The sequence below is a fragment of the Channa argus genome, chromosome 15 (genome assembly GCF_033026475.1).
Source record: "Channa argus isolate prfri chromosome 15, Channa argus male v1.0, whole genome shotgun sequence".
Taxonomy (NCBI): domain Eukaryota; kingdom Metazoa; phylum Chordata; class Actinopteri; order Anabantiformes; family Channidae; genus Channa; species Channa argus.
Genome location: NC_090211.1, coordinates 13,469,520 through 13,610,732, shown reverse-complemented (window position 1 = coordinate 13,610,732; position 141,213 = coordinate 13,469,520). Strand labels below are relative to the sequence as shown.

The following is a 141,213-nucleotide window of genomic DNA, read 5'->3' as shown; positions in this document are numbered from 1 at the left end:
AAAGAAAAAGTTAATCTTTGTATTGTATCCATTTTCCTTTACATCTTTTTACCCACATCCTGAGCCACCCTGTTTGTCTGATAACATTAAATTGTGACATTATTTTGTAACAACTTCTTGACCTTAAACAGCTCTTTACGAATGCGACCCCTGAGGAAATCTTTCACAAACTGGGTGTTCTCGGCCTTTTCATGAACCTCCTTGGTCCCTGCTGCCAGCATCTCAGACAGATCCTCAGGACTGGAGAGAGAAAAGAGAGCACGAGCAGTTAAGTACCTTGACATGATTGTTTTTAAATCTTATAGCACATCATCCACTGAAAAATCATATTGCATCAAAAGCAATTTACCCAAGGGTTTCCTCTTTCTCATCATACACCAGCCCTGCTCCATTGGACACATTTGATGTTGTCTCCATCTTCTCTGTTATCAGTTGTGTGTTGCTGCAGGGCAATTTGTTCACCATAAAAAAAAGAAAATCCATAAAATATATTTGCATTGTATTCACAATAAAATAATATGACATCAGGAATACTCTAGCTTTACCACACTTCACATATCCAAATTTTGAAAACGTTATAATGCATAATTAAGTATATTGATACAATTTTGATCAATGTATATACAATCCTACGATTTTTTTGATGGTATATTGTAATATAACTTTGTTTCCTTTGGCTACAGCTCTCTGAAACTTTCACCAGAACCATTATTGAGTTTTCTGGAACTTACACAAAAAAGCCACATAACATAGTGAAATCGTTGTATGTTGCCCTTTAGGCCGTACTTTTCAAACTCTTATAATTAACAATTTTACTATTTCTTTCTTTTTAATCACAATTATCACAAACCCTACAATCTTAGCAAAATCCCCTACTTAAGGTTAGACAAACAAACACTCTTCACATTTAAGCTACAGACAAGCAGCTACTATTGAGTCACTGTACGAACCCTTACCCAAAGAAGCAGTGGCGGTCTAATGAGGAACAGTGGGAAATGTTATCACCCCACTCCTATTCACTATAGCTGTTGTCTCAGAGGATGGTGGTTTAAGAAATTATGGCTTCTGCCCGTTGATGCAGCAGCTTAAAGCCTCGACCTCATTTAATCTGAAAGGAAGATAAGGCAATGTTGGAGTGAAACCGATAGAGTGGGGACGGGGGTGGCTTGGGTTACATACGCAAGGCTGCTTTATACAGAATCCACGCATGAACACAAGGAACAGAGCCGAACAAAACAAAACGCAACTCGATGCGCAGCGCAGGCCTTCTGGCGTTTGCGAGGGGTTTCAAATAATAACTCGTTCTGTTAAATGACACTAGCTCGCGTTGTATGAGACATTTTTCAGTGATTGAATTCGCTTCAGCTTCACGGTATGACCTAACAAACGCCTCCCTTACAACATCAAAGGCTTAAGTCCTTTAACTTGATATGACACAGCTAACTTTAGCTAGCGTTAGCTAGCTTTTCAACAAGCTAACAACTGGATTTTTTTTTTTAGCAATAATAAGTAAGCCTAACGTTTATTCACATATCAAATCCTCCTTAAAACTTCTGACCATGGCATTGTATCGATATTACACGCAACAAACCTTAAACGCACCACTGTGTACGACTTCGTTGAACTACAAATCAGGCTGGATGACGTGACCAAACTATAGGCTCCGCCCCTACCCGGCTGCTCACAGTCACGTGCTTTCTCTACAGAAAGTGCTGAAGACGTAAAATCACCGCACAAAAGTTTTGTCTGTAAAGTAGCACATGGCATTCACAAGGGGAATTTGACAACGTATTTTGTTATTCTATATGTCCTAGTTCATAAAAGCATGCATGGTTTTAAAATTATAAAATAAACACGAAACATGAACCTGAACAGATCTCAAACTTTACAAGAACCAAGAAGTGCAATGTTGCTATGGCAACAGAAATTGCATACTACAAAATATACCTACAAAAGTCAGACAGGCTGTCGAGACGCAAATGCTCCATCTTGTTGTTAGCCCAGCTTGATCTCCTTTATACATCCATGGATCCATCGACTGAAGGTGTCCTTAAGTATTTCACTTAGATACAACTAGCGATAGCTTACTATAACAAACATACTCCAAATAAAAGACATATATTGAATTTTTTACTTTATAGGTACACTATTCTATTGTATTATATTTGATGCAACATATTTGAAGGATCAACGTATCACTTAAGGAAAACTACTCACTGCGCAAAACTACATTATTAGAAGTGTTATATTTTTAATAGATATTTTATTTGTCTATGTTTTGATTGTAAAGTTTTCAAATTAAAAGTGAGTACCGTCAGATGATATGGAGTAAAAAGCATTATATTTCCCCCTGAAATATAATGTATTAGTACAATGCAGCATACAATTAAAATGCTAATAAAAAGTACTATGCAGAACTACTGTGGTCCACTACGGATCCATCAGAAGAAAGACTTAAGATGTTGGCATAAGGTTTTTATCTGTCCCATTTTTGTCATTCAAAATTCACATGGTAACGCCAATTGTGTTTGTTAACTGGTAAAAGTGCATGAGGGTGAAGTTCCATCTTACTCTTATATATCACACATCACAATCATGTCAAACACAAATAATCACTAAGACAAAGTACCATTCCCAGAAGCTAGAGGAGAATAGCCACAAGATGGCATTCCCACCAAGCAATTACTGTTTGGCAGATTTCATTTTTATATTTTAGTTATAAAAGTAATATAAAACAAAAACGTAAATCTAACCTTTCTTAAGCTATAATTTATAGCATGCATCTTTTCAAGTTGGGTTTTATACTAAACATACACAAATTATGTAAGTGTTAAATGATACTGGTACAGCATCAACTGAGCTGAGAACAATCAAATTGCTAATTGTCAAATCAAAGAAATTTAAAAAATGAAAAGGAAATTAAAGTTATGAGATTTAGGGATGTAAAAGTGGGTCAGGGCTGGGGGAAGGCACAGTGACTTGTAATGGATAGTACATGAGCTTCACAGAGTGTACCATGAACCACACTCACAGACTGTACTGTAATTACAATGAGTGCTTTCAGATTAGCGTATGCTTGTTTAGCCCCATCGCAGAGGTAACCAAAGTCTTAACTTTTTGTGCACAGTTGACTCAACATCTTCATCTGTCCCTATGGACAAACCAAATGAGTTTTGTGCATATTATCTTGTTTACAACATGCTGCTGGTTTATTCTGCCAATTACACATCATAGTTTAATAATGATTTTGAAAGTGTTTTGTGTACACATGATTCATGCATGCTGTTCATGAATTATGTACGAGCTGGTTGTTTGTGTTGCTGAGCAGACTTGTCCACAAGTGTGTGTTTAAATAAATACGTGTATAGTTTTTGTGTTTAAATGATTGTGTGTTGTGTTGAAGAAGATACAGCGGGGCAAATGATTTGATCATGCCACACAGCAACAAGAACCTGATGCTTTTGATCCCATCATAGAGAAGAAGTAATGATGAAGATTTGTCTGATGATTTGTATCATCAACAGCACATAAGCCTGAAAGGAAAACAAACCAGACCAAAGATTTTCTTTTTTTTTGGTTATATGTTCGTTTGTCTGTTAGTGTGTGCATGTGTGTTAATTGGTTAAAATGACTTGTTATTTTAAATTTTGAGATGAAGGTTATGAGCACATGTAATGCCTGTTCAGTAATGGGAGTAAACATACCTTCTACTGAAAAGATCCTTTTTTATGGAATATAGCAATGTAACACCACAACACTGTATATAAATATCACTTTATCACAAATCACAATTTTGCCTCATTGGGCTTTACACTATAATCATTCATTAGACCCTCACATTTGATAAGGAAAAAATGCCCCGAAAGGGACCCTTGCTGTAAAAGCACAGCATAACAGATATTGTTTATGTAAAAGGAATTTAATTCAGATGCAGTACTCTGGTTAATTAAAAATACAATACTTGATCTGCAGAGATATCAACTTACTTTAGTTGAAATTGGGTGTCATTGTCCCTACTGGTGAGTTTACAAATCACATATAACAGTTTTGACTGTACACAGACAAAAATACCACTAAGCTACAGTGAGGAAAATCATATGTCTGTAATATGCCCTCTGTACATAAACAGATTTGTCTCAGAGGCCTGTTGGATAATTTGCTGTAATATAATTCTGCATATCAACAACAAATTAGCCAGTTATTAAGTATTCATATCCTGTGTGTGTTCACTCCCCTCTGCATTTTTTAATAACTTCCTTCAAGCATGAGGCAGCCATTTGTTGTGAATGGGCTACTAGGGAAACTAATCATTACTGTTCTACTCGTGTCAATTTAAACTCTAAAACTAATTGATTTGTAAAAAACATCATTGTAGTTACTCATAAATATTCCATGGCTGACAAGGAGAAGGAACAAGAAAATCATATATTATCTGCCTCTTACTCAAAACATAAAAGCACAATAAAGACAGACGGTCTTTCTGTTTCGCTCTCCTTATAACAACAATTATTTACTTACAAGTCAAAATATGAAAAGCTCTAATTCCATCTATGTAAATTACTAGTCAAAACAGCTTTTAGTTGTCAGCTTCATAGTTTTTATTCTTTTTCTGTATCTTTTTTGATCTGAAATTTTTTTAAAGCCCCTTTAGGTATTTCTAGGGAGTTCCATTGTCTAACACTACACAAAGAAATACACATCTCTTTTATAGTCGTCAGTGGAAATTGGTGCCTAATATTAAATTTATATAGGTGGTTCTCATTACAAAATTTTATGACGGTTATTAAAATAATAATAAGTGCTCTTCAGAGTAATAATTTGGAACTGGCAAACTAATCTATTGTGGCACATTTATGAGACAAGTGTGTGGGCAGGCCTTGATTTATAAAGGATGCAAGCAGATTTAGATTAACTCTTTTATTCCTCATATTTTCCCCTGGTGGCAAGGTTTTCACACTTGCATAAAATCAGTACAAATTAGCCTTTTGTTTTTGAGGGCGTATTGCACGAATTATGGTACCAAAATGATAAGTGCCACATTGGGCCTGGCATCAAGACACTTCTCGCGAGATATGAATGCTATTGGGAAGTCGAGCTGCAAAGTTTTTCTCTGTGTTGAACTAACTTAGTGTAATTTAAAAAAACAAACAAGACGTTTATTTGCACGTTATGTTAGTCACACAGGTTAGATGGGTGTCATGCTAATGTTTACGATCTTGAAATAAGAATGGGGATATGTGACTTTGTTATTTTTGATTTGGCGGCATTAGCACGAACGAGCAACCGGTAGTGCTAAATTGTTTTTAACCGTTGTCAAGATGTCAGCCAAAGAAGTATCTCACGTGTTAATGTTGTGCCATTTTAGTGAACCTATGCTAACCACAATTCAGTGTTTACACCGATAGTTCAACATTGCTTCGTAGCGTTACGCGTTGTCTAGGCTGAACAGTGAGTGTATCGAGACATTCAGCCACCAACATGTCATTACTCTCCATAGTTGAGCGAACCATCAAGCTTTACAAAGCGGAACAAGCCAAGATTAATGACAGCATTCAGCTCTACAGGGATATACTACAGAGCTTGTAAGTAACGTTACGGTACATCTGATTATTAACGCTAGCAAGTCCTGCTGTTGTAACAGAGCTTTTAAATTAGTTATCATGTATCTTAGTTTACGCAAATGTAGTCATTTGAAGTTAAGTACAGAATACATTTAAAATAATTAGTAGCTAGAGTCAACGTTATTTAGCGTTGTATGTTGTTAATTAACGTTAACCTATGACGCTAGTTATATGCATGAATAAAGTTATCGGCAACGCTAATAGCGCTTAGCTTCATAGCGTTTGGTGATGCTATTTCGACCCAGTTAAGTTGTTTTAGCCCCAGTTTATGCAAAGGCAAACGTGTCTTAAAATCATGCAACCAAGTAAGGGAGCGAAAAAGTTATTATACAGCTGCATATGTTGCCCATGTGAAATAATGCGAACATCGTTGATTCTTTGTATAAGTTGAACTCTTGTGACGATGGCCATCACCCGGCGCTGTGGCTTAGTTGGTTAAAGCGCCTGTCTAGTAAACAGGAGATCCTGGGTTCGAATCCCAGCAGTGCCTTTTACAGCGCCAAGTATGTTTCCCTTTGTCTGTGGTGACTGCACTAATGCTGTACTTACTCTAAGGAGTAATCTTTACCCAATACATTTTTTAAATACAGTTTATGCGTTGCATTTACAGAAAATGAAGTGAAGGTCCTTTCAAAAATGTAAAATAATTTCAAAATATCCTATTACTTAATGTTAATTAGATAAATAATCAAATAATCCAATTCATAATCAGAAATAAGTGTCACTGTTACATAGTTACTGTATATCTACCAGAGATAACTTTTGTCAGCTCTATAATTGTTTAGATGTTGTGGTTATATAGAAGATTTGTATCAACTAAACTATAGTTACTTATGACTTTTATAATTGGGCTCAAAGGGGTGTATGTATCTATAGTGTCAAAATCTAACTCTTACCCAATATTAACAAAATGGCAGCTTTTATACATATTTGCGACTTGCTTGTTAATGAAATTCACATGGGTTTGTTTCCCAACAGATCAGCACAATCCAAGACTGGCTCTGAGAGACCAGAATGTGCAGATAATACCGCTAGAGGTAATTTTTAAAAAAGTATTTCTTTTGTCTTGTTGAAGAAAATTAGCCTCAATGGTGTATTTAAATGTTCACATTGTCACTCTGTATGAAGAAAGAAAATCTCTGTAACAATTTTATTACATGTTATAAAATTCAGTTTAGCATTTTTGGATAGTAAAGAATGATAGATAACAGCAGCTGTGTCACTTTAATGCCTCTCAAGTCCTACTTAATTATTACGTTTTTGAATGTTGTAAATGAGCTGTGTGTAATCTTAACTGACTACATGTTAGTGCTCCATGTTTTATTTATTTTGTAAAATGACAATGTTTCTGGTTAAGGTACAAAGCTGAGGTAGAAAAAATAACTCAACCATGTTTGAATGCCATTATCTTTAGACACAGATACCTCACCACTGGAGAAGGAAGAAATAGAATTGCTCGAACAAGCACTGGAAAAAGCCCTTCGTGTCCGCACTGGTTTGAGAGTTTCTGTAAAAGACCCCAACAAAGACAAACAGCATGGATTTCGAAAGGAACCAGGTGCTACAAGTGGCTCATCCAAAGATGTAACACTGTCATCTGCACTGCCTAAAGGGAGACAAACAACCATCCGTTCCAGCTCTAAATCAACCCACCTTGACCAAAAATGGCATAAATCAGGATCCTCAACACTAGGGTCAGGAAAGTCAGCAAACTACAATCTAGGAAAGTCCAAAACCACAGACTATAGAATAATAATCCAGAACTATCCTGTCTCATCAGCTGGTTTTGTGCAGCACCAGGCAGCTAAGAAATTGGCTGACTTGGCTTCTGGTACTTTTGATCACATCCTAACATTGGACTCCCAACGCACAACTATAAGAGACACTGTTTTGAATGGCAGCGACTTGGGCAAAGTTACGTCTGTGTCCATTCCTTCTACAAACAAAACGGTGCCTTTTTCACACAAATATAAGTCTGGCACTCACAGTGTGCTTCAACACAGTGGGTATGTTTTTCTACAACTAGTTTGAATATTTTTAATTTTTTTGCAACTATAATTTTATCTTAAATGCATTTATACATTATCTGCTCCTTTTTATTGTTTATTCTAATTATTTTTACTTTAAACATGGAGTTAATATCAGGACATGGATGTGTGTGTGCTGGCAATTATTTGGAATTTTTATTATTTTTTTCACCTTTGTTTTGAACAGGACATCATCTGAGCAGAAAGTCAAATGGAAATCTCTTAGGACCAAGCAAAACAGGTTGACAGAATCAGTCCTTTGTAAGACTATTACACTGAATTTCATGTTTCTAGCACTAAGTTTCCTCCTCTTTATTACCCTCAGGTTGTGGGAAAAAATTATTGCCCTTCAAAGGAACCCTGTGCCTGGGAGGAGTTACTTTATGGAGAGGATGAGAGCTATGGTATCCTTCCTTTTTCTAGTGAATTACATCAGAAGGGGACTCAGAAGCATGTTTTCCATGCTTTGGAATGCTGAATAATACATTAGAATTTAACAGCTTATGAGAAGACCCAGCTAATAGGAAATTGTCAGAGCAAATCTATAGTTTTAAATATATAGTTTTATTCATTCAAACATTCTTAGTATTCAGTGTGCCGGCCATGACCTGTCTTTCTAACTGTCTAGTTCCCCGAGGATTGGCCGTGTGGTAGTCCAGACCACGTCAGGCTTCTGGTCAACAGGCTGATTCACCAAGGGCATGACCTCACCCAGCACTGCCAGACAAAGGAGCTGCTGGCCAAACACAACCCTGACGTGGCCACAGAACTGGGTAAAAACCTAAATATAATACCCACAGACAAACAAATTAGGAGTAGAAGGATGAGGACAGATAAAGTAGATTGATGACACAAGCATGTGGGTGAGAAGATGGTAATTTGGGAAGAAGCTACACAGGGAGTTGGCAGGAAGGGTCTCTGTGAAGCTACAGAAATGGATAATAGAGTGCTGGGCCTTTACTTCACCTGTGATGCTCAAGACCCTGGACTAAACATGTGAGATTTATGTGGAATTGTAGCAGTGTTTGTAGGCATGAGAATAATTAACATATTGCAGTTCAACTGAATAACTTCTCATGCCTTTGGAGTAATGTTGCAACATTGTAATTTTAATTTATTTGATTATGTACTTCTCTATAGGTGGAAGGTTAAGTGACTATGATTCCCACCTGACACTAGAAAGATTGCAGATGACAGTAGCTGAGATCCACAGTTTTGCAGACAAAGTGAAACAAGGTATGAATCCAGCTTCCCTTTGACACACACAGTACATGTCAGCCTGACTTTATGTTTGTGCTGGTGTGTATGAGCAGAGAAATAAAAAAACTGTGTGTCACATTGTTGCAGGACATTGGTGATGTCATGAACCTGTGTTCTTGACATAATTAAATTATTCCTACATTATCTAACATGGTATAATTTCGATTAGCTTCAACAATAATATTTTCCATTCACAAATGACCATATCACCTACACGGAGGGAGATTTCATTTTACAGTTATAGCTCCAATGCAGAAGAAGTATGTTGCTAAAGTGACTGTGAGAAAGAAAATTGCAGTAATTTCTAATTTCCTGTTTAGCTCACACACCTCCCTCTGGTGTTGTGACCATGTGCATCTAATCTAGGATCTCACTTCCAAGATTCAGAAAGTGTTTTATTTTAGAGTGTTATCATTTCCACAGAGGGATTTATTGTTTGTTGAATTAAAAGAGGTTGGAATGAATGTATCGTGCTAATGAGGCAATGCAGCCTCTCCATTTTGGTGTGTGGAAAATGAAAACAGCCTTAGTAAAACCGCAGTGCCAATTCAGTAGTTTCCTTTCCCTCAATAGACCCCCGACTCTGTTAGGCTGGCGTTTTTAAGTTATCTATCCTGATGTGGCTGGACCCGGGCTTAGCCCTTTAAGGCTGAGGCAGCAGAGCAGAAAAACATTTAGGGTTCGGTTGCTCCCCCTCACACTCTTAAAATAACCACCTTTTCCTTCAGAGTGGGAAGCATGGGATCGATGGAGGCCAGATGGAGGCTGTCTTTGCCCCAGTGGGGCAAGTGGTGCGTGGGGAGATGCAATGATAGCATCTCTGCCCATAACTATAAACTACACAACAGAGGCAGAGCTCCTTAAGTTGGAGAATCTGAGAATGCGAGTGGCACTGCTACAGCAAGAGATTTACCTTGAGCAGGTAACAGTTGTCTTTTTTATCCCCTTAATAAATTATGAATACATAAGCCACTTAATCATTCTGTTTAATTTGACTGTGTTCTCCTGAGTAGTACTAAATACGCACTAAGAAATACAGTAGCTGTTTTTATTTTGTTTTTGTTTTTTTGTTTTCTTCTATTTTATAGGCTCTGTTGGATACTCTATTTCCCCAACTCTTTCTTATACTGCCTGGACCCGGATGTCCCAAACCCAGTCTCCTGAGAGACATGTACTCCCTGCTGGGTGAAGGAGGGGAGTGCTTTCCTGCTATAGTACTGGACTCTGAACCCGACTAAAGACTGTAGAATGTAAAGTATTAGAATTAGTTACCAGTTTATGAGGCTACTGCAATGCCAAGAAGAATCATAACACTCTGATACTGTCAGTAACACTATAATACTAATGCTTACAATTGTAAGGTTAATTGCTGGACTAAATTAAACATGTGTTTCTAATAAAGTGGTAATTTAATACATTTGTTGTCGAATCAATAATTTAGGTGAAAAACCGTTGTTGGCTCTATTTAGTGTTTGATGCCATATATTACTTTGACTGTCAGGTTGAAAAAATAAGATTTTGAGTTAATCATGTTTCTGTAATGTTTCTTGCTGTGAAGTGCTGTACTCACAATTTTGTCATCATGCTGAGAAAATCGTGTATTTCCAAATGGTCAACTTTTTATACGCTTTTCTTTTTTTGTTTTTTAAATTGTTAATCTAGTTTAAGATACAAGAGAATATGTTTAACATATAAAGGAATACGTAACAGTTGAGTTTAAATAAAAACCTAAATCACCAAATTTGGAAAGTTGTGGTTTTATTTGCAAAGCAACATTGCAGCACAGACAGTAGGTGGCACTCAACTCACAGATAAGTGACCACAGAGAACACTAACCAGTGGCTAATGTCACAGTCTGAGTCAATCAAGTTGGCAGCTGGACTAAGGCAATTACCTAGAATTATCAAGAAAAAGAGTATTTTTATAAAATGCTAACAAGTAATCATTGCATTGGTCACATAAGCTAAGCAATGATTTCAGATTCATTCTCCATGCTTTCCAGCTTGTTCCTACTATCTGGCAAATCTGAATTAAAATTAACTCGGGGGGGGGGGTTAATATGTTGCCTTTGTGAGCTGATAGAATTTCCAATTTTGATTTAGCTCTACGCAAAAACACAGAAGTCTGGAGATGCCTAAAACGCTTTTCCCACAGATGACGTGTGGATGGCACGGGCTGTGCCAAAGTGAGCGACAGGTGGCGCTGGGTTCACACAGCAGGACGTGGGTGTTTGAGCCGTGCAGCACCAAAGCTCAAGTACACACAAACACAGAGACATGCACCCCCAAAGCCGGCTGAGTCACATAGACAATGGGCTTGTGGCCCTGGCTCTCTGCATGCTGCAAGCTGGAAATGGCATGTTCCCCTGAGGAGAGGAATAAAAAGTAGCTTATAAAAAGGGGACGACTGTGTCAGCCTCAGATTTTTTTGTTACCTGTGTCCAAAACAGCAGAAGCACAATAACTGGAACAACTACTTTTTGCTTAAATGAGCAAAACATGATGATTACAAAGTCTCCTTTTCAACACCATATGTCCCACCACTCATGGGTTGCTGTGAAGCCATCTGTATGTGTGGGTATGGACTGTAGCAATGTGCTGCTGGCTTCTGCTGTTCATAAACTAAAGGAGGGAAGCATCCTTGAGCTCCCGGTAACACAACACACAGGTCCCTTTGGGAGTTGTTCCTACGCAACTCAGCCTTCCTGTGACCTGCATACATCAGCTCCTGCCTGGCTGTAGCCATCACAAGTAGAGCTTTTCCACTCCCACGAACATGGCCTGGGCCTGCCCAGGTTAACCATGTCTCACGCCTTTGTCCCATATTTCTCACGCCTGCTTTTGTTACATAGTGGAAGCTCCAAGTCCGTTTAGCTTTCCATTGGAGAAGCTTTATTTTTTCCAAGTCTGCACTGCTTCATAGTCAAGCTTATATGAAGAGTTTGAGGTAAACAGCTTTTTTTTTTTTAGCCATATGCTTTGCATCCATTTCACTATTTTAATTTTCTCTGTTTTTCTGCTTTAGTCCACTGCAACACTGGAATACAGATCCACAGAAACCAAACAGTGCTACCAAGAATCCACTTCTCTCCTTCAAATGCCTATTGCTCTTGAAGATCTCTTTTCTTTTGCAGCCCCGCCCCTAACAAACACATTCCTCACTTACCCTCTTTCACTTCTCTTTGGCTTATTCACATCTCTGTTGCTGATTGGGCTACATAGTTTTGGATCAACTGAAATCATTAAGTAAATTAGATATGTTTATGTTTTCCTCTTAGGCCTTTCCCCACATTTATCTAGGCTGAGCCTGCTTCCTCTGTAAAATTGTTTTTCTTACTAGGAATACAGTGTCTTCAAATTGATATAGAGGGTATTACTAAATTCTCATCCTGTGTGTCTTGTGGGCACTATATAGCAAGAAACATTTCAGCTGATTACGAATAGAAATCCTGTTACTAAGCTGAAGTCATGGTGTTGTTTTATGAATCTGCAGAAATGTTTTAAAAGAGTGCTTTTTAGACTTTATATAAAGATAAAATTGTGTGTGGGACATTGAAATTAAAAAAGAACTTAGTATGTCCGGTAATACCTAGAGAGACATTATGCTTTGCTAATGTGGCTTTACAAGTGTGGAAAAGAACTGTGTGGATCCTGTGAGAGCGAATTCGGGAGTAAATGCTATTAGGTTGCCTTCCATTCAGAAACGATTGACATTAGTTGTATGTGTGTGTGTGGGTGTGAAATAAGTGGAGGCTGCCTGTGTTTTTCATCAGTGGGTTTCTGTCACGTGTGGGCAGGCTCATTAGTGTATTTACACTTCCATTATAGAGTAACTGTATACTCGGTGTCCTGCAAACTAGTTTCTTCAGGTGCCTGCTCGTCAATTGGAGGACATCTGTTTGAGTTGGTGTAGGATTATCTGTTGAATATTGATGTCCATGCAAGAGCTGAAAGGGTGCAGTGGCAGTAACATTACACTTTAGAACTGTCATATAAAAGAGACACATCTGTGCTGTTGCAGTGAAGGGTGACATGCCTTTTTGTTTTATCGCAAATATTTTGTCTGGTATGATTTCTAGTTAGCAAGTTTCTGTATTCCCAGAAGGCCTTTACATGGAAAACAAGGTTTTTTACAGGGAAACAAAAAGTAGAAAAAGACGCTGATGGGAAGATGAATAAAAGAAAGAAAGAAGGAGCAGTTAACTCTTCTCCCCTCCCCCTTCCTCTGCTTCATCAACCCCATTCTCCTTTCTTTCAAGTTTGACGTCATAAAAAAGACCAATCAGAGCACTTGGACTTCCCCGTTTTTCTTCCCTAGCTCCTCCTCTTCCCATAGCCCCTTATATATTTTCCTCGTCACTACATTCAGTAGAGTGTACAATGTGCTGGCAGAAAGCAAGCAGGCAGCGTACAAACAAACAGCTAGACAGAGAGGGAGAGAAGGGGAAAGTGTAAGTGGATTTCAGCGCTGACTTAGAAGATTTCATCTGACACACTTTAGCCATTCCTGTTCCAGTCATTTGCCTGGTCTGATATGTACCACCTTCTCCTTTCTCTCTCTACCTGTCTCCATTTCTCCAGCCAGAACTGACCAGGAACAGGATTCAAAAGGCCAACGCTGCCGCCTTATTTCAGGATCTACCACTCCGCACCATCAGGATGGGTTGTACAACGGGCCACCTGGCTTGTCAGCCTCAGCCTCAGACAAACTCTGGGCAGGAGGGTCAGTCCCTGGAGACTGGTGGTGCCAAAGTTCCTGAGGTGCTCTCCTCTTTGGAACGTTTGTCCCAGGCCACTGGAGGCATGGAAAAGTCTTGGTACCGCTGCATCTTTCCATTTGGAATCATCTCTCTGGTGATCGGTGTAGCAGGAACAGGAGTGACCTACACCTATAATGACCTGCCTCAGACTAAAGTGGTGTCAGTGGTGCTGCTTATCATGGGACTGTTGCTGTTGTTAATGGCCACCACTTGTTGGACTGTCCACAAGAAGAAGAGAAGGAAAAAGAAAGAGGGAGGTTCCTTTACCTCTGAACAGTGTCCCCTGTGAAGCACATGGGGAGAACAGTTGTAGAAATTTAAAGGCAGAGATATACCAAGAGCTGGGAACTCAAGGGCTGGCAAAATTATCTGCCACTTCACCTGCACCCAGTGCCGAATCCCCCCTATTCGTTATCACTGAGTTTGGCTAAGGTCATACTGGAGAGAACTTGAATTGAGAAATCATACAGAATGGAAGGACAAATAGACAAAACACTGAGGTTCTGTTTAGTCTGTAGGGTTTGGACCATTTTGGATTAGCAAGGAGGGATCACCAACGCCTCACACACCCTTTTATCAGCAGGTGTCCAGTGTCAAAACAACTTCAGAGGAGACACTCACAAATATGCATCGTACACTGCATGCATACTTACATGCACGGATACATGGCCCTCACACTTCTCACTCACAAATGCACCAGCAGTCACAGTGGAAGCTCGCGCAGACACCTAACACGCCATGTAGAGCTGCTGCTGGAGTCAATGCTGGCGTCACTAGGCACGTCAGTAACAGCATTCCTCCTGCCAGGACAGGTGACTCTCCAAGAGGCCTGAACTGGGCCAAAGACGGCAACCTGATACCCAGCCCAAAGAGCAGCTCACCCACGTCAGCAGTCAGCGTCATTCACTCGTCCTGTGACACCGCAGCAATGCGTTGGGGGCTTTTTTACGCAATGAGAGAATGGAACTTGAGTCCAGCAGGATCTTAGTGGCATCTGAGTGGACGATGAGCTTGCAAGGGTAGGGGAGCTGCTGATGAACTTAAACATTGTTGGAGCTTGGACTTTACTACTAAGGAACAAAAGATTTGCACATCTGTGTCAGGCAAGAGAAATGTTTAGTAAAGGAACATTCTCTAAAAGGCCTTTTATAGCTTTAGTTTACCATTACAAACAGCGGGGCACAGACTTTCTGACTGAATGCCCTCCTGTCAGTGTGCGAGCATTAATGCCCAGCCTGTTGTCAATGTGGGGCACCCCTGCTCAACACACAGCAGGCCAGGATTATTGAAGGACACTGCCTGAAGGGACATGCCACTGCAGGGACACTTTGACTGATCCTGCTCCCCTCTAGCCCCTCCCGCTTGGTGCCTTGAGTAAGCACTCATGGAAAAAGGCTCTGTTGCATGCCCCCATTTCCATCTGAGCTCCTCATCCATCCTATATGCCTTCCTCCATCCCATACCCCCAGTTTCTTACTTCATGCCACATGTGATATAACCTACATAGACGTGTATAGTCTTTCAAAACTTTAGACACACAGATACACTTGTAAATGTAATCTCTGTAGTTCTCAGACGTAAAAGTTGTGATTTTTATTTACCAAAGAAAGTGGTTTAATTTCACTCTAATGTTACAAAAAAGTTTTAACTCTAAGAGTGAGTGGCAAATTCCTTTATCTGTCTGAAAATAGAGCACAAGGCTGTTTTCTAGTACTGATTATAAACTATATTATGTTGTTCTCATACTGATTTATCTCTGTTCTCTGAGTGACTCTGAGGTTTTCCTTGCCTTGCTTTATCTTTTAGAAACCATTGGTGAATGTAACTCCGCTCAGCTCAACATCTGTGAATAGGTGCTTTCTGTTGGCGTGTGGTCTCACAGGATGAGACACACAATGACATTGTATTCTTGTCTTAAACGCTCATTTTATTCATTCAAGAAACATGGGATAGAAGGGCAAATCATGGGAGGAGTAAGTGCATTGTAAAGAATGTACAGAAAAAGAGTCTAGACCGTTTTTCTACAGCTGAAGGACTGGGTACTAACACTTCTTTATCCATGACAATTATCATTTATCACTGTTGCATTAACCCTTTTTTAACCCTTTTCACATTGACATTTGTTGCTGAGTAAAATGTGTCTATGCATCCAGAGGTAGCAGTCAAAACACAATGCCAAAGATTATCCAGATAGTCAGCTTGTCAATTACAAGGCAGCAATTGCCTACCTGCTTTCATAGACGTGTAATGATCAGTCCTTTCTCACACAGTTTAAAGCTCAGAGAAATGTCTGTCCAATGTCTGTTACCTTTAAAATAGAAGGAACAAAAGAAAGGAAAATTACAGAGGTAATGGGGCAACAAAAGAAGAACATGGGAAGTCATTTCTTTCACCTTTCTGTGGAAGTAGAGAGATACTAAATTAGGATTTGCCATCCTGAACCGAGCGGTATTATCCTAGGGAATGTAAAGCATGAGTGGCAGTAGTTCAAATTAAAGTTAACCGGAGTGGAGCTTTCTCTGAACTTTCTCTTTATCTACTGACAAATGTCGAACTAACACACTGTAGATCAGTGAGTATTTGTGAACATCTGCATGCTGTATGCTTACATCAGGCCTTAATTAGATGGTTAGATGTCAAAGGAAATGCCCAAGAGCATGATTTTTTTTTAAAATCATGACGCAGTGGTATCCTTTGAGCAGTGAGGCAAGACGGAAGCCCGAGTACAGTATTACATTACATCAGATTATTACAACAAGGCCATTATATGGCACTGTCTCTGCTATCTACATGAATGTACGTGCTATCGACACATGAATTAGTGTTTGCTCTAATCATATGGGGCTTGAACATATTCCAGAAGCCAAATTGAACCATAGTTATCAATGTTATTAACCGTGCAGTGTTTAATAAAGTAGACATAAGAGCTGTGGACGAGAATAATCTCCTGTCTTTGATTGATGCTGCTTCTGTTAGAGCTGCCTAACCACATATGTGATGTTTTCTCACAGAAAGACATTTTGTGGCAGTAATCACGAAGCTGAAAGAAACAAAGAGAGTGAGAGGGTGAGAAACAGAGCTTGCAAAAAGCAAGACAATTGAAGTACACACACTGTTATTAATACAGTTAATACAGTTTTCACATGTATGGTGCACATTTACTAAATATATTGTGGTTGCGTAGTTGTAAATTTTCAAACCACACTGTGCCAGTGTATGGAAAGTAAAACTTGGTGGCCGGTGACCATTACGTGTTTGTTAGAACTGATGTGAAATGATTTCCCCTCTGCCTTCAGAAAAATTAAAGGGAAAATCTACCTCTCTCAATTGCAGGGAAATACCTCCCTCACCCAGAAGACACCCATGCCTATGCTTATGCTGGTCATCACATCAGTGAATTACACAAAATATAAATGTTTGTGCACCCTTAAAATATGCGGTGCTGTATGTATTATTTTATATTTGTACTGCATATTTCTACTTACATGTACATTTTAATTGTAATAAATAAATGTTAGGTGAACACATTGCTCTGTGATGTTATGATTTGTAGTTTGTAGGTCTGTAATTTATTAAATTTAAATTACATTTACTTGGTTGTGAGCTACTTGGTTTGGGAGATTATAATCTAGAACTAGATGCTGCAACTGTACAGGGCTGGAAATACAAAAGACAGATGGAGAATTGATAGTGAGGTGAGTTAGGATGAGAAGACCACCTTAGCCTCCCTGTGCTTGAAATTTCTATGCTGTATATAGACACATAGCTACACTACCGTGCCAGCTTGGATGACTTGGTCAGATACCCAGAGACATGTGGGATCCTTTGGTTGTTATGAAAACAGATTGGCTGCTATGAAACAGAATAAATAACACCCCCTACTGGCAAAACATATAACACACAAACTATCCCCACTGTGAAAAGAGTCTACAAGTTAACAAACAGGTCTGTGTGAGATAAGTCTATTAAAATTTTACACAATATAAAAACATTTTATAATTCTCTGGTGACTTTGCTGGGAAACGACTGTGGGTGTGGAGGCAACAATGTTAGACCAACAGGGCAAAGTGCGGATAGGGTGGAAGTGGTCAGTTGGATTGCTAGGGTCAGCACAGATTACAGGAAACCAGATGGGAGCATCTCATCCGCCTCTCGATCACCAGGACTTGGCTTCAGGCCTAAGCATTCAGTGTTATTTGGGATTTATCATACACTGAACTATACAAAACTGACATCAATTTAAATTGCAAAACCAGAAACATTCAACAGGCAGCAAAATGTGACATCATAAGGTAGAGATTTGAGTCATACATGGTTTCTATGTTTTATTCAAATTCCTGAACAATTGCATCTGTGCAAAAGACAATTCTGCCTGTTTATTTGATTAGTCAATGCCTGCTGGTGCCAGATAATACCCTTGCAGTACGATAGAGTTACATTTCAGCTCTGCTTTGTGTATTATGACAGCTGTTTTGGAGACAGGTGTAGGTGGGAATCACAGATATCTGGCCAGACAGTGAAATTAAATCACAAGCAAAATGAAATTACAACCCACTCTCAATTTAGGTATTGTGATAGAAACAATTGTGATTAGAAGCTTTTGGATTTAATCAGCCACAGAGTTGAAAGTCTTGGAATAGCCAGTGTTGTCACACACACACACACACACACACACACACACACACACACACACACACACACACACACACACACACACACACACACATACACACAAACCACATTGTTGGCTAAGAGAAACTGCAATTATGAACAGACAAAAAGAAACTGCAGTGTAGTTAATCCCGCTAATCATTCACACTTGTTCTACACCTATTTGCATTTGCCATCTTTCTCTGTTTCTATCTCAAATTTTCACTGTGGACAAATATGAGATAAATCTGTACTGGTTTGTTTGGTTAAAGAATACTTAGCTCAGGTGTCCAGGTATTAGTTTCCTCTCTGCTTCTTTGATCAAACTCAATTACTTCCTTTGGAAGGCAACGTCTTTGTGATGACACATCCTTTTAGTTGGATTATGCTAAGTAATTATAGATGCTTATGAACTGTAATTATAGATTTGGAGTTTGTAGTTTTGTGAGCACTATGATTATGCTTTTATTACTATTATTGTTTTTAAATTAAGTTAAAGGAACTAGACCATTTCTTCCCTTTAGTTCTCTTGGTCAATTTGTGTTTTACTGAGAAATTGGTCGAGAAGGGTGGGAGTTTCTATGGAAACTGTGACTGCATCCAATTGACGATGTCACAGCCTCTGCCCCATCTGAGGTCACTACAAGATAATTTGATCATACAGCACCTCCAGCAGAAAATGCAGAAAGAATTATATGCTTCAGTGGGCAAAAGGGACACAAGCAGAAATGTATTTTCTTTACTCAGATGTACACATGTAATTTCATAATTCTGCAAGTATTACAAAAATAGAGAGAGCACTAAAAGTTCTCAGTTGCATTGCAAATGCCTTTGAAGCTATATAGGTAATCTAACATGTAGTTTTCTTTTCTTCTATTTTGCTTAAAGGCACCTATTGAGTGCTATACCTGTAATTTAGCAAACATTAGCTCAAGTAAGAGGTGATGAGATGCAGGTTATGTGTAGATTACAAAGAGACTGTAATGATTACTACTAAAATTGCGGTCTGTCTTTATAACCCTTTTTAAAAGACCAGCAATCACAAAGACCCTTTTCAGCCAAGAGAGTAGTCTTACTCACAATGGGGTTCCAACACAATGGCCTTAATCATTGTGTAATTTCCTCAAAGGCAGCTACGTCAGACGCCAAACCAATCTGCTGTCTAATTGTTTACATGTGTGCTCAGTCACACAAATAGTGATCAATGCACCTAATAAGTTTTAATGGGTGTGTGTCTGTGCAGTAATTAGATTTTGGTCCAAAGGGTTTCCATGCTTTAACCTTTGCTCACCTTTGGATTTCTTTTGATGAGACTGAAGGCTAGCCCTACCATTGCCACAGCAGTTTTTTTTTTTTCAGAACGATGAACACCTTAATCGCCATTAATATAGACATGGCATTATGAGCAACAATATCAGTGTAAACTGTTTTCCCTTTATCGGATGTTACATTTGCTATTGAAACATATACACTACTAAGACGGTAGAGACCGAATACAAATATAAAGCAGCTGAAACTTGAGTAGACAACCTAAGGATTTCTTCTCTGCTTTTTATTCTTGTAGCCACGTTTCACGCGTTAATATTCATTAAGCAGAATATTAAAATGTTGTTTCCGTCTCCTACGTCTCTCTCAAAAGTGAAGCGATGCGCCTGTCCCTTTAAACGGAGTACCTTTAAACAGTTTATTATGTTCAACTGCATTTCCCACAATTCCTAATAAATAGGCGGGTCTGGGGAAACATTCTTCATATTCAGGTCAACCAATCGTATACACTCACTGGCGAGCGCGTACTTCGAAATGGAGTTACGTTGTCAAATGAGCTTTTGATATTTCGCAGTTTATAAAAAGCAGCGAATCAGTGCACCCTTCTTCATGCTGACCAATCACAGGGTTATTATGTGGCAGATGGGCGGCAACATTCTCGCCAAATCAGATTGAATGTGGCGTTTAAACGGTAAGCGCGGGCGGTCCTAGAGTAGCTGTAGGCGTGTCCACAAACTGGGAAGCGTGCTTGAATTTGAATTAAGACGAGAGCTTAAAACTTGTTAAGATAGTAGTCCACTGTTACACCGCAACAGAGACACTAAATGTATTTTAGCACTGTTTATATTAATATTTGGTGAAATAATCTGTAAGTGTGTAATATTTGCACGTTTAAATCGCTGCTAAGTGAGATAGCTACAGACACCGGCTGTGTGAGGAGAGATCACTGTACTTGCAATGAAAGCAGGCGGTAAGTAACTAGTTGTATGTGTTATACTTGCTCTTTCTACCAAAAATATAGTAATGGCTTAATGTAAAGGACGTGTCTGAGAATTTGCTTTTGATGTAGCAACTTTAGGCACTGGCAACTAGCTAACGTTACTAAAGTTAGCCAACCCAAACCTTAATGTTACCAAGATTTCTCCTGTTGACGTTACTGTATCAATAGCTTTTAACAGGTCAATATTAACGTACATAACATGTCGTATATTTTCTCCTAGCATTGTGAGCGTTTGCTGTGATTAAAAACTAAAATCGTCGTCAGACCTAGTCCTAACTTAGTTTTGTTTGAACCAGAGGAGGGAAATTTGGGCGCTCACTTGTTTTCCCAGTCTCGGTTCACCGTCGTTAGATGGTTGTTAAATCTTATAGCCATTTAATGAACAATAGTGTATGTTTATGTTGATATTCCTGACGGGGCTAACTTTCAAACGATTTAAACACTTTTGCACTTAAATAGAGGATTTGACTAGGTAACCCGGAGATATCTCAATTTACCTTAACTACTTTGAATCGGATTCCATTATCGCTACTTTGATATGAATACCTAAAGTTAACCTTATTATAAGTTAAACTATTTACTAGCCTTTGGACTGCTGTGAATTAAGAGCCAATATGTGTTTGACATTACTGTGAGAATTAGTTTGACAGCTCTGCACTAAGATGTGAAATGATTTGGAGTTATTGTGCGTGCGTGCGTGTGTGTGTGCACGCAAGCAATTCAAATGTGCTTTTTTTGGTCGTACATAATGAGAATCATGCTAAAAAATAGGAAACTGCTTGGTCATATTATCTGACATGTTTAATTCCTTTTTCTTTTAGTGGTCCACTGCCATTGTTCAAAATGCTATTCTGTTCCTACAAGAAAGCGGGTCCGTAAGCGAACTCAAGCCCTAACCTTACTATCTCTACCTGAGGAGGTCCTCCTCTGTGTGCTGCAGTGCCTCTCTGCTGAGGACCTGCTGTCTGTTAGAGCAGTGAGTAAACTTACTGTACACACTTTAACACTAATATGTCACCTCTAGCATGTATGTGCCATGTCATTTCAGATTAGTTCTGGCTGAGCATCTTGTGACCATTTATTTAATTTCTGATGTCTTATATTTAGGGACTAATTGTCTCCTGTTCTGTTACAGGTTCACTCCCAGCTGCGGGACATTGTTGACAACCACTCCAGTGTATGGGCCAGAGTCAGTTTCAGAGACAGCTGGCCCTCTCCCAACTCCTTGTGGCTATTTGAAAGGTACATTTAGTTCTATAAAATAAAATTGATGATCATCTATATAGGTTTTACTTGAAATTTCTCTCTCCATTTAGAGCTGCTGAGAAAGGGAATTTTGAAGCTGCCGTGAAGCTTGGGATTGCTTATTTGTACAATGAAGGACGTAAGTTAAACACTTAAAAACTTCCTAGCTCAGCTGTTCATTGAATTACTTACATTGATTGATTCTGTACTAAAGGACCATTCTGCTTAAGTAAAGGTCAGGTGAAATTAGGTGATATAAATCCCTGTTGATTAATTCTCTTAGCAATCACAGCTCTTCTGTCGTGTCTTCTTTCTCTCCACCAGCATTGCTGAGTGATGAGGGGCGAGCGGATGTATGTGGTCGCAAGGCCTCCCACTTTTTCAGCCTGGCAGAGAGCCTGCGCTCTCCCAAGGCAGATCCCTTTATCTGGGTGTTCATCCGTCCACCATGGTCACCCACTGGCAGCTGCTGCAAGGCCGTAGTGTTTGATCGTCTCAAGGCTGAGTGTGAGAGCAATGTGGTAGGTTTTGTCAGTGGCAGTTTAGAGGACAAACAAATATGCTTTCATTAAAATATAGACCAATTAAGCCTTTCGTTTTTAGCTCATATAAACAATTGTTTGTGTCTAATTATATTGCAAAGTCTTTTTTCTAGATTCTTATTTTCCATTTTTTTCCCTAATTGCTAGTATGGAAACTGTTTGTTTTCATTTTTAATGTTTGGTATCACCATATCAAATAAAGCTCTAAACATGGCTGTTCGTGTTTTCTATCAGTAGACAGTCACAATAACCATCCTGACTTCTATTAACAGAAACATAAATCATTTTATAAACTACTAAAATTTTGTGCAGTGTTCATATGTAAGTAATGCAATTAATATTTCAAGTGTTCATTAATCTATTTAACTTTTCTCTACAGGAGAAGAGGGGGCCCTTATTGCACTGCTTAGCCAGAGTTTTGCAGCTCTTTGACGTGAGTGTGAAAGTGAGACTGTATCCGAGTGTCTGGGTGTGGTTATCCTAGTTTCTATTAGCCTTTAATCAAAATGTCGAGCTTTTTGTTGCTTTTTGTCACGTGGGGCTGTCATTAACAGCACAGATGGCACAATTGTTTTCTCCTCTTCATATAACACAACTATGGTCTTACTTTCCCTGTTGACTCTATTTACTCACAGTGCCAAAGGGCTGTGTTATTTAATTGTATGAAATTATTTCAAGCATCTTAAACGGATTTGAATGCTTTAGTTTGTTTTTTAGGATTTTTACAGAGAAGCATTTACAATGTTTAGACGAGATAATGACAGATTATTCTGTGGGTGTGTGGGGTGTGTTTAAGTAGGATCTATTATTCACATCTGGAATACTGTTACCTTTTTCAAGGAGGATGTAAAGCGCTCAGATGCTATATCTATGCTGGAGGAGTCCTCACAGGCTGGCTGTCTACAGAGCTCCTACTTGTTGTGGGAGCACAACCGTAAAGCAGCTGTGAGTCTGAATCTTCCTTTTCGTTACTCTTTGTAACATTGTAATACCACTGTGGTTTTTCCTTATTCCCAAATACAAGCACATTTGTCTGTAGTATTTGAAACATGTCCAAAAATTGATTGGAATATGAAAAGGCCAACTAAATCTCTTTTGCAATTATACCAACTGTCAAATGGGGCAAGATGTGATATTTAGGTTTTTGTGTGTGTTTATTTTTCAGATGGCAGATCCAGGCAGGTACCTCCAATGTGTCCGAACGCTCAGGGACTATGCTGGGAAAGGATGCTGGGAGGCCCAGGTGTGTGACTGACGTCATGTTGTTCTTAGCTTAGGCAAATTAATAATTGTGGTGTTCTGTATTTTTCATCTTGTGATGAGCTTTGTATTTCTACAGCTTTATTTTCACACTGTAAGAACACAAAAGACAGTGACTTGTTTGTCTTTTGACAACTTTTCTTGTGCCATGTTTGTTTAATTTGTTTTTGTCATTTTCCACTCCTCCATTTGTCCAGAGTTGTTTTTTTATTCAAACCCCATTAAACAGTGTGAAGAGGTCTTGACAGTTGTTGACAAATTTAAAACCAAAGCTGCATCACAGAATTGCAAAAGTGACTCATCCAAATTATAAGCCTTGCAATTTCAGAAGTAAACTGTGAACCAATGCAAGAAGCTGTCAAATAACTTTGTAAGACATCTGTTTAACATATTGTATTTTGTTTTCTCAGCTCTCTCTGGCCAAAGTGTGCAGCATTGGGAATCCACTTGGCTTAGAAGCAAACGCCTGCTCTGACTTAGTGGCCCAGCTCTTCAGTTCCTCTAATATGGCATCACAGTCCCCTGCTCAGAGCATCATCAGACAAGGCATCAAGGACACCATGAGGTAGACATGGAGCCATTGGAGCCATTGTTATTACTCACTGTGTTTGGATCATCAGCTTTTTTTTAAATTTTTTTTTTTTTTTTGTGATAATAAATAGTAGATGAAACTGAGCCCCAACACAGATTCACCAGTCAACCTTAGATATGTTGTCTTTGTACTAATCAAATAGCAACTCTATAGGATATAAATACTTTGCAAACCATTGGATTCTCTTTGTCTTTATTTTACACAGTGTCACAGCCTCTTTTTTGGGGGGGATGAATTACTTTTTGATTGATCAGTTTTTAAATGTGCCAGAATGTCAAATTTCAGTACTGCATCTTCAAGGTCTACAGTTCTCACTTTCTTTCTACTTCTGTAGATACATTCTGGTAGACTGGCTTGTGGAGGTGACCACCATGAAGGACTTCTCCAGCCTGGCGCTGCACGTGACAGTGGGTTGTGTGGACCGGTACTTGGCTCTGCGCTCTGTTCCCAAGGCACGCCTTCAGCTATTGGGCATTGCCTGTATGGTAGTTTGTACACGGTAAGAATCTGTGTTCTGTCTGCACTTTTTTTTTTTTTTTTCATGTAAATAGAGTTGAATTATGGTTTAGAAATTTTGTAGGGTCACTAGCATCGCTGGCAGAGTAATTTGAGGATTTTTGTTAGGGGTTTGTCATGGAATGGAAGGCAAAAATATTAATTCAGATATTGTGGTGTTTTTATTTTTGGAATGAACACAAAATTGATTGTTTTCTTTTTCTTTACAGCTATATCAGTAAAGAAATCCTGACCATACGGGAAGCTGTTTGGCTCACAGACAACACCTACAAATATGAGGATCTGGTCCGAATGATGGGAGAGGTTGTCTCTGTGCTGGAGGGAAAGATAAGGGTGAGTACAACAAATGGTATATAATGTTTGAATGTAATACATTTTCCTGTCAAAACATTTTTAATAAAAGCTATATATTAAAATATTTTATGTACTTACATTTAGAGTCCCACACTGCTAGACTATGGGGAGCTGCTTTTGTCTCTGCTTCCTCTGGAAAGGCGGACCACTCACCTTTTCAGCTACATCTGTGAGCTGTCATTGCTCTACTCTGCTCTTGCCACACCACCACCCGCCAAACTGGCCTGTGCTGCACTACTTCTTTCACGAGCACTACATCATTATGGTAATAACACTCACTGACACACGTTTATACAAATCCCTGTTTAAAAAGATTCCTTGTGTCCCCCTCTTTAACACCCAAATGTAATTTCAATAATATTTTCTAAAATAGAATTTAGAGCTTCACTTGAATCCAAAGTTTATTTTACATCTTGACTTATGTCTGTGGTCTTCTCTCTCCAGCTCCTCTCTGGCCCAGCCAGTTAACTGACTACACAGGCTTCTCCAAACAAGACCTTGTCTCCCTTTCTGTGCTGCTTTATGTCAAATGGTAAGTCCCTCACAGTGTGCTGATAATCAAGCCGTTCCATACATTCAGGCACAAGCTACTGGTCTGGATGGGTGGTTTTGTTTTTCTGTACCCTTACCCCCTTTTTGTATTAGGTTCCAGTGATGTGATCAGCCATGATCTTAACCATTTACATGTACATTACTTTAGTGTTATCTTGACTATTTGAAGTGGCACATTTTATTTTATGCCTAATCTTTTCTTACCTCAGCAAGGGAATACATTCAAAGTAAGCAATTAAATCCTTGTTAAAGTGTTAAAGTGATCATAGGTACAAACACATTCTCAGAAGATTTTTTCCTTTACTATGTGCACTTTTTTACTTGCTGTAGCTTAACCAGGTGTGTTTAGCCAGGGTCAGGATATAAAATTATTTCTGACTGGTTCATTTTTTTTTTTTTAAATTGGTTGGTTAAATATATGCATCACCGTTCCCACTGTGGCAATTTGATACATTGAATTAATTCAAATTTTTGTTTTCCAACAATTGTTCACTGGCTTTACATTAAAAGAAAGAAAAATCACTTTCAAACACATTGGGGGGGGGAGGTTGGTATGAGACAATGCACTGTTTTAGGGAGTGGACAGAGTGTAAAATGATAGCAGCTTTGCTAGTTATGATTTTCTTCTTCCTCAGTTACTGGAGAATGGTGTATAGTTTGAATCTCTTTTTAACTATAAACAGGAAAAAAGTGTAATTGTAAATCACCCCCTAAAGAAAAAGAACTCATTGTAACTTTGAAGCCATGTAGCCCAGGCCCACTTCCCTCTAAAAGAAATGGCATTTGCATTTTTACATTTGTTCTGAGGAAGTTTTTTGTATTGCGGTTGTCCCTACACCCAATTAAAAAAGGTAGTTGCCATCTTGACCCAGTAATTACATCAACTCTATTAAATAGCATTTAATGTGTATATACACATACACTGCTCTATGAAAGTATTGATGGTTATTTTAATTTAATAAACTATTTTCAACAAAATCTTTATTCTAGATGAGTGAACAAAAATTTTTTTGTCTAATATATAGAGAATGCCAATGAAAACACTGCTGCATTTTCTGATTTATTGTGGTCCCTTGACTCATAATCGTTACTTCACTGTGCTTTCCTCCATGTAAAGAGATAACAAGAATTGATTTGTGATGTGTCTGGCTGATTTAAGCATGCTCATATAGCCACATTGATTAGATATAAGATTGTTTATAACGTTGGGTCAAGAAAATGGATGGCCATTAAGCTTTTTGATACAATGTGAATCCCAGAGAGCTGCCCAGTAAGTGGGAAGCGTGTGTGTGTGTGTGTGTCAGTGAATCACCAGCTGAGTCACGGAAACGTGCCTCAGGGTGAGTCACTTTGATAGGTAAGCATTTTATCGATAAACTTTAATTCTCAAATGGAAAAATAACAAGATTTATCCGTAAGAGTTGGTTATAGAGCTGTAGCAACAAAAGTGGATCAAACTCAGTTTTCCCGTCTGTTAACCCCCTTTTATTTCTCTCCTCAGTTTTAGTCAGGATGTTCCAAAAGACTACAGGCACGTGTCTCTTACTGGAGTTAAGCAACGGTTTGAAGATGAGGCTTACCAGCATATCAGCAAAGACGAGGTACTGTATTTATTGCAGGCACAAGAAAAGTCCTCTATTACATTTAATAAAAACTAAATATTACTGAATTTTAGTACAGAATGTCTCTAATTGCTTCTCTGAATCTAACTGGTTAATGGTTTTTGTTTTGAACTCCACAAGGTCATGGATTTTAAAGAACTTTGTCAGATATTGGAGATTCCTGAAGTGGAGCCTCAGATGGAGCCTCCCAGTCCCACTGGCCAACCAGCAGATATCCACACCTTCCTTGCCTCTCCATCCAGCACAAGCAAGCGGTAATTTCCAACACACAGGTTCCCTATTACGAAACATTTCAACCTAGTCATATTAAATCGATTAAATAAGAGTAGCTTTACAAAACGTGGATAAAATAAAATGCACTGAGGTACAGCCATGCAAAACATCTGCAGGCCTCTTGACAATTTAAAGGAATCCATTAATTTTTTATCATTTAATCAAACTATAATCATTCCCAGCTAACTCATAATTTGAGGTACAAAGAAATATCCAATCAGCTGTTTGATTAGCTTAGTAGTGAGTGCTTGTTACACCAGAAAATATTATTGGAGAAAGCCCTACAATATAGTGGTGTCAGAAATTCCATAATTGAACAAAAAAATAGTGTACATGGAATATACAGGTCTACATTGCGTTTGTCCTGATTTTACAGATGAGCAAATTACTATTGTGCCACTCACACAGCTGTTAGCAATGTGGCAAAATGAGTGTTTGTCTAAAATCCACAATTTACTGCTTAGTTGTGTGAACATTTACAGTGTATTATATAGGGATTAGTAAATGATGGTGTAGAGACAGGCTTGCTTGTGTCCAGGGGTCCAAAAAGTATTCACTTCAGAGATAAGACGAACACTGAATGTTTATTAAGTCCCACATTCCAGTTGAGTGGATAACAAGTAATTCCACATAAAACCGCTCCTCCACTACCTTGTAGTACCTATAGCTGTCCAATACCTTGAAGCCCTGGCCAGTCAACAAAACATGTTTTCCTTAACTGGTTAAGCAAACTCAAAGGCAAACACTTCAAAGGCAGCCATGTGATCATCAGTACACATACATACACTTCTTAATCTAACTAAACTTACAATACACAACGTGAACAAAAAATAGAGTAAACCCTGGTTGGCTCATACAGATGGATTCTATTTTGGAAACATCTTTTGTAAATTGCACAATGGTAGAAAATGCCACATTCTGTAACACCATGGACATTTTGAACATTCAAAGTAATAACATACAGTGCACAATCTTAAGAAAAGACCAAAAGAAATAAAATAAGTAGATTAGGTCATTAGTATTCAATCATTGTGCACTCCATTTATACAGTAAAGCAATTTCTGTGAGCCAGGAAAAACAGTGTCTCATGTTCCATGTATTATACATAAGCCTTTGGACTTAACAGTTTCTGTGTGACAGCAACAGAAAATCACAGAAGAAATCCAAGAAACAACTCGATAACTAACACCAAAATGATCAGTCTCTCTCTCCTTGTTCATTTAGCAGTTTTTGTTTTTGCTGAGTCTCCTGTGCACTGTCGCTTGTGAACGTCTTGTCCAGAACGAGTTTGATGTGCCATCTGTGAGATGCTCTAGTGACTCACTGTAACTCACCGCTTGTCCACTTTCTCCCCAGGCGAAGGGATGACAACATGGAGGCTCACAGAGCCAGCTTTGTGGCAACGCCCACAGCAGAGCTGTCCAATCAAGAGGAGACACTGCTGGGTGACATCCTGGACTGGAGCTTGGACACTTCGTCTTCCGGTTATGAGGGTGACCAGGAGGAGGACAGCGAGGGAGAGAAAGATGGCGATTGTGAGTATTGAGGAGGGAAGGGTAAATGTTTATTCCTGTCTCGTTACTAACAGCCTCCAAGGTATATTCCTGTAAAGCATGTAAATGAACCAGTACGTATATGGACAAAAATAATGCATGAGTCTTTTTTTAATTGGGACATTATGTGACTACAGATGACTTGGTAGGTGGAAGGTCCAGCATAATCAACCAGTTTGTACAGTACAGTACAGTACAATGGTCAGCCACAACATTAATACCAACTGGTTGTCTTAATGCTGTGGAGGACAGGGGTCAGCATAAGAAAGATTTAATGGTGGCCATGATTAACATGTGCTGGGGGCCTGGTGGATCAGTGGTAGAGCATTGGGTTTGGATGCAGAAGGCCACAGGTTGGAATCCTACCCCAGTAGGTGTGACCCTGCCCAGTTAACACCACCAGGTGTTGTGGCAGAGCAGTGTAAATGTAGGCTTTAATATAATCCAGGCTTTTTTTTTTTTTTTTTCCATGAACTAATGTGCATGGATGGCAGTAGCTATTATAACCGCTGAAGTCAGTAGTTTGTGTAAACCTTGATCTGATTGATTCACTGTCTTAAACTTACACCTTATCCTTCAATAGCTTCAATGATGTCAATCAAACTCACGCTGACGGATGAACACAGAAGGCTTGAGCATTGCAGAGCCTTATCCAGCGATGAGGACAGTTTCTGTGAAGCAGAAGGGGAGGAGAACAGCATTCGCCAAGTCCAGGAATACTTTTCCTTGCCTGCAGACCGTCAGAGTTCAGGATATTCCTCTGTCCATAGTGCTAGTCCCTCATCGACATGCTCCACCTCACTCATGCCTTGCACATTCAAAACCTTAACCCATTCTTTGGGTGTAGCTTCTGCTAAAGCCCAACCAGGCTTCCACCTTTTGGTGCCATTGCAAAGGCCTCGGGGCACCTCCAGTAAACAAGTGAAGAGGAAGAACTCGGCAGCTCATAGTGGCGGTGAAGTGGAAAGGGAGCAAGAAGTGGATGGGGAAGGAAAGACATTTTCTGCCAACGTAGGGTTTCTGAGCCTATAGACAGTGGTTCACTCTATGGCCCCAGGCTGTTCAGTTACCCTCCAGCACTTTTCTCATACTTCTTGACACTCTTCCTCACTCCCGCCAGTCTGTTCTCGTCTCTCAATTGCCAAAAGATCAATTAAAAAAAAAAAACACCTTTGAGCTTTAAGACAAGTAAGGTAAAATAAATATAATAATATGAATTACATGTAACTTGTCCTTCTATTACGTTGCATGTCATGTACATGTTTTCAGACATGCTGTAATAAAATACCTCCCATGAACCTAGACCCACAGTCAGCTCTGAAACCACTGGAACATAACTTGACTTTCCTCAGGATCCTGATACAATGATTGCTGTTTGTTGTTTTACAGCCTTCTACAACAACCTATCTCAGATCACATTAGATGTAACAATCTCACAGAAGAAGTCTTTGTTAAGGTCATTGTTAAAGCCATAACTTGTAATTGTTTTGGTTGTGATTGTCTGATATGCACTGACTGTACAGTAATCACTTTTTTATTTTTTGTATTTGGTGCATGGCATTTATAGGTGACTGTCATCTAGCTGAGGAAAGTGTCTGCATCTGAGGTCTAAAAAGATATTGTACAAATTTGCTGTGTTTGGGTTTGTCCTAAGGTTGTTGGCCAAAGGTACTGTGGTAGTGTCATTTGTGTTTTCAGAGGCATCTACTTTAAACAAAAAAAAAAAAGAGAGAAAAGTAAAAAGAGCTGTGAAATGAGTCTTTTAGTAGTCTGCATCTTTTATTGTCTTGAACATCTACACCAGTTGTGTTGATAAATCTTTTTAGTTTATTAAAGGCCTAAAGCGCACTAATCCTAATAGTAACACCAGATAGATGTTAAGATGGTAACTTGAGATATTGACACACTATATATTCAGTTAGGTGTGCTGATTACAACTAAGAATCACCAGTTGGATGAGTGTCTCAGTTTATCATCCGAATGATTCGTGCTGTACAGTCAATCAACTCACATGTATGGTGGCATCCAGTGCAACGTGTACTTTTTTTTTTTCTTTTTTTTTTTTTTAACCCATCTAAATTAGGTCCAGCACTTTTATCATCAAAGAAGGGGCACAAGTCTTTGAAATGTAACCATTATTATGCTTAAACAATCAATACTAAAGTATTTTTGAATGGATTTGTTTTGCCTCTTTAGAGAGAAATAGAAGTTCAGACAACTAAAGGAAAATTACTTGATGGGTTTGTAAATGGCCGTATGCCTCATTCAGGACAAGGTGGACAATGTCTAGATGTATGTGACTGACTATATACATTTTAAACTGTTATTCCAGACTAGTTATTTCCTGTGTTTTATATATGTACATAGAACCATATGTACAAGTGAAAAGATGAACAACAGGCCATTATTACTTGAAATGCCATTGTTGCTTTGCTTCATTCCAAACAGCAGTTTTATTTTTGAAATGTTTTTTTTCTACATTATGTTTTTTATTAGACCTGTAATGTCAATATATCATTAGGTTGAGTTCAAATAAAACAAGACATCATGGACGTTTTCTTAAGCTGTGTTTCAATCCATCTTGCAGAATCAGTTTAATTTGCGATAACTTTACTCAAAATAGTTCTTCCCTGATAACTCAAGACTAAATTAGATAATATTTGACCTTATATCAGTTTCTCAATAAAACCAGCACCAGAACTTTACCTATACTCAGTTTGCAGTTTGTCTTTTGGTTCATTTTTGAGTTATGTTAAAAAGGAACAGGTATGTCAAGAAATTATCTCCACGTGTAACCTCAAATAATCGATTTTGCCTACACATACTACAGATTACATTGTTCTATTTGGAAGGTCTCTGCTGATTTAAAGCATTTTTCCTGGCAGTGAGAAGGAGGAATTTACAACTTGAAAACCAGGGTTCCATGTGGTCAAATACTTACTCGAATCAGTCCAAACTTTAACAACATTTGAGTTAAAACTAAGGTATTTGTATCCTATAGTAGCTGTAGCTATGTTGTTAAACTCTCACGAGTGTGTTTTTTTTTTATCAATAGAGTTAAGTTTCTTTGTTATACTGTACCATACTTCTTAGTCTGCAAGAGCCAATGGAAAATTTGTAAAATATTTTTGAATTAAGTTTTCTAATATCAGAAAACTGTGTTACAAACTTGAGCTGTGCAGCTTGAAAGATGTTAGTGTTAGGGCAAGAAAGGTCTTTACATGAGCCTTTCCATTCATGGTATGATAGACTTATCAAAAGAGGTCACATATTTTTTACTTTACATTTACTTCGCAGCTTTGGTTGGATCATGGCAACAGAACAAGACAACAAAAAGCTGTGTAGTGGTAAAAACAAAAAAGAATGTGGATCAAAAGTCCACACTCACAGAATCTGATGAAATCTATATATTCAAGGGACCAACTACTCAGGTGACACTGCACTGAAAATAAGACTGTAGTTGAAGTCGATGCATGGGATCACGAACATGTCTGAAATCCATGGTCACAGAACACAGTTTGTCACTCCATCGACAAATGCAAGTTCAAACTCTTCCATGTCAAGAAATACAATATAAAACGAAGATCCTGAAATGCTGTCCTGTGGTTCAACAAGTCAAAATGAAAAATTAGTAAGAAAATCATGGATGCTGCATCCTCCATGCTTAAGAGGACAGAGAGCATGTGACATGTTATGAGCACACATTTTAAATGCCAGCAATTTGTTGGGTACGTGTGGGGTACATTATTGCATGCAGCATGCGTAACTTGTTAATTTGTGAAAGCTAAAATAATGCTGAATATTAGATACAAGTTTTAACATATGCTGATATCCATATTACACCTTTTCAGGAAAAGCATTGGTTTTATTTTAGCAACACAGTGCCAAACCACATATTACAAACGCATTGATCCACAATGAAGTGCAGATTTGTGCACATTATGAGGCAAAAAATATGACAGAAGGCACCGAGCTTTAAATTAGCTGAAATTTATTTAGGTATTTACCTTAAAAATTAAAGCAATCAACATTTGCAGGTACCAAATTGTGTCAAATAAAGTGGTGATGCAACACAGTGGCAATTCATATGTTTAAACATTTGACCCATTTTAGCAGTTTAAGTTTGACCCATACGAACTAAAAGTAGAAAAAACTAGTAGGATCTGCTGCATCAATTTTGACCCTTCAAAATATCTCTCGTGAATCCCCAGCTTTAAAAATGTCCAACATAACATAACATACCTATTAAGTCTATCCTACCAGCTCGTTTTTTTCTGCCTTTTACTTTTTGAGTACAAAAACAGTAATGGCTTACGCAGTGTAAATAGCTAAAAATCTAGAAAATAAAGAAAGAAATATGCTAGATCATACAAATAGCCACACCACATACATAATGCTACATTTATTAAATTTTTCAGGCAAATGTGATTTTAAAGCCCAGCTATCGATACCACGTGACTCCCAAGTGAGATCACGTGAACTACATTGTTGACGGTCGTAGCTGACATGAATTCACGTCTTTATCCAGCAGCTGGTGCAATGTCACCTCTTCGCTAGTAGGCAGCAAACCAGAAGGAGAAAACCCGGGACCAGGCTGCGGACGCCCTTAGCTTCACTAATGCCTAGTCGAGCCTCGATATTATCGGTGAAGGAAGAAGCCCCGCAGTGCTGGTTATGGACTCGGTGTAGGACAATAAGGAGCAATTGTTTTCACCTCGACAGCAAAACGGGCTTGTGAAGTTTATGTTCCGAAACCCGATCGCTTTGAGGTATCATGGCATATTTGTGCTATAAAACACAACTAGGTCACTCAGTTGAAGTCATTTGATGGTTAATGGTGTAAAATGAATCATACAGGTGAGTCAGCACGGCATATTTCAGATCCTTACCTCAAAACCTAGCTCTGTGCCTCAGCTCCACAATTAGCATTCAGCGCAACCCTTAGGGATTGACGAGCAGGTCGATTGATCAATAAGGAGGGTCATAAGGCTGCCAGTGACCAATCAGAGACGAGAATGGCCTCTTTCTGTAAAAAAGAGAAACAGTCAAGTCTCAGACGGCCGTTGTTTATTTATTGTTTGCTGGAAAACGCTAACACAGAAACGGTCGCTCAAAGTATGTAGCTTTCTAAAATAATTTACGTGCATTTTAACCTAGAATTGCTTCATTATTATGTGTCATCATAAGGATGTAACAGCTCAGAAGTGAATGGCGAGCAGTTTTATTACATTTAATGAACGCGTGGTTGGCTGTACAAAAAGGACGCGATAGAGACCAAAACTATTCCTATGAGCCTGTTATGGGGAAAACCGAATTGTTAGAATCAGTATTAACAAAAGTTCATATTCTGGTCGCATTTGTTTTTATGAGGTATCTAGTGACATAGCCTTGATTTGAATAAAAAAAAAAATTCATAGGCTTGCTCAACTGGTTTTACATGTAGGTTTCAGTGGCCTGTTTTTATCCTTTCCTCATAACCCTATGGATTTCTGTCTTTCTTTTTTTGTCAAACTTATTTGCAGGCTGATAACACCCCTTTAAAGTCTAACAGCCATTACTTGTTAGACTTTATTATCTGTCAGTGTCCTTCAAAATATTTCAGTTACAGTTGTTGTTGGAAATAACTAAACCAGCATGCGGTTTGAGTTGATTTTGCTTATTGTTACATTTTACTTCTCGTTTTTTTGCTTAACAGAAACAGAAAATAAACAGAGACAAGCAACCTTTAAAGCTGCTGATGGCCAAAGCTGTTAAAACACAACTGATGTTCATAAACTTTTCAAATATTGCTTTTAGGTCTTGCATTTAGACTTAATATGAAACTAAATATGTCCTTCTTTTTATATTTCCAGCCACTGTAGAAGGCTGACTGGGCTGTGGCCTGTGTACTAAGCAAAATGGCTATTATTCGACAATTCAGGCTTTTGGTGTGGAAAAACTATCTTCAGCAGGTGAGTTGGAAGAAGGTGAACCTACCCCCACTGTGTACAGTATTTGTCCTTATTTGGAGCTGGATTTGTATTATACTCTGGATTGCCAGAAGTAGTTGTGTTTACAGATACAGCTGCGTCTGCATGACAGTATTTGTAAAGTTATAGGCTCACATGACATCGTAAATACTGCAACCTGACTAACATTCTGTTTTCTGCAACTTCTGATGTTACACAGCTACCAGAAAACTGGTTGACCAGTTTTCTAAAACTGGTTGACCAGTTTTCTACTATGTTGTATCACAGGATCAAGCTAGGTAAAAAGCTAGGTAAAAAGGTTGTTAGCTGTCACATGCTTCAATTAGTTTTAAATTAAATAAATTAGTATTAAATAGCTATCTTTCGGAAAATCCCTTTTGTACTTTAGTTATTTTGTGGCATTCATGTTTTTTAAGTGTTTCATTATACAACTCATGAGACTTGACCATGAGACAGCTATAAATATAAGTGGCTGCTCAACAATGTAGCTATAGATGAATGTGTCCACTGTATATCCACTTTTTCAACTGATGGTTAACTTGTTATTATACAGGTTGCATGCAATAGATCAAAACTCAAAAGCTCCCGGAAAAACGGGGTTTCCAGCAGTAGTAGTCCCTTTCGTACTCTGGCACAGCTTATGGAACACCATATCATCAGACTCAGTGGCCGTCTTCAGTTTACTGAAGATAGGAAAGTATTTTCTCTCTATACACTGCCTTATTTCCTTAGCGTGTAGTTCCCTGAATGTCTGATTACATAGTTATAAACATTAATATCAGGTGATTGTTGCACAATGCTACAGCTATTAAGCAATAGAGTTAGCTATTGACTACATAGCACACTAATATGTGCTCTCTGCTCCATTACTCATTATGCTCCGGTTGTGGATGTCCAAAGACTCCATTAAGAAAAGGCAGGGAAAACGAAGTCCATCTTGGCTGCAGAACACAGACACAGTCATGAAAGTAGTATCACAAAATGTAATTATCTTATTATCATACTGATGGGGTTCTGCAGAATTTTAAAATGTCACTTCACATTATTCCAGATGACCACAGCAGATTTTGATAGCTAATATTAGTTAATATGAACAGCTAAAATTCATATTTCAGGTCTTTGCAGTTTGGAAACCTGGCCTATGACTGTTGTAATTGCTCTTGTTCAAGAACAAAATAAAATCTTTGTATACGTCAGTTAGGTAAAGCATATCACCCAATGCCAGAAAGATAACTCTTTATTATCAACAAGGTGGAAATTAACAGCAGTGAGAGTAAAGAAGAACAGTATGGCAAAATGTAATAAATAACCAAGATATATATACAGATATTAAAGAAAAAACTGAGTTGACATTAAGGTCATATGCAGTGTTTGATGTGTGGGGATTTCAATGACCACCGCACTGCACTTTGCAGATTTAAATTAAAACAATAATGAATGACTTGGGACTTGTAGTAAAGGAACAATTATTATCAAATTATCTTATGTATTATTATATGTATCAAAACTATTGATATAAGATTTGCAAAAAGGATTCCTATTTGTCATTTTAATAATTTTTATTGTGCTAAGAAATGACTTTAAATTGGTGCAGAAGGGAGAAGGGCTGATACTGGTGCCCCTTTGAGACTGACTGTGTGTCCTGAAACTGTCCAAGTCACTTAGTAATCCAATCATTCACCACCAAGAGGCTGCCACATAAATTATTCTTTGTTTAGGCTGTCTGTAAAATCACCTAGTTTCAAATATGAATAGTGTGAAAAATATAAATCGATGTTCAGACCCCAACTTGACTACAATATATTTGACATAAGCACTTTCAAAGCATATTAGCCATTCAGAAATGACATTGCATTTGCATATGCATTGCATATGAATAAGGCAGTGCTCCCGGTTTTTGGTTTTTGGAGGAGTTAAAGCAAATTATATTCAACATTACTCACCTGTGGCTGATATATGAAGGAGTTTATTCATTTTCATTCAGGTTTTGAAAACACGGACAACATAGAAAAGATTTAGAGCCTTACTCTTAGCCTTTCACACCCAAACTGGAAAACTCAAAAACCGCTATTATTTGTTATCGTGTACCGTCCTCCAGTCCCTTATTCAGAGTTTTTGATTGAATTTTCTGATTTTCTAGCTGATTTAGTGCTTAGTACAGATAAAGTCATTATAGTGGGTGACTTTAACATTCATGTAGATGCTGACAGTAACTGCCTGAGCACTGCGTTTAATTCATTATTAGATTCAATTGGTTTTTCCCAAAATGTAAATAAACCCACTCACTGTTTTAGTCACACGTTAGACCTTGTCCTTACGTATGGAATTGAAACAGATAATTTAACAATATGTCCTCACAACTCTCTTCTGTCTGACCATTTTTTAATAACATTTGAATTTACAATAACGGACTATATAGCAGTTAGGGAAAAATTCCACTATAGCAGATGCTTAAGTGAAAAAGCTGTCAACAAATTTAAAGAAATTATTTCTTCATCATTTGCTTCACCATATGTTAATACAATGGGAAGTAGTCTCCTTAATGTTACTCCTGCACAAGTAGATTATCTTGTTGACAATTCTGCAGCCTCACTACGTACAATACTCGATAGTGTTGCCCCTCTAAAAAAGAAGGCAGTAAATCAGCAGAGGCGATCTCCATGGTATAGTTCACAAACACGCACCTTAAAACAGGAAACACGAAAGTTAGAAAGGAAGTGGCGTTCCAGAAAGTTAGAAGAATCTCATTTAGCCTGGAAAAATAGTTTAAAAACGTACAAAAAAGCTCTCAGTGATGCCAGAACAGCATATTATTCATCATTAATAGAAGAAAACAAGAACAACCCCCGGTTTCTGTTCAGCACTGTAGCCAGGCTGACTAAGAGCCATAGTTCTGTTGAGCCTACTATTCCCTTAATTTTGAGCAGCAATGACTTCATGACCTTCTTTATGAATAAAATTGTAGCTATTAGAGAAAGTATTCACCAGATCCTCCCCCCAAAAATTACAGATAGATCTTCATGTACAGCAGTGCTAGAATCATGGATAAGGCCCCACTCCCTGTTAGACTGCTTTTTACCCATAGATCTCTCTGAGCTAACTTCAATTATTACCTCGTCTAAACCAACAACCTGTCTGCTAGACCCTATTCCAACTAAGCTGCTCAAGGAAGCTTTACCCTTAATAGATACGTTCATATTAGATATCATCAATCTATCTTTAGAAACAGGCTATGTACCACAGGCCTATAAGGTAGCTGTAATTAAACCATTACTTAAAAAACCCTGTCTTGACCCAGGTGTTTTAGCCAATTACAGACCAATATCTAATCTCCCCTTTATTTCTAAAATAATTGAAAAAGTAGTCGCAAAACAATTATGTGATCACCTCCATAGGAATAATTTGTATGAAGAGTTTCAGTCAGGATTTAGAGTTCATCATAGTACAGAAACAGCACTGGTAAAAGTCACCAACGATCTTCTCATGGCCTCAGATAATGGACTCATCTCTATACTTGTTCTGTTAGATCTTAGTGCTGCATTTGATACCATTGATCATAACATTTTATTACAGAGACTGGAACATGAAATTGGAATTACAGGAACTGCACTAGGTTGGTTTAAATCCTATCTGTCTGATAGATTTCAATTTGTTCATGTTAATGATGAATCCTCCATGCACACAAAGGTTAGCTATGGAGTTCCACAAGGCTCTGTGTTAGGACCAATACTTTTTACTTTATATATGTCTCCTTTAGGCAACATTATTAGAAAACACTCCATAAATTTCCACTGTTATGCTGATGATACCCAGCTATATTTATCTATGGAACCAGATGAAAATAATCAGTTAATAAAGCTTCAAGCATGCCTACAAGACATAAAGGCCTGGATGTCCCACAATTTTTTACTTTTAAACTCAGACAAAACTGAAGTCATAGTATTTGGGCCCAAAAATATCAGAGATATGATGTCCAACCATATTGTTACCCTAGATGGCATAAGTCTGGCCTCCAGTACTACTGCAAGGAACCTTGGAGTTATTTTTGATCAGGATCTGTCCTTTAAGTCACATATAAAACAAATCTCTAGAACAGCCTTCTTCCACCTACGGAACATTGCCAAAATTAGGAGCATACTGTCTCAAAGTGATGCCGAAAAACTGGTCCATGCATTTGTTACTTCTAGGTTGGACTACTGTAATTCCCTACTTTCAGGATGCCCCAGTAACTCCCTAAAGAGCCTGCAATTAATCCAAAATGCTGCAGCAAGAGTGCTGACTGGAACTAGCAAGAGAGATCATATTTCACCTTCACTAGCTTCTCTCCATTGGCTTCCCATTAAATTTAGAATAGAATTTAAAACCCTGCTTCTTACATATAAAGCTCTGAATGGTCAGGCTCCATCATATATAGAAGACCTCATAGCACCATATCATCCCAGTAGACCACTTCGCTCTCAGAATGCAGGCCTACTTGTGGTTCCCAGAATTTCCAAAAGTAGAATGGGAGGTAGAGCCTTTAGCTATCAAGCTCCTCTCTTGTGGAACCAGCTCCCAGTTCAGATTCGGGAAGCAGACACCCTCTCTACTTTTAAGTCTAAGCTTAAAACCTTCCTCTTTAATAAAGCATATAGTTAGTTATAGTTATGCTGCCATAGGCTTAGACTGCTGGGGGACCCACCCCCCAATGCACTGAGCTCCTTTCCTCCTCTTGACCATCTCTCCTCTCCTCTCACCCCGCAATTCTCACCACTGTATGTCATTAACTCTGTGTGTTCTCTCCCGTAGTTGTCTTTGTCCTCCTCTGTCCCCCTCTCTCTGTCCCTTTCTGCAGGTGTCCCCCGGCTTTGAAGCTGTGTGTCTTCCAGCGTGCAGCTACTGGTCCTACCAATCTGCCCGATGTTTTGTTATTGCTTTTTGTTGCTCTGTTCTTTTCTCTCTCCCCTTTCCACTCACCCCAACCGGTCGAGGCAGATGGCCGTCCACCCTGAGCCTGGTTCTGCTGGAGGTTTCTTCCGTTAAAGGGAGTTTTTCCTCTCCACTGTTGCCTATGGCTTGCTCCAGGGGGAATTGTTGGGTTCTCTTTATATATCTTTATAATCTTGACTTTATTCTGTAAAGTGCCCTGAGATGACTTTGTTGTGAATTGGCGCTATATAAATAAAGTTGAATTGAATTGAATTGAATTTTGAGATTATCAGATTGTTCTTAATTTTAATTGATAATAGTCATGTTTAAAAAAATGTTTGTTTTTATTCCGTTAAGACGCAAATTCCTTTTTCTCCTTGTTTTTATTTGTAATTCAGATTATATTACATTTATACATCGCTGTCAAAGAGATGACTGATAATCTATGTATTTCTGCTATCCAGAAACGTCAAATCCTGGTAACTCTTGTGGAGATAATCCTGCCCCTGCTCTTCTCCGGCATCCTCATTGTGTTGCGTCAGAAAGTGCCTTTTAAGGACTACCCAAATGCCACAATTTATGAAAGCTATGCTGTTGAACTATTACCCAGGAGGTTCTTGCAACACTTACAGTTGGCCTATGTACCTGGTAACTCCAGTGTGGTGCGTCAGGTGGCAGAGGATGTGCGAGGGAGCCTGTTTCTCTCCTCAGGTGAGTGATAGCAAATGGGCAGATTCGGCATAGAAATGCTGGCTTCTTTAAAAAGCAAGTTCAAAAGCAGGGCAATGGTTGCTTGATTTGCTGGTCACCTTTTTCTGCCATTGTCTAATCAACCAAGGCGAATAAAACCCTCTTTATTAAGATATTGTTAATCTACGTACAGTATATCTTTCTTCTTCAAAGCTAAGCCAGCTAGATCTTCCCTTAATTTAGTCAGAAGTGAAAAATCATAGTAGTACAATGTGAAGAAAAAGCATATTTACCAACATGTCAAACAACTCATTTATGATGAAAAATTCAGGTTTAACAACATGTAAGTAGTAAAGCTTCCTATCGGAATTAGCCATAAGGTCCATGTTTCTAATTGGAACCATTACTGCCTGATTATAAACAAAGAAACACAAGCTGTACTACAGCCTCAATACCAATTGGAATTTGGGACAGACATGGGAATAGTGGTTTCTCTAGAAACAATTTTCAGGGGAGCAAATATACTGTACTCATATCTCATTTAAGACTATGTATCACTTGGGAGTTTAAATAACGAAGGAAAACTAGCTCATGTTGTCTCTTTCTGGTTCGGACGCACACCTCCTCAGCAAGACCTGCAATTCATATAAACATGCAGACAGTCTGATTTACAAACATCCCATTTATATATTTTGTTTATTGTGAAATAATCTGAAACATGGCTAAAGAGTGTGAAGCAGAATGCATAAGGCAGCCAGTAACAGGGTATGTGTGACTGCAGGTTGTCCTATTCACAGCCGTCTGAGATCCCAGCTGAGTGTTAATGAATAATTCAGTTGGTTTCATTGTACAGAGGAAAATGTAGAACGAAATCTAGGCAGAATTCGAACATGTCATGCACAAATGGGGATCCCAACAACCTCTCTGCAATGTTAGGACCAAAATAATTGTTTTTAGAACAGATGACTATATGCAAAGTTAGTTACAAGTTAGTTTTGCCATAATTACCAGTCAGTATTGTTTAAAATACATTGGTTTCTTAGTGGAGTACTTTTAGTTTTGTACTTTGAAGTGGTACTAGTAGTGGAGGTGTTTATTTTGTCCAAAACCTCAATTTTTTTCACTCAAGTATTGAGTTTGTGTACTTCTATCACCTCTGCAAACAATGCACTCACAGTTTGCTGCCTATGGGGCTGAGCGGTTTTGCAGTAGTGCTTGTTAATTTAGGTCTTGGTTATAACAGGTCATAAAAACTTAGAAGAAAGTGTGAAAATTACTGCATTTATTTGACCTGGAAAAAGTTATTTATTTTTTCAGATGTCTTCATAATTACAAAATAATTTAAAATGTTCACTCAAAATTATAGGTAATTATTAAAGGCGTTTCAACATTACTTGTAGCTAATTGTTTAAACTGGTAAATCATTACTATCTAAGGATAGAAATGGAAAATTTGTTAATTATTTAAACAGAAGTCATAAACATAGTTACAGTAGCTAATAAGTTTAGCAGCATCGAGGAGAAGCAACTGGAATTAAAAGCAGTATTTGTGGTGGGTTTGACGGCTGTTTATCCGCACTGGTTTCTATCTGCGGACCCCCTCCATCTTGCCTCAATGCAAGTGTTTGCTTTATGAGGCTGACCCAGATTTAACCCTGAAAGGAGCAAGTCATACAGATATAGTTTGACACACAGAATACCTTCATGTACAGCATTGAGTAAATTTTGTTCTGCAAAATGAGGAAACAAAAAAAAAAAAAAAAAAAAAAACTGTCAAGAATATAAAATCTATTATTTTCCTCCTGTTGTTTTGTTTTACCTTATATCACTGCTCTTTTTGTGTGATCTAGCATCAGTGTCAAAGATGGCATACTGTGTTTGTGCATTGTCTATTTAGGATTTGACGGTTGTGTTGATAGTATTGGCTGTGAAATTCTTTGTGATATCAGCATGCAGACCAATGTCTAGACTGTCAGTGAGAATAAAAAGTACAAAGGTTGATCAATGACTGAGCCATGAATACCACACTACAACTAATATACTTTTTCAAAATATGTTTGTATGCTTCTTTCTCAGTGCGTGGCTTTGAGACAGAGGAGCAGTTTGAGGAATATGTGAGAAATGACCCCCTGTCAGGAAAAATTCTTGCTGCTGTTGTCTTCGAGCATCACTTCAGCCATGATGATGAACCTCTGCCCCTCAAGGTAAAGGACAATATGTACAATATTTCTGTAGATGCATGGTTTATTCATCTAGTCTAAAAACTATATATTTGTAACATAACAAACTTGAAATTATTTGCTGATGTCAGTGTAAGAAGAAGTGAATACTGCTGAAGTGCCTGGACCAGTATTACTGGCTCAGGTACTTTGTTCTCCCTCCTTGAAAACCTGTTTGTTGAATTAGTTTTGGCCAGCTTGTAGTTTAAACAGGGAAGTGAACCATCTTAAACTAAAAAAATAGAGCATGTTTTGGTCAGTGGATGATGACTTGACTTGATTTTTCTTACCAGTCTGTCTAGGGCTTGGTGTATCAGTGGTAGAGCATTGGGTTGGGATGCAGAACTCTGCAGGTTTGAATCCTGCGGGTGGGGTCCCGCCCAAACACCAAGGGCCAACTTGGTGCCGGTCCTGAGCCCGGACAAAATGGGAGGGTTGCACCAGGAAAGGCATTCGGCATAAAAAACTCATGCCAAATCAACGTGGGGAACACGTTCCCCTGTGGCGGCCCCTAAAGGGACAAGCTGAAAGATGTTGATAATTCTGTCTCTGCAGAATGGATTTGAATTAGAATAATAGTGTAGCTGAAACATATCGTCCTGTGTATTAGAACCTGACAGGTGAATTTACAGGATTGTGCATATGATGGAAAGGTTTGACAGACTAAATAGGCTTGAAGGCTATATAATCATTGGTTTGTTTCTATTGGTTTCAAGCATTTGGCTTAACATTTTTAAAGTTTTTAAGTGTAACTTTTCATAAACATTGTGGGTGCATTTTTAAGTTAACAAGGAATAAGAGGACAAAAGGTTGTGGTACAAGCTCAACCTTTTGAATATGAGTATTCAGTTACTCCTGTGTTAGTTGATATATATACTCACTCTACAACAAAACTGGCTTAGGTTGGAGGCACTAGCACTACATGGAATCAAATAGATGAAAAGACCGGATGTGTGTTCAGTTCACACCTCTACACACTGTTTGGCTCTACTAATTCTGTTCTCATATGCAGGTGAGCTACCACCTGCGTTTCTCTTATACCCCACGCAACGCCCCACCCAAAGAGAAGACGGAGCTGAACCCAAACAGTGATCTGGACTGGCACACGCTCAGCCTCTTTCCCCTTTTTCAGATGCCAGGGCCAAGAGAACAGTATGATAAGGAAGGGGGCACACCTGGTGAGACAGCCCGTGCACTTTTCTGTCCTACAAAGCAACTATCATTTGAATAAACTAAAGCTCTTTAAGAGTGTCTCTTGTCCAATAGCTGATAAATAATTTTTAAAACCTCACAGTACTACTAAGCATGAGCCTTTTTAAAAGTCATCAAAAGTTTTTGTGTTTCTACTTGGACAGAAATCATGGTGCATAAGACGCTTTTAGTTTTCCTCTGTTACCAAAGTGAGAGCCTTTCCTTCAGCCTCTGTTTCCTTGGCAACCACAACCCTGCACATCTTTGGCATGATCAGTGTTATCTTGTTTTGGCGCTTTCAGAATACAGTGTACCCTTACATATTTTGTGGGGGCATTTGTGATGTCTTGTACATCAGCAGGCATCAAGTACTCTTAAATTTCTTCTTCAGATTTGTCCCTCTGAACAGTTCAATTGGAGATAAGAGGAGACACTGTTCTACGGACTGTTTTTTTTAATAATGAAGTTTTTAAGTTGAGTGTATCTATAAAGAGACAAGGAGACATACTCCAAAAGATGAAGTTATATAATATAAGTACATAATATACATGGACAAGCTTTTAAAGTCACATGAATATGGAGATTCAGCCTGCATGATCAGTTACTCACAGCTGCAGCTCCACTTTTGGTCCTCAAGGCCTCTTACCTATTTTCCCTTTAATGCTTGGAGGAAAAGGTCACTTTTAAAATGGGGATTTTATCCCTTCTTTTAAAATTGTGGTTTTATTTTCTTTAATTTTAATACGTCTTTTCATTTTTAGGGTATTTTAGAGAGGGCTTTTTGGCGGTGCAGCACGCAGTGGACCGAGCCATTATGCGCTCTTACAACAGAACCGCTGCTACCTCTCTGCTGCGACAGATCAGAGTGGTTCTGTCACGGTTTCCTTACCCTGCCTTTATATATGACGTCTTTATCCTCGCCATTCAGAACCAGCTTCCCCTTGTACTGGTGCTCAGCTTCACTTACACCGCCCTCAATATAGTACGAGCTGTGGTGCAGGAAAAGGAAAGGAAGCTCAAGGTGAGTTTGTGTATATTTTGTTTTGCTGTTATCTGTTATAAAACCGTCACAGTGATTCCTTAGCTCTTGGGTCTTTTTCTTGTGCAGGAATACATGAGGATGATGGGTCTCAGCAACTGGCTCCACTGGAGTGCCTGGTTTCTTATGTTCTTCCTCTTCCTTTCCATTTCTGTATTTTTTTTTACTCTGCTGTTGTGTATCCAGGTGAGTTTCTTTTAGAAATTACTGTTACTTAATCCACATTCCAACACAAAATGCCTTACCACACACAGGGGTGTTGTTGTGTTTTCACTGGTGTAGTTACTAAGCAATAGTTTAACTTCATGGTTGAAACATCTAGCGAAGAAATGTATTTAAACTCTGTTAATGTGTCTCATCAAGTCATAAAAATGTATGTGCTGTTTCAGGTGAGCCCCAACGGAGCGGTGCTGACCTACAGTGACCCCACTCTGGTGTTTGTCTTTCTTCTTGTCTTCACTGTGGCCACTATCAATTTCAGCTTCATGATCAGTGCCTTCTTCTCACGAGGTGTGTGTATGTTTCAATGTCTGTCCATTCTCTTCTGATTTTTGACTTTTGATCACTTGCATTTTTACCATTAGTGTTATCAAGTGCTTTTCAGATTACACTCTCCTGCTTAGTTTTGATTAACTTTACAGTATGCACAACAATGTCTGAGCTCTCTGATGTAGGTCCAAGTGCCTGTTGTTCATCTTTCTCCCTTAGGTGGTACAAAGCATTGAAGCAGCAATAAAATGCTCTTAAGATATGAAAAAGTGTTTGCATGCACAGAAATGTGGCAAGGTGGCTCTGAGCTTAAAATTAAAACACCTAAACAACACAGACAAAAATGAAAGTTACAGTAACATCTCATGACTTTCCTTTCTTGTGTTTCTCTTCCTTCTTCCTCTTTGCACTTTCATTTATTCGAAGCTTTTCCTCCATCCACCCCATTTCAACTTTTTCAGCAAAGCAGCTCAGTTTGCCGATGTTTTGTTCAAGCATTTGCTGCACAATTTATTTTATGTTGGCTTCTACAATTATCTCTGGAATTATGAACTTTGATTGGTTATGATTAAACTTTCTTTTGTTCAAAGAAGCAGTGTAGAAGAACTGACAATGAATAGTTTATCTTTTTGTCAGTTTACAATGAGCTGGTAAAATTCTCTCCCCTTAATTGATTTGCATTTCTGCCCTCTGAGTAATGTGATTTTCTTGTGTAATGTGTGTTACTTGCCCTTGACACTTCTCCTTAATTGCTTGGTCATAACAAGGCTCCAGTGCCTTAGATATAATTTTTAAAAACTACTCCTGCTCTACCTTTCTTCCTACTGATTCTTCTGCCCTGCTGGTTCATTATGGTTCTTATGGTTCAATAATAATATTCTGACTGAAATTAGTAAATTGCAGCTAAATGTATTGAAATAAATAAACTGCATAGATTATCTGTTTTGTCTGTGACACTGTGCACTAACATAAAATTGCCAAAAGAAAGACAATAATATCTAATAAACACTAACTAGCTTCCCTTCTGGGGTTTACTCAAATATAATAATTCATACAGATTGACAACAAAAGAAACCCAATGAGGTGAGGGGCTTTTACAGAACATAGGTCAAACCAACAGCAAGGTCCCCTCCTTGGCCAATTTTGAACAAAGACGGGGCATTTTTCTCCTGTGGCTGCTTTTGTGCTTGCAGCTGTCTTAAGTAATTCTGCCCATCCACTAATATTACCGCTAGCACCACGTTTTAGGAACAGACACGTGTAGAAAATGAATACATGTTCCAAACGGGCCACAAACGGGTCTTGTCAAATTTGTCCACTAAACTCAACTTTCTCTCATTTGTCCTTTTGTAATGCTTTGTCTGAACAGTGCCCAGAGATGTGCTCTGTCAAAAATTGGGTTTGGCAGCAAAAGTAGTTTACTTCACAAAGTAATTACCTTTCTGCTCTTACATAGTCTCCACATGTAAGTGTGTGCCTTTGATCTCAGATGGCAGTGTTCTTTATCTGTATGTGTGAGAAGAGCCGTAACTGCACTGTTCAATTTGCTATCCTTTTCTGTGTCAGATATTGTATTATATAACGCTGCATCCCTCATGCTATTTCTCAGCATCCCATTAACCCTTATTTTTTCTATCGTCCTCTTTAGCCAATGTGGCGGCAGCAGCAGGTGGCTTCATCTATTTCCTGAGCTACCTGCCATATTTGTTCCTGTGGCCCCGCTATGACTTGCTGAGCCATGTCCAGAAGGTGTCAGCCTGTCTTATCTCCAACGTGGCCATGGCCATGGGTGCTCAGCTTATAGGAATGTTTGAAGGCAAAGGTGAGACTTGATGTTTTGCTTTAAGTTTAAATATTGTCAAATTGCTTTAAATGAATTTGTAACTCTTGTTAATTTCAGTTTGATAAGTTAATTCTCCTCAACTTCCTCTATAGGTACGGGAATCCAGTGGCATAACTTGTTTGACTCGGTGACAGTGGATGATGACTTCTCCCTGGCCCAGGTTCTGGGGTTGCTGCTGTTTGACTCTGTGCTTTATGGGCTGGTGGCCTGGTACATGGAGGCAGTTTTTCCTGGGGAGTACGGAGTGCCTCTGCCATCTTACTTCTTTTTACTGGTACGCTTTGAAACTCAGTGGCTTGTACATGCTTGCACAGTTTAGCTGTAACGTGCATTTGAACATGTATTTGTAACAAAAAGATATACAAATACAGAAAAAATATTGTTGTAATATTATAAACTGTTGGAGAAACTACTGATAAATGTTTACATAAGAAACTGTTGGAGAAACTACTGATAAATGTTTACATAAGACATGCATCAAAATCAAACGATATAAGGATGCAAGTACAGATAGTAACTATGTTTATTAAGAGGCAGACACTGATACTGCTTTCATCTAACGTAACATACTTAATGCTACTAGTGCATTTGAAAAGCAAAACTTTCTACCTGTTATCACTAACAGTCATGTTAGTGTATTACAAACATCAAGAAATGAGCCAGGGTCTGTCTATGCTTTCAGCATGTGTTTTACAATTTATTGCAGCAATACACTGCCTACTACGTTGTGTTCGGCAATATCAGGTAGCTGTAAGGTTAAGTTTGAGGTCTCCAGTAAGACAAATTGCCTCAGTGAAAGTGCTTCTGATACAGCTTTAGCATAGGGGATTGAAAATGAGAGGTCACAACATAGTGGCCAGAGAACATGTTTATGTCCAGCTAGCTAGAATAACAGGAAGGGTGTAAGTCAGTCCAGCCATTACAAATAAATGTATCTTTATACCAGCTATGCACGATAGCAAATGTCATGCCTTTGCAGAAGCATAAAAATATACTCACACTGACCCATTTCCCACTAGTCAGGAATTTAATAGATTGCCAGCAGGGTGTGGAAATAGATGTTGACGCACTTTACTCTAGGTCCATTGTGTGTGTGGGCGTGAGATTGATGTTTCTACTGCATAGAAAGTGGGGGCTTGACTCTGGTTCTAAGGAAGTGCACCAGAGAGAGTGTGGTCAGGAAACAATTACTCCTATGTAGAGTGTGCATGGGCAATGTTAATGTCGAGCCACTTTCTTGTATTATTTTGAATGATTGTGTAAGTGATTTTCTGCCTTCTTTGTTTCCTGCTGTTCATTGATAAAGCATGTGAGAAACATTCAGTACGTGCAATACGTGATTTCTTTTTTATTGTGCAAGATTAAGTGTACAATTTCATAATATTGTACTAGTACTATTATTTCTTGGACCGTTTTCACCTCAGTCCTAGTACATAGCTTTAACCATCGTTTTTTCTCCATCTCCACATCTGCAGCCTTCATACTGGTGTGGCAGCCCTCGAATGGCTTTGGTTAATGAGAAAGAAGAAGAGGAGGATGCAGAAAAGGCACTGAAAGGAGAGTTTATAGAGGAGGAGCCAGCTGGTCTTGTCTCTGGAATCAAAATTAAACACCTCGCTAAGGTGAACAGTTAAACCAGCACTGTCACCCAAGGTCAAGGTGCCCCCTTCAGTGGAGAGTGGTGCATAAATACCCCAAAAAATGTTTTAATGATCCCACTGTAGCAGTCAAATGGTAAAATAGACGAGTTTACTTTTTCTTTTATACCTATTGCTAAAATAACGTATGTACATTTTTTTGGGATTTTTGCCCTCGACAGAAATTCAAATTTGGTAACAAGACACGGCAGGCAGTGCAGGATCTTACCTTGAACATGTTTGAAGGACAAATCACAGTGCTGTTAGGGCACAATGGTGCTGGGAAGACCACAACACTGTCCATGCTGACAGGTGAGAAGCTGAAACACACTGGGGAGCAAGCAATGAACATAAAAACACACACACACACACACACACACACACACACACACACACTCACACACACTCAAATATGCCACCTAAATAATGGTAACTCTCCTGCTCTTGTGCTTCAGGTCTGTTTCCCCCCACTAGTGGCAGGGCCTATATTAATGGCTATGACATCTGTCAAGACATGGCTCTAATCCGCCGCAGTCTGGGACTTTGTCCCCAGCATGATGTACTGTTTGATAACCTTACAGTCAGAGAACACCTGCTCTTCTATGCACAGGTACCCACATAATTATACAAATATTTCTTACCCAGGCATGATGGGTTTAGCCACTTTCTTCCAGGCTTTCCTTTGACATTTATGTAAAAAAGAGGCTGGTAGTTTGGATGAGACTATGGTCTATTTATACTTATTGTTATTTATGGATCTTGTCCAGTTAAAAGGCTACTCCAAAGACAATATTTCCAATGAGGTGGACCGGATCATTCGTATCCTAAACCTGGAGGATAAGCGGGATTCTCACTCCAAGACCCTTTCTGGTGGCATGAAGAGAAAACTCTCTATTGGCATTGCTCTCATTGGAGACTCCAAGGCAAAGCATTTAATAAGCACCATTCGCTCCCTTTTTCTTTAATACCATACTTCTTTTACTTCATTTATTTTCCAAACTCTTTTTACCTCTAGGTGGTGATGTTAGATGAGCCCACATCGGGTATGGATCCATCAGCTCGACGTGCCACCTGGGACCTTCTGCAAGGGGAGAAGCATGGTCGCACCATCCTGCTCACCACACACTTTATGGATGAGGCTGATCTGCTTGGTGACCGTATTGCCATCATGGCAGGAGGAGAGCTGCAGTGCTGTGGATCACCACTCTTCCTTAAGAACAAATATGGTAAGAAAGAGTACAGTAGAGTGGTATTGACAAAATGTCATCCTTAGAGCTGCTAAACATGTTATAGTGCTACATTATTATAAATTGTGGGAGCATCACTTAGAGGTATTTTGCATGCCTGTTCCTTTATTCTGCTCACCAGGTGCTGGCTACCACATGGTGATAGTAAAAGATGCTCTTTGTAACGTGTCTGAGATCACTCGCCTTGTCCACATGTATGTTCCAAATGCCACTCTGGAAAGCAGCGCTGGAGCTGAGCTTTCTTACATCTTACCCAAAGAAAGCACCAGCAGGTGCGTTATGCAGGTCTTTGTGTATACTCTAAGTAGTATGAATACGAACAATAGCAGTGTAAGGTGTGAAGTGGCATCAAATTCTTCTTGCTGAACTGAGTGACTTTGAACTGTTTGAATGGGGCTAATATTATGTGTCTGAAGTGGATCAGAAAAATAATATAACAGTATAATAGTATAAATAATATACTATGTTTTATGTTCCCTTTTTATATACAATTCTGTTCAAATATTAAGTCGATTCCACTTTTCTTTCCCACATGCTATTTTATTCCATAGTAGCACTGCTATATAATAATATAATATAATATAATTAGATTTGGGCAATAAATAATTTCATTTCAAAACGCAGTGACACAGAATGAAATTTGGCAGCTTTACACTCGGCCCACTGTGGGTTTAGTGGATTATGTGTTTCCCTGATTTGCATTGTTTTTGCTTTTGGTCAGGTTTGAGCTGCTGTTTGCTGAGCTGGAGATGAACAGAGAGGAACTGGGCATTGCTAGTTATGGAGCTTCTGTAACCACAATGGAAGAGGTTTTCCTCCGGTAGGAAAATTATCTCTTAAGAAATGTGTTGCTCTTTAGTTTTTGATCTCAGAAGGATATGAATCTGGGAGTAGCCCTCCTACTTCAAGGCACATTTCCAATCAAACTTTTTCTTCCAGCACAAACCCAACAATTAATAAGTATAAAGATTCCAATAACCCGACCTTGGACAAAAATGCCATGGCTGATATGTTTGTCTTCTTTCCTTTGCTCAGACTTTTCAGTGTCATCTGCATTTTGCTAACTGAGCTGTCATTTTTGCTTCCCTATCTACTTGATATGTGTATCTGTGGTAACAAGCAGGAGTGCTTTCACTGCAGACAGCTAACACTGGGTGCTACTTCAACAAGCACAAATGTATGACATTTTATTCTGTGATGCCAAGAATGTTTGTCTCACAGGGCTCATTATTTACAACTCAAACTAATAACCCAACAGTTTGTTCTGGCAATGCACCAAACATCAAACATGACACCAAGAAAACCTGCTGTTTGAATATTTGTTCATTTAGTTCATATTTGTTTCTGGCCTTAATTCTGTATTCTATTGTAAATATAAAAATATAAATAAAACAAATAATGTATAATGGTTGACAACTCTAAAGCAGCTCATACTACATACTAAACGGTACTTAAACTAAACAGTTTTATGTGACTAAATTATCTTGCAGCTTTGTAATTGTGACTTGTCATGACATAGGATCTATACTATCAAAAGGCACAGCCTATTCTTCCTTAAAAATTGTTTAGATGTTTGTTATTGAATTTTACTCGCAATGTAGAAAGGACTGACTGATCTACTTGTATATATCTAGTACTCCGCTCACAGATGCACACCTTCTGGTGGAAATTAGGTTATTTTGCCGGATTTGCCCTCCTGCATAGGTGCCTTGATTGCATGGTCTTACTGATAATTGAATTGTAAGGCCCAGAAATAGGTTTATTTGAAAGCCACCCTGGCATTCTTGACCTGCCTGTGTAGCCTAAAGGAGAGAAAAAAATTGACTGAGAGAATGGATTTCTACCCCAGGCAACTTTCCACACATAGAAGAGCTACTGTAGATACATTTTTCATACATAGCAAATTCATTTTGGACACATTCTGCACATATTTATGTTAGAAAAAAACATCATAACTGGTAAACATAATTTGAATTTGGTGTTCCATTTTATTTTCAGTAAAGATTTTGGATATAGGAGGATTTTTGTGTTTGTTGACATCAAAAGTGAAGATTCATATTTAAGTCCTCTTTGGAGTTGGTTTTCAGTAAGTCAGTGGTGAATGAGAGCTTTATTTTTTGGCTTAGAGTGGGAAAGTTGGTGGATTCTAGTTTGGACATCCAAGCTATCCAGCTTCCAGCCCTGCAGTACCAACATGAAAGACGATCCCATGACTGGACCACAGATGATGCCAGCAGCATTAGTGGCATGACCGATATCACTGACTTAACAGACAGCGGCACGCTCATTTCAGAGGACTGCTCCACTATTAAGCTCAACACAGGGGTAAGATACAGTAAGAGAAAGCAAACTGATTCTTGTTATATTTGCTGCTCATCATTTACGTTACTTATATTTTAGTCCCTTTGTCTTCCCCACCAGATCAGACTGCACTTGCAACAGTTCTATGCCATGTTCCTCAAGAGAGCCTTATACAGTTGGAGAAACTGGAAAGTGATGGTGGCTCAGTTCCTGGTTCCATTGGTCTTCACTATCGTGGCCTTGGTTGTGGCACGCACATTTCCCAATCACCAGGAAGCACCTCAACTGAGGTTGGCACTCAGTCGCTACGGCCCCACCAGGGTCCCTGTGGCTCTTCAGCCTAGGGCTGGTCCCCTGGCCTCTGCTCTGGCAAATGCATACATTTCCCAGCTCTCTGCCCAGTTTGGTGAACTCATCAACATCACTGGTAAGCATATTGAGAAAAACTGCACTTGTCTTGACTGCTTAAACGAGCATTTACTGGAACTTATGTCTTTTCTTTCTTTTGCTCCACTCAGACTTCACTGATTACATCTTGACCCAGGTAGAGGAAGAGGGTGGCAGCTTTAATGAGCACTGTGTGGTAGGTGCCGCTTTCCGTGGCAGCAGCAGCCAATATGCAGAAGCAACAGCATACTTCAACAATCAGGGCTATCATACACCTGCCACAGCACTCATGATGGTGGACAATGCGCTGTACAAACTTCTGGCAGGGCCCAATGCATTCATCCAGACAGGCAATTACCCCATGCCTCGGAACCTGTCTGAGATAGCCCGGAGCCAACTCACTGAGTGAGTGGAGGGGGATGGGGAACAGTTTGCTTAATATCAAGAACTTAAAATGTGGTAAACTGAGTGATTTTAAAATGGGTTTAAACAGAAAGGAACTAGGGGAAAATGTAAAGGAAGAAGAATCACAGTGTTTGAGGAAAGTGAAATGATTCTGCCTTATGATCTGTTCCTTTGCTTACTTTGTCTTTCATTTCTTCCTTTTCTCTTCATCTATGCCTTTCCATGTCCTCATGACTTTCTTGTCCTAATTATTTCTTATTTTGTCCTTCCTCTGTAGGAGTAAGTCAGGTTTTGCCATCGCCATCAACCTGATGTATGGAATGGCATCGCTGTCCAGCACTTTCGCCCTGCTGCTCGTTACGGAGTCCTCTATTAAGTCCAAGCACGTGCAGAAGGTCAGCGGCGTGTACCTGTCAAACTTCTGGTTTTCAGCATTGGTGTGGGACCTGGTCAACTTTCTGCTGCCTTGTCTCCTTATGCTGGTGAGTACGACAGATATCGTTAACATACTCAGACTGACAAGACTGGTTGAGTTTGTCAAGACTAAAAATAACTATGCATTGTACCCTTGCATGTCTCAACTTGTTTTTTTGTTCTCAGGTGGTATTCCAGGCATTTGGAGTCAAGGCTTTCATAGAAGATAATCATCTGGTAGATGTGTTGTTGTTACTGCTGCTCTATGGCTGGGCTGTTGTGCCTCTTATGTACCTACTCAGCTTTTTCTTCTCCACTGCTGCTACTGCCTATACTCGCCTCACTATCTTCAACATGATCTCTGGCACGGCCACCTTTCTCGCTGTCACCATCATGACTATTCCAGGTGAGAAGAGACACAGATTTCAAGCACTGGTAGTGTCTCAGTTTACTGTGCTAGTCAGAATATACCATGTTTTTGATTAAAAGACAACCACACCTCTTCAAACAGTTTTCTCTAAAAATAAACACTTTCAGACCAGTCCTGTTGGGTAGGTTTTCCAGAGATACTATTAGGCATAATCTTTCAGTTATACACATGCCAACTCTTCTTACCTTTTCAACAGTCCTTTTGTACAGTATACATATAAGAAGACGTAATTAAGTTGTTGTTACTTGCTGGAAATATTCTGTGTCTGGCAACAAAACAAATTAAAGAAAATTAAATGGTTGCATAGGTTAAATAAGGTGAGCACTTTTAAAGATCTCTAACTACACTGAAACTATAACTTCCTACTGTAGCTCAGAAACAGGAACGCTATAGACAAGCCATTATTCAGCAGATTTGGGTTTTGTGCCCAACATAGTGGTGATACACGAAGGAAAGTTTGTAAAAAATCATATTCTTGGAACTCCAAAGATTTTGGAGTCTGTGTGGAGAGGTTTTTTAAATGATGTGATGAAACCTATGGGATTCAAAAGGCTCAACTTTTTGTCCTTTCTGCTTATCCTGTGAGTTCAGGGTTTCCACAGTGCATCTTTTGTCCGCATGTTCATTTGGCCTGTTTGGGTTTTTTTTTTTTTTAAATTATTATTATTTTTATTTTTATTTTTTATTTTTAACATCGGATGTCCTTCCTGACACAACTCTCCCCAATTTCTACCTTGGGACTGGGACCGTGCGGCTGGGGATGGGCAAGGGCTGTTGGGGGTTTAGTATCTTGCCCAGGGACACTTCGGCATGTGGTCATGAAGAGTGGGATGCAAACCTTTCAACCCAATGGTCGCTACGCAGCCACTCTACCAACTGAGCCATTGCTGCCCTATTCAAAAGGCTCAACATCAGGTTCAAAATAGGATGATGTGTATTAAAAAGGAGAAAACCCCCAAAGTATTTTATTTTATTTTTTTAATCATTCCTGTTGACTGCATGTTTTTTCATTCTTTTGTAGAGTTAAAACTGGTGGACCTTTCGCACTTACTGGATAAGGTGTTCCTGATCTTCCCAAATTACTGCCTGGGGATGTCCTTTAGTCAATTCTACCAGAATTATGAGTTCATCTCATTTTGCACCTCCAGTCCTATTAGCCAAACCTTCTGCAAGTTTTTAAGTGAGTACTGCCTGAATGTGTCTGAGAATTATAAAGATTTTGGTTTTGCTGCAGAGGTGGTACAATCCTTGCTAATAGTTATAAAACAATGAAGATGTGATGCACTGCTAATTTGTATTGACTTTTTGATACATATATAATTATAATGCAAGTATCCGTATTACACATGCCTTAAAATATTCATTTTTAGATTTTTTTGCAATTTTTTATAGCAATGAGCATATGCATTATAGTAATTTCTTTTAAAATTTGGGTCTTTTAGTTTAACTTAGCTTTAGTATTTTGTGGTTTTTGTAATAAAACCTCAAACTATGCAGGACTAAAGAAAAGTTGGTTTTCAGTACACAAGTTGGTTTACAGTACACAAATTGGTTTACAGTACACAAGGTGTACAAATTAATTCAGTAATAAAAAGTGAGAAGCAAAATAATGGAAAAAAACTGATTTGCATTATGCACCAGATTTTTTAAATAATGTCTTTTTTAAAATCCCACTTTTGCCTGTTTTTAATTACCTAAATATACCCTAATTAAATTTGTGTTTCTCTGGTTTTAGACATAACATACCAGCCAAACTACTTCTCCATGTCGGAGCCTGGCGTGGGGCGCTTCCTTGTGGCCTTTTCAGTTCAGGGAGTAGTCTTCCTTATTCTGCTGTTTGTCATCGAGCTACAGTGTGTCCACACACTGTGGCGACTCCTTTCCTCACTGTGCAGGAGACGCAAACAGGTAGATGAATTGTGGTAGCAGAGAACAGGACGTATTTGTATTAATATATTAACACCTAGGCTGGCTTATAGGAACCATTATCTCTAAATAGTTGTATAGAGTGAAAAATAGATCTCTGATATAACTTGACTAAATGTAGAGGGAATAAATGGACGTCTACTGGATTGATCATGCTGGATCATACTAGGTTGAATGCCAGCTAGCATAAATGAAGTCCTGCAATTGCTATAGGACATTGTACCACCTTTGCATTAATCAACACTATGACTTTACTTTAATGTTTAAGAATTGCATCTTTCTGGGCAAAGACTGAAAATCTCCAAATTATTTAAACAAACTTTTTTGAAACTGTTGAAAATGTACAATAGAACAATACAACTACATAAGACATTTCCATCTTACTTGGTGGTGTGTGTGTGTGTGTGTGCTAGTTACCTCTAATAGAGGATGCAGGGATACTTCCAGAGGACAGAGATGTGGCCGAAGAGCGGAAGAAGGTCCTGGACTGCCAACCTGTGCTAGAGTCTATGGTTGGTAGTCCACTCATACTGCAGGAGCTCAGCAAGGTATGAAGTACAGGAATCTTGTTCTGGCATACAGAGGTCTGAATGTTTTTTAAACACTGTACCTTACTGCTGAAAAATGGTAGAAATGTGTGTCTAAATGAGATAGGAAAAGGGTACAAAGTGACCTTTTTCTCCTAGGTATACAGCATCGGGGAAGATCTGCTCGCTGTGGACAGGCTTTCTCTTGCTGTAGGGAAAGGGGAGTGCTTCGGCCTCCTAGGCTTCAATGGAGCAGGGAAGACGACGACCTTTAAAATGCTGACAGGTGATGAGAGTGTTACCTCTGGGGATGCTTACATCGATGGATACAGCATCTTGAGGGACATTAAGAAGGTAAGAACACATGGGAAAGGTAATTGTCCTCAACAGCACACCTTTTGGATTTAACAGTTTAAAGGCAAACTTTACGCTTACGAGTTGAAAATATTTCAAGGGAAACATTTATTTTTGTATTCCAGGTACAGCAACGCATTGGTTACTGTCCTCAGTTTGATGCCACATTAGACCACATGACAGGGAGAGAAACTCTGAGTATGTATGCCAGACTCAGGGGAATACCTGAGAAGTATGTGTCTGGATGTGTGGAGAATGTCCTGAGGTCGCTGCTGCTGGAGCCTCATGCTGATAAGTTGGTCCGCAGTTACAGGTAGGTCAACTGTTGGAGATGTATTTAGTGCCATGTTTTACCATGAGTATTGCTATATTTTGTTGAGTATGTGTGTGTAAGTAAAATGTCACTGTCAACATATGCAGTGGCGGTAACAAGCGGAAGCTGAGTGCAGGCACGGCCCTCATTGGTGGACCGCCGGTCATCTTCCTGGATGAACCTTCAACAGGGATGGACCCTGTGGCCAGGAGGCTTCTGTGGGATGCTGTTACTCGCACAAGGGAATCTGGCAAGGCCATAATCATCACTTCTCACAGGTGAGATTTATAGTGCATATTGGGTAGAAGCATTATTTTTACTTTGATTTTCTGCTAGTCAAATAGAATTTTTACATACAGGCTTAATTAATTTATAAAAATTATAGATAGAAAATACATATAGATGCAATTTTCCAGCAGTATTTGAAGTAGTTCATATTATCACTACTTCCATCACATGCCATAATGAAATGTTTCCTTATGTTTCATTCATTACAAGAAGTACTTCAACTACTGCAGGAATTATTAACTTGAAGTGCCAGTATGTAACCCTTTTCAAATATTTTTTTAGTTGAGAACGGATACATAATTTAATTTGGGGAGGTGCTGTCAAAGTCTCAGTTGACAAAGACAGAAACACTATGGGCTTTGACACAGTGTCAGTTTTGATGCCTAGGAAGAATTGATTTTGTGTCCACTACAACATATTACTAGTACTAGTAATATGTACCAACTAGTTTGGTTCCCAAAAGTTGCATGTTGTAGCTTTACCTAGTTTTCTGGATGTAGGAGTGTTGTAATGCAGCAATGGAAACGTTAGGTAAGATCCTTATTCTACCACTGGGTAAAAATGTTTAAAAAGTTATATTGCTGCATCAAAGTGAGGATGCTTACATCTCTTCCTGTCTCATCACCAGTATGGAGGAGTGTGAAGCCCTGTGTACCAGGCTGGCAGTGATGGTCAATGGTCAGTTCAAGTGTCTCGGGAGTCCCCAACACCTCAAGAGCAAATTTGGTAGTGGCTACACCCTGCTGGCTAAAGTGCATGTAGAGACTGATTTGGAGGAGAGTGACCTGCAGCTATTTAAAGACTTTATTGAAAGCACCTTTCCGGGTCAGTTAACCTTCGAGAACAATTACAAATGTATCTGTAAAGATAAAGTGTAAAGAATTTAGTTCAGTCAAAGTAAATAGGTCAGTGTCTTGCTTAAAAAAAAGTGCTTGTTTAAAACCGAGCTCTGTATGTTTTAGGATTTTCCGGTGGATAATAAAACAGATCTAACTATGTGCATTTTCCTCCCACCACAGGAAGCCAACTAAAGGATGCACACCAGGGAATGGTGCATTACCATTTAACTGACAAAACGCTAACCTGGGCTCAGGTAAGTAACTCGTTTACAGATTGAAAGCGCTCAATTTGTTCAAGAAACAAATAAAGAGAACCTCATCTGTACACTTGCGCTGTTAGAACGCCATCTAGTGGACACAGTAGTACATTTAAAGTGACCAGGTGTGCTTTGTGTGTTTTTTTTTTTTAAGCATTCTGTAGTGTAGTTCATTGACTCTTTATATATACGTTAAACAAAGATGGATAGATAGAAATCTCAGTGGAAGAAGTAAAAGTACAGAAGCAATGTGTATACAGGTTTAGAAAAAAGGTGCAAGTTTTGGTGTTTTTGAAAATGCTGATTTTAGCTTTATATTGTGATCTTGATACAAAGTCATGTTCACATCACACTTTTACATTCTCTCCCTCCACATTGCCCACTCCCACTTAGGTGTTTGGCACTTTAGAGGCAGCCAAAGAGAAGTATCGCATTGAAGACTACTGTGTGAGCCAGATATCACTGGAGCAGGTGTTCCTCAGCTTTGCCCAGTTCCAGCACTGCTCAGAGACTGGGAGGAAGTAGGTGGAGTGAGGACTCCGTCCATCCATTGTCCATTTTCTACAGTGTGTGTGTAAAACCTGTGTTCATTGACTTATTACACAGCAGGTTTGTACACAGGCAGGAGCATGGTGTATCTCCAACTCTGTTTTTATCTTGACCAATAATCATACACACTGGGTCATAAACATCAGCATTTCTGCTACTGAATCATGGTGTGAAAGATTGTTCATGCTGTTGTTATTGTTGTTGAGTCATGAGAAAGTACATTATGAGAACTGAGATTATACCAAGTAATGAACTCTAAGTACTGCACCTTTTTATAGTAAGGTCAAAAACAATGGGTCTCAGGCAAGAACGTTTTATTTAATGTTTAATTCTTGTCCTTAATTTCCCTTTTTTTCCCCTGTAAGTTTTTACAATAGTTTCATGTCACATTTACCAAACACTCTTAACTGCAAATACTTTGCACATTTCAGACTGATGAACCCCAACCATTTGTGTGGAGGTACATGTTTGGGAAATCATTTGCATGATTAGTGCCACTAAAATTGCCATACAAAGTAAGCTGTTCCAAATTGTAGAGAAAGTTGAATTTGCTAAAAGTATTATTCCAAAAAAATAATGTTACATTGTGGAGCTTTGTTTCTGCTGTCAAAAGCAGCAAACTCAAACATAAAAATTAGCAGAGACAGTAGTTGTTTGGGAAAATCTTAATGATTGGATGAGTCTATAATATTATAGTATAATGTCACAGTCCAAAAGAGGTGACACTGTTTAGTTCAATCTACTGTGTATGTTTTTATTCAATAAATTTCAATACTATATCTAAATGAAGCTGCTGTAATGAAGAAGACGAATAGGTCAATAGGTCTGGATTACTGAACTTTGTTTCCAGAAAAAAAAAAAAACTAATTATACTGGTTGCTCGTACCTGCTACTTCCGAACAGTCTGTGCAATTGTTTTTGCATGAGGCCCATTAAATACTACACCTATACTGAAATCTGTGTATACACGCTTAAGTGTGTTTTGAATTATTTATGATTAGATAACTTGATTATATTTCCTTGAGAGAATGATCCACTCCATCTGAAAGGTTTATGAATTTGTTACACACCTTTGCGCCTTATCTAAGTAATGAGGGTTTTTGTTTCTTTTATGGCCATTTATAAAACACTTGTTTTTGTGGTTTTTTTTTTGAGAACCACATAATGTTGTTAATAGAGGTGTTCATGATACTAAAACCAGTTTCAGACCAGAGGAGAATATTTTCTCATTTAAAGTGGCTTTAATGGGGCTTGTTTCTAAATGCATGCAGAAAGTATGACTGGAAGAGTGCACGATTCTGGGAAAGCACTGCCAGCCAACACTAGACCGTCCTTAATGAAGATTAATCCTCAGATTACATTAGTCCAGTCTGAGTACATTTAGTACACCTCCATTGTTCAGCTCATTTTTTTTTTTCTGCCAGACAACTTGCACCTGCAGTGTATTGCCATGTGTATATCAGATGATACAATTTGTGTAAACTAATACAGTTTACAAGGAAGCTAGTTAAAAATCATGAAACGTCCAAAAAAGTGTGATGCAAGAGATTATTTTTACTGCTTTTGCTGGATTGGTTTACTTCAAATCAAGTTGCAACAAACCTGCATATAATCTGGTCCTACAACAGCAAGACCACAATGAACTTTGATTTGTTTTTAACAGTTTTACTTAATTTTTTGCAGCTATGCATTTTACACAGTACTCTGTGTGTGTGTGTGTGTGTGTGTGTGTGTGTGTGAGACTGAAATGTGTGTCAGAGAGAGGAAGACATGGAAATGGCTGCACACCTTTCCTGAATTTACCCAGATGAAACTGAAACACTGCTATGGTGTCCTTAAATTAAAACAGTGAACTAAGTGATTGTTAATGTGCAGTGAACAAACTTTACTTCTGAGTCATCTTTCATATTTAACTGCTTCTTTAGGGATTTTTAAAAAGGCCTAACAATGGTGTGGATAGTAATACATTGGTTCTTGTCTGTATACAAAAAGATGCCTTGTTCTTATGAAGAATGATCACTGCTCATTCATTAAGCTCAGAACGTGCCCATTTATCACATTCCCAGCCTTCTTTGTACTTAAAAGAACATATAAATATATCCAGTAGGCATAGTTTAAATTGCTTTTGAAATGACTCGAAAACATATTGATGACAAATCCTGTGTGCACATTTACTCCTCTCGAACAATTACTTACTTCACAAAAGTGAGATGAATGTGTTCACTAACATGAAAGCAAAAGCACTCAAATTAATCAACTTTTTTCAATGGTTTCATATCATTTACAGCACTTTCTTCATGTGTGTGGGGGAAAATTTAGAGACTGACATTCCAGAAAGACACATCTATGTGGCTTATTGATTTTTTTTTTTTTTGGGGGGGGGGTTAGGGTCCTTTTTTAAAGGATTTAACTAATTAATTTTGACCTTTGTTTCTGTATTTGCACATTGTCTCCTTACATGTTCGACTTGAATCAATTGCAATGTTGGATAAGTAGTCTGAGAAAAATCGAAAGGTTAGTGCTACTGATATTATAGGACTGAGTATGCTGAAATAGAGTGCATCAAATTATAAAAGGGAATTTACTTCATTGTAATTGTGTAATGTACTGTACCATGGAACTGACCTTGTCAACTGTATATGTATCACTGTCCTTTTTAAATGAAATAATGCTCTATGCAAATGGAAGCAAAGACTACTCTGGTCTTGTTTTGTGAGGAAAGTAACACTTCACACTTTGGTTTTGGTTCAGTTTGCAGAAAGATATGCTACCAGGGGATATCTACACTATGCGTACAACCTGAAGTCTGAAATATTTCTCCAGTATTGTAACTTGATTATAACACATAATCAGTGATTATAGCTTTTTTTCCCTTACCTTTCATGCTGCAGTTTAGCCATGATGAACTGTTGACATAATACATAAAAAAAACTCTACTCTATACTACTGTAACTCTATATTCAGCAATTTTATGGCGTTTATGTCGAATCATAAAATTAAGTATTTGGAAAACATGTTTCACATTGTTTCATAGATTCATCTAAAAGATGGCTTAAAGGTTCACCAATACAATGGGAAATGAAGGTGAGGTGGATCCTACAGCAACACATAGACAACACCAAAGGAAACACCACAGTGCAGAAGAATAGTAGCGTACATATTAAACTATGTTAAGTTATGTCCTGGTTGGACCACTCAGCGGCCAACATTCCTGAGTAATTTAAACTAGTTCTTCTTAACCTGAATGTCAAATATCCCTATGCACAGTGGGGAAAAAAACAAAAACCTTTTTTTTATTGAGGCCATTACCTTGAATCAGAGAGGCTGTTACGTAAAAATTGTTTTTTAAAATGTACCTGTCTATTATAGAGCTCAGGTGCCTGCCAAATTGTAGGATTAAGTCCCGGGCAGATACGTCTTTGTGTTTGCGCTATCAACTCTGCCACAGATTTAAACCATGTCTTACATGTGTAAATACAGACAATAAATGCAGGGAGATTATTTTTGTAAATGTAGACCTGCAAGGGCATTCCAGGTGGTGTTCATGTGAGAGTAAACAGCACCATCCTATTGCTGTTAGCACATCACCTCACAGAAGTTGCTGTATATTCTCAGGATCCATCATTCATTTGTCAAACTTTACCTATGCTGTCATACACTTAGCTCCAGCTACTCAAGCTACTCTGGTGAATTCAATTGGGTTCTTGTTCACTTAAAAAGTAATTATGAACTCTAAGAAGAGCCCTTGTGGTTTCATATGTATTATATTTCACACTTACTGGGGTCACTGTGTTCCAGTGAACATGCCTGACTAAAGGAAAAGAAAACGTTTCTAGATAAGACAAGGCTGTTATTACAGAGGAATAATCTCTAGACTACATTTAGTACACTCCAGTTGTTCAGCTCATGTGAACCAGTGATTCGGTTTTTGCTGTCAAACATGTTAAAGCAACAGTGTGTTATCACATGGATGTCTAGTCATGTAGAAAGAAATCCTGGAATTTCTGAAAGATTGTTTTGCAGGAATTATTTTTAAATGCTGCCGCTGTTGCAGTAAAAAAAAGAAGCTGTCAACTTCGAATCAAGTTGCATACCAGTGTGTGTGTGTGTGTGTGTGTGTGTGTGTGTGTGTGTGTGTGTGTGTGTGTGTGTGTGTGTGTGTGTGTGTGTGTGTGTGTGTGTGTGCTTTCGTAAGAGAGAGTGAACGTCCTGGTTTGCCTGCCCAGAGGTGTAGATTGATGGGCCAGTAACTGCAAGGCACATTCTTGACTAGTTTAGACCAGAGTTACGAGCCACAGGTTAAACATAATTAACAACATAATTAAAGAGGAAAGGGGAAAAACAAACGTTTCCAAGAAAGTACTAGCTTATTTATTTTAGGCTTGCATTTCTTTTCCTATGAAATATTTTAGGTTTAATCTCATTAGAATGAGATTAAAATTAAAGCCACTGTGCCTGGTTTTAAAATTATTGAAAACCAAAGCAAAGTATTCTTTGGTTGAATACCTCAAAAGCAGCTGTAATGAAATGTGCATGCAAATAACTATTGCATTAACAGAGCTAAAAAAAAACAAAACCATAAACTATATGAGCATCCTGGGCCTTGAAGAGAGTTGTTGCACTTTGTAGCAGTCTGCACAAAAACAGTTTCTGACCTGCAATAAAGGTCACATTCAGTAGGTCTTTACCCAGTTTCAGTAGCTGCCAAACTATATGCTTAGACCCTGGTCAAACAAGTCCTTGTCTGATCTGTAAACTAGGCCACACCTACATGATACTCTGAAGGGCGGGTAAAAGATCTGCGACCCTATAGCTGTATGGTAATCATGTGAGGATAAACAGTGCTGCCTGTTAGTAGCTTGGTCAGTCAGAGAAAAACAGCAAGAACAGCACTAATGGCTCTTTTGCATGATTTTGTTTTATTCCTCGTCTGCACTCCCACCTCTCTACTGGGGGCTGTTGCTTTCTTGCTTGTCCTTTATTACATATCCGGTGGTTTCTCCTCTGGAAAAATGAGGCAGGAGCCTCCTGGGCCCAGGCCTTTACCCCTGCTTGGCAACATATTACAGCTTGATCTCCAGAGACCCTATAGAACTCTTTGTGAGGTGAGTTTTACACTTCAAAATCAATTTTGTTGTGCAACATGTGTCCTTTTCACTTACACATTTATTGCAATAACTTTTTCATTCGTTCAGCTTTCAAAGAAATATGGATCTGTATTTACGGTTTACTTTGGATCCAAGAAAGTGGTGGTCCTGGCGGGATACAAGACTGTTAAAGAGGCTCTGGTCGAGTATGCAGAAGAGTTTGGAGAACGAGATATCCTCCCTATATTTTATGACGTTAATCATGGTCATGGTATGATCTTCCTTTACCACACCTAAATCTAGTTTATGTATAATATTATTTGTCTTTAGTTTGATGTCATATTGTTTGTATTATTTGTTCCAGTGTTTAACATGTAATATAAAATAATGTCTAATGAGTATTAGATGTCAGATATGGTATATACTGTATAGTATGTTGTAGTATATACTGTACAGTGGCTGCAGAAAATATTTTTTCACATAAAATTTTCATACAATTTTGCATTCAATATCCCATAAAAATTAAATACATATCTTTTGCAGGGTAATAAAAGTCTAAAGCTGTATTTTCTCATTTACAAAAGTATTTGAAATGTTAATTTAGTACATTGTAAGCCCCTTTGTCTGAGCCAGTTTGTCCAGGTTTTCCTGCAAATCCTTTCCAGTGCTTCCCAACTGGTTGGGAAAGAGTCTGAATACTTTCTGAAGTTTAAATACACGTACTAATCCAAATGTATTTTTAACTTTAATGCAATATTTTACAGGAATTCTGTTCGCCAATGGAGAATCGTGGAAAGAGTTGAGACGTTTTTCTCTCACCACCCTAAGAGACTTTGGGATGGGTAAAAGAGTAGCTGAGGAGAAGATCTTAGAGGAATGTCAACACCTGATCCAACTGTTTGATAAACACAAAGGCATGGAGTAAATTTAAAACATTAAAGAGGTTTTTCGAAACACAAAACTAACATCGCACATTTTAGAGTTTTGTTTTGTAAGCTAGTGTAAGTCATAGTTAGTTTGGTTTTAATAGTGTAGGACTGTACTTTTTGTACAGTGCATAGTGACAAAGTGCAGCAGTGGTTACATTTGTTCCTGTTCAGTTCTGTCTTAATTTAGTTTTGAATTTGTTTTTACAGGGAAACCATTTAATCCAAAACATTCAGTGAATTATGCAACATCCAATATCATCTCCTCCATTGTATATGGAAGCAGATTCGAATACGACGACCCTCAATTCCAAAGTTTGGTCAGACAAAGCAATGAGAACCTGCATGTTATAGGTTCTGCATCAGTCCAGGTAAGCCTACAGGTTTTTTATTTTTTTATTTTTGGATGTTTTCAAGAGAATTTACACAAGCTAGTTTAACTGAGCAACTATAACACAGGGTCAGCAAAAACGATATGTGCATGCATTAAGCAGTGAGATTTTGTTATAGCTATGGGAATTAAGTGTTTAAAACTATGTCTAAATGCTGAATGGACACAAGTAACCCTTAATGGAATGAGCTCTATCCATTTTATTTTTTGTGTATTATGAGCTTTTATACTCCTGTAACACATAAAGCTAATCTCGCTGGTTAATGAGTTAAAGCTTTCTTCTTTGTTTACATTTGCACGCAGTCTTTATTCCTTAAATGTAGGTAAAGCGCACATTGTCTATAATTCTTGTTGTTTTTACTGTTGTTTCACAGCTTTACAACATGTTTCCCAGGCTGTTTGGCTGGATAAAAAACCGGCAGGTGGTACTAAAAAATACTGAGTCGAATAGGATGAACAGCAGAAGTTTAATTGAGAATCTGAAAGAGACACTGAATCCTCACATCTGCAGAGGACTGGTTGACTGTTTTCTGAATCGGAAACAGAAAGCTGAGGTAAGAAAAGATCTGTTGCATTTTCAGCAAAACAAATCATTAAGTAATGTTTAATTTTGTGTTTTGATATATGCTGATGTTTTTTTTTTTAGGACTCACATACCAACTCTCACTACACTGAGACAAATCTGGTTTTGACAGTCTCCAACCTGTTTGTTGCTGGTACTGATACCACATCAGCTACACTGAGATGGGCTTTGCTGCTAATGGCCAAATACCCACACATACAGGGTAAGAGCAGGGATAATGCATTCCTCATCGTTGTGCAATTGTGTGTTTACCTCTGCTTGCACTGAAATGCCTGACAAACACAAGGACCAAAGGAATGTTTGCACTAAGGTACTCACATACTGCAAACAGGGCTCAGTACCACTAACTGAAAACCACCTGATAACACATATACTGTATACTATACATTTAAACTATCTCATAGCTACAGTTTGCTGTGGGCCTCTCAGTATGTTTACAGACCCATGTAAATGGTGCATTAGTGGTGAGCCTGGTGTGTAATCCTGAGCCTACAGATGAATGCCAATTGCATACTTCTTCTTAGTAGCTGTGTATGTGCAGAGACAGATGTGCATAAGCGTAGCTTAGGAGTTTAAAGGTCAGCCATCATTTCTGTAGCATCCCTGGAGGTAGATTATTAACTTTTAACTATGCGCTAATGCATGTCGCAACTCATTGCTTAGCATTTTTGCTGCCATTGGTCACCTATGGGTGAATTGCATTTGCTTTGGTGAACCAAAGTCAAAGACTGTGACTAAAGTCACTATAGTCAAAGATCAACGGCTTTCGGGTTGGCCCTTCAGGGGTCGACACCGCCGAACATGTTTTGAGTTTTTATGCCGTATACCCTTCCTGCTTCAACCCTCCCATTGTTTCAGGGCTTAGCCTGGCACCAAGTTGGCCCTTGGTGGCTGGACGGGGCCACATCTGGTGCGGTGGGATTCAAATCCGTGGCTTTCTGCATCCCAAACCAATGCTTTAGTACCGAGCTAGCATGCCCCCTTGACTATGACTAAAGTAGCAAAGACAAATAATAATGTCTTATTTTCTGCAGATCAAGTCCAGGAGGAGCTGGGCAGGGTGATAGGAAGTCGTCAGGTCCGGGTTGATGACCGGAAACACCTGCATTTCACTGATGCTGTGATTCATGAAACACAGAGACTGGCTAGTATCATCCCTATGTCTATCCCTCACCAAACCAGCCAAGATGTTACCTTCCAGGGCTATTTTATCAAGAAGGTCAGTTACTTGTATATGTCAAAATTTATCTGGGTAATTTTTGTTGGTTCATCGACTTCTAAAGACCCGAAGCTACTTCTACTCTTGTTGTGCCTACAGGGGACTTCAGTGTTTCCCCTTCTTATGTCTGTGCTGTATGATGAGAGTGAATGGGAGAGCCCACACACTTTTAACCCTTCACATTTCCTGGATAAGGAGGGTAAATTCTTTCGGAGAGATGCCTTCATGCCCTTTTCTGCAGGTAAAACTCTTTTTTGTTCTGTATATATTTAAGGTAATCCACACTTTAACAGCCATATTCTAATTTCATACTCAATTTTCATACTTCAATTTCCATACTCTTCGCTGTGCAGGTCGCCGGGTTTGTCTTGGAGAGAGTCTGGCAAAAATGGAGCTCTTCCTTTTCTTCACCTCCCTCCTCCAGCACTTCCGCTTCACTCCTCCACCTGGAGTCACAGAGGATGAACTGGACCTGACACCAGCTGTGGGCTTCACCCTCTGCCCTTTGCCGCAGAAGCTGTGTGCTGTCAGTCGCCAGGGATGAAGAGAGCAGGAGCATGGCCTTTTAAATGCCTTTCGCACAAATACATTCTACTCAAGTCATACAGGGCAGATGCTTTTTTTTAACTGAGATCCTGGAGAAGTCTACAAATGCACATTGTCAAATAATTGACATATATTTACACACTTGTTCCAAACATTTAAAAATTAGTTATTGAGCTATTTAAATATATATCAATAATTTAATGTTTCATATATCAGTTATGTCACTAAGTCGTGTTAAACGTATTGCTAAATAAATGTAAAAGATTATCAAATTAAAATCAATTATGCCACAAACACTTTTGCATGTGCTTGTACCTATTTTTCAGTAGGAGAATGTCACAATTTACTGTATATTTCTGCTTCTTGTGCAATATGAATATTTTAAATAACTGTTGTGTTTTGGTTTTGTGGACTGTATTAGTCAGGAATAACATTTATTTACAAAAACATTTGAAGCTGCCTCTTCAGTATCTCTTCTTATATTTGTAATACTATTCTTTTCCTGTTGTTGTATTTTTTCATTCTAGTAAAACATTTACTAAATTTAAGAAAATTACCTTTTCTTTTGTGGTTTCTGCTGAAAAAAACAAAAGGCTATTCACGATAAAAAGAATTGCATGAAGGTAAATTTTTTACTTTTTACTTTAGCTTTTGTCACTTTGCATTATGCATGATGATATGCATGATGGACGCTGTGGTTAGATTTGCCATTGCTCAAAATTCATAATTTCAACCATGTATAAGCTGTGAACTGTGCAGTCTATCTCAGGGCTTGGCCAAATTATTAGGGAAGAATAAAACTGCAAATAAATAACTGAGATCCTGGAGAAGTCTACAAATGCACATTGTCAAATAATTGATATATATTTACACACTTGTTCCAAACATTTAAAAATTAGTTCTTGAGCCATCAATAAATTAATGTTAATTAATTAATGTTAAGTTGTGTTACACGTATTGCTAAATAAATGTAAAAGATCATCAAATTAAAATCAATTATGCCACAAACACTTTTGCATTTAGAACACGGGTATATATTGGGCAATACACGTTTGTATACATTAGAAAAACACACATGTTTGAATAACTATTATATATTGTAAAAAACTATTATATGAACTTTATTAGGTGCTAGTAACAGGGTGGACCCCCTGTTGCCTTTAGGGCTGCTTTAATTCTTTGTTGCATTCAAGAAGGTGCTGAAAACTTTGGGATTGAGATTTTAGTCAATATTGACACGAGAGCATCACGCAGTTACTGCAGATTGTCCAAATTCAATATGCATATTCAATTTGTATTACTTTTATACATATATTTGTGAGTTCATGTGCAAATATTTGCTTGCGGGACTCTGAGAACTGTTGATTTTAGAGATTGGATTTAAAAGACAAGTTGGGGTGTGGTGTCGACGCACGTGGTTTCATGCCACGTTCTGTTGAGTTTTTAATGTCCTAATAAACCGCGGAAGCGGAACTTTGGAAAGGTTGTGTGTTTTTACAGTTGGATTATTTTAGACCGACAGGCAGAAGCAAACCTGCCTTCATCGTAGGTGGAGCATTTCTAAAAGGAGGGCTTATGGTTCCATCCAGGGGGAGGCTACTACAAGCCTGATCCGATTGTTAACAGAACAAAACCCGAATAAACTGGTCGTGATAACTTAGCAGGTTTCCCTTCAGTTCACTGAGAAGCTGTTTGTGAGCAGCTTTAAGATCATGTTGGACGTTCTTTTCCAGTCTACTTTCACCTGCATGTTGTGTGCTGTCGGGATCCTGCTGGTCCTCCAGCTTCTTTACTCCAGCTTCACCTCTCAAGGCAAATGGAAGGAGCCTCCAGGACCCCGACCTCTTCAGCTGCTGGGCAATCTGCTTCAGCTAGACCTCAGGAGACTCGACAGAAGTCTTTTTGATGTGAGAAATGTTTTTGAAATCTTTGAAATGCAATTCATAATTAGACATATTACTTGCATTCTGTCTCTATTTTTCTCTAGAGGAGACATTCACAACTGTACAATGTAATATTATCCAATACAGCATGAATGTCATGACATGTCATAAATTTTACTTTTACAAGGTTATTTTTCTAAGTATTTAAGTTGAAACTGTCAGAAAACTGATAATTTTACTATGTTTCTTCTACACTGGAGCCGATGGAAGCAAAATTTTTCTTGACGTCTGTTCAGTAATTTGAAACTGTTGTTAGTTGTTCTCTCTTAGTTCTCTGCCCTTGTGAATGCAATTTTGTAAATTTCTGCTATTACATTTTCACTTATACTTATATAACACTTATATTTAATTAGTATTTTAAATCTTTTTTGAATTAACAAAAACGTTTCCTGTTTCTAACGATGGTTACTTATTGTAACCCAAGCATCTGACTAGCAGAATGAAACAATACCCACCTGAAGCAGCATTGTCCACGCCCGCAGGTGAGTGGGCCAAATGCCCCCACAAGAAATGCAGGTTAATTATATTTATTCAACTCATTCGTTTTAACTAAATAAGCTGGCCAAAACATTAGAACCACCTCTTAATGCACTAAGACTAAGAGTAAGACTAAGTAAGACTCCACTACCACTACTTTGACCTCAATAATAAACAGAGTAGAATTATCACCTTTCTGACAGTTCTAACCTAAAAACTGCATTCAGGTCAGAGCCACTGAATTGGATTGCATTAAATTGCACATGTGGTCTTAATGTTATGCCTAATAAGTGTATATTAGCTGAATGATGTAGATAAGGCTTATAATGCATTCATAAATATAGTGGGCAATATACAAAATTTGCCCGATAGTTAAATAAAATAAACAACAAATTGTGAATAAACTTTGGATTTCAGTTGATTTACAGTTATAAATGAAAAATGTTATACAAGGAATTTCTAGAAGAACTGAGGATTCTGAAAATAAAAAAAATAAAAAAATTAAAAATAATAAATGACATTATACAGAAACAAAGGTCCAAAGGTTATCCAAATTACTTCACAACTGAAGAAGCAAAAAACTACTAATGTTATAAATGATATAGCAGAAGAATTCAATGACCTTTTTTGTAAACACAGGCCCTTGGCAAACAAAACGAAGCAGGACAATGATGAACAGAAATGAACATTCAGTGTTTCCAACTGAAAACATCCAAGGATTGTAATGGAGTCGATATGAACTTGATTAAATGATGTGGGAGGAGTGTGTACATTTAAAAAAACAAAAATTGAGTAACAACGTTAAGATGCGTTTCATATATATGAGTTAATTTGTGGAATAAGCTCAGTGATGACTCGATTGCTTTAGATTGTATAGTTGTACCTAATCAAGTGACCAGTGAGTGTATGTTTCCAGTCAGTGAATTCATTCATTTTTCTGCAAGTCCCACTTTTACCTGCTTCTCTTTTAGCTGTCCAAAAAATATGGGCCAGTGTTCACAGTCTACTTTGGATTTAAGAAGGTGGTGGTGCTGGCTGGATACAGGACAGTCAAACAGGCTCTGTTGTATCATGCAGAAGAATTTGGAGACAGAGAGGTTACTCCATTATTTAATGACTTCAACAAAGGACATGGTAAGATAATGTTTCAGATGCATTCAAAGAGCCAAGTTTTGTTCCTGCTAAAGTAAGTCAACCACTTTTTGCTAGGCATACTGTTTACCAACGGTGACACATGGCAAGAAATGAGGCGATTTGCTCTGACTACACTGAGAGATTTTGGGATGGGCAAAAGGTTAAGTGAGGAGAAAATCATTGAGGAATGTCACTACCTGATTGAAGAATTTGAACAACATAAAGGTAATGTTATCTCTTCTAAAACAGTGCATGATTTTGCACACTGGGCTACAATTGAAACAAACACACAAACAGAAACATATGGTCGAATAACTATAGATAATGCTTAACTAGTTAAACTTAGGGCAGCATGGTGACATGCAAAGTGTGAATGTGAGTGGTTGTCTGGGTATGTATGTCCCTCTGTGTTAGCCACAGGACAGACTGGTGACCTGTCCAGGGTGTATCTGTGACCCATATGACAGCTGGGATAGACTCCAGCCCCCCTGCGACCACAACTTGTAGTGAAACAAATTACAACCCATTTTCTCTTGCTAAAGGAGGCTCTAGACAGGTGGGACAAACAAATAGTAAGTGCAGGATCTGAAACAGAGGGCAACTTGATAAAAGCAAGTGCACAACATAACAAAATAAAAGCATGGCTAGAAAATCATTAGTATTATATATTATACTTTTATATAGTATTATGCTATAGAATATGCAAACTGCAATAATACAGCTTTATTTACTACCTTCATTGGGGTATTCGTAATAAATGTCATTAGGTACTTGTCATAGTTAGCAGCAGGGATTAGGCAATCAACACAAATTGTGGTCATACAGGTTAAGCCACTGTGGAGAGGGCAGAAGCGAAGGTGTGATCACAATGAAAAAGCCCTCTCTTTGTATTTTGTTTTCTCCCAACCTCTGCCTCTCACTCCCTGTGTGTGTATATGCTGATTCTGGCTAGTGGTTGCCTAATGAGAGAGCCACAAGGCAAGATATGCAACTTTATGTGTTTTGATGAGATTTTACCACCACCTTTAACCATTCTGTTTAATGAACATTTTTTCTGAACACAGAAAGACACAAATTAATGGATAGAAGATACATTTAATTGTTTCTTAGGTGAAATTTGATGAGCCAACAATACAAACTCTTCTAAAAATAACAATAAAAAAAATTAAAATAATTTGTTCAGCGAGGGCTCTACTTACCTGTTGGAGTCAAATTATTTTCAGTGTGAAGCATCTCTTCAACAGTTTACACTTTCTGTTTTTAATTCTTGTAATAATTCTGTTTGTCTTCAGGTAAAGCCTTCAACAGCTCCCAGACAATTAAGTATGCATCTTCAAATATTTTACATGCTATCATGTTTGGAAAGCGGTTTGGATACAAAGACCCTGTCCTAAGAGCCATTGTGGACCGAGACGATCACACCATCCATTTGAGTGGATCACCCTCCATTATGGTAATACAAACCACATTCATATAGTTATTAGGGAATTTGTTAACTTATGGCTTTAAGAAATTGATACTTGTGAAGAAATCAAGTATATTTTGCTGTATTAGTCCACAAAAAGTTTGCCAGACTGTGAGTAGGTCAATTCAATTCAATTCAATTCAACTTTATTTATATAGCCCCAATTCACAACAAAGTCATCTCAAGGCACTTTACATAGTAAAGTCCAGACTACACAAGTATGTAGAGGCAACCCAACAAATCCCCCTTGAGCAAGCCCTAGGCAACAGTGGAGAGGAAAAACTCCCTTTAACGGATCAAACCTCCAGCAGAACCAGGCTCAGGGTGGGCGGCCATCTGCCTTGACCAGTTGGGGTGAGTGGAAATTTAAGGGAGAAAAGAAAAGAGCAACAAAAAGCAACAACAAAACAATATACAGGTTGGTAGGACGAGTAGCTGCACATTGGAAAGACACAAGTCTAAAGCCAAGGGCACCTGCAGGAAGGGACAGAGAGAGGGAGACAGAGGGGGAGAAGCACAACTACAGGAGAGAGAAGACACAAAATTAATAGCATGCAGTGGAAATATGATTTCTGTTGCCAATTCCAGTCAGCACTCTTCGCGCAGCATTTTAGATTAATTGAAGGCTTTTTATAAAGTAATTGTAATTGTCCAGGATGCTTCTAATTTTAGCAATGTTCCGTAGGTGGAAGAAGGCTGTTCTATTGATTTGTCTTATATGTGAGGTAAATGCCAAATCCTGGTTAAAAATAACTCCAAGGTTCCTCACCGCAGAACTGGAGGCCAAAGTTATGCCATCTAAAGTAATTATATTGTTAGACAGCATATTTCTCATCTTTTTAGGCCCAAATAGAATAATTTCACTTTTGTCTGAATTTAGAAGTAGGAAATTGTAGGACATCCAGGCCTTTATGTCTTTTAGGCATGCTTCAAGTTTGACTATCAGCAATTAGACTGATTCAATTGCTACTGTACCAACAGTTATGTAGATTAACAGACTATTAGTACATCAACTTAATATTATTATCGATGCTTTGATCTGTAAGTAGCACCATGTTGTAGCTGGTTACTTATTTTTACAGTTGTCTTTATTGTGTGCTGTTACAGTTATATAATCTGTTTCCTTGGCTGGGCCCTTTTATTTCAAACTGGAGGAAGTTGATGGAAAATGTGGAGGCCAACAAGTTGGAGATAATAAGCAAAGTAGAGGATCTGAAAAACACTCTGAACACTGATTCATGCAGATGCTTTGTTGATGCTTTCCTGCACCGTAAGCAAAGCCTGGAGGTGAGCTATCAGACTCCAGAGTACACTACCCAACCCAAGGCTGCTGGGTTAACAATCAAGTCAAATCCTTCTTTTTCTAGGACTCAAAAACCAAGAACTCACATTACACTGATGACAACCTGGTCTACAGTGTGATGAATTTGCTTGCAGCTGGAACTGACACCACGGGAACTACAGTTCAGTGGTGTCTACTTTTCATGGCTAAGTACCCTCATATTCAAGGTGCACAGTCACACTTACATCATGCTCATGTAAGCGTCCGGCCCTCTGACGAAATCTGGGTTAAAGTTGCTGCAATTATTTATCAGGTTGAATTCCTGTGTCATGTGCATCCAGATCAGGTCCAAGAGGAGCTTGACAGGGTGGTTGGAAGTCGTCAGGTCCAAGTAGAGGACAGGAAGAACCTGCCTTACACTGATGCTGTCATCCATGAGTCACAGAGACTCGCCAACATTGCGCCTATGGCCATTCCTCACAAAACCAGTCAAGATGTCACCTTCCAGGGCTACTTTATCAAAAAGGTCAGAGCACTGCTGGGTATGTTCTTTGCTGTAAACTATTTGTTCTAAAATTGAATATGTTATATTCCAGTTTCTTCTTTTTTTACGTACAGGGGACTACAGTTTTTCCTCTTCTTACTTCTGTGCTGTATGACGAGAGCGAATGGGAGAACCCACAGACTTTTAACCCTTCTCACTTCCTGGATAAAAACGGTAAATTCATCCGGAGGGAGGCCTTCATGCCCTTTTCTGCAGGTAAAACAACTTTGTTAAGCCTTTTGTTGTTTTACCTTAGAGGTATTACTCTTGCACATACACAATCCAGCTTATTATCTCCTTAAGGTCGCCGTGTGTGTCTCGGAGAGAGTCTGGCCAGAATGGAGCTTTTCCTCTTCTTCACCTCGCTCCTCCAGCGCTTTTGCTTCACTCCTGCGCCTGGAGTCACAGAGGACGAACTGGACCTGACGCCCATCGTGGGCTTCACCCTCACACCTTCACCTCATCCACTGTGTGCTGTCAGTCGCCAATGAGGAAGAGAATTGAGAATTATTGATTATTGTGTTTTATTAGAACTGAAGACACACCCAAAGTAGGGGGATGTTGTGTAAGAATGCTGTGTAGGTTAATGCTTCACCAATTGCCAGCAACTGGCTATAAAGCAAATGCACATTATGCTAAGTGCTGAAGCAATGTCAATTATGGATATTTGGTATGTCATAACCAGGCTAACTCAATTTGTTTGTGAAATAGAAATGTTGACTGAAATGGATATTGCAGACATTCATTTGATGTGAGAAATCAGATGATTTTACAGTAACAATAAATTTCATGTCAAGAAAAAAAAGGTAGAAAAAAAGTTTTTGACAGACTGGCTCTGACTGAATGGTTGAAATGAACAGGCTGCCTTGTTCTGCTCTGAGTAAAATTGCTTTTTGATGCACTTTATTATTAATGTATCAGTTACAGGTCAAGATTTTCGAACATGGTCAGTGTCATCTTTGTTTACTGACATGTTGTTAAAGTGGGGGCCACTCTCTTATTTAGAATTTTCATTAGGTGTAAATAACATTTGGTATCCTAGACATTTGGCCCAAACGTGAGGACTTTTCTAACACTTTATTTCATAATCATGGTATCAAGTCTGTTTCAGTCAAGCTTATATTCATATTAACATCTCATCTGCTTATAATAAAAATAAATACTGTAGGAAAATGTTGCATGTTTATTTCATTTCACTATCTACACAAAGAGTTAGAGAGCTGCTCTTCTGCCACCCTCTGGAAATACTTTTTATTGTGTTATAGGCGCAGACTTGTGTAGGGAAGAGTCTGTCTAGAGATGGAGGTGTTTTGTTCGATGTGACACCCTCTCTCTGTGCCATTAGCAGTGACTGACATTAACAGTGGTGAACAGACACTCCAACTGAGAGGTTTTACAATGTCTAGTCATTAAATATAAAGTATGGAAGATATAATTTGGTTCAGCTGACAGTTCTTGCATTTCATTCAAGTGGAGAATAGATAAACTGTAAGATTCAGTTATTAAGATTGAGCTGTACACTTTGCTGACTACACAGTTTTAGTTTATAAACACACACACACAAACACCAGTGGTAATTCTAGTTATTAAACTCTTTATGAGAAGCAACATATTTTTGCAGAAAATGTAATACAATGACACTGGAACTTCTGGTCCGAATCACAACCAGCTCTTTATTTTTTTATCAGTTATTATAGAGATATGAAAACTAACAGCTCATAAGGCCAGTTCTAGTGATAAAAAATACATTTATACAAACAAGAATGGTTTTGACAAAAATGACAAAATGTCTTCCTCTCAGTTCATTGCCTATGGTAAACACAAACAATGATCACAATTCTTTTACTTTTCCCTTTAGTCTATTGCTGTTTGTAATCTCTTAAAATGTACTTTGGAAATAAATAAATGTTTAAAATGCTACAGAACGGCAATTGTAAAAATGAATGTTTTACACATCTATCTTATACTAAAGTAACTTTACAAAGCACATCAAAGCCCTTATGGTCCCAAAACACCATATGGAATATGAAGTCCTCTATGGTCCTTCCACTTTGATAATATTGACCTGCTGACCCTGTGAAGAATGGTTAGTGTTCAACACAGGCTGGCTGGACACACTGCAGTCTTGGAGAGTCCTGGCTGAACAGCTGCTTGGGAAATCAGATGTTTTGTTCTCAGATCCTCTGAGAGTTTGAGAATGTAACTGGCTGTATGTTGACACATAGGATTGTGTGTAAGGTGGCATGAGTGGTTGATTGGATTGCTGTGAATATGCAGCTGCGTATGATTGTGTTTGAGGGGGGGTGTGAGTAAGTGGAAGGCTCTCTGCATTGCTACATGGTGGGAACCCATTCATGCTTGAAGGGCTCAGTACTGGCAGTTTAAAGGGCTCTACATTTTCTAAACTTTCTAAAGAGTTGTAGCTTGGCTGGGTTTGGCTGCAATCAGTGTACGTGCCTTGGCTAAAGTTGAAGGTGTCTTGGCTGAAGGAGGTAGATGCAGGAGCTGTTGGCAAAGCAGACGGTGACGGAGTTTTGTTGTGCTGTTGCTGAGCACTGCTACAACGTCCAAGATTGGAGGCAAGGCTCTGTAGAGTGCTGAGAATCTGCTTCTGAATGTGTGTCTGCTGTGTCTGCTCCCTCTCCAGGCGGCACTGCTGCTCTACAAGCATCTTCACTGCCAGGCCCAAGCTGCGCACCTCGGAGCCCAGGGTCTGAATCTGATCCTGCAGACCACCTCTCCCTCCCCCATCCTGCACCGCTTGCTGGGGGCTTGGGTTTCCCTCGCTATGAGTAGTTCCCTGGCCTCCAGGTGTTTGTAGTCGGATGACGGCACTCCCTGTGGCCGAGGAGGTTGAAGGTGCAGGTGGCCGGTTAGGAAGGCGTATGCCAACCCGAGGCAGAGGGTGCAGTGAGCGGACAGACAAACCCGGTCTCTGTGTTAGAAAACGCCTGGGGGCACTGCCTCCTCCAGGCTGAGTCTCCATAACAGTCTGTGCAACATTAAAAATAAAACTTAGATTAAATCTTAAATCAGTCAAGTCAAGATTTACGCTGTAGCAGAATGATGTTTAAAGTTTGATGTTTGATCCTTTCTCACCTTTTCAGCTGTAAGATCATAAGTTTCAGAAGGCTGAGGCATTGGATTTCTCAATGCGCCATCTTGGACACTTGAGTGATCCCTCCTCAACAATGATGCCACCTGGTGGAATGACTTTTGAAAGACAATTTATTCAAGGTGGAACTGAAATACTGAAATGTCATATGTTTTATTTGGCAAATTACACATGTTTTGATCTATGGTAAACAATAATTATATATCAAACAATTAAGATTGTGACAAATGAGAAGACGTATAGTTACTTTCATTCTGTGTGAAAGTGCTTTATCCAAAAGCCTCTTTCGAGCTGCCAACATTGAATTGGTTGCTGGAGAAGGTGTGACTCTCCTTCTTATGAATGTTCCAGAAGCTGATGAAGACACAGCGCCCGTCTCTGCCCTTGTTACTGTGGACTGTGGACCTCGTTGTTGGCTGTTCTGCGCAAGAGATGTGACACTTACAATCTGTATATCATTTTCTTCTTTATCTCCTTCATGTTGCTGTTCTGGCCTGCTTCCTGCATCTCCTGACCCAGATGGCTTTGCACTAGCCTCATGATTTATGGAAGCTTGTCTGGCAGCTGCTGTAAAGCCAGCATGATGAGATGCCTCCCGTAGTAGGTTCTGGAGATGGATGTTATTCCAACTTTCTCGCATTCCTCCAGTTCGAGCTTGCACATGTGCTGGTGTTAAGCTGCTTCCGACCTCCACAGGTCTGACCCTCCCCGGTGGCCTCCCTTGAAACTCCCGTAGGAACAAGTAGATAGCTTGGGCAGACACCTTGATGTTCTCCAGCTCTAGCACTGCTTTGATCTTACGGAAACTCAGACCAGCTTTCCGCAGCTCCACCACTTTGTGCTTGGCGGCATCATCCAGTCGACCCATTGTCTCTCACAGCAGAGCAACTCTGTAGGCTTGCTGCTTCAAAAGGGGGAAAAAATGACTGAGGGTATGCTAAAGGTTTTATTGGTACACACCATTAATTTGATTGGGTTCTTATAGTTCTGATTTGAGAGGTGAATATATAAGAATGATACCAAAAATCTCTTTGCATTTGTTATATTTGAATATCATTCTGCTTCTAGCTTAAAAACTCCTCCAGATGATGATGCCTGGTTGCTCATTCTAAGGGGGTTGAAGTCCAGATCAAGCTACTGCTCCAGAAGCAGATAATTTCATTTGGAGAGCTCACTATGTTTTTCAGCTAGAAGCATGGCAGAAGCCATACATGTAATCCCTATCTGCCAAACGGAACATGCTGTCAAACTGTAATAACGTTTTTTAGTTAAAAAAAAACAGGATGTGTCATAAATGTTCATATAAAGTAAAGAGGACACAGTCAATATCTTAGCCGATACTATTCAATAAAATGGACAATACCATGTTTAAATAATATGATTTTTTTTGTGGTCAAATATAAGGTGTGTACTGATACCCAAAACTTTGACCTCCACAACTTTTCATTTTTGTTTTACAGCATATTTTATTTAACAATTCGATAACAATGTGATGTGGTTACTGGTTATAACATCATGAGCTTATTTAAAAACTAGTTTGACAGTAAGTAATTTAAAACATTTAGAGTTATCGAACAAAATCCCCCTGTACTCAGTATCAACGTGTTTTAAATCCATTAGGTAAATGTACATTTTTAAATTGCAAAACAAACTGGTGTTTAAGAGTTTGTGGCTGGACTCCGTTGGTGCCTAATAGTTCATATGTAACTCACGCTAACGTTGTCGTTGGCTAGCAGCTAGCACAGTACGGTCTTAAACTAAAGCGCTCACCTTTTCGAAAAAATTCAGATCAATTGGTGTTTCTTGTTCGGTTAAATCATCACATGGGCCATGGTGAAGACCTTTGTGGTTTCATAGCGGTGATGTCTTACTACAGACACAATTTCACATTTTTGAGATTAACGTAAATAAACAAATTAGTTGCATGTGGCGCGTACGTGTATACGTAACTTCCGCTCTGTCGTCATCGTTGAGCGACGTTTTCTTATCCAGCAAATCGACGAAATCACCTCGTTTGGAAGAAATGTAAGTGTAGCTTTTATTGACTCGCACTCCAACTATTTACAATCCCAGCGTATATTTTCACAATTATGAAAACATGCGTCCATTTTAAAGATTGTATGTGCGCCTTCTGAGGAGAGTAGCAATAGATAGATAGCGGTATTCGAGGCTAACGCATCAGCTCCTTGTTTTGAGGAGTCCGCTTAATGAAAATCAATGGCGAAGGGGGTTTGCTGCAGAGGACGTTTTGTTGCGAGTAAATGTATTTAATTTAAAATGCGTATTACACGAGTAACTATACATGCGCTACCAATAACTTTCAATAACAAAAAATCTCCATGTTACAAATACCAATAGATAACGTTTTAACGTTGAATATTGTCAGCGGATTTGTGTTTCGGTTCGTTTTTACTTTGAGCAGGAAGTTCACACTTTATTTCTTAGTATATAGAATAAGATATAAGAATATTTGGGATACTTAAGTTTAAGAAAGCAGTGGAAATAACTAAGATGTTTGACTTTTCATCTGATAAAATAACCATTTGAACACATTTATAGAGTGATGCTCACATTTTATACACTGAGTAATTAATCAAAAAATGCTTTTTTTTAAATGCAAGTCAAGTTTATAATCTCAAAGTAACAGTACTTCACTCCTAACTGAAGGGCACCGTCCCCAACTAAGCGGAAGGAGGAGGAAAAATCAAAAGACAGAGCTAAAGAAAAAACTAGTATGAAGGAAGGTGACAAAGCAAGAGGACGGGAGAAAGTAAGGAAACGTCGCAGTGCTTCGACTGGCACCAGCAGCAGCAGGTTTGTTGTCTACATCATTTCATCACAATTTTAGTAGTAATTTGGTTATCTTCACGACTAATATTGTAAATATATATATTGTAATGTTACATGCATTTTATGCTGATGACAATGGACAGGTCCCGATCAAGCTCTACTTCCAGTAGCAGTTCTGGTTCCAGCTCAGGGTCCTCAAGTGGTTCCAGCTCATCTGGTTCAAGCCGATCTGGTTCTTCTAGCTCTCGTTCCTCCTCCTCATCTAGCTCCTCTGGGTCCCCAAGCCCAAGCCGCAGACGCCATGACAACCGCAGGCGCTCACGTTCAGCGTAAGTCTGTTCAGCTATTGCAGCTGTATCAGTTGTATTTTTTGCTGGATGAAATCCTGATTAAATTAATCATTTTTTCCGTTTGGCATTCTGCAGGTCCAAAACACAGAAGAGGGCAGAGGAAAAGGAACGAAGGAAAAGAAGCCCAAGTCCAAAACCAACTAAACTTCACCTAGGGCGGCTAACAAGGAATGTCACCAAGGTCAGCTGAAATTTTTTTTTTACTATACTTCTCCATCGATACACACAAATGCCAGGTGGACCTATGCTGAGAAGGGAATCATGGTAAACATAGCCCTCAGAGGCTTCCCAATATTAACGCATTGCGTCGAGATGTGCGTTGAACACACTGATTGGATAAAGTTGTTGAAATCCACATTTACCTTTACAGACGCTGAGTGCTGTGAATTTTAGAACATGCACATTTAATTTCTATTTCCAGATTGTTTTTTAATTTTTCAGCAATTTTATTTTGAGGCTTGTGTCTGTGGACACATACATCTGTTGTGCAAAAGTGGAAAAGAAACGCGTTCACGTATTCAAGTGTAGGTCTGTTGCGATGTTCATATGTATCGATGGAGAAGCACAATTCAGTCTTTACATCCTTTTTTGAACATTTGGCTTTTTTGCAAAATAGAGTATTTTTGCCAATGTTGTCAATGATGTGTATAATTTAGTGTGACACATAAATAGTAAATGTGAGTTAGTGTGCAGATGTAGATGTAATATTAAGTCTTATGATTTATCATTATGACATTACCTCACCATGTTACTATAGAAAGCAAAACAAAGAAAGGAATTTGAGATGGTGCTATTTTATTCCTTATGATAATGGCCCATTAAAAAGGTCTGTTGCGGTCATGTCAGCAGTCTTGTGAATTCAGATTATTTTTTTTGAATTTGCCGTAACATTTATTTACACATAATCAAAGCTCTCTCTTAACAACCATGTTTGCTCTGCTCAGGAGCATATCCAGGAGATCTTTTCCACTTATGGAAAAATTAAAATGGTCGACATGCCAATGGATAGGCTTCACCCACACTTGTCCAGGGGCTGTGCTTATGTGGAGTTTGAAACTTCTGAGGAGGCCCAGAAAGCCCTCAAACACATGGACGGAGGTAGGCCAGAGCATCGATTTTTATCGCCTCAGTTTTGCAGAATTTAATTGTTTTTCTTCTGCATATTTCTCAAATAACTTTCTGTGTCAACGTTGTTGTTATTAATAGGACAGATTGACGGACAGGAAATCTCTGCAACTGCTGTGCTGACTCAGCGAGTCCGCCCACCACCTCGTAGGCCCTCCCCCCCTCGCAGAATGCCCCCACCACCGCCGATGTGGCGTCGCAGCCCACCACGCATGAGGAGAAGGTCAGTTTAGTCCTCACATCTTATATTAAGATTTTCCCAAAATGTGTTTGAATGAATTTCAGCAAGTACCAGTCTCTATCTGAATTTTCTTTTACACTCATGGAGTGTGAATGTTGTGAAACAACTGTTTTCCTGTGTGTCCCTGAAGGTCCCGATCTCCGAGGAGACGATCCCCTGCTCGCAGACGTTCCCGGTCCAGATCTCCTGGTCGCAGGCGTCACCGCTCTCGTTCCAGCTCTAACTCCTCCAGATAGATGAGTTTCTCTTGCCTCAGATACTGAGTGATCTGTTTGATTTCACTGATATGAGATCAACTGGAGTACCTGCGTTGTCAGGCCTCACCAGAAATAAAATCCTCTGATTATAGCCAACATCAACCTCTGCTAACGTAGAAAAGTGTGAATGTTTTTTTATTTTTTATTTTTTTGTGCAGTTGTTGAGTGTCTTTTTGTATTCTGTGTTTTGAACTCAGTTTGGACTCCTCTGGGATCTGCAAGTGTTTCTTTTAAAAGTGTGATTTATTTTTCCCATGTGCAGAATTTTTGGGCATTTTGAAAAATAAAAGCACTAAAACATGTCCTGTGAGCCCAGTTTGTAACAGTCAGTCCAAGATGTTAAAAGGCCTTTGTTGTAAACCTTCTGGGCTTAGTGCCTGTTAAATGTGCTTACTGAACTACTTTGAAAAATATAACTTTGACATGAATATGGAGAGCCAAAAAAGAAGTTAAAATAATAGTTCTTTCACAAACAGCAGTGTGATCTCAGTATGCTGAAATCAGTATTATCCACAGATACATTTATGCTCTTACATGTTTTATCTGTCTTAGGCCGTAATGACATCATTACACACTCTTTTTATTATTTTAGACTAATGCCACTGCTTCTAAAAGACTAGGGTGGGACTAACGACTTTTTACACTTGTTTCCATTATTTTTCCACATACCTTCACCCTGAGCACAAGGATAACTGGCAACAATTGAAAACACGTCTGTGCGGTATTTCAGGTTAAACAGTTTCAGGGCCTTAGAAACACTCACTACAGTTCGTATTTGGACACAGTTCTGAACACCAGACCAGAGTCCTCTGGCACCATGGCATGTTTATTTTGCTTTTGACGTAACAGAGTAACAGTTCTTCTACGGTGTTTCCGCAACCCCGTGTGTTCAGATTGTTAACGCATCTGCGGGGAAAACGCCTGTTCACTGCGCGGAGGCTGACCTGGTGTGCGTTAAGAAACTTGGGTGTGTTCGCTGTCAGGGAGTGTCGTTTCCTATCATCTCAATGACCGCTGGGTGTCTCACTCCAGAGAAAGACACAGAGAGGAGACAGTTATTTAATGCAGTTATTTATTGGGGATCGCAGCGTCTAGATTGGATCAACGATGCATCCCCATCTAGGCAGGCTCCACCGAAAACCGCAGCCTTAATGTCAATGCGCGTTATATACCCGAGCGTCCGGCTGCAGTTTTTACTTTCAGTGCATGAGTTTGAGGTCATCAGGCACTGAGCACTCACAGGAGCTGAATCGTTTGCACTATGGCTTCGGGTCAAGAGAAGAACAGACAACGTATGAAGCAGCTTCTGGGAAAACCTGGGAATGGAAACTGTGCCGACTGCGGAGCTGCAGGTAGTCAGAGAAGTCACTGACGGATGCTGGACAGCTTGAGACACGTTGTAACGTCAATTTCCTACTTAAATCTGTCTGATTATCAACACTGTGACCGGTTTCATTTCACTGAGATTGAGTTAAGTTACACACGATGTATTGTGTAGTACAACTTCATTGATTTCTTGTCAGTTTTTCTTTTCGCAAGAGGTTGTTACTTTTTCTTGTCAGTCACGATGTGTTTAGGGTTGATTGTGAAATTTAAAACCGTTCACACAATGAAGATGCTCACCCGCAGATGAGTAATATATTTGGTCAGGACTCAAACGCAGAGCACTTCGGCCGATCTATTTATTTTGAATTGGTGCTCAGCTGTACTCAAATCTGATTTATGGTCTTATTCCTCCTAGGTAGGGAATTTCCTTGAAAACCCTCTTTAACTAGAATGAAAGACAAATAATGTTTTCCTCTTGGCTCATTTCCTTATTCGGACTGATATGACACAAATGTTCAGTTCAGTGCTTGCAAACAGGTGTGGTTTGTGCAGGAAGGCTCTTTACTCCAAGTGCAACCCAATGTGCTGAATCTATGTTGTAATTTGGAGCTTCAGTGTCAGCTGTGCATATAATATCAAATGTTAAAAGAATGTCATCTCTGCTCAGGTCTCTTAAAGAGGTCCCATGTTAATATCTCGGGGATAAACAATGAGCTTGCAGAATTTCTTTTCCAAGACAAATGTGCACTCTCCATCGTTCAGGCTGTTTCTTTTCTTTTTCTCCTTCCCCCCCTTTTTTTTAAAAAAAGCAAAAAAAGCAGCATAATTCAGAGCACATGGGAGTGGCCAACAAATCAGCCTCTTGTCTCTCCTGTCCAAATGCAGTGTTACATGTGTGCAGCATTGTGATAACTCACTAGGAAATGCAAAATGTTTTTTCTTTCTTTTGCTATTTTTACAATCTGGGACTTTTATTTATTTATTTATTTTTTGTTGCTTTGCCTTCATTTTCAGCAGTAGTGCTGCTGCTTGATGATAAAATCTACGTGACACTGCCCCTGGGCTCTGGCTCACCACAACTGGTGTAATCTCACCTTACATTGGAGCAATGATTCTGAAAACAAGATTTTCAAGTGAAGGAGGAACTGCATGTGCCACTCACGTCTTTTGTTTGTTGCTTTTCTGCGCTTCTTCTTAATTCGCTATAACGGCCTTTTGAAATAAAAATAACTCTTTATTTACTTCCTGGTTTTCACAAATTGGGGGGGCTTGCCAACTTGAGCAATTTATTCATTGCGAAAGTTTGTGAAATAGATGCTTTCTGCATTATATGGTAGTGTTCTGATTTTTATACTGAACTTCTCAGGAACAAGTGCTGACCGGGCAATATGAACAAATCATTTAAATTTATATCTACCACATGCTAAAGATTTTAGCGTGTGTTATATTGGGCCACAGAGTTGTTGGAGGCAATAGTTACTCATATTGTATGAGAGTGTGAATATATCACCTATGTGTGAATGTTGCACCTTGTGCAACTGCATGGACTCGTGATATTTATTTTAAATGTACAGTTTTATTGATTCAAACAATGTAGCTCCAGTTTTGCCAACTTGAGCATTCATGTGATTTGTGTACCAGATTGCTTAGTGTTGATTTTGGTAGTGTCAGTCACAGTTTTGGTTGTCTGTTGTTCATTTTGATCAAATGCTGGTGGAATGAAGCACAGATGTGTACATGAATCTGTACTTATCTTTTCAGACCCAGAGTGGGCATCCTATACCCTGGGTGTATTTGTGTGTCAGAGCTGCTCCGGCCTCCATAGAAACATTGCTCAGATCAGCAAGGTGAAGTCAGTCCTGTTGGATCCCTGGAGCTCCTCTGAGGTGGAGGTGAGTTCCACTGTTTGAACATAACGTGTGACTAAAACCTTCAAAGTAAAGATTGGTTAATATCTAAAACCTGGTCACTCATCCCTCCCGTTTCCGCTGTGAGAATCACCCTCTGCCTATACCACCCTGCCCCTCCATCCCTGCTTGGAAGAATAAGGCCAGTCATCAGTCTTATTTCAGCATCATCAGAATGGATGAGCAAGCAGCTGGCAGACACAACCAGTATCTTTGTATTTGTGTGGATGGGGGTCTGTGTTTGTGCTTTGGACATAATGTAAAGCACAGCATTTTCTGCATCCATATCAGTCAGGACTTAACCACACTGCCACATTGCTTGTGGTGTCTTTTTGCCATTAGGAGGCTGTTCTCCTACTTTTTTTCCCCCCTCATTGTCTTGATGCAAGTGAAATCTATAGTTTGCCATCTGTGAGCTAATGCATGCCGAACAGTGTCCCCTCTGTTAAATACAGAGACCCAAAAGAAGAAGCTTCCATGGCAGCAGCACTGTCTCCCTCTGGGCAAGGAGTCAACCACACAAACTGCAAGCATCTCATTATTGTGTGTGTTTGTGTTTGTGTTTGTGCGTGCTTGCTTCTTTAACTAACACATTCATGATTTTACAACCAATTTTTTGACTGAGCACACGTTATAGATGGTTCTTTATCCCCTCTGCAGTTTATGGACTCTGTGGGTAACAACTCTGCCAATGCCAAATATGAACAGACAGTTCCTTCCTTCTTTTATCGGCCCACGCACAAGGACTGCACGTAAGTGATGCCATGTCTGTCACCCTCCTTTGCTGATTGTACCCGTGGTTTCCCTCTAAATGGAAGATGCACGTGTACATAGCTACACCACAGATGAATACTTCATAACTTGTTAATCTCGGTTTTTATTTTGCGTTCAGATTTGTCACTCTGTGGTCAAGGTTATCATACATATCTAATGAACTTTACTGAAATGTAGCTTAGATCAAATTAAGTTGGAAAAACACTTTTAATAAAACAATTTGATAATTCTTTAAAGTCAGATTCTTTATTGGGACTTGACTTTGACCCATTAGTCAATTTACTGTGTGCAGTTATAATTTACTTTAAACAATGAAAAGTCTGATGCCTTTTGCATCATTACTAATGTTTTCAAAGTGTATGACTGGGCATCAGCACTGCAAGCCTCAGCTGTTATACTGTGGTTATTTTTTTCCATGAGAAACTGTTTAAAAAAGAGAGGGAATGCAGTTTCTACAGATGGATACAGTTTGTAATGTAGGGATAAGTTGTGGTTTGGTAGCAGACTGGCATGCAGAAACTCCACACTGATAAGAATACGGAGTTCCTGTAGTTTGAACAGGAAGCAAATGTTCAGTAGCAGGGTTTCTTCTCAACCGTCTGGTGACATAAATATCTATATGCAGTGACAAATGAAGTGACCAGGGCAGGCAGTAAAAAGGAAATGAGAATAAAGAAGAATACAAATCGGGGGGGGGGGGGGATTTTTTAGAGCATTCAGATTAGCTGTAAACTTTTATTACATTTAATATGCTGATTTGGTGAAAGTCATGAAGTGGTGCTTGAACATTTGAACTTTCTGTTTCTGCATCAATAACCTAAAACAAACACATTATTGTTGTTCAATGTGCACCTAATGGTGGAATCAGGGAGACCCTTTAGCTTCCTGAATGTGACACTGGAGTCCAAGGGTAACCATTGTCTCCATTTGTTCAGTCTGTCTGACGGTCGACTGGAGTCCAAATTCTTAAGAAACTCTCTTGTAATGCTTTCCAGCCTGATGTGTGTCATCATCAAAGGTTTTTAGAAACCCTTTTGTTTGAGCAATAACACACTTCTACAAACATGTGGTGTCCGTTCGTTAAATAGGGCAGGGACTCACAGACATAGAATTGACTGAAACACCCGATTGTATTGTCCTCTTCAAATAAATTGATAGGGTTCATACACTTTACTACAAACACATGAGGGTGTTTTTATTTATTTTTGGTCTCCTTTGTATATTTTGGTTCCCTTTTTATCTGATCTTTATGCAGAAATGAAGAAAATTATAACCTTTCATGTTTCCACCATAGCTTGTTAAGCATGTGGAAGTGAGTGGCAAGGATCAAGCTGAAGAAAATGATAACTGAAGTTCAGTGATTGATTAACAAAGGTGTGTGTGTGTGTGATACTATAGAGAAAATAACACGAGCTGTACAATTAATATCATAATAGATTGAGCACAAGGGTGATGCAAGTCATAGTTATGAAAAGATTAAGGAAAACGTGATTGCTTCTGTTTACAGTTTGCATTAAATGTAGCCTGGAGGCTGTGCATCCTCGTAAGTTAATGACAGGTCTACAACAAATTAGCTGAAGCATGATGTAAACATCAAACCCAAGCAATGGTGTGTGTCTAATACAAACTGTTCTGCAGGCTCCTGCGGGAACAATGGATCCGAGCCAAATACGAGCGGAAGGAGTTTATATGTGCGGAGAAGCAGGAGCCCTACTCGACAGGTGAGAATTAAATGTGCCTGTACTGTTTATGCAAAAACACATTATGATAGTTCTTGCCTAGTCAAGAAAGCAAGTGATTGTGTCTCACACAGAATCACCTATTCAGCATTGACTGAATACTCAGCTGGAAAACAGAATTATCCACTTATCATTTTCAACATTCTTAGGTGAAACAGTTGATTACATTTAATGTGAAGCGTGAAAGAATGGTAAGGGACGCTTATCTCCCATCATTTGTTGCTGCCTCCTTAAAGGAATAGTCCAGAACATTCGCAAATAAGAAAAATGGAGCATTTAACTATTCCTTAATGTAGAAATTATAATTTCTACATTTGTTTCTTGTTGAGCATGAGTTTTTTTTAATTTTTTTAAAGCCTTTATGCCAAGCTAGGCTAACCCCAGCTCTGTACCTAAACCACACTGTTTATTTACTAAGCTTACTTGCAAAATGTTAAACTATTAATTTAATGGGACTTGCTTATTTACTCAACATCTTTTTAAATCTTTGCATTGAATCACGTGATGCATTTGCGGCTTTCATGTGGCTCTATGAAACATTATTTTTTTGAAAGATATGACAATATTGTGGATACAGATGTTCCAAAGATGATTTTATGTGGGGACATTTTCTTTCTTCTTTACCTCTATACTTCACTTACCCATATTTCTGCCATGTTTGACTGTTTAAAATCCTTTTTTTCTTTTTCATTGGTCTAGCTTTCCCAAGTTTACCCATTTTCACACATTTCTCCAGGAAATGTGTATTGCATGTGTATTGCATAACCCTCAACTCTCTTTTGTGTTCTATAAAATGAGTGTCACAATTTACAGATATATCTCATTAAAATGCCATCAGCCTACTAATCAGTAAAGTGTTACTGAACAGTTACTCCAGCACTAAATGAAATAATGACATGCAGCATTTCATTTTGTATAATCAAACCATAACGGCTACAAGTTCACTGCTTTGCACAGCCTTGGTGGAAAATGTGACTCTGTCAGTATACTGTGATGTGTCTTCGGGCCATCAAAATGGTCTGTAACCACACTCAGGCTTTAATTGTTCTTTCCCTTTGTACTATTTTGTCAGAAACAGGAAGTTGTGCAAATTAGTCACTTTAACCTAGTGGTGGTTAATGGTTAGACATGTTTTTTTTTTTTGTTGTTTAGAGTATTTAAAGATGTTGCCATATTTCTCCACACTCCTCTTGTGTAAAGAGAGGGTGGGACGGCCTTGTCAAATTAGTAATAGTCATGTCATTGCTAGTTACAGATGTAATGCAGTATTCCATATGAGTAAATAGGTTGAGGTCTAAAATTAACACCACGTTTGCACAGTTTTAACAGGCCAATAACTGAACAACCTCTTGTAGTTACAGCTATTACCAAACTATATTTAAGATGGTTACAAGACCAGCATTTGCAGTATCGTAGAAAATCATTTTAAGGATGAGAGTTCTTTTTTTCAATTGAAAATAAAACTCTCTGTAAAATGTAGGTTGGCTCTATAATACATGCATTTAACTAAGTGCAATTAAAAAAAAAAGATATTATTTTAGGGTAGGGAAGATAAGGCACCGTTATCAGTCTCATGACTGTCAAACGCTTCCCCCGTTTCTCCCTCAATGTCAATGGCCTTTTGTTATGGTGTTTGCAGAGTCTTAGAAACATATTTCTGCCACAGAGGAAGAATGGCCTCTTTTGTGTACACATTTCTATGTAAGATTGCTCAAAGATTTTAAGCCAGGACAAACTAACAGTGATGTGTGGATGATCTGAAGAATGATGGACGTTTTGGTCCAAAACTGGCTGTGCTGTCTTGAGTTTTTGCAAGTCTTCGGCAATCTGTTCTTACAGTAAATGACTTCTCTTCTTCTCTTGTGCTGTGTTATGTTGCTGTGGGCAGTCTGCCCCTCTCTTCCCAGTGGTGAAACAAAACATCTGACTCATGAATAATTGATGAAGGCTCAACTAGATGTTTTCTGCTGTCTGCAGCCCACAGTAGAAGGATGTCTTTATTAATATAAAAAGAAGCTAGAAACTGAAGAAAAGAAAGTGTAGGTGCATATGCAGAAAAGCACTTTAAGATCAATTTTCCAGAGGAAAAGGGCAGCTGATGGGTAGTTTTGTGACACGTTTAGACACAGAATATTAGGTACTCTGTTCTGTGCCTTGTATTACATTGCACTTTAGCTCACACCATACCATTACTAAAGTGAGGGGAAATGCCTTTCTTACACAGCTTCTAGCAGGGGAAGTGGTTCGTGAAGTTGTCTGTTTTGTAGACTAGTATATTCAGTGTCTGACGTAATTGTCAGAAATAACAGTGTGAATGTGACATACTATGTATTCGTGAGCTTTGGGTGGAGTTTGTTGCTCACTACCAAGGTGATGATAAATCATAGTTGGGGCACAATGCCTAAAAACAAGCTCTAGGGTTTTCAAAATCTTAAAATTCAAATGTGAAATGGGCCTTATAATTCTGGAAGTATTAACATGTAGATCTCCTATTCAGAAAAATAAGGTCTCTGCTTACAGAGACTGTACTCTTGTTTTATTGTGGTCTATAAAAATGTGTAAGTGTGTGTTGTAATGCTTGACTGTGTAATATTTCTTTTCTTTCTGCCATTGCGGTTTCTTTTGGCTCATGCTACGAGGTCACTTTCAGGAACAGGTCTAGCAACCCAACAAATGGAGGATGTTAAGAAATTAAAATACAGTTACTTTTTTGGGTTGTTGGGGTAAAAAGTCTCTGTTGACGAAGGAGTTGTGATGTTTAGGCTTGTAGAGGAAGTCGAAAGTGAATTCATGTGTAGTAAAAGCAGACATGCTTCATCTCTCCCTCTGCTGAGCTGCATAGAACGGTGACCACATAAGCTAAAAGTGTGCATGCTCTCACAGAAACGAGGCTCTGATCTGCCATATCTCGTGTGTTCTCAGTCTCAACAAAGCATTTCAAGGTTTTTATTTCTGGCCAGCATTCTCCACTCTCTTCAACCTATTTTTACTCAGAAAATTTAGATAAACCCAGTGTATGCTACCTACCTACCTACCTACAAACATAGTACATTAATAAGGTCATGTTCGTATCATGAATATCATACTTGCATTTGTTTGTTCTGTTGCCTCTAAAGGGCCAAAAATAAAGCCATGCGGCCTTAGATGGCTATTTCTCTGTTATCATTTGAAATTTTCTTCTGTGTGAGTGTTTGTTTGTGGGGATATTTAATATTTATTAAAGTTGGTGTCTTGTCCCTGTATTTTTGCTCCATGTCAATGGAATGGGACCCTTGTGGCTCCCCTCCTGGCAGGCTACAGGGAAGGGTTTCTATGGAAACGAGGCAGAGACAGTGGACAGTACCTTAGCCGAAAATTCATTCTGTCTGAACGAGAGGGTGTTCTGAAATACTTCAACAAACATGATGTAAGTGCATTCAACATATAAGGTTATGTACAAATGTTCAGATTTTTATTAACGTTCTCAGAATTACTTTATTTATTTTTTGCTTAGAATTAGCTAATAGTGCCACACTGCTCCATTATCTGCATGTTTATCAAAACATGGTCGTTTATCAAAACATGGTCATTTAAAATGCAATAAGGTTGGAGAAAAATTAGCTAAATGGTCCCTGCATAGACTGTAGCCTTTTCTGTTATGTACACACTATTTTCTTTCTTTTTTTTTTTTTTTAATGGCATCAGGAGACTATACCATCAAATATCTTGTTTCTAAATATGTCTTTGTGTTCTGCAGGCCAGAGAGCCCAAAGCAATAATGAAGATTAATTCTGTGAATGCCACGTTCCAGCCAACTAAAATTGGCACTGCCCATGGCCTTCAAATAACCTATCTGAAGGACAACAGCACTCGGAATATATTTGTTTACCATGAAGATGGCAAGGTGAGGCATACATCTACATTCATGTTATGTGTGTGAGCAAGAGAGACTGCAAGAAAGGGCATACAGCTTCTAGTGGATGTGACTTGTAATTACATGTCACCACCATTGTATTATAAAAGTTAACTTTTATAATACATATATAACACTTTTATAATATAAAAGTTATAAAAACATTATATAATATGTTCTGTCCTGAAGGAAATGGTGGACTGGTTCAATGCCATCAGAGCAGCCAGGTTTCACTACCTTCAGGTGGCTTTTCCTGTGGCTCCCATCTCTGAAGTGAGTACAAGCACTTGTACAAACACACATACAGGTCTATAGCTACCACTGAACAGCAATTTGGTTAAAACTCTATTTTAAAACAATTACATTTGTTTTAGTTTGATCTTAGACGGCTAGGGAGAATACAAATGTATTCTTAGGAAACAAGACCTTAATGTAAGAAATCAGTAGCAGGCTCAGGGTTGGTAACCATCTGCCTCGACTGAAAGTGGAGAGAGAAAAGGGCAACAAACAAAACGGTGGGCATGTTGGTAGGGCCAGGGAACGCACCACTACAGGGGGAAGACACACAAGTTTAAGGACCTGTAATGGTTAGATATTTGTAAAAGCATAAAAAATGAGGCGAGGAAAGGTGAGGTGGTCAGTGACTCAACGGGAGCAGAATAACAGAGGTCAAAGTGATCCGAGCCAGCTCTAACTATAAACTTGATATAAAGGAAAGTGTTAAGTCTAGTCATGAAAGTGAGGGTGTCTGCCTCCTGAATTTAAACTACAAGCTGGCTATTAAGATCCTCTCCTGTGGGACCAGAGACCCTGCCTCTTATTCTACTTTTAGAAACTCTAGGAAGTACAGTATATCTATACTGATTTGGTCTGTTGGCAAAATATGGGATTGTAAGGTCTTTAAGAAACGCTGGACCTTGACCATTAAAGGCTTTGTATTTGAGGAGGAAGGCTTCAAACTCTATTCTAGATTTTGAGGAGATGATGGAGTGAAGCTAATGAAGGAGCAATAAGTTCTCTCTTGCTTTTTGATGGTTTCGAGGCTTTTTAGGGAGCTATTGTGACGTTCTAATAGTAGGGAGTCACAGTAGTCCAGTCTAGAAGTAAAAATGCATTTGACTAATTTTTCAGCATCACTGAATCAGGAGGCTTCTAATATTTCACAGGTTGAAAAGAAGGCTGTTCTAGAGCTCACACATGTGTGAGCTATAAGTGGTACTGGAGGCCAAAGTTATAGCATATGTGTCATATTTTTTTTCTGCAAGAGGTCTGTGCAACCTGCTTCCAGCTTTGCACACATTTTATCACTTTCTATATTTTTGCTCTTTGTTGGGTTAGTTGTTGCCAAAGCTAACCAGGAACTACATAAAGGAGGGTTACATGGAGAAAACTGGTCCCAAGGTAATCCAATTTTCCGTTTGTCTGCAACACTTTAACTTTCATGTTAAACAATGATCATTTCTCATCTTTTTTATACCATGATGTAGAAACGTATGTTAACTCAGCAGCTGTCACATGCTCCTCCCGGTATCTGTCCCACAGCACACAGAGGGCTTCAAGAAGAGATGGTTTACGATGGATGACAGGAGGCTCATGTACTTCAAAGAGCCGCTGGTATTAAAGCATCTCCTCACTAATGTGCAGTTTTCTTTACAGTTCATCAATCTTTGTTTTATTTGAGAACGATTCACTTAACTCACTTTTAGACAAATCCTAGTGGTTTATGTGCAAACCACATTAGTTTAGCGTGTAGCGTAAAGATGCTGTACTGCAGTTGTGTGCGCTGATGGAGCTTGTGTTGCTCATTGTCCCAAAGCAGCAAACTTCTTAAAAAAAGACCTACTATGATAATAACAATGTAACACATTGTTGTGAAGTGTTTGTCTGTGTTCCAAAATTTCACCCAACACTAATTTGAAGTTCAATCGGGAAGATCAATCGTTTCACCCTTTGCTTGTAGGATGCCTACGCACGAGGCGAAGTGTTCATTGGTAGTAAGGAGAACAGCTACACAGTGCTTTCTGGCCTCCCTCCCAACATTCAGGGAAACCATTGGCTGTTTGGAATTACCATAGTGACCCCAGACAGGAAGTTCCTTTTTACATGCGAGACTGAAGAGGATCAGAAAAATTGGATTGCTGCATTTCAGACTGTTATCAACAGACCAATGTTGCCTCAGGAATACGCAGGTAAATTTAACACTTGTCAATAATTTTTTATTTTTAATTTTTATTTTTTTTACCCTTATTTGCTAAGTTGGATATGTACAATTTTGTTCTTCTTGCAGTGGAGGCCTATTTTAAGCACAAACCTTGACTGTCTTAGTGGTGCATGATGAGGAACAGGAAGTGGAGCCCATTCTAAGTTACTCCTTTTATTCTGTCATCCTGCCTAACACTCATCTATCATGTGATGTGGTTTACATTCTTGAAAGAGGTCAGCCATCCTAACCTGAATGTGTAGATGTTTGTATGCAGGCTCGGCCTATCGTGTTTGAATCCAAACTGTTGCTGCTGACATTTAAATGTGTGTGTTCCCAGCATAAATGCAATTTTATGGAGATGTTTAACTGTATTACCTTGTATTTAAACAAAACATGCCCTTCTGGACTGTTAGTTTTAACTAATTTACTATCTGCAGCTTTTATGTTATGCTGCCAAGCACTGCAGGTAGAACAAGCTATTAGTTTGTTTGTATATACTCAAACAGCTGAATGTAAACTGCTTTGTGTTAACTACAGACCTACTTATTTGTAAAACTTAATAAGTTAACTTGCATGTCATAAAGCTATTATTCCATTAGAGGGAGACAAAGTAAAGGTTTCAAACTCATGACAACAAGTGAATCTGAAAAAGCCACTTTACCTTCAGTTTTTATTGTAGTTTACTCTTGGTAACGAGAAAGTTGCACACAGAAAAGTAGTCAGACAGAAAACTAACATCAAGATTGTAAAAACAATGTACAGTAAGCACTGTACTATTTTTATGGTTTCTATGACTTAGATGAACTCTACCAAAAGCAATAGTCTTATTAAAAAGATGCATTTGCTTCTTTTATGAACAATGCTGTTAACAGATCATAAGAGACATACTGGTCAAAATGTTTTTTAAAATGCCTGTGTTTTAATATAACCCATAGTTACAATAGCTTTATCCCTTCAGATTCTGCACACTTTATTATTTTAACGATTAAATTATAAATGGATACTGGTGTAGATCGGTGGGCCAAATTACAAGTGAAAACAAATGTGTACCTTAATTCAGCACTTTTGTTGAAGTACAGTCAACAATTACAGCTTCTTGATCAAGTCTCTTTATTATTTGCAATTTATTCTATTCCTGATTGGATTAGATGGAAAGAATCTGAACTGCCATTTTTTTTTAGGTCTGTCTGGATGTTCAGGCCTGGGCTTTGGTTATAGTTTAACATGATGACCCCAATTGCCTCATCTCAAGTCAGAACTCATCCACTTTAGTGTAGGTTTACACCTGTCCTTTCCTCAATTCTGACCAATGTCCTTGTCTTTGAGAAACAGGTTTCAAAAAATGTGTGCAAAAAAAGTATAGAGGTCTGAATACTTCTGAAGCCACTATATATTTCTGAATGGTAAACATAAGCCAGAATTTAAGCAGTCAATGATGATTGCACTGGCTACAAACATGTTTCATATACAATACTTTAAGTAACATTGTCAACACACTGTAATTATTCCCCAAATCCCATCACACTCATCACCTAAAGTGCTTTCTCCCTTCAAATACTTTTAACATGCAGAAAACAGGAATTTACACGATGTCTGTCAAAAGCCCAGAGTAAATGCATTACATACAGTATCAAGAAATGTTACATTACTCAAGCTTGATCCTTCATTATTGAAAAAAATCCCAATGTGTCTGACAACTGCCTTTAGATTCTGTGATCCATGCACTGTCATGTCTCTGTAGATTTCTTTAAACTACTGTATACTTCATCTACCATGATTTAACGAAGGTAATGTTGTGTACTTCTTGTCCCTGTATACAAAAAAGAACATTCATTTACTTTTACTATATGTCAAAGAAGTAATACTTATTCACAAATATCCACAGTTGAATCATGAAAATGCTTAAATTGAGTTTATGCTGGTGAGCTAAATTGGCTGCATGAAGCCTGAACAGAAGACACATCACTATACGTCCAGTATGTCAACATGTTTACCAAGAAAAAAGACGTCCAAACAACTGATACTTTCAGTGGATGGAAAAAATGAATTACTTAAAAATGATGCATGTCCTGCCTGTGCATTAAAAACATCCCCACAATAAAATCACCACACAATGTAAAAGAATTTCATTAGTGTGAGAGTCTATGGTGGGGTCAAAGATGTTTATAGAGACATAGTTAAAAAGTAACTTGTCCATTATTAGGGTGTAGCATCTGAGTTTGTCTTTTGAAAACCATAACTTGGAGCTACATTCACAGCTGCAGAAGGAGGGAACACCAGATTAAAGGAGGTCAGTGACATGAGTGCAGGACAACAGGTATAGGTTGTGTGTACTGGGACAAAGAGGTTTGGGAATCAGACGGGCAAAAATGTTTATACCTCGCTGGAGCTGACTCCTTATTTCTGATCAGGCCAGACATGAACAGATGCTGTATGAACGACAACACGAACACACACACACAGGCAATCGCGCGCGCACACACACACTCACACACTCTTTAGGACCTGCAGCAGCCTGTGCCCTTCATTTCCTTGTTTACATACTCCTGCAGCTGGAACTTCTCACTGGGTTCCTTTATGGACCTGTGCTTCAGCTCCCTGAGACAAAGGAAGAGGATATGAAATAATCATCATCCACCATAAACAAGACCAATGATCAGTTTTACACCTGAAGTTCTGAAAACTAATGTTTTCACACTGAATGGGGTAAAGTTTTTCTGATTGCCTTAACTATCAATTTATTCCTGTATTATCAGGATGTTTTGAGGACAAGCCGCAAGAGTGTGACTAGGGTTCAGGTGTGACTCGGGGGTTAGTAGGGGTTGTCCACGAGTTCAATCCCAAAGGTCGACCAGACCAGTGTCCCTGGGCAACACACTGAACCCTGAATTACTCCTGGTGTGTGTGTTCCTCACATGTAAATCACTTTAGATAAAAGTATTTGTCAAATGACTTAATGCAAACTGACTTCACAGTTAAGCAGGGGACATTTTGTTTGTAGCAATGTAACTTTTGAAATTAAAATATTCACTTATTCAAGAGTGAAAATGATTAGACATTAATTTTAGAAATTTTAGAGTATTTTATACTTAATTATGTCTAGAAGGAATCTTGAATGTCCAGTGCACAACTTTCCTCAATTGATGAGGTGAAATGTGATTGGAATTCTTTTTAGGTGGGTTTAAAGGTTCTTTTAAAGAGAAAATCCAAGGTCATAAATGAGTAGATTTAATGACAGTAAAGTAGTAGTCAAGTATTTAGTGGAATAAAATTACTATTTCCTAAGTAGAACAAGCCATTATGCTTGCAGATTGAATACTCACTTAGCCACCGCAGTGAAAGCCAGCTCTACATTGAGACCTGTCCTGGCGCTGGTCTCCATAAATGGAACTCCAAATTCCTGAGTAGCAAAGCAATAAACACATGAAAGTGTAACTATTTGTTGCAGGTGTGAGCCTCAGAATCAAAAAGCAAATCGACAATGGTAAGAATAGTCGCTCTGAAATGATAACTACATCTCCAAGTTTTCCCTTTGCAAGAGAATCAATGTCAAACAGTGAATAATGTATTTTCCCCTCCCAGACTGAACCTGAAGTTACTTAGTGACACTTTATTGCTCTGACGTTTGGAGAGATTCACTCTGCTGTTAGCCATTTGTTTTGTGTGCCACCTTGTGAAGCAAAACAAGATTGATAAAAAAAATTAAATAAAGTTTGTTCCTGGTTTCTCTGCTTACTGGTCGTATTTGAAGCTGCAGGGATATTTATTAGAGAATCAATGGCTTTAAGACTGATTATATCTAACATTGTGTTCTGCAGAAGCAAGTAAAACTTTTATAGAGCAAACGATGGGAAACATTAAATATTTATCGTGAAATGTTCACTATCTGCAGGCAGCAACACATCTAAGGTGTCTAGCCTTTCTTTGCCATCTGCTATGGAAATCCAATCAGTCATACAAATCCCAGTAGTGAAAATCTCTGCCCTCTCGTGTCACATACGGAGGCCTTAATTTTTCTCCAATGATAAGATGTGCTGAAAAGTTGTAACAGCTGTGGTATACACACAGTCAAACTTGTATCCATATGCTCCTGACTTCTCAATTTTTCACCTTAGCGAGCCTCTCTCCATCTTCTCTCTTCACCACTCTGTCATGCGTGGCATCAGCCTGGGGAGTCAGGGACAACAAAGTCACACATGTTCTAACACCAGTGTTAAAACCCTGCAAAACATACATCAACTATTTGTCTAGCAGCAAGCTACCGGCAATATACTTTAAAGCAACTAAGTAGACGTAAGTTAATTTAGTCAAATTAATAAATCTAACCTATATTAAAGTTGTCCAATATAGGCAAAAATCATAATTTAGTTATAGAAAGTAAGTGGCCGGAAATAACTAGGAAAATAAAATGGTAAATTTTTGCTTATGAGCGTCTTTAATATTCTGCATTTGAGAACAAATTTCTGTTGGTGTGCATGCCCAGAGTTTTTGTTGCTTCCAAAATATTTCGCATAATCTTGCCTTGTTTCCAAGCAGCATGAGCACCACATCCTGTTGTGCATACTCATGGATCTCGGTCAGCCACGCCTGGTCACAAAACAGGACAAAGAAAGAGGAGAAAACACAAGTAGAAGGCAAGAGTGTGAAAACCTACAAAATGATCAACCTGAGACAGAAGACAGAAAAGAATAAATGTGTAGCTGCAATTAAAAAAAAGTCTTCAGTAAGAGAAAATCTTGCCTAGGACCTGACAAGGACATACTGAGCATTAAACCTAATAACATGGATAAAGAGGAAGAGGAAGGAGAGAGTGAAGGTAGCATTTACAAGATGAATTTGAGTAAATGGATAGAATAAAAGACAATAAATTGAGGGAAGGTCAAAGAGATAAAAGGAAGAAAAGCAAGACAGGGTGTGTGAGAGGTACTGAGAGAAAGAATTAGTGAAACAAACTGACATCCTCAGCATGTTAATCAACACTGCCTGTTTTAACTACACTGCTTACACAAGGGACAGATAAAGCCTCTCAGCAGAACAAACAGCAATTCTGTCTGTACGAGTTCCTGAGCCATACATTTACTCCTAATGAGCATTTAATCAGCTCAGACACCTGTGAACTCTTCTGCTAAAATGATGTCCCTCATCTCAAGACCGAGGTTAATCGTACCTGCTGTGATTTACTCCACAATGGCTTTTTGACCGGCTGGTGATCAATCCACCATTTTGTCCATACTCCTTAATCTACATCTGTTTCTCTGCTTACACTTACTGTAATTAAGTCTTATGATGATGAGTCTTGCAAAGAGATTCCACCAGGGTCACCTACAGCCAAAGGTCATGTTAGGTATTAGATGCTGCCTGTGCGTGTTACAGTGCGTGGTTATTTGATACGTGAGTGGAATGGATAGGTGGGGTTTTAAATAATACTGTGACAACCTTTATTGGACTGGTGACATTTGCATACAAGCAAGACTACTGTAAAACAACTATAAGGTTATTTAAAATGTAAGCTGGCATTGTATGTTAAGCTAAACACAACTCTACTTATAGGCTTTGCAGTCCAGTGCAAGACATCTCAGAGCAGTGCACATTAAAGGTTTTTACTGGAAATGTTATTGAAAGTTTGCTAGGTGCCATTGACAGTTGACTTAAAAATACACTGCCACGCCACAAACAAAAAAACAACAAAAAAGTCAAACAATCCAATATTTCATTCGACCGCCTTTAGCTTTGATTATGGTGCACAATCATCGTGGCATGACTTCGGTGAACTTAGGCAACGTCACAAACTTTATCCAGAGTTGCATTCATTTTTCACCAAGATCTTGTATTTATATTGGGAGATTGGGCCAATGACATGCAAAATCCTGGTCATTCAGTTTTTTTCCAGGTAGTCAACAACCCATTGCATCAGTTAGTGTTGACTAAGTTGTTCCCAGCTGAAACATATTAATCACTTTAGTATTTATCAAACTGTAGGCTCTTATTTTCTTAGTTAAATCCAGGTGGTGCCTTTTTTTGTAGGCACTGCATTTAGAAATGATGAATGTTCACTGCCCTCCACTGGTTGCAGTGAGGAACTGATACTCGGGATTTAATTTGTAACTGTCAAATAAGTCTGTCCCTTCAAGAATTCCCAATGATGCTAATTCACCAAACCCAGAAATTCTACAAAATCCTGCAATTTTCTCCAAGCAATTTTGACAGACACGGTGCTGTCCCTGAACACATCACAAAAATGACTAAACAGAGCTGCTGGAACTTGTGGTGTAACTTTCCTTAAGTAAAACCCCCACACACACATGTGGATGACAGGTTCACTTACAAGTAGAAATATTGGATTTCCAGGATAGTGTATGTCATTTGCAGACAATATATGCAACAGATTCCCTAATGCTCGGCAGTAAAACAAACACTTTTGCACCACTCACAATGTTGTGGCGTAACATAAGTCACTGAATGACAAACAGTCTAGATCCACTGCTAGTGTTGGAAAAATCAGTGTCAGAATAAATTAGCTAGTGGTAATGTTAGAGTAGAATAAATCACAGGAGTTGACACCAACTGCATGAGAAACTAAGTGTGTGAGTAACTTAGAAACTGGAAAGTTTGGAACAGGTTACATTTAATTTTTAATAAATCATGGGAAAAAAAAATCTAGATTTTTGCAAATTTCCAATTGCTCTTCTGCAAACTCATTGTTAAAAAAAAAGAAAGACATGCAGCAGCACAGGCACCAGCAGCTCAACATTTCAGAAAAAATTGGTGTGATGTCTGGCTGCAACAACACCCCCCAAAACTTCAATCCAGGAAGGTCTGCTGAGTTTAATTGTTCTAAATGATTTACTGTTATTATATATAATTACAAAAAACAACAGTAGTTCTTATCAGACATGATAGTGTAATATATAGATAAGTCTATAAACTTCTGTGACTATGTTGAACAACAGGCCTTCAAAGAGATTAATACCAGGTAAATCAAATTTTTGTCAGGAGCACTGGATGGAGGAACTGGGTTGGGTTCATCTTTTATTCAAGACTAATACCAGCATCTCTTGCCAAATTCTTGAGGAGCCAAATGTCAATGACGATGTGACATGATGACAGAGTAAGGAATAAATTTTTCTGCTTATCGCTACATAAAGTCCACAAATAGTGTTGCAAATCAGATGCTATTGGAAGTTAGTTTTGTCTGCAAGGGCAAACAAAACCTCAGTTGCATTCAACCACTCAATTTTGTCAGTCACCTCGGATTTCCATTCTATAGAGCTGTGGTTTATTAAAATATATAGGTTTAAAAATCGTTACTAAAATTTACCAGTGAAACTCTCAATATCAATATTATCCAAATGAGAAATGAGTTGTTTTGCAGTGATCAAATTCCAAATGCACTGCTGAAATTCACACTTTGCTCAGCTGTAGAAGAAGATGATAACGATGGCAGAGAGACAGATGTGACTGAGGGAGAGATGTGACAGAGAGACACCGAAGGTGCCAAAAAGCAGCAAGATTGGGAGACAGACTTTGACAGTGAAAGACAAGACAGAGGAAGAAAGATAAAAGCCAGGCAGGCAGCTGCTGGCAGCTGCATCGCAACATTGTCGAGACAAGTTGTCACCGTAAGAGATATGTGAGGGTACTTCTGATGTGGTCTTGTATGTGTTTTTGCTTTAGTTGTCACTGACAAGACAAAGCAGGGCTGTGTACAGCTCAAGGTGGACAAGCCAGGTCAGCTGTCATTTTGTTTCTCAGAAAATAAACAGTGTTTAGTACAACGGTGGCCTGCATGACTGTTGTTTGAGGCTTGTAGACACTGCTATTGTTCAACTGATTTTTTATTATTCACTTTTGCAACTGTTTGGCTGTTTTTGCAACTGTTTGGCTGGAAAGTATAGATCTGGGTATTACATTTTATTAAATTTACTAAAATATCTCTGTAGCCATGTCAAGTATCAAAGCGCAGCATTAATAGTACATTTCCCAATTAAGGTGTCGGGTAAATTGCCAGAATTTCCCTCAAAGAAAATACATAAACAGACGTGTGCTATATCTAAAAAGTAGAAAGTTGCTTAAGTGCCAAAATGATAAAAAGCAATGAAAAATGTAAATCAATAAAAAATAATCAATTAACCTCTGGTCACAGGTATATATGATTCAAGAAAAATAATCCAGAGGCTCTGTTTCTAAAGCAATAATTTGTCTATGTTTCAGCTTTAAACACATCAACTTCAAAATAAAAAACACAAAATCTGAATGATTTGCCTTTGAGTTATTCAATGTATTCTGCTCATAGGCAACAAATAAAACATCCCTAAATGTATACAGACTATAATTATGAACATAACTGCATTTCCTCAAGGAGCCTGGCAGTGTTTCCACTCTTTTGCCCTTTTTTTCTAAGCAGATTTGCTATGGGTGACAGTGCTATTCTTGACAAGCTTTGATCAGAGTATTACACCAACACACAACGTGTAAAAAGTCTGCTTCCAACAACAGGCAGAGCCGGCGTGAGCCGACCCAACGAAGCGCTGGGAGAAAGTAGGACTTCTCCCCCGAGAAGAGGTTTTAGCTCTGCAAGAGAGCGGAGCTAAACGGAGTGACACTGTGTCACTTTCTGACACTGAGTGTTCACACATGCATGCAGGTACACAATCAGGCCCGCAGAAACACATGTAGAAGCTATATTTGACTTATTCAAACTGGGGTTCAAATCTTCATATTGGCATTTTAAAATGTGCTGTTTCACATTGTTGCTACTTATTTTTGCATGTTTCCATCTGCAGATTTTACACAAACACACACACTCACACATACACACACACACACAGAGGACAAATCAGTAAACAGTGATGCAAAACTTTATACAATCAAAAAAAACAAAACACTGAAAACAGCAGCTACGTAAGCTAATTTCTGTGGCTTGACAGAGAAGCTGAAGGTTTTGATGCTTCACAAAGAGTGGCTGACACAGCTATCAGCAAGCCTGAGACATACGTGGATGAATGATGTGCTTTGAAAAGCTGCTTCAAAGTGAATATGAGCGTGATCTCTTCTTTTTCTCTAGATTCTTTCCTTGTTTGTTTTTGTGCTATAAAAGTTGAGCATAAGCATTGACCCTTGACCTCTGGATCTATTTCAATTGGTGAGAATTTGACATAATTCTGAGCAGTGTTGAATGATTTTAAAGGTTTTATAAGTGCTTTCTTTGCCGAGGGAAAAGCGGCAGTGTCTGAAGTAATTTATGTGTTGGCTCTGTATTACTACTTTAACACCTAAGTTCAAATGAAAAAGATTTCAAATGAATAAATTAAATGATTACTTCAGCCCAAGGAAAACTTATTTTTCCTGTATTTAATTCCTTCTTTACAGATAGTAATGTGATTCATTCTGGCCTTCTGTGCACACAAAGAAACAAGTACAAAATGCCAAAGAAAGAAAAATTGCTGACGAGCCAAAGATGAAAAGGTCAATTCACAGCATTTGTAGAATAAGGTTTGTTTTTTTTGAAGAAGAAAAACCAAGACAAAATCTTGCAGGATATGGAGTTTAAAGCCACAATGCACTATATACTCTGAATAAAGCAGTAATTGTTTACATATAGTAATACTTTTTAAAGTTCTGCCAAAAATGTGAATATAATCAAATGTATATTGCAGTTTTTTTTAATGCAAGGAAAGAGTAATAATCATTGCAAACCTTTTCTTTAAGAAACAATTTGTTGATGTAAGCATGATTCCACACTCCTGAAGTACATTTATTTCTGTGTAAACTGGTACAGAGTACACTTTGTATAAATCTAAAAATCTAATTGCTTTCAGTGGCTGAATTTGTATAAAGTCAAGAGATGTTTCTGAGTTTGCATGTTCTCTCTGTGCTTGTGTGGGATTTGTTTCCTCCCACAGTATAAAGACATGCCTGTTAAGTTAATTGGTGACTCAAAATGGCCCAGTGTTGACACCAAGTTAGACTGGAGACCTGTCGAGGGTGTAGCCTGCCTCTCACCCAGAGACAGTGGGTGAGAGGCCGTTACAGATAATGGATGGATGTAAACCGTATCCTTTCACCTGGGCTTTGTATTAGAAAATGAAGCTTAGAAGCCGAAAACAAATCATATGTTGCATTAGTGGAAATTGCAAACCGTAAATGAAAGTGCTTCACTCAGTTGAAGCCAGGATGTCAGCTTTGTAAAAGGATTTCTATTGCTGCAAATTATGAATGCATGAATATAAAAAGAGGAAATCAATTATTTAAGGGTTTTAATATGTAATGAAAAAAAAGATACAGCACAAACTGTATGAAATGTCAGCTCCTAAAAAAACAAAAAAGGCTGATTCGATGTGAAGGGCCTCGAAGACCTCAGAGAAAAAGAACGGAAGCAAATAACTTGCAAAGGTGCCACTTTTCTGTGCTTTCATTTTAATGAACTAATGGGTAAACCATCAAACCTCATGACAGGGCTGCACATGTAGAGCTTCCCGTGTGAGGTGTGTGGCAGTTTTAGAAATTGTGTGCACGTCCACAGTCCTCATTATGATCCGTTTGCTGACATGTGCTCCGATCCCTGTCAGGGACATGTGTGGGTGGGGGATGGGCCTCAGTGGCTTCCTGTCAATCACACTGATGTCTTGTCATTCCTTCTAAACACAATGCCTGTTTTTAAAATGTGCTATTTTGGTCTTCTATTACTGGGAGACAGAAAATCTCCAAAATATCAAGCACTTTCATGGTCTTTTTTATAACTGTAAAATAACAAAGTGTGGAAAAGCTCAGATGAGACCTAAAGGCACAGAGGTGAGTGACTATGACATATTGATACAGATACAGCATGTGTGGGAGAGGTGTGACCTCTACTGAGATACCTAGGCCTCTTCTTCTGCTGGTATGGACTAAACAACATCTTAGATCTAGAGCCTGTGTCACGACATGCTTCAGGCTTATTAAAAACACACCACATTGTTTTTTGTGCAAACACAAAGATGCCAAATGTTTAGAACCTTAAGCTGTAAGAACACTTACAGCTTAAGGTCAGACTGCATTTACTCACCTTTTAGTGTGCAGCCATCAGTTTCTATAATGCGTCGTATATTTTAATTTTAATGGAAATTTGTATTTTGCTGTCTGAGGAGTTTTCCTTTCCCAGTTATATAGAATTAGAATTTTGTAGTTGTAAGCGACCAGAAATGTTCATGCAAAAGCTACCTACAGTACACTATTTTAGAGGACACTTACTATTCTGTTAGTTAATGTAATTGAAATCCATTTGCACACTATCGACCTCTCTGTCCTGGGTGATAAAAGGTGAACAGGAATGTGATAAAATGCAAGCATAACAAAAATACTGATGCCTCTGCATTTGTTCATGACAGAGATAAAACACTCCAAAAAGAGAAAAGAGAAAACAGTCTTCTTTTATCGATTGCTTAACTTGGGAGAAAGCAAAACATTATCTCAGTGAACAGGAAAAAGAGAAACAATACCTGCATACAGAGGAAAAACAAGGTTTACAGAGCACATACAGCACAGCTCACAAAACTCGAGTGTCATTAGTTGACTGTGGCCAACAGCAGAAATGATAAACATACAGACCAACAATGACTGGATGACTCATCTTGTCCAAAGCTGTCTGACACAAATTGCAAAGTGCAAAACCCTGGCTCCCGGATTATGTGATGAACCATTGCCACATAAAAAAGAACAAAAAAAAATGTTTTTAGGGAAGATATAAATGTAAAACTGACTTAATGTACAAAATGAAAGGAAAAATTCTGGTTATGGGAAACTTTCTCAAAAACATATTTACAACCTAGCATGTCGGACTGTAAACGTTTTTCCTGAAGCAGATGTAGCATATTCCTTTTTATGGGCTATAGATCTAAAACTCTGTACCCAAGGCTATTCCAAAGCCACATTTTCTTCATCTATGAATTTCAAGTAGTCTAGCCTTTCACATTTCTTCTTTTCATACACCATGGACACTTTAAATTCATTAAAATGCTTTAGTTTAATAGCACAGCAAACAATAGAACTATGTGCAGCTTCTTTTTGGATAATCTTTGATACAGTCTGAATACCTAAAGTGGTAGATACCTTAATTTAACCTCAATTTATGTCTAATTTTTTCAAATTACTTCCTTGTACTGTACTTTTTAATGCAGACAAGGAAAGAAAGAGACAGAAGGCAAATAATATTTCCTTTCTAAGAGCATGTGAATGGCTTTGACTTTTGTCAGCCGCCTCATACAGAAGGCAAAGAGCTTTGTGCAAAGTTGCAACAGACTCAGGGAAAAATAGAAACCTGCACTTTTATTTTGAGCAGGCAGAAATAATGTGATATGTATAAGAGCAGTGACATGATGGAGAGGCAATAGCCCTGTACAAGCTATAAATGTAAAAGCGGAAAAAAAAAGACATAAGGACAAAGAAAAAAGGAAATTTAACTTTTTTTTTTTTTTTTTTTTTAACTATTTTGTAGTCCTTTCCATAGAGACAGCCAACCACCTCTGACATAAGGTAAATCCATTCACTGAGACATTTCATTTATTTTATTCCCAACAACAAAAAGCATGTAACTTATAGGAGATATTCATTCATCTTGTGTGTACTCAATTGTGCATTTGTGTGCACATAAGCTTCGCATCCGTTTTGTCACTTTGCAGCCGGCATCAAAGTAAATGGAAATGTCCACAGAAAGCATCGGCCTGAACACCGGTGGAACATTTATCCTCCGTCACTTTTCCTCTGCAGATCTACGCTCCACTGGCTGCAGCATATATGACTACAAAGGACAGATGGTAATCTACTGAGGCAATGGTGCTGACATACTAATAATGCTCTGTGCAGGAAACCAAATTACAGGTGATGTGTGAGTGACAAGTTAATGGATGTGGATTACTGCATGTCATGCCCTCACTAACTTTTACAGAACCTGATGGTTTAGAATAATCCATGATATGTTCATATAGCACTTGTAAACCAGAAACAAGTCACTTTTAAAATGCCAGAGTGTTTGCTGATTACAAATGAATTGTATCTGAATTTATATTACTAAATTATTTACTGACAGTTTCTCTCATCACCATCTGGTGTGCCTGTGTCATGACATTTAACTAACAGCTATGTGGTAGGCAGGCGGCCATTTCATTTGAAGCCAGTCCATGCCCCAGGGACAGCCTGAGAGAGAGAGAAAGAGAGAGATGCATGAATATACACAGACGAAGGATTCATCTCTCTCACTGCTTTTATTAGGTTTCTACAACACAGGCACAAAAGTGTGATCAAGAGCTCGGGCATCATCCCGTGCACACACAAAGTGCATCAACAAAGTACTGCATAACCTAGCAACGATTCTACATTAATGCCAGTCTGTTCAACTAGAAATATTTTGTTTGATACCATTTGTAGCTAATTGATTCGTTTTAACCCAGGTTTGACATGTTGATCTGCATCGTCAATATGAAACAGAGACTGGGTCTTAGGAGCTTGCATGACTTGGATCACTGCTGGGGTGCTGATCTATTCTAATGTTATGACAAGGCTGTAGTGAAAGTTTCTTTTTGTATGCATAAAAAAGTGAACTCAGGAACAAGTCAGCTGATCAAAAAGGCCTACACGTATTGGAGTTAAAAAAAGTTTGTAAATGATTATTGATGTTACAGTCTTCAGCCACAGTTGGCCAGTAGAGCCGCAGTTTGCCGGCTTGTGAATAAGCACATTTTAGGCACCAAGCCACCGGAAAACTGTTTATGCATCATCGTTATTAGTTGCTTGCTATTGTGTTTTAATTTCCCCAGGTAGATACCCTTCGTCTGCATCTCTTCCCACTTCATTAAATTTAAATGATTTACTTACTTTGAACTTTTTTTCTCCAAACAAAAGACATAGCTGGCAGCTCATTCCACCTACTGTAGCAAGCAAAGGTAAACAGACTGCCTCCCGCACATGATAGCACCTGCTTCCCCCAACAGTTTACATGGTGTGATGTAACTTTGCATTCCGTGTAGCCTGATTTTTTTCCCCACTCAGGAATTAGATGAGCGGATTAAATATTAACCTTATACTCATCAGGTGGCCAGACGTTGATGACAATGTTACTCTTCCCAATATTGCAGCTTAGCCCCAGAACCTGACAGGAAAATCTCTCGTGCACTTCCTAAATGCCAGATTTGAGGGCCTACAGGTTAACTGACAGTCACAGAGCACTGAATCATCTTAATTTGACAATATTTCTAACTTCCGCCCACAGCAAATGATCCTAGCTCTGAGTGATAGTGCTACAGGAGCTAGGCAACATTTTAACAAAGTAATCCAGATAAATGATTTGCAGCAAAAGGCCTAAATGGACTCTTATAGACTCCCTGAAGCACTCCTTCGGACAAGAACACATTCATCACATTACTAAATGGCCTGTATACAGCTGCTAAAATGGCTTATACTAACAAATACTTGCAACTGTGTATTACATGAACAAAAGCTTTATTCATGGTGCTGACCATAACAAACTACATGAAACAGCTGCCTAACTCTAGCCCGGGCCGAGCTAAAAATAGACTGCCAAAAATAAAAAAGAATACTCATATACAGATTTATTTTTTATTTTTTTAATTTATTATTTAGATTGCAAGCCAGAATGTTTTGCCAGAGTTTCTCTTGCTTTAACTGTTAGGTCTCTGCCTTGGATGATAGACAGCTCCTATGAGGTTATTGCTTTGCTTTTCTAAACAAATCCTAGGTGAGAAGACAATAAAACAACACAGAGAGGAGTGGGTCTGAGGGTAGAAGAGAGAGAAATTTCTCCCGCTCCTTCAGAGTGGCATTCATCACCATTAGTGTTCATTAACATGAGTTAGTGCTCATTAGGCAGTGGTGTGCCAGCAGGCATCTGAAGCTTGCAGCCAGCAAATCTCCCCATCTCTGAAGAGTGGTGGATGAAGGTGGAGATGAAAAAAAAAAAAAGAGAGACAAGGGCAAGCAGGGTAGGAAAGAGTTGCCAATGTACGCCCCCTAAGGTCAGGTGTTATTAAATCATATACATTTTCAACACTGAATTACTGCTGTAATGACTGTTATGACTATTTTCTGCAAATTGCAGAAAATAGAAAAGAAATAAGAAATTCAAATAATGGATCCTCTCATTCTCTCCTTTGTCAGAACGGTACTGATATATGCTAAATTTGTTAGGCAGGTAATGATTAATGAGGCTGATGAATACCATGGACTGTTACTGAAAAACAGCGTATTTATATCTAAACATTATATTAATGCTTCTCCTTGGTCTTCTGCTTTTCTGTTCTCTCATGCAGGCACAGAATATAAAGCTGTAGACTTTGAGGTGAGTTCAAGTGTCATTAGTTGGGCCAGACGAAATGGATATAAGGCGAAGAAGCAGCAGTGGGTGGTCTTTGTCATTGGCTTGGTGTGTTACAATCCTTAATCAGGGACTCTGAATTCCTCATAGGTGTGAATCTGTCTTTTTAGGTCTCTTAGTGTCAGGCCTGATATACTAGTGGAGTGGTGGCCTGTCCAGCTGTACCTGCTGCTCACCCAGTGACACCTGGGATACACTCCAGCGCCCACAACCTTTAACAGGATGAGTGGTTAAGATAATGAATGGAGACTGAAATGTATAACCGTAAATACTGATTCAGACACTGCATGCTCCTCTCCATGTATTGAGCCTGGTGGCACTAGCTTCCCTGGTGCTGCCTGTGGATGCTACTCCACCACTTGAGCGACATGCACTGTATGTGTGCTCAGTGATGACAATATCAATCAATGGCTTTCGGCTTGTCGCCGGATGCCCTTCCTGCCAAAGTTATTATAAGTATTTGTTATGCTTGTCTAATTTGATAAAAATCAACATTTTGTCAAATGATGAAATAATGTCAATAATTAAATTTCCAATTTCATTTAAATTTAAATTTGAAAAATGTGACACCTCCAACTGATCTCTGTTCTACATTGTTGTTAAAATACTGCAATATTTTGGTTTGGGAAAAAAAAACAAGTAATTTATATATGATGTATTGGCTAAACAATTTATCAAACGTTACAGACTAATCATAATCACTGTTAAATGATAAGATTACATTGAATCCCCATTTCCTGTATTTTTTCTGCAGTTAAACTCTGACCTACCTACCATCTTTGCCTTAGGTGATGACCATCATCTGAAAAAATAAATTGCTCCCAAAAAAATAAATAAATAAAAAATTGCATTTTAAAATGTTAAATGGTAGCACTGTTAGTAGAACTAAAGAGTTTTACAATGCTGCTTTACAGTCTCTTTCACTCACACACGGTTCGCATGATCCACAGGGAGCAACTTGTGGTTTTGTGTCTTGCCCAGAGACACTGACATTTAGCCAGGAAGAGCTGAGAGTTGAACCACTGACCCTGTGGTTCGTGGACAAGTGCTCTTAAAACATCAAATGAAGAACTATGTATTTTATGACTTTTACACAAATTGCTCTGATGTGCAGTTTACAGTGAAAGCTCAGCCACTGAATATTGCAGAGCAAACCAGCGTGAAGGACAGTTTATTCAGTGCAGGTACTGTGGACCAGTCTCCTTCGAACAAGATTTCTGTACAGAACAGAGCCTGAAGCACTGTGTGCTCAACCAAGAAGAGATAAAACAAAGGATGAAGGTCGTCTGTTACTACACCAGCTCACTGACGAGGGGGCAGGAGACTCTTTCAGATGGCTGAGAGGTTGTTACTCACCCTCTTTTCCCCTCGGCTTCTGCACTCACCCACATTCTCCATTCCTCCCTCCTGCTATTTACATCTGGAGGTACAAGAGCACTTTTGCTCCTAAAAGGATTTCTCAGGGCAGGTGCACACATGATCATCATCATTTCTTTGGCAGGCACAAGGGACAACCTTGCCTTCACCTTAACAAAAACTTCGCTCTAAAATAACCATTTTCTGAGATGTCCACTGTCAATTAAAGCAATTGAAAATCTCTGCCTCCTTGGTTGCAGGGTACACTCACTCCGCAGAGGGAAACAGCAGGTATGGTGACATTGTGGCACAGCAGTGGCAAAATGAAGAATGGTAATTGGGGAGAGGTTTCTGGAAGGGTGTCATTTTATGGTCCCAACAATTTGACTTTTACTGTTGGCTCAATGTAAGATGTTTTATAGGCATACAATTGGAGAATTTGTCCCGTTTTCCTTCACTCAAGAGTCATGATTTTTGTTTAGTTCAGTGCATTGAGGCAGCAAACATTTTAATTTTCTAAGATAGGAAAATGTTTGACTCACTAGAAGAATGTTCTCAGTTGGACTTTTCTGTATTGTCTCAAATCACCATTTCCGGTGTTGCCAATGTCTTTTTTCTTCTTTTGCTTCATGGAATGGCCCATAATACTCCCACAGCTCATCTTATAATTTTATCAATATAAGTAAAATTGAATTAAATGCAGAACAGAGAGCTACTCCCAAAAGGTAGTGAAGTGGGAAATGTCAGTTACAAACTTGCCACAAGGCGACTCACTAATGTGAATAAGACCAACAAAAATCAATTATAATAATCAATGCATGCTTCAAAACAGAAAAATAATATATGCCAGAAAATACGATTGTAAAATAAATTCCATGTGTCAGATTTGTATTGAATTTTCATTCATTTCATTCTGAATCTATAAAAGCAATATATGTGGCCAGCCAGGTGCAAGCTACAAAATAAAGATGCAGATTCCTTTCCATGCACCTTATATTTAAACTTTCACTTGATGAAGTCATATATCTTGAGTTGTCCATGATGTAAGTTCTTTGCTCAAATAAATGGCTTCTCTTCTTTTCACTTTCACCCCTCATCATCTAACCTCTCTCCTGTGTTCCTGATGTCAAAGTGCAAAAAGCCCCCACATTTCACAGTCTGTGGCAACAAAGTGAAGAAGGGTCATAGTGGCTTAGTGATCAGCACTTTTCAAACCCCAACAGGACTTAACGGATCCTTTCTGTCCTGAGCTAACATGAGGCAACAAGAGGGTTTCCCTATACACTTCCAAAACATGCATTCCATACAAGAAGCCTTTTACCGTATGAATACTTAAAGATATTGGCATCAGAACGGGAGTTTGTCCCTTGGTGCTGATGTTTGACTGCTCACTGCTTAGATATAGTGGAGATGGGTTAAATGCAGAAGACAAATTTCCCCACAGGACGTTTAAAATACAGTGTAACAAAATGAATACTGAATACTGACAAACCATTAATGGATGGACAAGTACTGTGCATGGTGCTGGCTCTGACTGCCAATATGTTTAGAATAGAGTTAGAAGAAGGAAGAACTAGGAAGGCCAACAGCAGGGGCACATAATGGACAGTTATGTAAATATGTGCAAGAACAAACTAAGAGCAACAAAAAAACAAAAAAAAAACAACCTACCTGTATGTTGTCAAAGGATGTTTTGTTGGTTACATCATACAGCAGAAGAAGAGCTGAGAGAAAGAAAGAAAAGCATCATTTGAAATTTTTGGCTATAAATTTACATTACATCTATAATGTGTGACAGTGTGGTGAAAGGAAATCCCAGGAAATGTTTAATGTATTCTTTAACCATATGGTTTCAATGACTTTTCAAATTAAATTTTGAAACGGTTCATATGCTCCCTGAGCACAAAGCTGTTTAATTTGAGTCCTGCATCACATTTGAGCAGAACTCAGGTCAGAATGTAGATTTTTGCTGCCTATGTTACAAGGACTTTCAGTGAGCAGTCAGATTACTCATCACTGCCACATATCCTAATAACATAAAACCCAACTTTTAATATATAGTTTTTACTAAATGGGTACAATTAGATTTTGGTTGCTCTCATGGCAACAAAGGGTGCACTAACAATTTGACAATAACAATCATTGTGTATTTCCTCACCAGCATCAGCCACACCTCTCTTTTTTTCAGGTGCACCAGACACACAATTTCACACTGATGTGTGGTAAATGATCGATTTAAAATCCAGATAATGACCAGACGACAGGGGATATCATCACAGAATTAGAAATATTTTGTCCTGGCTTGTGCTGCCCAAAAACATATACAGCAAGTGCATACAAAAGTATTTAGGTACATTTTTGCCTCCAAAAGTTGCATGAATGATGCAGAAACTGACAAAATAGAAGCAAATGTGGCGTTTGAACTGCACAGAAGCCTGACTTCATGACCCTGTCTATCTATGCAAAGAGTAGTTCATCCAGAAAGTGCAGGCATTCGAGAGGCAGCAAAGGTCTGTGCAGCTGAGTGAGGAGTTGGCACAGGAGCGCATGATGCAGGCAGACAGCTGTGTAATAAAGCAGAGTCGTGGAGGTGTTTCCTCACTCTTCTGCTGTCTTTTATCACCCGATGGTTGAAGTCAGGACACAGAAAATCCTAAACTGTGATGACCGTTGTGCAGATTCATGTGTGCCGTTAAAGCTTCTTTTCACAAAAGCTGCTTTCCATTAATATTCTTCTGGTATCAGTAAAAGTCATTTGCAATTTGTGTAATTTATACAGACATCCATTTTTCTTTTTGAGCACCAAAAAAGCTGAACCTCAATGCCGAGCAAATAGAATAGTGAAACTGAGGTTTAGGTTAAGAGATGAAGAGAGATTGTGAGTGCAGAGTACAGAAAGAGTTGATTAAAAGAGGGAGGATGCTAGCAGGTATATTAAAAAAAAGAAAAATAATAAAAAAAGACAGCTAAATTAGTGAGATATGCCAAAGGTGAAAACATAAACAATACTGAACCTGAAAAGATAAAACAATAACAAGAAAAAAGTACAATAATGACCATTAGACTAAAAAACAAAACAAAACAAAACAATCCTGCATTTAGATTCCTCTGTCCTGCATGCGGTTCACACATTTTTGGTTTGCCTTCCTACTGTATTTAATCATGCATCTTGGATTTCTATTTTTAACTTTTAGCATTCATAAAGCCACACACGCACCTATTTTCTGAATACTTCAACGCTTTGTTAATGGGGTTAGTGGTATCCACAATCAAACCCTTGCAGATGATCCAAGATGCGAGATGCAGATGATCTAAGATGATCCTCAACAGCTCCTGCTTACCTCAACTTCCTCATTCAGGTCTACAATCCTTCCCGTCCACTGCAGTCTGCCAATATTAACGTCTGGTGGTACCAGCACCGCAGAGAAGACACCAACAGAAACACTTCAAGCTCAGTGATCCCACGATGGTGGAACGAGCTACCAAACTCTGCACACTCAGCAAACTCACTCCCAATATTCAAAAAAATGCTGAAAACAAAACTCTTCCACACCTTCCTGTGCACAAAAAAACCTTCCTTACTGCTCTTTCTTGCACTTGCATCTTATGAAATGTAAGAACTTCTCTGATATGACTTTGCTTTCATGTCTTCCATGAGTACGGCTGTACAGCTTTAAAAAAGTGCATCATCTGCGACAATCAGTATAAAATCCAAGTGCATGTGCAAAATCTAAATAATTTCTAACTAAGCACAGAACCTTGAGGCGCTTCATTAACAACAATTTAACTTAAGCACATTTGACCAATCGAGTCACACCTGAAATATGGACTTTTAAACTAATCTATTGAATGACATGCAACCCTACATGAAGCTTCCTTTGCTTTATCTGGGCACTATGCAAGGCGTTAACTTCAATGACGTATGGGGCCGGCTGTGGTTCCGTCTGTAAGGCAGTCGCCCACGGACCACAGGGTCAGTGGTTCGATCCCTTGTCCTGACTATACGTCAAAGTGTCTCTGGGCAAGACACTGAACTCCTAACAGCCCTTTCCCCTCCCCAGCTACGCAGTGCCGGTCCAAGCCCGAAAGAAATTGGAGGGTTGCATCAAGATGGGCATCCAGCGTAAAAACTGTGCCAAACATGTGGACAATGATCCTCTGTGGCGACCCTGAACTCAAGGGATAAGCCAAAAGGACATACATACAGGGACATCCTTCATAAGCACTACAATTCGGACAAAATTGCCTTACAACATAATCACTTTGCAATTGGTTATTTACAATTAAGCATGCATGTCAGGTAATTGCTCAGTCTAAACTGCACGCAGGTCTGAATGTGAGTGTGAATGGTTGTCTGTCTGTGTATGTCTCTCTGTGTTGGCCCTGAGATAGACTGGAGACCTGTCCCTGCTGTACCCTGCATCTCATTGTAGTGATAGATGGAATAGGCTCCAGCTCTCTGTGACCCTGAACAGGATAAACTCAGTACTATTTGTTAAGGACAGATCTTGATGCATTAAAAACATTTTAAAGCTGATGATTACCTACTCTCCATTTAAGAAAATACAATCTATTGCAAATATTACAGTTTGCATGACTGATCATCATGAGCATTTGCCTTTCAAAGAGATTTTAAGATGTTAAATTGATTGGTTTGTGCATTCTAGTCCTAGAGGCTGTAAATGGGATTAACTTGTAAATTGTAATTACATTTATAGATTAGTTCCTTTTCTCTAGATTTCATCAATCAGGTCACTGGCTGAATCATGTGTGAAATAAACATTTTTTTTTTTAATTTGAAATGTGAAACAAAAGAGTATGACTGCAGAAGAGAGAAAGTCAATGAGAGAAGTAAGTGCAGTGGAGGAAACAGTGTAGCAAAACTTTTTGGAAACTAACCTCAATTAAGTATTATAAGTACTACATTTCCCATTTAACCAGTTCAAGGCCCATTTAGCTCAAATAAGTTGTAACATGTAATTAGATTTATAGACGAGCTCTACATTCTAGAGACTCCTTATTCCATTTCATTAGGCATCCCAGTAAAGTACCTTTCATTTTAAAATAAAGTGAAAACATGGAAAAGAGTACAGTGTGCAATTATCTTAGGTTGATTTGAACAGAATCACTGCGGCAAAGGTGCTATGCTCACATCACAAATGCAGCACAGATTCCTTTGTAGATGAGAACAGACCCTTCCATCACTTTGGAGGTGGGACAGATGAATGGATGTGCAAAATGGCTGGGTGAAATAGACACATTGTGGGGACGACAAACCATCTCCCTGTCTGTAATTTAGATCATTTTTGGCAACTGTGCTTTTCCCTTTTTTTTTTTGCAAATATCTAAATATACTAAACCAAGATAAGCAATTAACCTTCAAAAACATCCTGGAAACTGACACAATGACTGAATGTTTCTGCAAAAACGAGCAGAAAAATATCTGATTGGTGTCTACACTTTTTCACCCACACAGTAGATATGCTGCCTATCCACAAACATCTAAAATAACCCTCTGTGCATGAATCTCTCTGTGTCCTCTTCCAGAGCCTCTCCTAGCTCTCAGTCTCTACACCCTCCCACACTCGTCCTCTCTCAGAACGCACCGGCACTTCAGCTCTGGACTGTATGCCTGCAGCTCTGCTTTAGCTCACAAAAGTTATGGCAGCGACAATTAGCTGCATTTATCATTCTCCACCTAGGCTTTATGGAGTACACCTCTCTAAACTTAGTGATCTTCAATTCATTTCATCATCATTTAGTGGCCCATCATGCGACTGCTATTGGCTGTAACATTAATTGTATTTCATATAAAATGAACAGTAGCAAAGCATAAAACAATTTTAGTAACCCATAGCTTGCCCTTGTCATTTTGAGACCATAAGCAGAATTTGATTTGTGGCTGTTGGTGTTAAACTTAGCACACCTTGTTGGCCTCAAGGTATCATCATTTATTATTAAATGCCTGAGGTGGTGTCAGCTGTGGCAATTATTTTCTTGTCAAATTGAATTGAACTGAATTGTGTGTTAGTGCTGCTAATTTTAGCAAAGTGTTTCTGGACTCTTGTATAGCTCTACAATATTACTTTAGGTAAACCAGGAATTGTGTATGTCTAATCACCAATAGCCTAGTTTCCATAATCTTCCTCTACAGCTAGAGTGTATCCTCTGTATTCTACAGAAATATGAGCACCATTATCACTGGTGTGATGATGGTGATAATAATGTGACGGTTATGTCTTCATTTTTTTACCCTCTGTACAAAGTTAAAAGAGTCCTATACATATTTATCAACAATATTCGCACTAAAACCTGCAGACTGCAAAATACTGCTCGTGTTTCATGACCAGTTTATAGTCAGGGTACAGGGAAGCAAAAAAGTACACTTTGCCCACAGAAACTTGAGTTTGCTCTCAGAGGCTTCAGCACACACACACAAACAAACACAGAGTCAAGAGTGCACTCAGTATGAAAGTGAGCAGGCAGATCAAAATGTATGTGCTTTTGTTTGAACAAAATACAGAAAGATGGGAAAACCACTACAGCTTTTGTACATCACTTCAGAGACTTCAAAAGCTCATTGACAGCGTGTTGCTGAAACAGGAGTTTGTTCAGGTTAGATGAAGCCACAGTGAAGCACAATCAGCTACATTTATAGGCCTGGTATATACCATACATGAGTGTTTAAGTGATGCTTTCATAATCATTTAAATTGGATTTCAGATTCAGTTTTTTGCTAGCAGTGCCAGATCCTTTTCTAATTCTTTTCTCAGTCTAGCTCTTGTAACAGACATGCAAGAATCGGCACACAAGAAGCGGCACATGATAAGCGGCACATGTGGCCATCTTCGATGTATTACTGTGCTCTGTGGTATAGATGGTGCTTGAACATATCCTGTGATATGCTTCATGTAGTTATGGAAAAGTAATTGAAAGTCCTGACACTCGGATATCTAGGGCTGCACTACAGAGATGTGGCTTTCAGATGAAGATATGTTCCCAGATGTGTCTGAACCTGATCCTGCCTAAAGCATTCCAAGGTGATCCTCTTTCAGCACACGGACGCAATTAAATATGCAGACATAATGTAGGCTGACCACGAGGTTACTACATGCATAATCAGGACAGCACACAGACCCAGATCATTTACAACCAATAAATCATAAATCCATGTGGTTGGTCTCTCTCTGTCTCTCTCTCTCAGACACGAACACATGCGCGCACACACACGTTGCATGTATTATACAGACACACAGTTTCATACGAAAAAACTTCTTTTTGATCACATGAGGATCCCTGATGGCTCAGAGACTGAAAGGCCAAACCAGCTGATGTACTGTCCATACATATGAGGGTACAAAATGAAACAACATGCAGTACGCTGCTCCATTGTGTGAATATCAAGTAACCAAAAGAGCTGTACTGCTCTTCCAGGCTCTCAATTTTTTTTTTTTAATTGTTATTTAATAAATCACATTATCAGTGTTTTTATTAGAAAAAATGTCCCACACAGTTGTTTGCAAATGTGCATTTATAGGCTTAATTTCACAGTTGGGTCAAAAATGTCCTCATGTCTTCTTATTTTGGAAAGGGCAAAAAAGTGAAACACTGTTTTTCCCTTTACCTTTTAATGCATATTCAGCTAGTTCCTTCACCAGGATGTGAATTTCAGTCTGTGTAAGGTCTGTTACAACATGAGCACTGGGGTTTACAGTTACATGTGATTAATTACTGTAAATATGGCCGCAGTTGTACATTTGTGATAAAAGCTGCACGGCTGCTGTTTTTGCTGCTATTGAGTGACAGGTCTTTGAAAACAGAACCAGATGTACGTGAAGACAAGAATGTGTAGACATATTTCTGGGTGTACATAGTTTTAGTGAAGCATTTGAGTTTTGCTCCGTAGTAACTTTTAGGCTTTTTACACAACAATATAGACCTATTTGAGCTAATGACTCCCAGGGAATAGCTGTTTACTGTACTTACTGTATCTACTGCTTCTTTGTTGCTAAATATATAGGAAAAAAAAGAAAAAAAAAAGACTACTATGAACTATACTATGTTTTCATTGCCCTGGGTCCAGGTTTTTTGCCCTGTATAGAACACCAGGCTACATGCATTTGATTCAAGCAATTCTCAGAAAGCACTTGTGCTTCAATGGTTAGCTTTGTAAGAATCCAACAGTGTGACTACTAATAGCTTTCTAATCAAACTCATCTAGTTAATGACAAAGAAAAATAAAAGGTGGACACACAAGCACACACCCATTTTGATTACAGATTGATTACAGATCACGTCACATGTATGTAGGTGGTACAGCAGCTTAGCAAAAGTTACAATAAAAGATACAAAAATATGAATAGAAAAAGCGGAGGTTAGAAGAGAGTAAAGTATGGTATAGTAATATGCATCTACACTAGCCTGAGGTGCATCTCAAGTGCCTGAAAGGTCATGGCTTAAAATGAAAGTGTTTTTTTAAGAAAACAGTAACTCTAGTACAATAATTGCAAGTGCATCCTTGTGTGTGCGTGTGTGTGTGTTTCTCACCATGGGCGTCACGGTAGTAGGCGTGAGTTACGCTTCGGAACCGCTCTTGTCCAGCTGTGTCCCAGATCTGCAGAGAATGTGAAGGGAGGGTGATCACTCAAAGTGATTTATTGCCTTAGAAATTCTGAAAAAATATCAGTAAAAAGATCGGTACTTCAAGCTGCATTAATGGACATTATTAGAGGAAACTGGTGATTATCTGCATCATATACATTCATGTTAATAGGTAGACAGACCATTTCACCATTTACTTATTTTATGTGTTGTACATTTCAAAATTGAAAAAAAAAATAATGCAATGCACGCTAACTAAGAAGAAAGAAGTCCAGTTGACATGATTCAATTTTCAGATAACCAAAACCTGGATGACTGAGAATCTTCACCTCATTTACATATGTATTCAGACCCTTTGGATCTAAATTGTGATCAAGTGTGTTTAATTAGCTTCCACTTTACTAGAGACAATTTTCTGGCTTTTGGACACTTAATGTTACAGTACATTTACCAAATAAACAATTAAACATCACTGTTTTTCATTTCATTTTGTTTTCCTTATTTTTTAAAAACATGTTTTCTAGTTTTTAGATCGGTCTGGTTCACAGTATTGGATGCCAATTACATCAGCGGTGGTCCGCTCCACTGTTTCCATTGTCCAACTGCAGTCGACAATGGGCTAATTTCTGTATCTCATTTCTTCCACCAGGCAGCATTGTCTCACTGTGATTTGGCTCCAATCAAAGTTACATTTTCTCTACCATCTTGAGCAAAGCTGCAGCTTGTTGTTTGTATTAAGAATATAAAAGTCTGGCCCCTCACTTGTTGTGGTGAGTTCATTCCCTTTGTATAGCAAAACAATTTTCTTCTTCTGCCTCTCTCAGAAACACATAGCTTTGATGCAGGCTCTGCCTCGTGACTGCCCCATGGGGCAATCATGTCACTAGGATCCAAGTGGCAGTAATGAAGAATGGCAATTACAGGAGGAAAAATTACTCTCTCTCTCTTTGTTTGTCTGCTACAGGCTGTTCTGTCAACTGACTTTAAGCCAATTAACCTCAGATGAAGTCATCATAGAGTGAAGGCCCCTCCACCAGCTCCTAATTAGGGCCATTAAGAATGATTCACATAATTGTGTGGTCTGTCAGAAATATCAGACATACTGTATGTGTGCTAAGATTTCTCAATGTGGAGTAGGAAAGATGGAAATTATTCATACATATGGATTAAATTTACATCTTTTTTTTGTATCCGGATCATTGTTTTACCAAAAAAGGCCACAGTAGTTTACTTCATCTCATATAATTAGGCACACAAATCAACTCGCTAATAAGTAAATAGCAGACACTATTAAAGCTAAAAGAGGTTTTAATAACAGGTGGGGTTGGAAGGAAGGTCTGACAGGTAGCTATGATGCCGCAGGCCTTAGAGTCTGTTTCCTATTTGGTTGACACATTTATATTGACATCTCCTCTTTTGTGCTAGAAACACGCTTTCATGATTGTCAAGACAAATTAAAATTCTTACCTGAAGCTTCACTTTGACTCCATCAATATTCAGGACTTTATTCTGGAAATAAGAGCATGAAATCATAAGTGACAGGTCCTAAATGTGAACTTTTTTTTTTTTTTTTAAATACAGAGCAAGCAAACAACTTTCCAGTGAATAGACAACACATCCTCAGGTGTGTGTGCAAGTGTGTTTTTGTTCAGACACTTGGATGCAGAGTCTTTTTCTCCCATCCAACCAGCCACTCTCCTCTCCTCTTTACATCAATATTGCATGTCTCCACCTCACTTTTGATGAAGCCTCATCTCTTTTCTCCAGAGGCTCAACCCCCCTCTGCACTCCTCGCCTGCCTCAGTCTCTACATCCTTAAGAGATACATGCCTCTGATCTCAGCTTCAATCTGCTCCACCACACAGCAGACTGAAGCTCAGCCAAATGGACGTGGTCAGAGGTCGACTCTACCTTGAGAGCTGGGTGCGCAAAGGTTAAATACCTGCCATCAGGCTAAATGATGATAGGAATTAAATACAGATGAGTATGTTTCTTCAAAAAGCAATGTCCCATCTGCACATTGGACTTGTTTATCAGACCTCAAAGAGCGGTTTAGACATTTGATTGTCAGGTCCCCGTAGTATAGCTGGCTCGTTCTACAGAAACGAAAAGCATCTGTGTGATACAAACGTGGAAAAAAAATGTATTCCTTGTAGAACTTCCTGCATAAAACATTATAGCAACTTCTAAACTTTATGACTCTACAGCAGGTTTTAATTTATTGTAACTGTAACATGTCATTAAAAAATTCATGTGCGTTTATTCTGTCATTGGTTTTAACCTATAATATAGATAACATAATAACAACAACAACAACAACAATCTATAAATAGTTATATATTAAGCTTTGTGAAGAGAACATTTAATCGAAGCATTGACTTTTCAGAAGAAAAACACTTTCTGTACACACTAAACACCTCTACTTCTTGATCATTTACATCAACACTGTGCATCACCACATGCATTCCCATTTTCTCTGAGCCAGTGGCTGCAGCTGAAAAGAGGAGGTCAATATGTTCTTCAGTGACCCACATGAATGCCTCCTGGGATGACAACGTGGATTGTATCACCTGGTGCCAGGGTACTGCTCTAAAGGCTCCCTGTACCTTTATCTCTTTGAGCTGTTCCTGAGAGCCACTGCTGACCTTCTAATTCTTTGATCCCTGAGGAGAAACAGGAGATTTTCAGTCCGGACAAGATGCTGCTATCAGCCAGCGGAGCACTTAGAAATAGATATGGCCTTTGTTGGCGTGTTCGCTTGATTTACCTCCCTCAGATTCAAAAGAGGAATCTCATACATATTTATGGAGAAGTTTAGTTGCAAGCTAGTTTTATAAGTGTGCTTTGATAGGAATCAGAGTCTCAAAAGGCTGCTTCCCTGTTGTTGTCACTAAAAAAAACAAAAAAACAAAACACAATGTGCTTCCAGGCTTCATAAATATTTAGTGACCCAGAAAAAGAGGCTCATGATAGCACCGTGGTGAGGATTTTGGGTGGTTGTTCGGGCTTGATTGCACTCATAATTATGCGAGACTTGTTAAGCCAAAATGAATTGAAATCAGCCAGAACAGGACATAAAAACACCCGTTTAATACGCTTAAATAAGATTAAATACGTGTGCACTGAGCAGGATGAGAAGTACCTAAGCTGCTTATATAAGTGAGTTTACCATGGTAAGATGGGTTTAGACAAATTAAGTACTAAAGATTAAAGACTGCCAATCACGCTTCCTGCAACAGTGCTTCCACTTAACTTTCAAAACTTTCTCAAGTTCTGACACTTAACAAGTTGACACTGCTCTTCTCTGTGTAATTACAATTTTTTTACAATTTAAAGATGAATGGCTGAAGACGCTTGCAATACTTTCAGGTTAATTTTATTCCTTGAGTTTCGGCAAACATCCTCCAAACATGTTCAAACGCAAGCTGCTTTTGTCTTCCCTACTAGACACTGGAGGCTAGTCATTTAATGCCTGCCCTCACCTCTCCTTCCAAAGGTAAATGAGTGAGAAGGTGCAGTCCGTACAGAATGACTAACAGCACTTCTCATGGACTGTGAATTACAAATGCATGAGGAGCTTTCAGAGGGGCTTGTGAAGTGTGAGCCACTAAAACATTAATGGCAGCGGTGTGAGGCAAAGAACAGGAGCACGATGGCCACAAAAAGGCAGTGTCTCAGACAAATTTGCAGTATTGATAAGAATAATATAGAAAAAATAGACTAAACCCACTAGGCTTGGCTGTGAAGAGACACACACACAAAATGGGTAGGGAGTTAAACTAAAAAACTGAAAGCAGGCATATACAGAGCGCGCCACTCTACAGTCAACTCAACACCCGGCTGTCAAGTTTTCCAAGTCATGCTGACGCAGACATATGCACAACATCTCAAACACTGAACAAAAACCATCCAGCCTTGTCACCACTCCTGCTCGCTACAGAGAGACACTTCTTTAAATCAGCTGGTTTTCAATGTAATCTGGGGATTATAATGATAAAAGATCACCTACTGTACTCTTGCTCTCCTTCTCTAAAAAGCCAGTACAGCCTATAATACTTATGGCCACATATCGAGTAGACTATTGTCTTAGTCTAATTGTTCAGGTTGGTCAGTGTGTGAAAGGAACCATTATAATTTGAAATAAATAAGGCAGACACCACCACTGCTGTTACTTAATTGCACATATTTTATTTTCTATAGGGACTTCACAGACATCCTGTTGTTAACACTGTGTAAATGAGGCCTCCTCTTTCCCTCTTGACCCAAAAGATTCTAGATAAAACATTGTCAGCAATTTCCAACCACAAGACACTCTTTTACAAATAATTTCATTCAAAACACACTGAATATTCCCCTGGAGACAGAGATGGGACAATAAATCACCAGACACACACACACACACACACACACACACTGCAACCTATGGACACTATGGGATTCATTCATTGATGGGCTGGACCTGATGACAGGCCATAACTCATTTGGTAACGATAATTTTGGCTTGAGATAATTGCATGAGTACTTAAAGTGCATATGCAAAAGAATTAGTTTGAAAATACAAATATAGCTGATTTTTTATATATTTTTTTCAAAATTTTTGGAGGATACTCTGGGCTAAGGCAGTTTTGTGCCTCAGCTTTGACTGAAGTCCTTTCCTAAAACTTATTTGACTGTGCAGTCAGTGCAATAGCCAGAACATTGCTGTTGTTGGCTTTTTCACTTTTTCGAAGCGGTGGAGTTAAAAACAGAGATTAATTGAAAGAGCAGTGGGCCTTAGGGTCCTGTCACACCAAATATTGCACTGCTGCAAAAAAATACAGACTTCCTCATAGGTATTTATGAGACCACTGCACTGGTAAAGATGGTCTGTGTGTGCCTATGTAGATCACAATCCAGACTCCAGGGATGTACATTGTGTTCATTCTCTGGTTAACTTTCCTGAACTATGCTCCTCACAGTGTACAACCATACAATTTGACATTCAGGAGTGTGTTCCAAGAAGCAGTTTTATCGATTTACCTGAACAAGTTTGTTGTTGTTTTTTTTGTTTTGTTTTGTTTTTCAGTCAATGTTCTCAGATTATAGCTCTTGGGATAAGATACTGCTTCATATTTGATATTTTACCTGTCACTTGTAGCAAAACACTCACAGCAACACATACACTTGAAGACAAATACACCCTTAGGCAGTTCTCTCTCTCACACACAGACACACACACACGCACCTGAACACTATAAGGGAATAGTCTTTAACCACTCTGAAGATTTTCACCACGATGGCAACACAACAGTATGTGGTTGTGTATGCAGCATGCGTTTCGTGTAACCATGTGTGATGGTGACATGAATATTGTATATGACATAAGAGCAGACTGAATTCCACAAAAATTTTACAGCACATATTCATTGTAAGAAAACACAGCCACTATAAGCATAGTCAAATTAAAATGGTCTCTTTCTCTCCCTATACTGCCTGTCCCTCATATTTTTAATCAGAAACGGGTTTTCTGATATATTTTCTAAATTTTTGCACCAGTTTCTCAAAATCAAACCAATTTATAATAAACAGCAAACTTAATTTATAACATTATGGGGAAACATATGGTTTGTGCTCTTTCGTAAGCTCTCGGTAGGCCAATTTGTGATGTCTATACTCAAATTAAAGGCTTGACCACTGTTATGGAACAGAGAGTTACCCAGAGAAGGTGCTGGTCTATTTTTAACTCAACTTTTATTTACAGCCACAGGTGAAAGTGTGCACACAACAGAAAACAGCACTGCATTATTCTGTATGTAAAACAGGGAAATTGTGTTTAGAATTTGTGGGAATAAGCCATTTGTTGGTAGCTCAATAGTGTCAGGTATACAGTTTTAAGAAACTGTTTAAGTCATTGTTTTTAGATGGCTGTTAATTTTGTGTCATTAATTATGATAAAAACAAAGCCCAAATCAGTGGCATATGAAACCCTTTTTATTTATATCTCCAGATAAACGCTATCCATCTATGCTTGTTTTGTGTTCATCATTTCTGTCTCATCAGATTCACCCTGTGAATCTTCAATGGTCCAAGATTTCACTCCCCAACGCTTTCATGTCACAGTTAAATATTCATGCTTCCCCTCCAGGGCTCACCTCTCAAGATCCCTGTGACATTAGAGCAGCAGGTGGCAAAGCTGGTTTTCATTAATTAGAAACGTCTCCCTAGGAAGAAACGAACACTAAACATACACAGTCACATTTATATGTGCATATACAGACACAGACAAACAGCCATTCAATTCATGGGCAATGCTTGACAATTTGTAAGGGCTGGGACTTGTATGTATATCAACACAACAAGGCAAATTAGCCCTAATTATAGAACAAGACATAAGTAACAGATTAATAACTTCAAATCACATATACTGGACACATACTGTGTGTATAAAGTTCCCATATCCAACAGTGATTTCCCTCACTTACTCTCTGAAGCTCTTACTTCATCTTAAATTAATTTCTTTTTTATGCAGGAAAAAAAAAACATTACTGCCACTTGCTGGCATGATTACACTTGGCACTTTAATTGCACCCACTCAGAGATGGCTGTCAGGCAGGCAGACGGGCTGTCAGGCACGAGAGTAGATAATAGAGAAATCAGTCAGCCATCTCTTCACTAACTATAAAAACACACAAACTGAAAACAAGTGAAATAAAGATGCTTAAAGATGGTCATGAGTGAGGAGATGGACTGTCAGTGACATCCACAATGAGAGAGGAAGTATTAAAGAGCAATGGAAGCTTTAAAAAAAAGGGGAGGATGCAATCATTAAGTCAGAGCTTGATTTTTATGATGACTTTATTAACATCATCTCGCATGCCAAACATGACACTTTTATTACTTGCTTTCTAAAACGTGAATAACAAGACACTGAAAGATTTATTGTTTGTTTGATATGTCAGAATCAGTTACTGTATTTATGGCACTGTTCTTTAAAGCCATAAAACTGAATACATTTACAGACTGCTGCTGTAACATTTAGGAGAAAACACAGAAAGGTTCTGTCACGCCTCTTCTGTGTCCTTTGCATTAAAAACATTAATAAAAAAAGAAACGATGAATCATTTGACCAGCCTTTTCAATGGTCAGCAGTGGGAGGGAATCAAACACACAAATCAATCTGCATGCTTCGACCTGTTAAAGCAACAAGTTTGACCTCTCTGCCTCTGTCATCAGCTCGATTTTGAGCCCTTTTCTTGTGGCTGTTTAACAACACTAAAGTAAAATCCAAAGTACCCAAATACCCTCCTACTGAAATGCCTTTAGTTCTTGCTTCTAGCAAGAGCAGTAATTGAGTGATGACTAATATCCACTTGTTGCATGAGTCACTCGTAAAGACATTCTGCCTGAAGATGATGACCTCATCTTTCTCAGAACAAAGAGATTTCATGTTTGTGCATTGAAGGTGTAAGTCAAAAGCAGCCCGCAGATTGTTTGGGTGTGTATCTCTCTCACACACATTCACTCTCTCTCTTACACAAACACACGCAGTCAAAGATATAGACTTACAGTCAAAGTAATATTAATGTAATCCATTTCAGGCTTGTCTTCGTGTAATCTATTTTTGAATATCCTCACTAGAGATGGACTAGCTCATGAGTCGATGCGTGCAAAGGGTGATGGCTATGTAGTTGCATGCTCTGTGGGAGTTAAGTGTTATAGGTTCCACATTTGGGTCTGCAAGTGGTTCTATCAATTCAGCTGATGATTGTTATTCTAAAGATTTATGGACTAAACAGTAGAACAATATTGAAGTTGAAAAAAGTTGGTAGCGGTAACATGTACTTAATATCAAGATTACAACCATGTTATACAGACGGTGTCATAAAGGTACTATAATCTTGAATTATTTACACTTCTGTACACACACACACACACACACACACACACACACACACACACTTAACTACATTTAGTAGTATATATAGTTAAAATGGTAAATGGCTGCTTATATAGTGCTTTTATACAAAACCCTTTACAATGTTGTTTCTCATTACCCCATTCACACACACACACACACACACACACACACACACACCCACCCCCACCCACACCCACCTATGGTGCTCACATGATTGACCGCGAGCAAATTGGGGTTAAATGTCTTCCTCAAGGACACTTGAACAAATAGGCAGGAGGGACCAGGAATCGAACCACTGACCCTGTGGTCCATGGACAACTGCCTACAGCAGACCCCCTAATGGTCAAACCATTAACTGTATATGCATAAATTTGTTTATTGCAAGATATTACCCTGCAATTATGCAGTAAATGTAGTTGAACTGTGAAATGTTGTGTATTGCAAGTAGAAATACAATATTTAAAAACAATAGTTAGGATTATTTCCCATCACTGCAATTTACCATCTTGCAGGGCCAACTCCTTTGTTAAAGAGTAACTGCCTGCATTAAAAACAAAAACAATGGTGACTAGTAATCAGACTCTGCCAATTTTTATGGATGCTTTGTGCCAACAATGATGTAACCGAAACAACTAAGAACGTCTGTCTACAGGCAGACGACAAACACAGAAATGCATAAAAAGAGCAGCCTGCCTGGAGCTCTCTTGGTTCATTAACAGGTAACACATCTGTTGCACATTTACCATTAGTTTATTTGTGTGTATGAGAGTTTGAATATTGTGTGCGTGCATGTGTCACTGACAGCATCTGAATGTGTTGCTGAATGCGACTGAATGTAATGGCAAGGGTGCCACACCAGTATCTCACTTCATGATTTAATGCAACTGAGACAGTCAACCCCCTCAACCCATCAATAATCTAATGATGAGATTCGTTTTTTTTTTAAAAAAATAGGACTTTAATGTCTAATGTCCCCTCCTAGCAAATCTCTGGCATCCCTAGCATCCTTCATAACTTTGAATCAGAGTGTATTTTTCATCTCCATGGAAAACAGATCTTCCCCCTCCTCATCCTCATCAGATTGTAGCCCAAATAAAAACTGAAGTGACAAACGCATATCAACCCTATTTAGCTGCTAAGCTGTTTACAATACTATTGACCACAAGATGAGGAATTAGTCTTTCAGTGGCACCATGAAACACTGTTAACTACAGGTTGACCGAATCAGAAACAAATTGCTTTTGTGACGAATTATACGTCTAGATGGGGTCACTTTCACAGGTCAAACAAGAAATCAATATTTACAGCTTCATTTTCAGGTGATATGACGAAGGACATTGGAATCTGTGGCTTTTTTGAACATAAAATGCATCATTCATCTTTTTTATAGGTGATTGCCAGGATTACATGAAGGTGCATTGTTATTTTGTTTAGAGCTAAGTTTGCATCCCCTTACACTGAAATGGCATTGAAAGAGATGCAAACTTAAGCCTAAGTGCCAACACAGAGAGACAAACACTGACAGAAAACCATTCAAACTCACTTTTACACCTGTTGGCACAGAGTCAACAATTAGCCTAACATGCATGTCTTTGGACTGTTGGAGGAAACTGGCGTACCCTGAGGAAAACCACGCAAGCACGGTGAGAACATGGAAACTCCACACAGAAAGGCTGGAGCTGGCAGAGTTAAACTGGGGGACCCTCAATCTCAGCAGGGTAACCACTGCCTTGCATTAAACATCATATTGATGAAAAAACAAATATGTTTGGTTTTACTCTTGGACATGTCAGAGAAAAGGGATGCAAACTTCTGTGTCCAATTGCAACTTCTGATCTATCAACCTGCCTTATAAATTGGTTCCAATATCCCTCAGCAAACATATCTCAGACCGCCAACGATTTTTCAAATCAACCAACAGAAAGTTGCTCACAATCCCTTTTGATAGCCGATTAATAATTTATTCAAATTTTTAGCAGAGATATTTGATTGCAACCTTCATCATCAGTTCATGCAAGAGAGCTAACCAACATCCCTGAGCTGACGCTGCTTTGTACTAATGGGCTGAAATGATAAACACTTACCAGAAAGGTTTTGTTTAAAGTTATATTCAAGAAGGGATAATTGTCCTCAATGAAGAAATGAATGATGTATATAAATAGGTAATATTTACCCTATTTTGTTTGATAGGTCTATGATATATGATCATATTTTACTCACATTTATGAAGAAATAGACAAAAAATGCTACAGGGCTCACAAACTGCAAGACATGCAGCAGATGTGGATATTTTTGCAAGTGTGCACTGTAGTGTGTGTTGCTCATGCAGTTTTCTTCTTATGTGCTCTCCTTTTTTGGTTATTACACTACAATATTAGCAGCTGATTCAGCTGGTCTGTAATTCCATTAGCTCTGCCTGCTACCTCTTCGTTATTGCTCCTGCTTCTGTCTTACCTCCTTCTCTCTTGGAGCCCATCTTTGCTGCAATGTAAATGCAAATGCAAACTTAGAGACATTCTTACATTCATAATACTGTTCTTCAGTACCAAATTCTGTCCATGGATAGATCACAGACAAATGATAAATTAGTTATTGCTGATGGCTGATGCAACAATCCTCACTGGAAAATTCACCCAAGACAATGTACTGCAGGATATGGATGCATATGCAACTGTAACATTTCAGTTGTTACTTTCATTTTACATTATGATGTAAATGAAGATTTTCCGAACCTGGTTGATTAGCTTCAGAGGGAACATGCTCCCAATTCTGACATTTATTTTTAATGCATCTCTTAGACTTATAGCAGCAATGTTCTTCAGTGTAGCAGCACCATTTTGAAATACATTCAGGCTTCAAGTAATCTGACAGCTGAAATATTGAGTGTAAATTTTGCAACCCCAACATACTTACTAAAGACACCCACAAATAACGTCAGAGAGAAGTGAAATCTGAATCAACCCTACTGTCTGTATTTGTGAAAGTCTCTTCCTGTGCTTAGAAATGGAAAAATGTTATTTTACATGTCTCAGCTACATCAGCGATGTGCAAAACTTGTGACGCACTGTGATCAGAATGTCGGTGTAAATGAGAACATGGAGGGTGATGGACAGTGGATGGTCAAACAAGGTATTACGGATCAAAAATTTTTTAAATGACTAAGTTTAAGGAAAAAAAGAACCGATGTATTTTGGACATTAAACAGTATTTATAAATGTGTATTTTAATTATTTTTCTTATACTTTGCCACATCTCCTGTGGGAACCACGAACCATCCATACATTAGGGGTTGGGATGTGTCACAGGACAAGTTAAAATTCTGACCTGCTAGTGTCATCAGAGGAGTTCATAAATAAACAAAGCCAGCAGGATTAATCATCTGTGTGCCACAAATATCTAACTAAATAACTAAATTGATCACAATCCACTTTGCGAAATTTCAATACAGTGAATTGACAATATCACCAAAATCACATTCACCAGTGCTGCTTGCATGATTAAAAACAACAGCTCTTTCCTTAGCCTGATACCGGTATGTCAGCCACCGCTCCATCTAGGTTTGCTCATGTCAACCAGTCCTCAGATACAAGTGCAAGTCTATGAGTCACGAAGCCTTGTTCATGTAATGTAGCACTGCAATGCTAAATCATTAGCTAAATGGTCTTGTGTACAACAGACTATAAACATAGAGAGAATTGGTATTAATAAGTATTGCAGGTATAATCTTTGTTAAATCCGCCAAGGAACGTTTCTGGGATGCTTCTAAACAGAGTGCTCTATGTAAATAATTTGAGAAAGGAAGCAATGATGTGATTCTTCTTCAGTTCTGGACTGCAGAGTGTGGTTTGTAGTAACTGACTTCAACACCTGAATGAAAAGTCCAGGATAATTATCTGTGTATCGTTAGGAGACAAATTGTCTTTGACTAGCTCACTGGGAAAATGTGTTTATTGTCACGACACTTACCAGTGGCAGCTGGCAGTGGCAACAACATTTTGTTCACGCATTAGGCGGGAGCCTGGCGGTAGCTTTCACAGAGGTCAAGGGTGGTATTGCATCTCAATCAAGAGGGTGTCACATTGATTTATACACACAGTTAAGCACTGAAGGATCACAGTGGCAAAAAGAAGAAAAGAAAAGCTGTTCTTCTGCTAGAAATAAGCAGGCTGAATAGTAAACAGATGTTTCCTATAGTTTTCTTTAATAGTGCATCAATTTTATCTACTGTTACACATGTGTCGCATGGGAATGTCACCTATGTTCAGGTCATAAACAATAAATCTGTCATTAGTGTTCTCAGAGTAAGAAATTAAATTGACTTGCTGGTTCTTGTACAGGAAAGGACAAATGGTTGGGAGGATTAATTCTCTAGGAATGATGAATGTCTGTAGAAAAAAAATGTTTAAGGACTAATTCAAGATCTGCCTTCCTACGTCAAACGAGCAATGACTTATTTTGATGCTCGGAGATGAGGCCGGTGGGTGCATAGCTGGTCCATCACAAAGAGCGCACTAGACATGACTGGCCGGGTGCAGCTCACAGGTAGAGTTGAGAAGTGCTGCTCTTCGCCCCCCACTATATTTACATATACTGAGCCGACTGAAAGATTCTTTTTCTCTGGTATTATAAAGTGAGATAAATTGTGAAGATGAAAAAGAGGGAAAGGAAGGCTGCTGGGGTAAATTGTTAATTGGCTTCCCCCTGAGCATCTTTGCTTTTCCGCCTCCTCTTTCTTTTCCTCTAAATAATCTCCTCTCTCTCTGAGAAATGACACTTTAAGATTTGTTTTCAAATAAAGATGTTGTGACAGCAGTAACTGAGACAGAACTCATGTTGTTCACAGCTAAGATACATTTACCGAGTGCCCTGCTGCTAACTGTAGGATTTATCGAAAAGTGAGAAAAATGTTTGTCTTCAGGGCACAACATTTAAAAAAAAAAAAAAAAATACAAAATCACATCTTGTTAAAACCACATTTATGCACATAATGCAAAATAGCATGTCATGGAGAGTGACAGAGTACAATGAATGTTAATTACAATAATAAAAATGAATATGAAGCCCTCAGGGTGTGTATATCTGATTGCAGCACATTTAGATTTAGACTGTCTTGGTAATAGGTTGGCAGACATACAGTAATATGCTAAACAACATGCTGTATATCCATTTTGTAGCACTGCAGTCTGGAGGAAGACTTCAGCACCAAGGACAGTTCCGGCTATAGCCCTCGGTACATTCTGTATTTCCTAATTTTTCCTTATTTAACTGAAGACAGGGATCCATATTCATTGGAAAAGATTAATTAACCAATCTTGCAATCTCAAGCCTGTGACATACCAAGCTGATGGTCAATGGGGCACACATGGATTTTTCTGAATATTTTTCCAATCTATTATGGTAAATTCTCCACTTATTTATTGCTCTTTAGCCAAAGCACCTTAAAATGTTGCTTCTTATTCACCCATTCACACACACACACACACACACACACACAGTGGTGGCTGCCATGGCCCACTGGCAACATAATTTTTAGTGTCTTACACAAGGACACTTCAAAACATAGGGACCAGAAATGGGAATCAAACCATCCGTGAACGGCTGCCTTACCAACTGAGCTACAGCCGCCCTATTATCAGAAATATTGTTGATTAGAAGTAGCTACAGTATAAACAGTCTGTGGTGACGCAGAGTTGTGGGAAACAGCAAGCAAGCGCTGCTGTATATAGTTCAGCTGTTCTACGTCTTCCAATCCTTTTTTAAAATGGTGATTACAAACCAACACCTTCTCAAATGCAGTTCTTTTCTTCCACACAGGCACACAATGTATATGCTAGTTTGCCACTGGATGTGGTCTTTGCCGTGTGTTCAAGTGTTACTTTTTGGCGCAGACAAAGGTGGTGAATGCTGATCAGTTGAAAGTTGGCCTAGTTCTTTTATGTTGGCTTGGTGTGTATTAGACATCAAAATGTAATTGTTATGTTGTTTCATTCACAAACATGCTTTTCAGCCTGAGAGCCATGATTAAGCAAGGTATAGTACACAGAGTACATGCATATACAACCCCAATTCAAAAAAATTGGAACAATGTGTAAAACGTAAATAAAAACAGAATGCAATTTGCAAAATTGCTAATCTTATCAACCCATATTTTATTCACAATAGAACATAAACAACATATCAGTTGTTGAAACTGAGACATTTTACCATTTCATGGAAAATATTGGCTCATTGTGAATTTGATGACAGCAGCACATCTCAAAAAAGTTGAAAGAGGGGCAACAAAAGACTGGAAATCAAAAATAAATGGAGGAGCATTTGATTAGGTTTTGAAATAAAAAGGAGCATTTCAGAGAGGCAGAGCCTCTTGAATTTAAAAAAGCGCAGAAGTTCACCAATCTGCGACAAACTACATCTAAAAATTCTTTTTTGTTCCTCACTGTCTAATAACAGTTTGCTGTGCAATCCACAAATGTAAATTAAAGCTGTATCATGCAAAGAAGAGGCCATATGTGAACATGATCCAGAAACAGCGCTGTGTTCTCTGGGCCAAAGCACTACCATCCAGATGTTGTCTCTTTCAGGGAAGGCCTTGCAGATTTCAGCAAGACAATGCTAAACCACACACTGCATTTATGACAACAGCATGGCTTTGCAGAAGAAGAGTCCAGGTGCCGAACTGGTCTCCTACAGTCCAGACCTTTCACCAATAGAAATCATTTGAAACATCATAAAACGAAAAAAAGGCCCAGGACTGTCGAGCAGCAAGAATCCTGCATCAGACAAGAGTGGGACAACATTCTTCTCCTGGAACTCCAGAAACTGGTCCCCTCACTTCCCAGATGTTTACAGACAGTTGTTAAAAGAAGAAAGGATGCTACACAATGGTTAACATAACACTGTTCCACCTTTTTTGAGATGTGTTGCTGCCATCAAAGTCAAAATGTTTCATGAAATTTTAAAATGTCAGTTTCAACATCTGATATGTTGTTTATGTTCTATTGTGAATAAAATATGGGTTGATGAGATTTGCAAATCATTGCATTCTGTTTTTATTTATATTTTTCAATTGGGGTTGTAGTACATTCAATAAAGAATAGGTCTGGTAATGTTGTATGTTTTTGTGAATCCCATCAATAATGTCACACTAAAAGAGAAGTTAACCTTCTCTCTTAGAATCGGAGCTCCACTGATAAAAATAAATTGAGGACAAATGACACACTGATGCACTGCATGACTTGATGATTAATTATAATTATTCTTGAAAAGTCTGAGACAGCCTGACTCACACTTTCCTGATGCTGTGTACTCACAAGGATAAGAAATGTCTATTAATCTGCAGCTGAAAATAGTCAAGTTTTCAACAACTAAAGTGCTGGGGTTTTCTTAATAGTTAAAATAATTAGCCATTACACATTATTAAAATAATTTTCAGTATGAAAATCGGTTTGGACCTGAACACCAATGCCCGGGTGGTTGAAGTCGGAAAGTATTGAGTCAATGACTAATCCATTATTTTGGTATATTCATTGGATTTGTTGATAGCATGAAGAAACACTGACTAACACTATGCATCTAAACAATTATCCTAAAGCCCGACTTTTAGCCAAAACAGTTAAACCTTTGATTTTTCCCCACTGGTCTAAGGTATGTAAAATGACTTTATCAGGACTAACTCTGGCCTAATTACTTAGAAATATGTAAGGCAACTATGGACTAGTCTTAACACCTTTTCTTCTACATTAAATAATGTACTTAATTTGATTTTCAATTTTTTTTTTTTGTGTGGATTGATCAACTTTCACAAATCCCTTTTAAGAAATATTTTATAATCAAATGCAATTTATGCGTTTCTTATTCTGACTCTGATTTTGAGCCTAATGAGGCACCAGGGCAGCTCTGTAATCCTGGGAACATGCTAACATAATCAAACCAGATGAGACTACAATAAACTAGAGGGAGAAGAAACACAGCATTGGCTTGCAGCTTTGAAGTGGGAAGCGGCTCAAATCCCTATACGAAGCAAATTGCCTCCCTTTCCCACCAACTAAAAGGAATCAAAGCGGTCTTTCCTAAAAATAACAATTGCTCTCTGTTTTGGTGTATCCTCCATGGGAAGAGAAACACCATGGAGCTTCATGTTTTCTTTCTCACCAAAGCCTGGTCTGTTTCCCAAGTAAACACAAATACAGTACCGTTGTGCAGTTGCATTAAGAAAACTCACGAGAAGTTTCCCCATCAACTGTATGTTGAGTCGGTTTCCAAGAGTGTGTTTATGATGATTTGGTTCATGCTGCACTTGCAGCATTGTTTTGTGCAAATTGTAAAATATTAAACGGAGATATGGATATAAAAAAAGGCCAGTAGCTGCACTTGCAATTAACAGACCTAAAAATATCATCATTCATGATGTACAGTGTGACTCAGGAACAAGTATCGAAAAACTAAATCATTTAACAAGAAACGATGCAGAAGAGAAAGAAAGACTTGTGAATGATAATGAAATTAATCATGTCACAAAGCTCTGTACCACACTGCAATTAAATAAGTCAATATTAGCAAAGAGCCGACTAAGCACTAAACTTTATGAGTTTTGCACTTCTTCCTGCATTAGCAGTAAATACAGTGAACAGAGACATCTGATGAGGTATCTGCATTGCTTACATAGGGACTGCAGACACTGTTATTAGAGATGTTACATAAGTAAATAAATCAACTGTTCATCCACCCACAAACTCTTCCAACCCACACACACACACACGTCTATACAATTGTTGGATACTTTAATTTAACACATACTCATAGTGGCAGTCCACGTGAGAATGCCTCACATGATTAAAAAGGTGCTAATGTTGCACTTACTGTAGACTTTATCTAATGCAGTTAAATTTGAGACGGTAACTTATTTTAACATGCAATTTAATTTACCGTGACGTGTTGAGAAACAAGTCAAAATAAATGTGACTAGAGTTTCCACCAAGCTCAGAAAGTAATTACCAGACAGACAATAACTAAAAGTGATGAGTGAGGGTGAGCAGTAAAGCGCCCCCTGCCCATCCAGTCTTGACCCCAATTAAAATAAATAAATAAATAAATTGGTATGAGCATTGTACACATGAACACAACATCTGCAATTCTGAAGTTGTCTACTTCATACGTTGCCCCTGTGCTATGTGGCCAACACTATTAGAAAACAAAAATGTGCTTCTGCATTAGGCACAATGACCATAACAATCCTGTTGTGGCACATTACAATAATTTGAGACATTATATTTAACTCTGAAATATCATGGCACTGTAGAAATCTCAGGGGAGAAGATCTTTGAGGCTTCAAGCTCGAGGCTACTATAGCCATTACTAGCTACTTACTTTTTATATTCTGTCCTGGTTTGTCACATGGGACAGTGCAACTGTCTAGAGAGACACAGTCATCACCCAGGGAACCCAAAAACTAAAGCATGTCAAACTAATTAAAGATATCAATATCCTATCTGGTGAGACTTCTAACACAGGAAATACTCACAGCTCCGAGGCACACAGGCACTGAATAGCTTAAAACTAATACTTATGGCCCAGTTTTACTTAAGGTACTAAAGATAAAGGTGTGCTTGCATGTGCCACATATGTCCGGCAATAGTCGGTTTGTGCACGTTAGGGTTGGGTACCATCAGTTTAAACTCACCCTGAAGTCAATGCCCACTGTGGAGATGAAGCTGCCGGCCAGGAAAGCTCCGTCTTTAAAACGGACCAGCAGACAGGTTTTTCCTACACCAGAGTCTCCAACCAGCATCACCTGCTCAAGAAGCCAAGAGAGAAAAAAACAAAACAAAACTCTGCTGAGATTAACTGGAACACCAAAGTGAGACGCCCCCAAATCTACTGGGCTGTGAGAGAGATTAAGAGTGGTCTGATTAATAAAAGGTAAATATCAGAAAAAAACTAAACCAACAAGCAAAGAATTAAAAAAGTAAACACACACATGCAGGAACATAAACAACAAGGAGCTGTTGCTCATATGTTTAATTTTGAAATCAGTGTTTGTCCTCAGAACATTTGAATCATTCAGCTATATTTGTCCTAGTAATTTGGTGCTTGGCCAGTGAAAAGAGTGTATTTGAATGAGTGCAAGACTGTTCATTATGATCAGCAGTGAAGGTCTTTAAATCCAGCAGTCTGTTAGCGTGTTGCTCCTTGTTTGCACATCTGTCCTTGTGCATTACACATACTTTCGTTTCATTCCTGATGGACAGACAGTTGTGAATTTTTCTTTTTATTCGAAGCTATGATGAAATTGAAGGTTTGATGTCATTACTGTTATCAGGTTAGCAGAGGGACTGTGGGCCCCAGATTGAAGAAATCAAAAGTGTCTCTTGGGTGCAGAGAGGAAGTGCTGAGGAGACGAAAGACAGAGGAGGAAGAATGAAATGGTGTGCAGTAACAGGGTCACTGAACAATGCTGTGCTCCCCACTTCTCCTTTAAATATTTCTTTTTTATCTCTGTGTCCGTTTCTCTTCTCATCTCATCTCTCAGGCCTTCTCCTGTAAACAGCTCTGCATGTGCAAGGTTTTCGGCAGTGTGCAGCTGTGGGCACCCAGTCCTTTACTGGCCTTTTTCCCCCTAAACAATTCGTCCGTGAAGAAGAAGAAGAAGAAGAAGAAGAAGAAGAAGAAGAACAACAACAACAACAGGACACAGGAAACAACACAATGAATTGAAATATGGATCTACAAATTACATGCTCTTCCCTGCAACTCAGAAAGATTAATTTAGCAGGTCAGATTCTGACCTGTACTGCAGATTTCTAATCTTGCAAATGGAATAAATAAATGGGTGAAAACTGCTGGACCTCTGCCTCAGTCTGCATGATGTTTGTCAGACTGTATGTTAAAATGGTGAAAAAAAAAAAGAAAAAAGTTCACATCAGAGAAGATTACAATCTATGAGTATTTGAGCACAGATGACGGCAATCATTTACTGGCTGCAAGAACGTTTGCAGAATTGTAGTCCTCGAATGTAACAATTACACAAAAATGGCACAGTTTAGAGAGTGGGGTGCCTTTGACAACACAACCAGTTTAATTGTTTTGCAAAGCAGAGCACCAAAAAGCAATCATTGCACTCACATCTAGCAGCTGCTTCAAAAACATGGAGTAGGTGGCACAAGTCCCTTGAAGCTACATTGGGAGCGAGAACACGCTGTGTTTGTGTTGTGGTGAAGTACCCACACAGGCGCTCGCTTTATAGTAAGGAAAGACAAATCGTCCATTGCTCAGTGAACACACCGTTCATTTAAACCAAGTTCCCTGCTACTACTGGGACAAACATGCTTTCAACCAGTTGCACAGCACGGGAGAAGGGTTTGTTTGTTGGCTGTTGCAGGGCGACGTGCACATTTCCAGTTTATCGATCGTCTATTGACACAGCTGGTGTCAGAGGTTTGCTGCTGTTTGATGAATAAATGCGCTTGTAAAACGGAAGACAAATGAAGAAAAGAACGATGGAAAGGATTAAAGTGGACCACAAAAACATTCACCGTGTGGACTTTAGTTTATCTGCCTTCTACATCCTCGTCCTACACTGAAAAAAAACACAAAAAAGTATTCATTTGATGTTGGGCGCCATCCGTGGTTAGGTGATAGTGACCTCTATGGCTCTGTTGTGTATCATTTGTACCGCACCCTTCCCATCTCTAACCTTTCCCGTGTGTAAAATGGTAAAAATACAGCCTACTTCCATGTGAGCTGCAGTTTGTTCTCATGCATCAACTGACCACTAGCAGCGAACATCTTACCTTGAAGGCGATGTCATAAAACTCGCTGCTGTTGCTGATGGACGGTCTGCTGGGATGGACCACACCGTTCATCTGAACGATGCCCGGGCTGCTCTTCGCAGCTTTCCCGGTCCCTTTCCCGGCGGGGCTGCCTGCAGACGGGCTGCTGGTTGCGGCTTTGCCCTTGGCAGCCTTCTTGCGAGACATATCTCAACAATTCAAAACTGTCTCTGGAAATTTCACCTGAAGCGAAGCAAAGCAACCAAACAAAAACTCTGCACAAGGCAGCTTTGCAAAGTTGGAGGAGCGAAGAACTTAAATCTGCAGATTGTTTTTTTTTTTTTTTTTTTTTTACCTCCGTGCTGAACGCATGCTCCTCGACACCTCTCTTCTCAAAGTAGGAGTGAAATTGTCCAGCGATGTAAAACGCTCTTGCTTCCGCTGTTGTTCAACCGCTTCCTGCTCCTAACAGCTTGCTCTCTCTTTCAGGGCAGCAACTTCAGCACTGCGCGCTGTTGGAGCAGCAGCGATTGTGATGTGACGGAAACCTCCACCTTGAGCGCAGGACAACCGGGACACTTTCAACCGAAATAGATTTTATATTTATATACACATCATAAACATGCTGTGCTGAAACTCTTCTAGCTCTGCAAATACTACCAAGTGAACTGATATTTTTAGGAATGTTCTTTTCTTTCAAGGCCTTTAGTTTCTCTAGCAATAATGAGACGGTGAACGTTGAATGTGAGGCCAAGAAATTTGCAAAGCGTCCCCCAAACACATAATCAAAATAAGTGTATATGCTTGTTCTATTTCCATAAGCAGTAGCTCTATAACCTGAAGATTGGTGGCCGAAATTCACGTGACAATTCCCTAGGCACTTATGGAACGCGCTTGAGATGTGATTTCAATAATGCACCACAAGAGGGGGATATCGGAATATTAAATAGAAAGTCATAAATTAAATGAGCTGAAATTAAGTTAAAGTTGTGTGCAGTGTTTGGTAAAAAATGTGTGCAATGTTCCATTCAGTTTTTCCCAGAAATTATTACATTATGAATTATAGCTATATTACCAAGTCTTTAAAATGAAAAAGGCTGTGCCTTGGTGTACAACAACAACAACAACAACAACAGAGTTTATGACGTTAACTCAGACAAATGCCACAGAATTTTAATTGTGTTGATAGACACATACAGCATGTCTTCATTTTTATAAGTAGACATCTTTATTGGCTGCAGTTGCTTTTCAGCTCCCTCTATCCTCCACCAACAAGCTGTTTGTGATCACAACACAACAGTGGAGACGATGGCCAACGGCCTTTCTGTGACTCTTACCCACAGCCGTCCTAATTTGGAACATAATTCAAATGTCTCTTTATGACACGGTGGATGTCACTCTGTAGTGGGCTCCACATATTGTCTACATTTGCAGCAAAAAACAGCAACATATTCCGAGTGGACTCTGACTCTCTGTTGCCAGTAATCAGATGCTGTTGTTTTCTCTCTCTCTAATCTAGTTTGTTATGCAACGTGAAATTAGTGTATGAGACAACTGCCTCTGTGTTAAAGTGACAGACTGTCCAGGCTTATTAGAAC

General features: G+C 38.7%; 11 protein-coding genes and 1 non-coding gene across 26 annotated transcripts in view; 9 read left to right on the top strand and 3 right to left on the bottom strand.

The window, feature by feature from the left end:
• hmox2b (heme oxygenase 2b) overlaps positions 1-1,782 on the bottom strand; it is a 4,981-nt gene extending 3,199 nt beyond the window's left edge. The window contains exons 1-4 of one of the 4 annotated variants that reach the window (XM_067476767.1): positions 1,603-1,691; positions 957-1,108; positions 350-442; positions 123-240 (exon numbers count right to left, since the gene is read on the bottom strand). In XM_067476767.1, the coding sequence (XP_067332868.1) occupies positions 123-240; positions 350-417 (186 nt within the window). In that variant the 5' untranslated portion in view covers positions 418-442; positions 957-1,108; positions 1,603-1,691. Of the gene's footprint in view, positions 1-122; positions 241-349; positions 443-956; positions 1,109-1,591 lie in introns of all 4 variants that reach the window. The other 3 variants (XM_067476766.1, XM_067476765.1, XM_067476768.1) reach the window with 3 other exon arrangements.
• Positions 1,783-5,064: 3,282 nt separating this feature from the next.
• On the top strand, positions 5,065-10,664 carry LOC137100442 (tubulin epsilon and delta complex protein 2). Its single transcript, XM_067478277.1, has 9 exons — positions 5,065-5,582; positions 6,600-6,658; positions 7,036-7,627; positions 7,836-7,889; positions 7,974-8,052; positions 8,277-8,421; positions 8,789-8,884; positions 9,637-9,830; positions 9,997-10,664. Exons 1-9 carry the CDS (start codon positions 5,479-5,481, stop codon positions 10,144-10,146), a joined length of 1,473 nt encoding a protein of 490 aa, XP_067334378.1. The 5' UTR covers positions 5,065-5,478; the 3' UTR covers positions 10,147-10,664.
• trnat-agu (transfer RNA threonine (anticodon AGU)) lies at positions 6,038-6,111 on the top strand. Its single transcript has one exon. It is a non-coding gene; the product is annotated as a tRNA-Thr (tRNA).
• Positions 10,665-13,090: 2,426 nt separating the features above from the next.
• LOC137100326 (transmembrane protein 100) lies at positions 13,091-17,195 on the top strand. The gene is made up of 2 exons (XM_067478083.1): positions 13,091-13,358; positions 13,489-17,195. Exon 2 carries the CDS (start codon positions 13,567-13,569, stop codon positions 13,954-13,956), a length of 390 nt encoding a protein of 129 aa, XP_067334184.1. The 5' UTR covers positions 13,091-13,358; positions 13,489-13,566; the 3' UTR covers positions 13,957-17,195.
• A 3,123-nt stretch (positions 17,196-20,318) lies between these two features.
• Positions 20,319-30,891, top strand: ccnf (cyclin F). Its single transcript, XM_067476993.1, has 17 exons — positions 20,319-20,553; positions 21,405-21,559; positions 21,719-21,825; positions 21,900-21,967; positions 22,153-22,349; positions 22,750-22,803; positions 23,211-23,315; positions 23,536-23,613; positions 24,041-24,195; positions 24,557-24,721; positions 24,948-25,071; positions 25,177-25,357; positions 25,537-25,624; positions 27,146-27,245; positions 27,387-27,520; positions 28,896-29,074; positions 29,676-30,891. The coding sequence occupies exons 1-17, from the start codon at positions 20,541-20,543 to the stop codon at positions 30,122-30,124; spliced, it is 2,352 nt and encodes a 783-aa protein (XP_067333094.1). The 5' UTR covers positions 20,319-20,540; the 3' UTR covers positions 30,125-30,891.
• Positions 30,892-33,571: 2,680 nt separating this feature from the next.
• Positions 33,572-62,010, top strand: abca3b (ATP-binding cassette, sub-family A (ABC1), member 3b). Of its 4 annotated transcripts, none has more exons than XM_067476990.1 (31): positions 33,572-33,861; positions 34,945-35,043; positions 40,434-40,680; positions 42,735-42,862; positions 43,890-44,055; positions 44,830-45,089; positions 45,177-45,293; positions 45,497-45,617; positions 47,245-47,418; positions 47,532-47,713; positions 48,915-49,061; positions 49,259-49,388; positions 49,532-49,686; positions 49,844-49,999; positions 50,092-50,302; positions 50,445-50,595; positions 51,045-51,143; positions 52,450-52,648; positions 52,745-53,051; positions 53,143-53,416; positions 53,694-53,898; positions 54,017-54,236; positions 55,282-55,440; positions 55,996-56,168; positions 56,600-56,734; positions 56,873-57,067; positions 57,193-57,380; positions 57,488-57,658; positions 58,297-58,493; positions 58,688-58,761; positions 59,158-62,010. In XM_067476990.1, the coding sequence occupies exons 2-31, from the start codon at positions 34,990-34,992 to the stop codon at positions 59,287-59,289; spliced, it is 5,127 nt and encodes a 1,708-aa protein (XP_067333091.1). In that variant the 5' UTR covers positions 33,572-33,861; positions 34,945-34,989; the 3' UTR covers positions 59,290-62,010. The 4 variants fall into 4 exon arrangements, with proteins under 4 accessions (XP_067333091.1, XP_067333090.1, XP_067333092.1 ...); XM_067476989.1 differs by having other exon boundaries at positions 33,809-33,949; XM_067476991.1 differs by lacking the exon at positions 33,572-33,861 and adding an exon at positions 34,110-34,207.
• A 1,534-nt stretch (positions 62,011-63,544) lies between these two features.
• Positions 63,545-68,561, top strand: LOC137099758 (cytochrome P450 2K1-like). Of its 2 annotated transcripts, XM_067476996.1 has the most exons (9): positions 63,553-64,418; positions 64,509-64,671; positions 65,165-65,314; positions 65,537-65,697; positions 66,092-66,271; positions 66,364-66,502; positions 67,335-67,519; positions 67,619-67,760; positions 67,873-68,559. In XM_067476996.1, the coding sequence occupies exons 1-9, from the start codon at positions 64,209-64,211 to the stop codon at positions 68,061-68,063; spliced, it is 1,521 nt and encodes a 506-aa protein (XP_067333097.1). In that variant the 5' UTR covers positions 63,553-64,208; the 3' UTR covers positions 68,064-68,559. The 2 variants fall into 2 exon arrangements, with proteins under 2 accessions (XP_067333096.1, XP_067333097.1); XM_067476995.1 differs by having other exon boundaries at positions 63,545-64,418; positions 67,335-67,760; positions 67,873-68,561.
• A 971-nt stretch (positions 68,562-69,532) lies between these two features.
• Positions 69,533-76,085, top strand: LOC137099759 (cytochrome P450 2K1-like). The gene is made up of 9 exons (XM_067476997.1): positions 69,533-69,972; positions 71,457-71,619; positions 71,695-71,844; positions 72,912-73,072; positions 74,192-74,371; positions 74,452-74,593; positions 74,708-74,892; positions 74,985-75,126; positions 75,214-76,085. Exons 1-9 carry the CDS (start codon positions 69,778-69,780, stop codon positions 75,399-75,401), a joined length of 1,506 nt encoding a protein of 501 aa, XP_067333098.1. The 5' UTR covers positions 69,533-69,777; the 3' UTR covers positions 75,402-76,085.
• A 478-nt stretch (positions 76,086-76,563) lies between these two features.
• LOC137099756 (uncharacterized) lies at positions 76,564-79,984 on the bottom strand. Its single transcript, XM_067476994.1, has 4 exons — positions 79,796-79,984; positions 78,273-78,926; positions 78,010-78,123; positions 76,564-77,902 (listed from the first exon to the last, which is right to left on the bottom strand). Exons 2-4 carry the CDS (start codon positions 78,891-78,893, stop codon positions 76,946-76,948), a joined length of 1,692 nt encoding a protein of 563 aa, XP_067333095.1. The 5' UTR covers positions 78,894-78,926; positions 79,796-79,984; the 3' UTR covers positions 76,564-76,945.
• Positions 79,985-79,990: 6 nt separating this feature from the next.
• LOC137099761 (RNA-binding protein with serine-rich domain 1-like) lies at positions 79,991-83,090 on the top strand. The gene is made up of 7 exons (XM_067477006.1): positions 79,991-80,050; positions 80,693-80,839; positions 80,959-81,144; positions 81,241-81,346; positions 82,110-82,263; positions 82,372-82,513; positions 82,662-83,090. Coding segments are annotated over exons 1-7 (843 nt in total). The 5' UTR covers positions 79,991-80,048; the 3' UTR covers positions 82,768-83,090.
• Positions 83,091-83,230: 140 nt separating this feature from the next.
• Positions 83,231-98,351, top strand: LOC137099760 (arf-GAP with dual PH domain-containing protein 1-like). 7 transcript variants are annotated; one of them, XM_067476999.1, is made up of 12 exons: positions 83,231-84,140; positions 85,876-86,006; positions 86,477-86,566; positions 86,682-86,773; positions 88,434-88,516; positions 91,828-91,940; positions 92,271-92,417; positions 92,616-92,699; positions 93,765-93,827; positions 93,969-94,040; positions 94,387-94,615; positions 94,714-98,351. In XM_067476999.1, exons 1-12 carry the CDS (start codon positions 84,050-84,052, stop codon positions 94,740-94,742), a joined length of 1,224 nt encoding a protein of 407 aa, XP_067333100.1. In that variant the 5' UTR covers positions 83,231-84,049; the 3' UTR covers positions 94,743-98,351. The 7 variants fall into 7 exon arrangements, with proteins under 7 accessions (XP_067333100.1, XP_067333101.1, XP_067333102.1 ...); XM_067477004.1 differs by lacking the exon at positions 83,231-84,140 and adding an exon at positions 84,144-84,258 and having other exon boundaries at positions 86,477-86,564; XM_067477002.1 differs by lacking the exon at positions 83,231-84,140 and adding an exon at positions 84,144-84,258 and having other exon boundaries at positions 86,456-86,564.
• Positions 97,000-140,779, bottom strand: LOC137099762 (ras-related protein Rab-26-like). 2 transcript variants are annotated; one of them, XM_067477009.1, is made up of 10 exons: positions 139,971-140,779; positions 139,637-139,858; positions 137,527-137,637; positions 121,418-121,459; positions 119,897-119,963; positions 113,021-113,073; positions 99,151-99,216; positions 98,740-98,796; positions 97,953-98,029; positions 97,000-97,227 (listed from the first exon to the last, which is right to left on the bottom strand). In XM_067477009.1, exons 2-10 carry the CDS (start codon positions 139,820-139,822, stop codon positions 97,128-97,130), a joined length of 759 nt encoding a protein of 252 aa, XP_067333110.1. In that variant the 5' UTR covers positions 139,823-139,858; positions 139,971-140,779; the 3' UTR covers positions 97,000-97,127. The 2 variants fall into 2 exon arrangements, with proteins under 2 accessions (XP_067333110.1, XP_067333108.1); XM_067477007.1 differs by lacking the exon at positions 139,971-140,779 and having other exon boundaries at positions 139,637-139,962.
• Positions 140,780-141,213: the final 434 nt, after the last annotated feature.

Bases quoted from the DNA above. Each gene is read 5' to 3' on its own strand.
- LOC137099759 (XM_067476997.1), top strand. From the start codon at position 69,778: ATGTTGGACGTTCTTTTCCAGTCTACTTTCACCTGCATGTTGTGTGCT. The intron at 71,845-72,911 runs GTAATGTTATCT...GTTTGTCTTCAG, and splicing joins AGAATTTGAACAACATAAAG to GTAAAGCCTTCAACAGCTCC. The intron at 74,893-74,984 runs GTCAGAGCACTG...TTTTACGTACAG, and splicing joins AGGGCTACTTTATCAAAAAG to GGGACTACAGTTTTTCCTCT.
- abca3b (XM_067476990.1), top strand. From the start codon at position 34,990: ATGGCTATTATTCGACAATTCAGGCTTTTGGTGTGGAAAAACTATCTT. The intron at 57,659-58,296 runs GTGAGATTTATA...TCTCATCACCAG, and splicing joins ATAATCATCACTTCTCACAG to TATGGAGGAGTGTGAAGCCC. The intron at 58,762-59,157 runs GTAAGTAACTCG...ACTCCCACTTAG, and splicing joins AAACGCTAACCTGGGCTCAG to GTGTTTGGCACTTTAGAGGC.
- LOC137100326 (XM_067478083.1), top strand. From the start codon at position 13,567: ATGGGTTGTACAACGGGCCACCTGGCTTGTCAGCCTCAGCCTCAGACA.
- LOC137099761 (XM_067477006.1), top strand. The intron at 80,840-80,958 runs GTTTGTTGTCTA...GACAATGGACAG, and splicing joins ACTGGCACCAGCAGCAGCAG to GTCCCGATCAAGCTCTACTT. The intron at 81,145-81,240 runs GTAAGTCTGTTC...GGCATTCTGCAG, and splicing joins CGCAGGCGCTCACGTTCAGC to GTCCAAAACACAGAAGAGGG.
- LOC137099758 (XM_067476995.1), top strand. From the start codon at position 64,209: ATGGCTCTTTTGCATGATTTTGTTTTATTCCTCGTCTGCACTCCCACC. The intron at 64,419-64,508 runs GTGAGTTTTACA...TCATTCGTTCAG, and splicing joins CCTATAGAACTCTTTGTGAG to CTTTCAAAGAAATATGGATC. The intron at 67,761-67,872 runs GTAAAACTCTTT...TTCGCTGTGCAG, and splicing joins CTTCATGCCCTTTTCTGCAG to GTCGCCGGGTTTGTCTTGGA.
- LOC137099760 (XM_067476999.1), top strand. From the start codon at position 84,050: ATGGCTTCGGGTCAAGAGAAGAACAGACAACGTATGAAGCAGCTTCTG. The intron at 86,774-88,433 runs GTAAGTGATGCC...ACTGTTCTGCAG, and splicing joins CCCACGCACAAGGACTGCAC to GCTCCTGCGGGAACAATGGA. The intron at 93,828-93,968 runs GTAATCCAATTT...TCTGTCCCACAG, and splicing joins TGGAGAAAACTGGTCCCAAG to CACACAGAGGGCTTCAAGAA.
- LOC137099756 (XM_067476994.1), bottom strand. From the start codon at position 78,893: ATGGGTCGACTGGATGATGCCGCCAAGCACAAAGTGGTGGAGCTGCGG. The intron at 78,124-78,272 runs GTAACTATACGT...GTCTTTCAAAAG, and splicing joins CACTTTCACACAGAATGAAA to TCATTCCACCAGGTGGCATC. The intron at 77,903-78,009 runs GTGAGAAAGGAT...AATGTTGCACAG, and splicing joins ATGATCTTACAGCTGAAAAG to ACTGTTATGGAGACTCAGCC.
- LOC137099762 (XM_067477009.1), bottom strand. From the start codon at position 139,822: ATGTCTCGCAAGAAGGCTGCCAAGGGCAAAGCCGCAACCAGCAGCCCG. The intron at 137,638-139,636 runs GTAAGATGTTCG...CTTCTTGAGCAG, and splicing joins TTTATGACATCGCCTTCAAG to GTGATGCTGGTTGGAGACTC. The intron at 99,217-113,020 runs GTAGGTTGTTTT...TTTTGTGACCAG, and splicing joins CATCCTTTGACAACATACAG to GCGTGGCTGACCGAGATCCA.
- LOC137100442 (XM_067478277.1), top strand. From the start codon at position 5,479: ATGTCATTACTCTCCATAGTTGAGCGAACCATCAAGCTTTACAAAGCG. The intron at 8,053-8,276 runs GTATCCTTCCTT...CTAACTGTCTAG, and splicing joins TGGAGAGGATGAGAGCTATG to TTCCCCGAGGATTGGCCGTG. The intron at 8,422-8,788 runs GTAAAAACCTAA...ACTTCTCTATAG, and splicing joins TGACGTGGCCACAGAACTGG to GTGGAAGGTTAAGTGACTAT.
- ccnf (XM_067476993.1), top strand. The intron at 23,614-24,040 runs GTGTGTGACTGA...TTGTTTTCTCAG, and splicing joins AAGGATGCTGGGAGGCCCAG to CTCTCTCTGGCCAAAGTGTG. The intron at 29,075-29,675 runs GTGAGTATTGAG...ATCCTTCAATAG, and splicing joins GGGAGAGAAAGATGGCGATT to CTTCAATGATGTCAATCAAA.